At 40.3% G+C, this 121,896-nt stretch overlaps 2 protein-coding genes and 1 long non-coding RNA gene across 3 annotated transcripts; 1 reads left to right on the forward strand and 2 right to left on the reverse strand.

The window, feature by feature from the left end:
• Positions 1-51,939: 51,939 nt before the first annotated feature.
• Positions 51,940-58,407, reverse strand: GPR65 (G protein-coupled receptor 65). The gene is made up of 2 exons (XM_084792992.1): positions 58,277-58,407; positions 51,940-53,559 (listed from the first exon to the last, which is right to left on the reverse strand). Exon 2 carries the CDS (start codon positions 53,134-53,136, stop codon positions 52,123-52,125), a length of 1,014 nt encoding a protein of 337 aa, XP_084649118.1. The 5' UTR covers positions 53,137-53,559; positions 58,277-58,407; the 3' UTR covers positions 51,940-52,122.
• Positions 58,408-61,017: 2,610 nt separating this feature from the next.
• On the reverse strand, positions 61,018-67,223 carry LOC311602780. The gene is made up of 3 exons (XR_014780845.1): positions 67,107-67,223; positions 62,702-63,101; positions 61,018-61,368 (listed from the first exon to the last, which is right to left on the reverse strand). It is a non-coding gene; the product is annotated as an uncharacterized lncRNA (long non-coding RNA).
• A 337-nt stretch (positions 67,224-67,560) lies between these two features.
• GALC (galactosylceramidase) lies at positions 67,561-121,693 on the forward strand. Its single transcript, XM_084791302.1, is given in 18 exon segments — positions 67,561-67,610; positions 67,612-67,764; positions 73,851-73,919; positions 74,114-74,177; positions 77,413-77,526; positions 79,992-80,131; positions 81,570-81,608; positions 84,882-85,012; positions 93,984-94,139; positions 97,383-97,507; positions 99,442-99,569; positions 104,159-104,248; positions 107,331-107,417; positions 109,123-109,273; positions 110,780-110,960; positions 115,384-115,547; positions 116,540-116,616; positions 119,858-121,693. Coding segments are annotated over 18 exon segments (2,058 nt in total). The 5' UTR covers positions 67,561-67,568; the 3' UTR covers positions 120,005-121,693.
• Positions 121,694-121,896: the final 203 nt, after the last annotated feature.

Below are 121,896 nucleotides of genomic sequence, written 5' to 3' on the forward strand. Positions count from 1 at the left end.
GGGCTGGAGAGATGGCTCAGTGGTTAAGAGCACTGTCTGCTCTTCCAAAGGTCCTGAGCTCAATTCCCAGCCCACACAGCAGCTCACAACTATCTGTAACTCCAAGATCTGACACTCTCACACCAACGCACATAAATTAAAGTTAAATTAAAAAAATTTAAAAAAAATTTAGACCACAATGTGTGTCAGTGTGGATCTCTCTAGATTTATCCCATTTGGGGTTTATTTGGTGTCTCAAGTCTGTCATTTTATGTCTAGTTTGCTACATTTTAGAAAAATTTCATCGCAGTTCTTTGAATATTTTTTCAGGCCCTACTTTTTTTTTTTTGAGATTTAATATTATTCCTTGTGCCTTTGGGGTTCTCTTTAATTTTCTTTATTTTCTCTCTGTATCTTAAAGTCTATCCCCTACCCCTGTTTTCTTCACTAGTTTAAGCAATTGATTGAGTTTCTTATATTTTATATTCCCTTTGGTTTTAAAATCTTTGTCCCCTTAATATCTTCATTTTTGATGAGCCATTCTTTTTCCCTTTGTTATGTGCATTTTCACAATTATCTGACGTGCTTTTATGATGGTTGAATTGTGCTCTTATTTGGTTATCTATGGCATGTTGATGCTGTCATCTGCTTACTCTTTTTTCATTCAGCCTGAGAGCTTCCTAGTTGTTGGTGTAAGTAACTTTCCATTGAAACCTGGGCATTTTTGATGATTCTAAATCTTATTTACGTAATCATTTTGATCTTAAGGGCCCTTTGTATCATATATCGGTCTCCAACTTCCTATGTAACAGAAGATGACCTTGAACTTCAAATTCTCTAGGATCTGCCTCCCAAGTGCTGGGATTATAGGCATGACACCACTTTGCCAAATTAACGAAGTGCTGAGGATCAAACCAGCACTTGGTGCACTCTACAAACTGCTGCCGTCTAGCCTTGAAACTTATGTCCAAAAGTTAATTATTTTCATAGTGTATATTTTTGTACATGGCATGTGGTAGTGTGTTACACATGGTACTTTAAGTGTATAACATATGTTGATTTTCTCCTCCTATACACTTCTTCTTTCCACTTTCCCACTCTCTCCCCCTTTCTACTTTTTCTCCTCCTGTTGTTCTTCTCTCCTTACATAGTTCATTTCTACTTCCATGTCATATATACATATGTGACATTATGGTAGATGGATTTTCTGTTTTCTTTATGCATGTGACCGCTAGTAAGTAGATGCTCTAGTGGAAGGCCACATTCAGGAATATATGAGCAATGGAAATTGGATTTGATGGATATAAAAAATGGTACACAAAGTTGTGTAGATCAGGAACGGGAGTGGATCTGGGAAGAGCTAGGGAAGGCTATAAATGTGACCAAAACACAGTGCATGAAACTCTTGAGTAGCTAAGAGGTTTTTTTTAAGATTAGTCATTTTTTCCCCAATGCCAGAAATGATATTTTCAATTAAATAGTCTATCAAAGTTCTTTAATTACTCAGGAGAGGGCAGATATTTGTAAAAAATGCTCACAATTTTGTTTCTCATTTTTCTAAACACTTAAAATGGACCTTGCTCTTTCTACCATATTCTATCTACTAGAAGTAACTGAGTTAATCCAATCCACACTGAGGGAGAAAGATTATATAGCAGCACACATATGAGGTGGTGAGGAGTCACTGGGAGCTGCCTATCACTGGACACAAGCACTTGCATCTCAAAGCAAGGCCAGGTATTGCTCCCTGATGATGAATCAGGCAGCTGCCACGCTCTTCCCAACTTGTTTACTAAGTTAAGAGGAGCTAAATACCCAGCACCATTTAGGAGAGTCCACATCATGATACTTTAGACTACCCTTATAACAATGCCCTTATTGCAATTTCATGATAAGAATTTGTGGAAAGGTTAGGTGGGGAACCAGTCTAGGTGATCCATTCTCACTGGCTTCCTTGCTCTAATTCTATCTCAGAACAAGCTAATGCTGTGTAGTTAAGATGCTTTGCATTCCTTGAGTTTTCTACTGTTTACTTAAAAGTCTTCTGACGACATATACATTACATAAAATGTTCATGCTTCAGTGTAATGGTATGTTAAATTTGAATATGTTACCCTTACCACGTTTTCCTTCTGACCTGAAGGGGTTAATGTGACACACACAAACTCACTTGTAATGTTGACAACATTTGCACAGTAAAAATAATGAAACATTTTGTATAGGGACCCTACTGCAACCTTGTTTTATAATCTTGGAAAGCGATGCAGAAACACATAAGGAGGTTTTCTTTGAGCCTGAAGAACTGGAAATAATGTTTAAATACCAGTATAACTTGAAAGATAATCAGCAAAAGAAATACTGTTATTTTGAAAGCTAAGTATTTTTTACTTCAAATGCTATAAAAGATATATTAATATTATTACAAAAATTAAACAATAATGGCCATAAAGACAAAACAGAAAATTGACTATCAAATAGGATTTAAGGAAGCTTTAAGATTACTGATAAATTCTCCCAAATAAAGACTTAAAGAAATACTTTGTGTCCCATGAAAGTCTTCACTTACCAGGAAACTAGGACAGAGGGGAGGACATCTTATTGGGACTCTAGATGAGAGAAGCATGGGAGAATGGCAAAGTAGAAGGATCCAGAGGGCCCTAGAAACCTACAAGAAGAACATTATGATAGGCAGATTTGGGCCCAGGGGTCCCGCTAAAACTAAGGCACCAGCCAAGGACAATACATGTAGTAAACTTCAAACCCCTACCCAAATCTAGCCAATGAACAGGACATTCTCCATAGTTGAATGAAGAGTGGGGACTGACTTTTATACGTACTCTGGTGCCTCATATTTGACCATGTCCCCTGGATGGGGAGGCCTGGTGGCACTCAGAGGAAGGGTAGCAGGCTACCAAGAAGAGACTTGATACCCTATAAGCATATAAAGGGGGAGGTAGTCCCCCTTAGTCACAGTCATAGGGGAGGGAAGTAGGGGGAAAATGGGAGGGAGGGAGGAATGGGAGAATACAAGGAATGGGCTAACCACTGAGATGTAATATGAATAAATTAATTTTTAAAAAAAGAAAGAAAACACACACACATACACACACACAAAAGAATGGAACTAGAAAAAAACCATTCTGAGTGAGGTATAAAAAAGAAAAAAAAAGAAATACTTTGATTTTGCTATAAATCTGTCTATGAATGTTGAACATCTTCTTATCCCTAAACCCTGGAGAGAATTTACAATAGTTGCTTAAATAAAAGACACTGAAAATGCCATGTTTTTATTTTACAAAAAGTTACACACACACACACACACACACACACACACACACACACACACACACACACACAAGTTTCCATGGCCAAGGACCTCACAGTGAATCAAAGTAAAAGGGAGGCATTTGTCATGGAGAGGCTGATGTAACCAGGTATTTTGGTGACTCAGCACATCTCCAGTTAGAGGAAGCACTGGATCAAGGATTGGAACCCCTTAATCATCTTGGAGGAAGCAGATGGTCAGCAGTCCTATGGGCTAAGACTGTCTGTAGTTTAAGTCCTTTCTAGTTAGATCCTGCAGGGTTTTCTGTTGTTTTTGTTTGTTTATTTGTTTTTGTTTTTTCTGGTTTTTTTTAGAGGAATATAAGAAATCAGGTAACGAGATTAAGTTAACAGTTTTAATGGGAAAGTGGTAGGGGACTGGAACATTCTGGATTTCACTGTCTACCTTTTCCTTAAAGTCCTGTGTTTGAATTGTGCACAACAGTGGGCTTCATTGTGATACTTCCATATGTCAATGTAACACACTGATCATAATCACTAAATCTTGCCCTCTTGAGCTCCAACTCTTTCCCCTGATCTTCCTCTTCTTCTGTCTTTTTTGGTAGTCGCCTTTCTTTTTCATTGATCACATTTGATCTTTAATGATCTCACTCCTGTATAGAATGAGGTTTTGTTATTCTCACCCCCTGCCTTCTCTTACTTGTCCTTTACAAGCGCCTATTCCTGCTCCACATTCCTGACTTTTGGCTTCCTTGTGTGCCCTGCTGAGTTTACCCAGGGCTACCTGTGAGGCCATGGGTTTGGAATCATCCACAGGGGTCTTGTGGGCTCACCAAGAAGTGCACAACTGACGACAACGAACGCATCCTCCTGCCTGAGTATGGACAATGCCTTGTACAGCCTCAGTGCAGGCAACCTCAGCGGCTGTTTGCAATGGCTGTGCTGTGTCCTTATCTTCTCCTTATATTCCAGGTCCCACATTTCTTTTGTTCCCTCTTCCACAGCAATCGCTGAGCCTTTGGTGGGATAGGATAGCGGTACAAGTGTCCTGTTTAGGTCTGAAAACTCAACCTTCACTTACTCACAGCACAGTGAGCATCCACCAGATTCTGCACTCACTGCTCTCCACCGCAAAAAGAGGCTCTTTTAAAGATTCTCAGCGTGGTGGCGCACACCTTTAATCCCAGCACTCAGGAGGCAGAGGCAGGCAGATTGCTATGAGTTCGAGGCCAGCCTGGTCTACAAAGGGAGTCCAGGACAGCCAAGGCTACACAGAGAAACCCTGTCTTGAAAAACAAAAAAACAAAACAAAACAAAACAAAACAAAACAAAAAAAAAAGATTCTTGGATTAAGGCTGACAGCAGCATTTGTCTGTGGGTATAAAATAAATGTTTAGAAAGAAGTTTGGTGCCATGTTTATTTAGTGAAATAACAGGAATAAGATTTTCCTTAAGGTCTCTGACCTTCCCAGCCATGAGTTTGTGTTGGCTGGTTTGCCAGATTCTCTCTTGGGAAGCAGGCCTCATATCTAATCTGAAAGTGGTTGGTTTTGCCACTGTTGTACCAGTGTACACATCTTGACTGGCACATTGCATTGTAGTTTGTAGGGTTCACATCTGGGTAAGGCCATCCACGCCCTTCTCCCCCAGCAGCCTATGCAGCACCTTTCAACACCATTAAAAACTAGCCAGCAAACAAAACAAAGCAAAAACCTTAAAACAAACAAGCAAACAAAAACCAAACAAACAAAAAACCTAGTCAGCCACGAGGAGGCTTCCAGCTTGGTTGTAGCTGATTTTTCCTCTCTATATCTTGCAATCAAGTTATGTGGTATTTCAGCAATAGAATCTTACAATCTATTTATGGTAGGAAACAAAGATAAATAAGACTGTATTGTTTTGGGGACATCTGGGCTTCTCTGACCAGCAACTCATAAGGAAGTAACCCACACCCAGGATTAGAATATTTTCTTGAATAAACAATAGCAGTGCCATCCAGACATGACAGGAATCTCCCTTCTAAATATATACATATATATGTATACATAATATAAAGTATAATATATACATATATTTGGATTACAGAGTGGTAGGTTTCCACATGGATTTTTTTTTCATACATTGTATATTTTGGCTAACCCTTCTTTGCTCCTTCAACTATCTAGTCCCCTATACACTTGCTTAGACCCTTTCAACTTCACTTTTCTCCATTCCAATTTCATAACACGCATGTATATTAAACCCTCAATCCCGGCCTGTGACTCTATTGTATTTTCCTGGCTTTTCAGGTCTTCCATGTTAAACACACAAATTTAAAGTTTATATTCACACATGAGAGAAAACATGAAGTTTTTGTTTTCCTGGACTAGGTTAACATATTCAGTATATTTTCCCCAGTCTTATCTAGTTATCTGAGAATTTCATTTATCCTTACAGCTGAATAAAGTTCCCTTGTGTGGTATACCACACTATATGTATGGTACTTTCATTATGTATTCATCAGCTGGTGGCCATCCAGGCTTATTTCAATTCCTAGATATTGTGTATTGGGCACCTCAACATGTAAATCTTTACTGACATTTGGTTTGTTGCTGTTGTTTTTTTGATGATAGCCATTCTGACTGGGGTGATGAGAAATCTCACTAAGGTTTTGATTAGCATCTTTCTAGATGACTGAAAATGTTGGAGGCTTGTCCACCTGTTTATTAGTCATTTGCACTTCTTCCTCTGAGAACTTTCTTTCAAGTTCATTTGTCCATTTATTCATTGTATTCTTCAGTGTTTAAATTTTAAATTCTTTATATAGTCTGGATATTAATCTGCCAGATAAGCTGACAAAAAATTTCCCTAGTTCTGTAGGCTGCCTTTTTGTTCTATTAAATTGTTTCCTTTGATGTGCAGATGCTTTTTAATTTGATGCAATCTCATTTGTCCATACTTGCAATTATTTCTTGAATTGTTAGAGTCATATTCAGTAAGTCCTGGCCTATGTCTACACCTTGAAATACTTCCCTTCCTTGTTCTCCTCCAGTAGTTTTACAGTTTCAGTATCTTTGGTCTGTTTCAATTTGATTTTTGTGCAGGGTAAGAGACAAGGACCTAGTTTTAGTCTTCTTTCTGTGTTTATCATATAACACCTTCTTCTATGCTTGAGGTTGCTTCTAAAGTGCTTAGATTTTTGTAACTGCCATAACGGTACAAGATCTTTTTGTTTATGTAGAGACACTAAAAATCTTGTGGTATGTATGCTGTTTTATATTGAATGTAAAAAGCATAAATCTAGATTTTTGTAAAAGAGACTGTAGTAAACATTCTGGGTATAGAGAAAGAACATGCTCTTGAAGCATTTCTTCCTGGTTACAGGAAGATGGGGGCTAAAACGTGTCTGCGAAATGGACTCTCATTCTGGTGTGTTGCTAGACAAGGAATTAGAAATCCATTTACACAAAGCCCATGGGCATCAGGCAGCCCAGCCAAGAAAAATCCAGGAAAAAGGCCTAAGGGAATATGGGAATTTCTTGAGGGTCATGCTTGAATCATAAATGATTTAGGGTGCTAACATTGGATGAGACGTGCACAGAGTGGATTAAACATTAGACATCCTTTGCTGGAATCCCACTTCTGCCATAAGTATAAGATGGCTTATGATGAGGAACATAAGTGTTTCTTATTTTCTCTTGCTGATGAATGAGAGACAAGTTGGATCACTACATGGATATACTATAGTGATTATTTGAGATGAAAAGCTGCCATAGTTCAAGTGCTGCTGGGATTGTCATTGTCATTATATATATATATTACATATTATATATACACATATAATACATATATATACATATAATAATATATAGTATATATAGTGATATATTACTTTTTCATGGTTATCACCAAAAATACCTGAGAAAACTATTTTAAAGAGGAGAGATTTAATTCGGTTCACAGCATCATAGGGTTGTGGTCATGGTTGCTCAGCTCCATGAACTTGGGAGGAGCATAATGGTTCCAAGAGTGTATAAAGAATCTCGTCGTAGCAGACAGGACTCAGATAAAGAAGGGGGAAAAAAGGAAGCACAGCCAGATATAATCTTCAAAAGCACTTTCCCATTGACCTACTTCCTCCAGCTAGACATCACGTCAAGTGTCCACCACTTCTTAAAATAGTGCACCAGCTGGGGACCAAGTGTTCAGTGCTTGATTCTATAGATAGCATTTATATCAAAACCATAGCATATAATAGTTAACAGAAATTCAAGAGGCAGGTACCTTTGCTTCTCCAATGGCCAAACCACCTCTTCTTATCACCGGTAGGTCACAGTCTGCATTCCTCTCAACAGACTTCCTCCAAAATTCTGTGGAAATATTGTGGTAGCTTTTGTTGCTGTTTTCAAAGGAAGTAGATGGTGACTTTTTTTTTAATGGGATTTGACCACTTTAGAAAGCATAAGGCTCCTGGAAGCTTTGGAGAATGTCTTCTTTTTTGGAGGATGTGGCTGCAAAACATGTAAGTAGAAGCCCTCTAGTAGAAGGTTCCAGAATCACTCATGTATTGCCTACAGATGAGCGATTTCTAGGAAAGACAATTTTGGTCAGTGTGGAATGCAGTTAAGAACAAGTTGGATTGACTATCTTTATCATTAATACTTATCTGCTGCACAGCTTGTGTCATCACTTCCCTCTGTTTCATATGTTGACATGGAAACAGCTATTATTTGTCTCCATGCATCGCAAGTGGACCAAAAATGGTGTGGGCTTTAGTACAGACAGTGTTTTGATCTTTACCAATCCAGAGTCACCACTATTCACTACCTTGGCTCACAGCTGCTGGATGGCACAGGATATTTGTAACTTCATGACTGAGGGTAAATTCTGACTATTTTTGGAAAAGAACACTTTTTTTAAAGCGTATTTTCATATTCTGGCAGGAGGTAACTGTCAATGACTGTGATGAATGAAGGTCTTGGAAGAGCCCATTTTTAGCATAGTTTATTCAGAGGATACTTGCAGAAAGACATTTCATCTTCATGCTTAGAAGTCAGCAAGACTTTGGGTCAACTTATCTCCCTTGATTTCAGTCACTTTGGAACTTAGCTGTTTGGTCTACATAGAAAAAATGCCAATCAATTAATTATGTTAGACATGGTTATGCCAACTGAAGCACTGCCATTTTATTTAAATGGTGAGAATTTCCTGAAACCGTAATAATTAACATTCCTATTACTAAAGTTACTTATTTTCCTAGACTCCTGCCACACCCACTGACCTCTGGTAATGGCTGGCCACAAGAGACGTTCTTGAACATCTGTCTCCTCTCCAAACCTTCTGTACCTTTCTCTAGCTTGTTTGTTAACAGTGGTCTCTCTGGTCTCTTGGTCTAGAGATCTCCCTTCCACAAGTTTTTTTTCTTGTATTGAACCTGTTCTGTTGTTGAAGTCTCTCCTTTCATTGTCTTTCCTTTAGCAAACCTGAAAACTGGGATGTCGCTCTTAACATTTCCTCACAGCTTCTGAATTCCTCACACTCTTTTTGTCTCAACTTCTCCATTTTCTTCTTCCCTGAGATTTGCGCTTTCATCCTTCCTGGGACCAGTTGGTCCTGTGTTCAGATGCCTGTACCCTTATCTTTCAATATCCAGATATTGAACTCTTTCCAAATAACCAAACAGCAACAGTTCCCCATTTTGATTCATTCCCCTCCTTGGTCTAAGGGATCCCCTAACCTACTCCCCTCTTTCTGGACCTGGGTATCTCTTCCACCCATGGTATAAAACATAGACAGCATCTCTTTCTCAATCTTCTATTTCCTACAGTGTTCTCAGGCTGTTTCAGATGCTGTACATGAAATATCCATCTCAGTCACAACTTTCCAAACCCAAGTAGATCTCCTTGCACGTGTCTTTTTCCAAAACAGCAGAGCTCTGGAGCCCATTGCTGCTGAGAAAAAAAGGTATCCATACCTTTCTATAAAGAGTGCTGCTACCATGTAAGCCAGTCTGGACTAGTCCAGGATGCAGCAAGGAAAGTCAGTGACACAGCATCTGAGCTCCATTGACACTCTGTTTCTTGGGGACAATGACCTGATCAGCTCCCTCCCTGAGACCTCTTCACCCTCTTTCTCCTTCTAAGCTTTGCATCTTGTCTTCTCGGCTGCTTAACCAGTTCACACCACAGGGAACTCCTCTACATTGAACCCTCCCCCAAGGACACATTGACAACATTATTCTCCAAATTTCTGAGACCAGAGACTGTTCCAAGACCCTTTTCATCTACTGGTGTCCTCATCCAGTAGGAGAGAGTCATGAAAACAACTGTGTCCCCCTTTTTCTCCTATCTAATACAAACAAAAGTCAGGAATGTTAGCCATGCCCAAGCCATTTTGTGAAGCTCCTCCCATTTGGTTGAACAGTAATTTGGTCAGAATCTACAGTACTTTTGTCCCTGGGAGCAAATAAACATATTTCTCTAGATTCTTGACTTCTCTGCCCCTGAGACTCACAATAAGGGTCACCAGGAGAGGGGTTTACTGATTGCATGGCATTATTTGACAGAGTATGCTCTGGATATTCTTAGTAACAGTCTAGTATCCACAGACTAAAAATGGAAACTCTCTTATTCCTCCCTTCTCTTCTACCTATGAAACCTATAAGATAGAGGATCCCACTCTGCCATGTGGGCCTGGTAACTCCTCAAAGCCCACTCCACCCTGTTGTCTTTCTGTCTTTCTCTGGTATTCATAACACAGATAAATCTCTTGCCTAAAGAGATGATCTATCGCTGTGTCCCCTTGAGCCCCACACCTGAGAGCTTACACTTTCCCTCTATGTTTGTGTTCCTAGTGTGAGTGCTAATTCCCCACACTGGTAGTAAGTGATACTGTGCAAGATTTCAACATCTTTGGCACAAAGGTCCCTTCCGTGCAATAAGACTAAGAATAGTACTTTTCTCATGAGGTTGATACGGGAATGAAGAAGTGAAAATTCATTAGCTCAGCTCAGGATGAAAACCCAAGTTATTAAAAAAAAATATATCAGTTACAGTGAGATGGTTGTGGTCCACACCTTTGACCCCAGCACTCAGGAGGCAGAGGCAAGCAGATCTAGCCTGGTCTGGTGGAGACCAGCCTGGTCTACAGAGCAAGTCCAGACAGCCAGAGCTACACAGAGAAACCATGTCTCCAAAAACAAAACAAAACAAAACAAAACAACAACAAATCAGTTACTGTGATGCCTGCAAATAGTGTGGAGGAACATAGAATCTACCACAGTAGGTTTCCTACAGCCTAAGTACTAACAAAGTGACTCTGTTTTCTTAATGCAATTAAAGATAGTGAGAAGGGTTTGGGTTGATGAGCAATCACAACTTGGACATATCAGTGGATTGTTTTATAGGATCAAAACTTAATTTTCTGAGTGATTCTCCATCAGCATAAATTTAACATATAAAATATCTAAATATGGATTATTAAGATAATTATTAAACAGATACATTTATGTTTCAGATGCTTATAAAACACATCCATTTTGGAGTATCTAGATTGTCGGGTAATATATATATATACATCCCAGCTTTTACTAGAACTTCCCTTTTATAATCATTCTGGTTAAAACCAAGTCCCTGAATCTGTTTAAACCACAAAGAAGGTTTTGGTATAAGCAGAATTCTGTGCTTTACTCTATTTTAGATCATGACTCATGTCTTCTTGTTCCTTAATTATTGTCTCAGGATTAGGTTTTCTGTGAACTTGGTTTCTTTGAATGGATGATAGCTTTCTGCTCTCATGAAGGACAGTGCTTTATTACCTTGAAGAATGAAAGTCACACAGTTCCAACTGGAGCTATAAAAGCTATGGTGAGAAGACTGGTCTGGTGGAAGAATGAAGCTCTCTGGGTAGCCAAGGCAAGCCACTCTCTCTGAGCCCTTTTTCTCAGCTATAGAATGAAAACAGCCTTCATTAATACACACAAGCAAAGAACTCAATGTATACTCTCCTAGTTTATAGAATAGCTCAATATTGTGAGATTCAAGTTCTGATGCCAGGAAAGGTGGGGTATGGGCCTGGGAGGCTGAAGAGGCTGTAAAGAATGAAGGGAGAATACAACACACTTGATTTCCTCCAAATGAAGGCCATGAGGCAGGTCTATGATGGCAAGGACCCAGGAACACACAGGCTGTATACAGGTAGACAAAGGTGTACATGCAAACCAGCACATAGGCCACACGGAGATTGGCATGTAACCCTACAGAGAGATACACAGATGGAGACTGACAAAGGCTTGGGCTAAGGCCTCTGATCTCAAGGTCATATTTTATACAAAACCCATATACAAGTGGCATTTTACCTGGAGTGATTATATAGCAGATTACATCAATGCCTTTGGGTTCCTGGGGCATCCAATGTCAATCGTTTTTGTGCTGACTCATAACCCTTTGATTGATGTCCAGCATCAGCCACCTTGGCCCATGCTGCATAACCATATCAGCTTCATATTGTCCAAACACAAATTGACCCGTTTAGCCCTCTGTTCGCTACAAACATATGTTGTCTATAATTATTAAGATTGTAATTATGCCTCTAATTATTGTAATCTGTCAAGGTCAGGGAGACTGCATTGCACTAAAATAAAGCACACACAGAGAGTATCCCAGTACTCAGCTGCAAAGTCAGCAGAAAGTTACAGATGTTAATATTATAAAAACTTGCTTCACAGAGGGAAGCAATGGAAGGGGCGATGTCCGGTGTTAATTGTGCTTCTCTCAGGACTTTGAACCATGCCTGTCTCAGCTGTTTTCAAGAAGACAATGAGGATTATGATGATGACAAAGATGGTGGGAGCTGACATTTACTGAATGCTTATTCTAAATCCGATGTGGTCCTGGTACTTTATCTTACCCCTTTATGCTATCAGTCTTATGAGATAGGTGTTAGAATTACCCTTGCTTCTGAGTTCAGATCTCTCTGATTGAAGGAGATTATGATGTGTAGGAGACTAGGAATGACCCAGAGGAGGGAAGACAAGAAGTGTGAGAGAGTGAGATTGAGGACCAAAGATTTCCCAGAGGGCACTGGAGATCATGCTATCAACCACAAGTGCGAAAGAATTGGTGTGTGGTAAGCAGGTCCGTCCCTACTTCTTTTCCTTAGTGCATAAATATGTGCATCTTAGCTACTGGGGTGTGACGCCATTTAATGGCCATTGATTTAGGGAGCATAGTATATTCTAGAAGATGATACTCATTCCCACAAAATGTCATCATCAATCTGGTACTTCAGCTGTGCATGCAAAGGGCTGTCCATTACTCCAGTGGCATGGTCTGTGGTGAGACCAGTGGATTTTAGCTCAGGTACTCTGTCTATTTTCTTCTGTGTAGTTGTATCCTTGGTTTGAAGAGAGACTGTTTCCCTAATAAAACATACAGAGGGCTATGTTTTCTATTTTCACATAGTATAAGTGGCTATGGGATATGAGGAATCAGCTGCTTGGTGGCTCTTGGTGTGAACAAAAATGGTAGTGTTGAGTATGGCAGAGGGTGGTGGCACAAGATGGCAGCTGGTGGATGTGGTGTGAGGAGCTTCTAGAATAATGGATCGAGAGGAAGAATAGTATTTGTAAGAGAATAAATTCTTACACCAGGAATACTATTAAAATAATTCTCACACCCAACACTATTCTTGGGCCAAAGATTTAAGGGAGAGAAGAGGAGAGAGGGTGTGGGGTGGAGGAGAGAATTCTGCAGTAGAAAGTGATCTTCTGGCATAATCATTATTTAATTTAATAAATGATTCCTTCTGTGTTCTCAGTTCTTAGTAAAGGCACTAATCCCAGTCATGAAGGTTTTGTCCTTACAATCTAATTACTTCCTTCTGGAACATTCTTCACTAGCCAAGCTAACTTCTATCTGCTTTTCAAGTTTTAGGTTAAGTGCTACCTGCTTTAGGAAGTATTTCTTGACTTCTCAAGTTCAAACAAGGGATCTGTATGCTCCTAAAATATCCTCAAACATATCACATTTGTTATTTATCTGTGTCTCCTGCTGGGCAAAAGCCCTATTAGTACTGGAAGCACATCTGTCTATCTACTTGAAAATACAGCTTTAGAAATCTGGTACATGCTCTGAAACACCATGAGCACTCAGAAAGACATAGAGTATTGAAGAATAGAATACTACTCAGCTATTAAAAACAAGGAAACCCTGAAATTTGCAGGCAAATGGATGGAACTAGAAATGATCATCATGAGTGAGTTAACCCTGACTCAAAAAGACTCACATGGTATATACTCACTTATAATTGGACACCCAAAAGGCATGTTCCATAAAAGTCTTCTCTTACCAGGAGATTGAGATAGATGTGAGGACTTCCTATTGGAACTCTAGGTTAGAGAAGTATGGGAGAATGGGGAAATAGAAGGATCCCGAGGGTCCTAGAAATGTACATGAAGAACATCATGATAGGCAAATCTGGACCCAGAGGGGTCTGCTCAAACTACTGCACCAACCAAGGACAATACATGCAGTAAACATTGAACCCCTATTCAGATCTAGCCAATGGACAGGACATTCTCCACAGTTGTGTGGAGAGTGGGGACAGACTCTGACATGAACTCTGGTGTCCCATATTTGACTACTTCCCCTTGGTGGGGAGGCCTGGTGGCACGCAGAGAAAGGATAAGCAGGTTATCAGGATGAGACTTGATAGGCTGTGACCATATGGTGGGGGAGGAGGTCCCCTTCTGTCACAGACCTAAGGGAGGGGAATAGGGTGAAAGAGGGAGGGAGAAAAGGAGGAATGGGAGGATACAAGTGAGGGAAAAACAATTGAGATGTAATCTGAATAAATTAATTAAATAATAAATAAATATTTATTTATTGCATGCAAAAAAAAAGAGGTGTGCTGGTTTAATAGAATGTTGGTTGTAGGTTCTACTTCAAGATCCATGACTTCACTAAACCCAGGGAGTTGGTTAGGTTTCTAGTACTAGGCACAAATTTCTTCTTGTTGAATGGGCCTTAAGTCCAACTGGAAAGCTATTGGTTACTGCTAATGTATGTGTGCCATTACTATATTCTTAGACACCCTTATGGTTATAGTGCCATGCTGGTTATTAATGTGGTTCATAGGTGTCATAGCTGGGTAGGACTGTTGGTTGCTTCTTTTCTTTGAAAGCTTGCGTGGCATCTTCTGGTACCATGAAAGCTAGTCATCATGGTGACAGCTTTTAGATCAGCTCCAATAAATGCCAGAGAGCACGTGGGAGAAAGGGAACTCTCATCCAATATTGGAGGCATTGCCAGACTGGTCTAGCCAGTCTGAATGTTAGTGTGGACAATCTTCAAAAAGCTAAAAATAAATCACCCTGTGACCTGGATGTATGGCTTTTTGTATCCTACTCCACAGGGACTTGTTCAGTCATGTTCTTGGCTGTTCTATTCATAGTAGAAAAAAAAAGAAACTAAATGTCCTTCAAACTGATTAATGGATAATGAAAATGCGGTACATATACAATATATGATAGAACACATGAGCTGTAAAGAAAAATAAAATCTTGACGTTTTTAGGTAAATGGGTAGAACTAGAAAAGATCACATTGAGTGTGGTTACCAAGAAGCAGAAAAAAGAAAAATAGCACATGTTTTTTCTTAGCTGAGGTTCTTCAGATGCCAGTATATAATGTGAGGTAACTATAGAAACAGGGAAGTAGAGTAAAGGAAAGAGACTATTGTGGACAGTAGGAAGGAGCAATAGCAAGGGATGAATAACAGGGTACAGGTGATCTTAAGGGGAAAATGAAAAAGCAATAGGGCTTAAATTAAGGAGAGAAGGAGATAAATTTTTTTAAAAAGAGGACAGAAAAGGGTAAAAAAAAACAGTAAGGAAGTCTAAAAATTTTATAAGAAGTCATACTACTATCTACATAAAATATTTTATATTATATTATATTTATATATATATTTTAATATATTTATATTATAATAATTTACATTTATATTATTTTACATTACTTTATATTATAATAAAATACATAAATAGATAATATAGATAATATATAACGTATAACATTAAAATAATATAAAATATAATAGGTATTTATTATATATAACAAAAAGGTATTGTATATAATAAATAATAGTTATTTTAGGTAGATAGTATATATAATAAATATTTATATAATATATATAAATTTTATATATAAATATATATATATATCAATTTTCTCATCTGCATTGACAATGACCCCTCCAAGAACCATTTACTATCTAACAAAATCTCCAACACTAAGCATAAACAACTCTTTTTTGAATTGTTGGTCAGAGTTGTCCCAGAAATTCCCCAAACATTATAGGCTGTTGTTTTTGTCATTGCTTGCTTTGCAGACCGGAGAGGAGGAGTATAAGTATTGCTGAGACAGCATACACTTCAGACACATGACCTACAGGAACTGAGAATATAATTTTAATGTGGAGGAAGAGGAACATGAAGTGCAATCACGGTAGGGCACTGTCACACATCTATGGCATCTTTGATGATGTTATGACTCTGTTTCTGTTTATGAGAGTCCTTTATCATGAACTAGGTCACCCTAGTACTATGCTCAGCATTTTACATGCCCTGTGTTGACCTAGGGTGGCAACCATGTCCTCTGATGATCAAGAAGACTATGATCTGGAAAGTTCTTGTCAGACAAGCTGTTGATGATTACCATCACAAAGGCACCAGGGTCAGCCTTTGTATATTTCTGCCTCTGCTGCCTGTAAACAAGGTCTGTGAGTTAAGATACCATCTTTCTGGAACTCCTGAGGAAAGCAGACATGACGAAACTCTGCCGGAGCAGTGCAGCACTTCAAGTATAAAGGTCTGAGTCGACACACTGGGGCAGTTAGAAACCACACACTGGATGGACAAACTAACCCCAGGGAAATAAAAGGTGGTTGCGTCAATGGTTATTTCCTCATTGATTTTTCTAGAAGAGAACCCAAGAGCAACCTCCATCCTGCCAAAACCTTTTCAGAAAACATTTCATCTTGCAGACTCACTTCTCAACAAGACAGACTTGCTCTGAGCAGATGCTGGATTTGATTTTGATAATGGAAAGCATGAAACTCTGCAGGATGTGGGTGTGCCTGCCTGCCTGTGTGTGCTCCTAGTTTTACAACAGTTGTAACATTTTGGAGAGCATAAATCAAAGCAAGGGCCCGCGGCTCAAAACATTTCCCTTGTGCAACCGGCTTTAACCACCACAGTGAGAGACGACCATTTGTTGGAGATTGAGCTGAGGCGTACACGCCCACAACTCATCACACAGCTACAGAGCAAGCATCCCTGCCGATTAATCTATGGCTTCCAATACCCGCTCATCCCTTCATCTCATTAAACTGCAAATGCTGCTGACACCGATGTGGAGGAAGCTCCACCCCCACCTTCACAGTTTTCCTACCATTGTTCATCTCGTCCATCCTGATGCAGACCACACTCTCCACAACAATGAATGCTGCTCCTTTTTTATTCCTGTTGTAAATTTAGTGCCTAGTAAAATGACTGTTATTGCCAGATAAATATGTGTTCTATGATATTGTTTAGTAAAAAAACAAAACGGGGCCTGGGGAGAGGACTCTGTTGGTAAAGTGACTGCTGACAAGCTTATGGACCTGCATTTTGTGCTCCCAGCACTCATATAAAAAGCCATACATGTGGTGTGTGTTTATACTCCCATTGATAGGAAAGATGAGACAGCCAGATCCCTGCAGCTCACTGGCCAGCCAATCCAGCCAAACACACAAGCTCTAGGTTGAAGGAGGGACTATGTTTAAGAAGATGTAGTGAGTGAGTGAGGAAGAGACTGGAAATAGCTGGCCTCTCCATGTGTGCATATCACACACGCATGCACACCCATGCCGGCTGCACACATGCACATAAGCAGGCACACACACACACATATATATATGTATGTATACATTTATATATATATGCAAACAAATAAATGGAACAGTTTTCCATTAATTATTATTAATTATTAACCTCAGACAAACCGATCAACGGAAGTCCTCAAGTTCCGTGCAAAGTGTCTTTTATAGCATTTTCCAAAAATTTCGTTTTGAAAGCAATCATAAAACAACATAAAGTCAAAAACAGCCTTTTCTTCTAATAAAGACTGAACATAAATATGTAATAGCCACTTCTAGATTCTACATAAATATTTTATCAACTGTTCACATTGAAGAATATGAAATTAACTTGAACTGACTGGTTCAGATTGATGCCATTAGTGACTTGCAAATAATGCATTTGCTGACTAAATAATGCAATTAACCTTTCTGTTACATCGATAGCTGTTCCTTGGCAGCAGGCTAGATCCTTTCCTAGGGAAGATTAATTTGTTTGTAGTCATCTCTGAGTATCTTCAAAGCCTAGTTGTCCTGTATTGACATTTTGAAAGAAAACAGACGTGGATTCGGATCCAGAGCAAAGACAACTCTCCAGGAATGAGTCACCTGGCTTTGCAAAGTCGTGTGGTGGAGACGATCAGCCGTCAGAAGAGCAGATGTGGAAAGTTACTACGTGAAACGCACGTCCCTTGATGCCTGTAACGCCACACCGATAACTCATTTCTTTGGGCCTCAAAGTGTCTCTTTATCTTTTGAGTATCTCTTTGTAAATGGGGGGAGGGGCGCACACCCTAAGTCACTTAGCAATCGTATCTTTCAGAACCAGGCTAAAATAAATTAGTAAAGCAAGAGAGAAGATGATGGCAGAGTTGGGGGCCTGTGACCTGTGCTGTCTGCGTTCTTGCAGGTGGAAGCTTTACGCCTTTTGTTTAGAAGGAAGACCACCCAGATGAATGGTGGGTGGAAGTGAGTAAAGGGAAAGGAATTGGGAGGATGGGGTGGGAGTGGTGGTGTTTGAAACCAATTTTATATTAGCCAAATATAACACCCACTGTGGATGTCTGGGAATGGGGTTAGAGTCTTGATGGAAATCATGTGGGAGAAGTAGCTAAAGCCCTGGAGCCACACCCTGGCTCCTACATCTCTGTTTAAATCCACCATGGCTCCGGGAGAATTTGGCCCCAGTGTAGTTCAAACAACTGTTCCTCAAAAGTAAAGGGATGATCCTAGTTTCTATGAGGCCCATTCTTCTGGTGACAGTCATGATACAGACTAAGTAGTAAGAAGGGGCCTGGTTGATAGGATGACATCTGGGAACCGTCTGAAATAAGCGAGAGAATGGACCACAAGTCTGCTAGGCAGATAGAGCTTGACCAGTGAGGTGTGGACCACGCGGTCCAGATTTTAAAGAATGTAATGAAGAGTGGACAGAGATGAGAATCAAGGAAGAAGAGAAGGACAGATACTGGACACACAGAAACACCTAAAAAGGTTTGGATGGGAACACAATAGAAGCATCAAGAAGAGTAAAAAAAAAAAAAAAAAAGGAGCGGGTGGGGGGGTGGGCCTCTGAGGACAGAGACCAAGGGATTCAAGTACTCAGAGTAAAAATTGTAAAAAAAAAAAAAAAAATTAAAAAAAGCAAAAAACCCTCTTAATAATAGAAATTGGACATTTACATATGAAGATTAAATTTATGATTAAAAAATGATTCCAATTTAGAAACAAAAGAATCAAGAGATTCCTCTGGCTAATAGATAATAGAAGCAAAACCAGAAGTAGGAAGACAAGTTAGAAAGCCTTTTGGCTTTGGCAAAGTTCGGCATCGGCAGTGCAGCCCGACTGACAGTGCGTGTATACCAGAGATGGGTAGAAGCTGTGTTTTACCAAGGGCCTGGGGGACTCAAAACCTTTCCAACCCAATGCTCACATAAATGCAGACAGAAAGGAGTTGACACAAGTGTCTTTATGGCCTAAGAAGTCACCTGTGAGCTGGAAAGCAGGGTGGGGGAAAAGAGAGTTGAACAGATACTTCTCTTTGATCTGTCTTTTAAGGAAGGCTCTAGAAATATCTAGAGTCTACACTGAGATGTAGGAAATGTTAGGAAGCCATCACCAGCCTCCTGGAGTACCACATTTCCCAATGAAAACTCATTGTCATTAGGAGATTGGGAAGGATGAACAGTCTGGGCCATATGACACTACTGTGATGAGAGAGCACGGTGATGAAGATGGTGAGAGGCAGCCAGAGTTTAGACATAGCATGATGCAAATGAACCAGAATGTTCTGCTGCAGAGGCTGTAGGGCATTAGGAAAGGGAGTAGTTAAGTTTAATGGATGTTGGCACTTAAGGAATTAAAATAAGTCACTTGTATTGAGCTGGCTTGAGTGTAAAGATAATCAGTGGTTTCATATTTTAGAATGCCAATTTTGAAATAACTACTAGACATCTAAGTGAGGATGTCAAGAAGGTATTTGGCTAGGCAAGCCTGACGTTAACAGAGATGTCTGGCTTAGAAGCAGAAATTAGGGCTCCGTCTGTACAGGAATTTGTAAAAAAATAAATAAATAAAAAAATCTATGAACTCTGACAAAATTTAGAGAATAAATTTGGTTTGCGAAGTACAAATATGAAGGACAAGGTCTGGAGTATGTCAACATTTTAAAAGTCACTTTATGGTAAGAAGGAATGATTAGTAAAAAAGGGCACAAAACTAAAAAAAAAAAAAAAAAAAAAAAAAAAAGAGTCTGCAGAAGACCAGAGAATAAACTATCACATGATAAGAATAATATAGTTTGCCAAATGATGCTGATGTGATGAATAAGAGGGAATAAATAATTGGCCATCTGGATTTGATAATGTGAAAAATCATTGGTGATCTTGATACAAGCTGCTTCGGTGAAACAAGGAAGAAAGTGTGCATGGGGTGGGCTAAAGAAAGAACAAGATTAAGGAAGAAAGATAAAAGAATGTAAATAGTTGTTTTCAGAAACATCCCTAAAAATATCTAGCAACTGGGATGGAAGTTGGAGGGTAATGCATACTCAAATATTTTTTTACTTCTTATTTTTTAGTCAGGACATGTTGCAAGATGTTCTGCGCAACGATGAGAAAGCTCCAGAATAAAGAGAAGTTATGATGTCGGCGACAGAGGACAGGGCAACTGGAGCAAGAGCCTTAAGTAGATGTGAGGAAATGGTGCCCAGCGCACATACGGAGGTTTTGGCTTTAGAAAAGAACACAGACAATTCACCCAGGAGGGAAGGCAAATAGCACAGGAACAGATGCAGGTGAGCAGGTAGCACAGGAGGGAGGGAAAGCTAATGGGAATTCTCCCCGGATTGTGTCTAGTTTCTAATTGGAGTGGAATTTAAACTCAGCACAGAGTAAAAAGGAGGAGGTGGGGGGGAGGGGGGGAGGAACTGGATACGTCTGGAGAGACGAGATGAATGGATGCACTACGAAACTGCAGTGTGGTTGCTGAGGCTGTACTATGATCTTATTTTGTATCAGCAGTCTTGAATTGGAAGTGGAAGCTAGCCCCAGGAGTCTGCAAGTTTGAGAGGAAGCAGAATTGGATGAAAGCAGAGCTGGAGTTTTAACAGGGGAGTGCGACAGGGAGGCACAGGAGAGGAGAGAAAAGAAAGGAGGAAGGAGTAGGAGAAGAGAGTCTAAGATTGTATTTATTAAAAAATCACAAGGGACTGCAACGTAAGCTGGCCGACAGGGATGCTATGGCGGATGCTGTAGAGATCCTGGGTTCTGTGTACTAACCCTGGTGTTTATTGAAAAGCTTGGCAACTTCTGCAAAAACCAAACCAAAACAAAACAAAAAACAAAAACGAAAACAAAAAAAACCAGACTTCACTACTTTTTAGTATGATATATTAGAGTAGGCAAAACTGGTGTTAAAAATCTTAAATTTCTGACAAGAAGTCATTATGAGAAGATCTGGACCTATAGAAATTCTTCTTCCTTCTGTGGTCATTTAAAGGCTCAGGTAATGATGGTGCAAACTCCAACATCCATCATCTAGAGGATTCAAGGCTTTACAAGTCCAGTTGGCCAATAAGAAGAGAGGGTATAATGGGACAAATAATAAGAAGCAAAGACATACTGGGACGAACTAGAGAGGCTTTCATGGGTCAAGGGTAAAATGGCATGTGACCACATTCCACTGAAGAAAATTTTCCCTACATGGGAAGCTGAGAAATAAAGTCTGTGTCTTCGAAGAAAAAGAAGGGAGTTTTGGTTGACAGCTAGCTCTTCACAGATGGTTCCCTTGAACATCATTCCGTAACTCAAACACTCAAAGATTCCTCAGGGATGAAAAATCTATTTCCACTTCTTCGAGATTGCATTCATCTCAACATCCCAGGTCTCTATATGTTACTCAGAACTTTTCTCAAGGTCCAAATATTTTTCTTCAAAGTTTAATATCTTTTGAACTAAAATATAAGTTATCAGGTTCTACCCAATTAAAAAAATAGATAAGATACCACAACAGAGTCTGAAAACAGTCCCTACTCCACTGTGAAATGGGAGAATTGTTGGTGAGGTGTGTTGGTTTGTTTTTGTCAACTTGACCCAGAAAATACTGAGAAAGAGAGAATCTCAGTCCAGTAATTGCTTCCATCAGATAGGCCCCTGGCAGCATCTCTAATGTGTTTCTTAATTTCTAATTGATGCAGGAGATCCAAGCCTACTGTGGGTGGTGACATCCCTAGGCAGTTGGGCCTGACCTACATAAGAAAGATAGCTGAGTAATCCGAGGAAGCAAGCCAATAAGCCACATTCCTTCACGGTCTCTGCTTCATGTCCTGCCTCCAGCATCCTGCCTTGAGGTCCTTCTGCTTTTCCACAATAATAACTTTAAGCTGAAATAAAATAAAATAAAATAGTTCCTCCTCAAAGTTGTTTTTAGGTCACAATTTTAGCCTAACAACACAGAAGCAAAAATAAAACCAAATGTATTAACTGTAAAGCACGTCATGCTCTAGAGCAATGGTTCTCTGCCTTCCTAATGCAGTGACCCTTTAATTCAATTCCTTGTATTGTGACCCCCAGCCATAAAACCACTGCATTGCTACTTCATAACTACAATTTTGCTACTCTTATGAATTGTAATGTAAATGTTTGTGTTTTCTGGTGGTCTCATGTGACCCCTGTGACAGGGTGGTTTGACCCACTAAAGGGTCACAACCCAAACGCTGAGAACCACTGTTCTGTGTCCAAGTGGGAGGTGGATATTTCGGAGTGTGCTATAAGGAGCTGGCATTTGTCAGAACCTGCTTTCTGTTGTATGAGGGCGATTTTGCATTGTCAGTTTTGTGGTTTCTTGCACACTCTAGTTTTCTTGAAATCTTTATCGGCTTCTGACCTACTTGTTCCCAAATTCACTCACTTCTAAATAGGCCACGAATTATGTTCTAAGCCTTCTGAACACTGTGCTTCCCTCATCCAGCTCACCATCATGGGATACCCACTGATGTGACGAGACAGAATTTGGCACAAGCAATGTCCTTGATGTTATCTGTGCCATGAGGCTGGATTTCCTTTTATTTTTGGCCTAAATAGCTTCAGTTATTTGATGTACAGAAATCATTAGTTTCCTCATCCATGAGAAGCTTTGTAGCTTTTTAATTTTAATTTTAATTTTATTTCATTTGGTCTCTTGTGATTTTCTTTTTCTACTTCAAATGATAATCTAGCCAGTTCTTACTCAAGTCCATTTTCTTTCTTGTAAATACTTGGCTAAAAGTAGCAGATAGGAGCAAGCACACTTTAATATGTTTATTTCTTGTAGCCAATTAAGCCTAGAACTATGGAATCTGGGAGTTCTTCATATAAGGTAGGGGTGTGTGTGTATGAGTGTGTATGTGTTTGAGTATGTGTGTGTGTGTGTGTGTGTATGAGTGTGTGAGTGTGTGTGTGTGAGTGTGTGTGTGTGTGTATGAGTGTGTGAGTGTGTGTGTGTATGAGTGTGTGAGTGTGTGTGTATGAGTGTGTGAGTGTGTGTGTATGAGTGTGTGTATGAGTGTGTGAGTGTGTGTGTGTGTGTGAGTGTGTGTATGAGTGTGTGAGTGTGTGTGTGTATGAGTGTGTGAGTGTGTGTGTATGAGTGTGTGAGTGTGTGTGTGTGAGTGTGTGTGTGTAAGAGTGTGTGTGTGTATGAGTGTGTGAGTGTGTGTGTGTGTATGAGTGTGTGAGTGTGTGTGTGTATGAGTGTGTGTGTGTATGAGTGTGTGAGTGTGTGTGTGTATGAGTGTGTGAGTGTGTGTGTGTATGAGTGTGTGTGTATGAGTGTGTGAGTGTGTGTGTGTATGAGTGTGTGAGTGTGTGTGTGTATGAGTGTGTGTGTATGTGTATGAGTGTGTGTGTGTGTGTGTGTGTGCGTGTGTGTTTTCCTCCATGCTTAACATGTTCAGCTCCTCCTTGCTTCAGCATAAGCATCAAGCTAATATCTATCTGGGTGTCTGTTACGGCGCTCACTCTTATGTACCCATCCTTATGCTGATTAGGAGCAAAGTTCAACAAAGAAACTTCTAAAAATCATTGGCTTAAATAAAAATACATTCTTCTGACAAAGATAGCTTCTGGATTATTTGCTGTAGTGTCTCAGTTTTTCACAAATTCAGGTCTGGTGGCGAATTGGCCTTTGTTTTCACAGGGTCATTATCCAAGTCAGGCCCAGAGAGGAAGAAGCTGAAGGAAAGGGAGGCATTAATGAGCGAGCCCTATAAGGGGACCATGATATTTCTGTTCCTAGACATTAGTGGGAGCTTTATCACCTGAAAGGGACAACAGGGAAGTGTATTCTCCATGGATCCAGAGTGAGGAAAGGTTGGCTGGGTTCAGCTTGTGTTGTGTTGTTTATTTATTTATTTATTTTAATCAGAGGATGAAAAAGGATAATAAACAATCGGTGTCAATTTTCCCCTTTGTTTGGATGGATATTAGCTCTGAAGTGTCAGCGTTATGTTAGAAATCTTAAATGAGATTATAATATTAGTGGACAAAGATAAGGGCTAAACAAAAAGGATTTGTTAAAGATCAATTATGGGGCAAGTTATAACAAGGATGTGATAGAGGATGTAGGAGTTCTGATTTGTCATAGTGAGAATAGATAGGAAGAATCATTTTTTGAGAGTTATTGGAAATTTTAATTTCTAAATGTTGAGATTTCCTTTATTCTGAAGAAGTTGTCTGCACAATATTTGAGGGTAAATCAGTTATAACAAAGAACCAATTTTTTTTTTAAAGATTTGGTGTACCGTACATCTTTTGTTGTTGTTTTGTTTGATTGGTTGTTGGTTTTTCAAGAGAGGGCTTCTCTGGGTACCCTTGGCTGTCCTGGATTTGCTTAGTAGACCAGGATGGCCTCAAACTCACAGATATCTGCCTGCCTCTGCCTCCCTGATTGCTGGGATTACAGGCGTGTGCCACCTCGCCCAGCTGTCCCATACATCTCTTTCTTTATTTTTAATTTATATATTCACTTTATATTCTAATCATAGCCCTCTCCGTCTTCTCTTCCCAGTCCGCCCTCCCACCTTCTTCCTACTCCCCTCGCCTTCTCCTCAGAAAAGGAGACGCCCCCTCCTGCAACCATCCCACCTAACCGAATCAAGTCACTTCAGGACTGAGCTCATTCTCATCCACTGAGGCTAGGCAAGGCAGCCCCGTTAAGGGGAAGTGATCAAAAGCAGGCAACATAGTCCAAGTCATAGACAGTACCCACTCAACATAGTAGAGGACCTACATGAAGATCAAATTGCTTATCAGTTACATTTGTGTAGGGGGCCTAGGTCCAGTCCATAAATGCTCTTTGGTTGGTGCTTCTGTCTATGTAAGCCCCGCCCTGGTTCTAGGTTAGTTGGTCTTCTTGTGGTGTTCTTGTCCCCTCCAACTCCTCCTTTTATCCTTTCCCACCCCCCAACTCTTCTTCAGGACTCCCCAAGATCCTCTTAACGGTGTACCATTCATCTAAATACATACTTCAGAATAAAAAAGACAATGCTTTGCGATGTGAAGGTAACCCTAACCTGAATATTCATTCAAATGGTTAATAAGTGATGTTCGTTAATATATTATTGGGCTGTCATGATGGTATTTTCCACATGCCGTTGTCCACATGGAACAACTCAAACAGGATAAATATTCAGCCATCTGGATTTGGTAGCATGAAGATCATTTGTGAGCTGGGTATGAGCTGTTTCAGTGAAATCACGAGGAGAAAAACCTGTTGAGGTGGACGCAAGAAAGAATAAGATTAAAGGAAAGAAGAGAAGCGCCTTTGTGACTCTTTGTCTGAGGCTAGATTACACCTCTTAAAGTAAGTGCATGTTTTCAGTGTAGGGAATGGATAGTCTCAATGCCGGTCACTCTAGGGCAGAGACAAATAGCAGTCTTCACTTCCAGGAACGGGGCCGACTGTCTCCTCTTAGTGACACAAAAAGGTAGGGAGAGGGAATAATAAGAAGGATTATTTGGCTGAATGTGGTTTGAGGTGGTTTTTTTTCCTCCTAAAGTCCAGTAGGAACTTGCATTTGTTACTTTTCTGTTTCTCTGATAAAACATCATGACCAAGGAGGCTTACAGAAGAGTTTATTTTGGTTCATGGTGCCAGAGGGATGAGTCTGTCATGGCGCGGAGGCATAGCAGCAAGGGAAAGTAGGTAGGGCATCCTGAGCAGGAAGCTGAGAGATCACACATCTGATAGCAAGCAAGAAGCAGGAACTGAAGCGGAGACCATGAAGCAATGTTGCTTACTGTCTGTGGCTCATGCTCAGCCAAATATCATATACAATCCAGACCTGTGGCCTGGGCCTCCTACATCAATTAGAAATCAAGAAAAGGCCCAACAAGCATGCCAGACAGGCTGATCAAATGGATGCAATTTCTCAAGTGACGTTCTATCTTTCCAGGTTTAAGTTTCTGTCATCTTGACGGCAGAATCTAATTATGAAACATGAACATCTAGAATTATAGCAAATAAGATATATATATATATATATATATATATATATATATATATATACATATATACGTACATACATACGTACATACATACATACATACACACATAATTTACTTGTCTCTTTTGGTCATAGGAAGCATTCTCAAATGATTTATTTTGGCATGACACTTTAGTTACGATAAAACATTCTAGAATCATCTCATGTGTTTCTTGTCCTTGTACAAAAATTAGTCACACCTCTGAGAATGCTTAATTTCATACAGTATTCAGAGTATTAGAGATGTTTGTCAATGGTTTTATGTTTGGAGTTCCAAAAATTTCAGAGAACATAAGGAGAACCAACATAGACCTATCTCTATATGTAGATTATGATCTTGAAATGAGGGCTATTTTAATATCCACAAACACATGCATATTTATATGTGGATATAATGTGAATGATAAACACATCTAGTTTAACTTTAAGGCAGCTGTTTCACTTAAACCTTCTCTAGCCTTATTGCTTCTTTCTTCTTCCATACTAAAGATTATGGTTCTCAATATGGTGGTGGGTTATAGAGTAAGTCTTCGCTACTTACTGCTTTATTCTCTGTTACATAAGCAGTGGTTGCCTTATAATACTGCCACCAATATTGATTTCCCACATCAGAATGCTGAGAAAAAATTTTAAATCTTTGTATCTGTCCACTTGACCTCACCCTATCTGTGGTGGTTTTCGTAGGAAGGTCTCTCGTGGTCTCAGATGTTTGGATACCAGTTAGTGATGTTGTTTGCATAGGTTTAGAAAGTATGGCCCATTACACTGGTGGTGGGGGCAGGCTTTGAGAGTTTCAAGACTCCCCCATTTGTACTTCATTCTTTCCTTTGTACTTGTGTTTCAAGATGTGAGCCCTCAGTTCCTGCTCATGAGTCATGTCTGACACCTCTGACTTTCTCTGTTCCACCATCACGGACTCCTAACACCCCTAGAACCATGAACCCAAATAAAATTTTTTTCCTATAAGTTGCCTTGGTGTTAGTCTTTTATCACTACAGTAGAAAGGCAACTAGCATACCATCTTTAGTCACAATTATATTAACAGAGCACACAATAATTACACATTATGTTTATTATAAACTTGAAAATTTGATCTTAAAAATTCTACCCACAACTGAGAGCCAAGAATAACAAGAACAGTTTTCATGAAGGAAAGCTAATAAGACTCAAGGGGGAGCCTTCCTTACACTTTGTAAATTTATCATAATGTTGTACAGTAGTAAACACTGTGCTGATGGTACAAGAGTGAAAACTAGCTGGGTGTGGTTAAGTGAGAAAGCCCTCTCTTGGCACGTGCAAGGCCCTACAGGGCAGAATTGAGAAATATGAAAATAGTATTGTTGCACAGCAAAAGGAAAATAGCTATTAGCTGAAGAGTATCCCACATTTTCTTTCTATAAGAAAAAAATTTTCATTATTGTGTTACTCATCAAAATTAATCTCGGATTGTGGCTTAAGTGGCCATCCTTAACTAAATGAATTGGCATAGTTAATTATCTACATGGTAAATTATAATTGAGGGTAAACAGATGAAGGAAAAGAGGATTCCACACTGAATAGCAAGCATTTTCTTTGATGTAGAAAGAAAAAGTAAGGTGAGGGGTAAAGGAAAGAAGAGGCCCATGCTTAGGTGGGAGAGAAATGGAAGAAATACCAGAATTTTTAGGAGAGCTTTGGTTAAATTATATAGATCCTGGATCTGCCAATAATCTAACTCAGCCACTGAATAAAACAAGGTGAGTTCTCGATAATCTAACCTTGAATTGGCCTACTATTTGTTTTGCTTGTTCATTTGTTTTGTTTTGTTTTGTTTTGCTTTTGACACAGGGTTTCTCTTGTAGCCCTGGCTATCCTGGACTCACTTTGTAGACCAGGCTGGCCTCGAACTCACAGCAATCCACCTGCTTCTGCCTCCCGAGTGCTGGGATTAAAGGCGTGCGCCACCATGCCCGGCTAGCATGCTATTTGTAAGATAGGGTTCTCTGATCATTATTCGGAGTTGTGAGGAAAATTCTGACATTTGTGAAAAATAAAATCTTCACAAACTCCAGGGGGGAAAAGTGTTGTCCTTATTGTGTGCTTTCCAGTGATCCATGGCACCCAAGATTTAGAGCTGAGAAGGAAAGCTGCTGTCAAAATACCAAGTCAGGGGCATCTGGCAAGGTGCTAGAGAAAGTGAGCAGGTGTGAAGGAGCACAGCCTGGGCTGTCATAAACTGAGTGCACGGGCATCAGAACTGGACGGCGAAATCAAGGACCCATGCTCCACAATCCTGAGACCCTGGACCCTTCAGTTTTTCCCAGCAGTGTGCAACTCTATGGCTTTATGGGAATGGGAAGGCGCCTTCAAGATTTGCAGGGTGAGAAAACTTTCTTATATGAAGCTATGCACTTTCCGTACAACTAGCTCACTAAGAAATCCTGGATTCTAAGAAGGGCTCCTTTTGCGGGTTCTGACTTTTGCTAAGATTTTTTTTTTTCTAGTGACTTGGTTTACATTTATGATTGTGCACTTAGCCAGATATACAGCCATTTAGTCTAGATAGGGTCTTCAGGAGAACGGAACCCTCACTTTATAGAGAAGAGAAATTGATCAAGATCACATAGAGGGTGATATCTCTGGAACTAGAACCCAAGCTATTCTGCGGCTGTACCCACCACACACTTCCACTTCAAGAAAGGAAACTCAAAGCTTAACACTGAGCACCCTCCCTTCTAACTTCCTGCCGTGGAATGCCAAAGGCTTGTCAGTTTGCCTCCAGTTGACAGAGTCACATGACTGTACCACAGGACAAGCACAGCAGCATGCATACCTAATCGACACGCTCCCTCCTGTCCCCGTGAATGCTATCCCAACTCTCAACAGGGATGTTAGTCTCCAGAGAGGAAGTGCACTCTGGAAGCGCTAGTTAACAATGATCCTGGGAAAAATACCCACAGATTGTATGATGCCTTTGGGCACCTGTGAAAACTTGATTTTAATTCATTAATTAATTTTATTATTTTCGTGTGTGTGTGTGTGTGTGTGTGTGTGTGTGTGTGTGTGTGTGTGTGTGTGTACCTGCAGATACCGGAGTGATGTCAGGAATTACCCTCATTTGTTTTTCTGAGAATATTATCTAATGAAACAATAAAACCTACAGCTCATTGTTATAACTAGCCAGCTTGCTCTGTGGGAGCCTCTGTCTCCATCTTCTGAGGCTGAAATTACAGGAGGAGCACTCTGCCCACCTAAACTTTATCTAGCTAGTGGGGATTTGAATTGTGTTCCTCATAGATGCTGAGCACATTCTTAACCACTGGGCCATTACCACAGCCTCAGATTTATCTTTTAAGAAGAACTCTTTCTAGGGAAGGGTATTCAAAATGAAAAGATTTATTTTGTTTTTAATTTTTAAAATAGAGGAAATTAAAAGGTTCATATACTTTTATGTATTTTGGTTATTTCTTGCAAAAGCTCCAAGTGTCATCTCTTTGTCATAACATACATCTGCAGCAATGTCTCCAAAAGTGAGTCTCGGGGACTCTGGATCTTCAGTGTATTGAAAGTGGCCATTTGCAGAATTTCAATACATGCTTTTGTTTATGCTGCTCCCAAGTTTCTCCTCCTGTGAGACCTGAGTTCACAGTTTTCTAGCAACATCTGTTAGGGCTCGCACTCAACAGAACATCCTTTGGGAGTCCTGATTGTAATCGCTCTCCAGAACTTAGTTCGTGGAGGGGCACTTTACATCACCATGCCTATCTGTGGAACCTTCGAAATGTGGGTCTTGCTGTGGGTCCGTGACTAAAGTGACCTGTCTTGGCATCCACAAATTCTCTTCTGTCACCATGACAGTGCCTTCCACAGTCCCCACTTCAGAATGTCTCCTGTTCTCTGCATCAGTATTAGCTGTTGCCATGGGTGAGTCAGGTATCCACAGAGGCATCCCTGTTGTTCCTGGTCCTGATCCCAGAACTCTCCACACACTCCAGGGAGAAGTCTCTAAAACTCTGAGCAGCAGCCATGCTTTCCTCAAGCCCTAGGAGCTCAGGACTTGAAGGCTTGGGAGATTTGCAGCCACGTTGCTTTGCTCTTTATTTCCTATTATTTCTGCTCTGTGCCACTCATGGCAATCTGTTTCCTTTCCTTATCTTATGTCTGCAATACATGCATGCTCTTGGGAGGACTTACCTTTTATCATAAGCAGCCTATTAAAGTATTTCATACAAATTAGTAGAATGTACTTCTAAAAGTATTTCCACTGCAAGTTCCCATACTATTGGTATTAAACATACAAACACACACACACACACACACACACACACACACTGAAAGAGTGCCCATAAGGGGTCATGCTCACTGAATCTAAATTCTTTTTCCCCTTTCTCTGTTGTTCTGGAAGTGTGCAATCACCTCTGGATGCACCGTACAACCTTGTGAGGAAATCACAAAATACAAACCATCTTTGAAAAAGTCTGATTTAAGTTGCCAAGCCCAGGTATCAATTGATAAGTATCTGGTTAATTCACGTGTGCACATCAGACTACAGAATCACTTATTTAAAACACAGGGTCAGGGAACATGGAAAATGTCATCTGTTATGAAATCACCACAAAGTAAAACACTTCAATGCTCCACCAGGAAGAGCATACCTTGTCATCTGCAGCAGCTAGCTATCCGGTCACTTACCACTCTTCAAATACATTTTCCCTCCACACATTCAGAGGAGTGTGACAACACAGTAAATTTTACTCACAATCATTGAAATCCTAGCCTGGGTAAGTGTCAAAATAGATGTAGGACATGCAGTCACTTTGCTGATGGATGTCAGCAGTAAGGATGCTATGCTTAGGAATTTATTTCCAGAGGTCGATATTTGTGCTGGCTAGTTTTATGTCAACTTGACACAGGTAGAGTTATCTGAAAGGAGGAACCTCAATTGAAAAATATGCCTCTGTAAGATCTGGCTGTAAGGCACTTCTTAATTAGTGATTGCTGTGGAAGAGCTTTAATGCAGTGCCTTAATGTAGCCTGAGCCTCAGATAGGTCTATGATGTAAATGTCATAATAAGATCTCTAAAGTATCTACTGTCTGCCTTGGAATGAGCTTAGGAAATTCAATATCCCTTGCAAATGCAGACAGTTCACTTAACAGCAATGGAGTTACTGTCAGTATGCAGAAAGTAAGCTTGAAGCTCAGCTTTGATGATACAGTAACTGTAGGTCTTACGTTGCCCTTGGAATAGAGGGAAAATGATTGCTGAGTTGGAAACCACTACTGAACAAGAGAAATGGTAGGGAATAGAGCCAGGCACAGCATCATTTTATTTAATAGGATCAATGATGAACCATCTTCCCTAAATAAGATGCTTAAACATACCTAATGCCACCTCTTAATTTTCTTAACGCAGTAATTTCCTAAAAGGTAGTATCTCTTTTTCCACCATATACACAATCTTCTGTGAATCCACGCATCCCATTAGCATCTCTGCTCCCCTGTGCTGGAAGTCCTACAGGAATGCAGGGAAAAGGCCCACCTTTTCCAGGAGCATGAGTCACTTTCATCTGCTCTCTTCTGAGAGCCAGTCAACTGGAAAGCTTGCAGTTTCTGACAGCACCCTGCCTCATTACCAGAATATAGTCCAAGGTTTTAAGCCAAAATACATTTAGGAGTAAGAAAGAGAAGGAAAATGTGTAGACTATGCTGGGTGTAATACACTGGTGGTTACTAGAGATGGTTACAAGTTAGAAAAATTCTTCTTATGCCTACAGATATTTAAATTCAGTATCTACCAAACAAAACATATCTTGGGGGGTCAATGTATTTTTAAAGGACTGAGCACCACTGAATACCTAGCCACTTGGCTTTTATTGCCTTTCCACCGCAAACCTCTGTCTTCCCTCTCTTGACTAATCTGTCAAAACATATGACTAAGGTCTGTTTCTATACCCCGACCCATGGATGATGCTGTGATGCCAAGGGTTTTCCTTTTAATGGCTTTGTAAGATTGGGTGCACAGACTTGAGGCATCTGACATGCCTAGAAGTACCCTGTTTGTGAGGGAAAAGTCCTCACACTGTTTTCACACATCTTGCCATTCGTTCCTAATGTCAGGAATTATAGTCAAGCCCTTTGTTTTAAGCTGTGCTTCCTTAAAGAGGTCAGGCTGAAAACAATCGGTACCAGCAGCAGCTCTATAAGTAGTCTATAATCAAACTATCTGGCTGAGATTTTCAAGCTAGTTTATTCTATGACAGAACCCAAGCAGTCCACTTCTGACAGGAGGCGGAATGGCGGTCATCCTTGGCCTGCAACGACCTATATTGTCATGGAATTACCAAGGCCTTCACTTGAGAGAAATTGGAGTGAGGTTCAGGTAGAAGAAGAGAGATTTTGATCTCTACTGAACGTTTTTAGGGCAATGCTAACAGCAAGAAAATTCGACTACAAATGTCTGTCTTAACTGCACTGAAAGACTTGGCACAAGAAAACGAGAAGCTCATGATATCCAAATGCCAAGTGACAAGCTGGCTTGTTCGGTAGTAGTTGAAAGGAAACTCATTTCCTGCAAGATGTACTGAAAAATAAGTCCAGGATGTAGCTTTGGGTAGAAAAGATCTCCACAGCTTTAGTAGGACTCTTCAGCCACAGTACTACCATGGTGAGAAGATGGTGGGATCTTGTGACTTGTGTTGAGAATATCATATCCTGGGAATTGAGAACTTTGATGTCCTATGAATGTTCCGGGATGGCTGAAGCAACACCTGACCTCTGGGATCAGCCTCTCCTTTTCCACAGAGAGTTAAATGTCCTGGGCTAAGGCATAATTCACTGTTAGCTAGGCTTGATGGTGCACACCTGTAATCCCAGCACTTGGGAGGCAGAGGCAGGCAGATGTCTGAGTTCAAGTCCAGCCTGGTCTACAAGGTGAGTCCATGACAGCCAGGTCTCAGCACATAGTCAGGAAAGAAGCATATCTGTTCCACAGAGAATAATCTTATACTTAAAAGATTTACAGGACTCTGAGGATTAGAACTGAAGCATGTTGGCCTGGAATGGAGAAAGCAGATACCAGGTTGGATGGGGGAATATTTACATACAAGAATAATTCATTTTTTACTTGGATTTCAATGTCAGGAAACATCTCAAGATCTTAAGACTCTTGGGGGCAAGTCTGAGGTCAACATTAAGAACCTAGGATGATTAAGCATTCTTTCTAGGTTCCTCTTTGTTATTTAGCTTCCTTAGGTCTGTGTTTTGTAGTGTGATTATCTAATATCTGCCTATAAATGAATATATACCATGCATATATTTCTGAGTCTGGGTTACCTCATTTAGGATGATTGTTTCTAGTTCCATCCATTTGCCTGTAAACTTCAAGATTTCCTTGTTTTTAATAGCTGAGTAGTATTCCATTGTGTAAATGTACCACAGTTTCTTTATCCATTCTTCGGTTGAGGGACATCTGGGTTGTTTCCAAATTGTGGCTATTACGAATAAAGATGCTATGAACATAGTTGAGCAAATGTCCTTGTTGTATGGTGGAGCATCTTTTGGGTATATGCCCAGTAGTGGTATAGCTGGGTCTTGAGGTAGAACTACTCCCAATTTTCTGAGAAAGTGCCTAGGAAGAATGCTTAATTGTCATTCAGAAAAATAGAATAGACACTGGAATGTTGGCTCTGGTTCCTTAACAATTCTACTTTATTATGAATTTATTAAAGGAATGTACCTCCCTTACAACCCAACTACCCTAAATAGGAAGGAAAAGAGATTAAGCAGAACAAGAATGAAACCTTCTGGGTATCAGTGTGAGGTAAACCCTGTGGTGTAATGCTAAGGAGTCTAGCAGCTCCTCTATCCAACAAAAGAAGCTACACCTTCTATGGACTGAACCTGGAGGACTCCACCAAGCTTGCTGCTCGCTGGTGAATAATCTTCCAACTCCATGCCATCAGGCAGGAAACTTTGATTTCTCTCACTGGGATTCCCCAATGTCCTTTTCCTCCTCTCTCTAGGATTCCCCAATGTCCTTCTCCTAATCCATGGTCCTTTTTGCAATACAATAACACCCCCCAGGAGTCCCTGGAACCTGTCTTTTGTCTCGGGCTCTCTCTGAGTCTATCTGAGATTTTTATCAGTTTGTAGAGGCAAGGTCTCAGCAGGGCCAAGCCACCCAAGACTGCTTTCACCTTGGGCCTTGCCTAAGGTGAAGTTACATTCTCTCCTCACTGGAAGCAGTTGAAGAGAAGGAACAGGAAGGGAACCTACCATAGAGGCCCTCTGACAGACCCCACTCAGCAGAGGATCCAAGCAGATGCTGAGACTCACAGCCAAACTTCGGGGTGGAGCTCAGGAGTCTTATGGAAGAGTTGGGAGACAGAAGGACCTGTAGGTGACAGGAACTCCACAAGGAGACCAATGGAGCTAACAAATTTGGGGAGAGAAGGAGGATACTACAGAGACTGATGCACCAACCAAGAACCATGCATTGTGAGGACCTAGACTCTCCGCTCAGATGTAGTAGAGAGTCTCCTTGTGGGTCCCATAATATGCGGAGCTTCTGACATGGACTCTGATGCCCACTCATTGATCATTTCCCCTGGTGAGGCAGCCTTGCCAGGCTACAGAGGAAGAGGAAACAGGCAGTCCAGATGAGATTTGATAGGCTGAGCCAGATTTAGGGGAGGAGGGCTCCCTTTTTCTGAGAATTAGGGGGGAGAGAGAGAGGCCTGTGAAGGTGGGGGGGGGGACCAGGAGGCAACAAGGGAGGGGGCTATAATTGTGATATAAAGTGAAAAAAAAAAAAGAGTCTGGGATGAGTCCTTAGAAGACTCAAGAGAAAGATGGCTTCCAGTAAATGAGGTAGGGATGGTTAGGGCTGTCTTGCTATGGTACTGACGAAAGATAAAAAGCCTAGTGGAGATAGAGTTTAGGTTTGATTATATTGTATAGTCTGGAAACTCCTCTTCTACTGTCACTGAAAGAACTCAGAGAGCACTTAATCAAGGCAGCAAGGAAGATAATGCTCAGGGAGCACTGACAGTTGTTTAGAAGTTTGATGGAAGCAGCTTTCTTTGTGAAAAGGACTGCCGTAAAACCAGACCCTCCATAGTTACTGGGAATGACAAGATCCTAGGGTTAGCAGAGCCTGGGAGCTAGTCATTTAGCTATGAGAGCTGTTGTTGACGTAATGTCTATAATGACCAGGTCACAGTGTCTCTAAATGTCTTTGCAGATTTTTTTTTCTCTATCAGCTAAGAGACCACAGTGTTTCTAGACATGAGACAGCTAGACTGCTGACCTGGGTTGATGACTTGTATTATTCTATTTCTGACTATACAGAAGTGAGAAGCAGTGTGGTATTAGTTACTACAGTGGAAATTTGTGGTCCTTCCTCCAGTTTCAATGTTTAAATTAAAGCATATCAAAAGGGAGGCTATGTACATTATTGGAAAATAACCTTCTAATGATGCCTAAAATAGGGACACAAATATTGAACATTCCTCCCAATTCTTCTCCACAGTGACCTCATTTTGCAGAATAAAGAGGAATGGGAAAGAAAGAGTTTATAAGTACTGTTAAATGTGGTATCTGGCCCTTCTGTTGCTAGTGCACTCAGAACTTGATCAGAGACCCCAGGAATGATGAGGTCATGGTTGGCTATATTATAAATGAAGATTAGGTGATATATTGAATTTTAGTTTATGAACTTCCCCCACCTCCATCTATATATTTCTTAGGCAACTGACAGTTTCTTCATAATGTTTGCCCATTTGCAAAGAGAATGGAATACTCTGAAATTTCAACAATTCCTTCTGTTGGTGCTATTTACTGGGGATATCTACATTCCTGTCCAGTATACTAAATGAAAACCAATATGCATCCCAGAAGGGACTGTAGAGAGTTCTACTATCATCAGAGATTTATGGTATGTGAAGGTGGTAGGCTCCTTTTTCCCCCATTGAGTTGACCTGTGTGGGTGTGGAAAAAATCAGCTGGATCATCACACACAATGAGTAAACTGCTATAAATGTAAGTGGTGATAGTTCCTATTGAAATTTACATGCAAAATATGGTGCCTTTAATGGAGTAGACTGACACATTTTCTACCCTTTACATTTGGGGAACAAATTATTCTTGATAAGGAAAAGTTACACTATAGCTCATGAACCAATTTACTTCTATCCACAAATATATAGATTTGAAGGTTTCTCAAAAATCAGAGGGAAAAGTTCAGTGATGATGTGTCCACCAGTCTCGCTTATTGATGCTTCATATTGGACAATGAGTAAAATAGCCCAGTGATAAAAATCAAAGGGGTAGAGACTCGTGTGGACTCCTTCTGATCCAGTTGATGCTAATTTTGAGTGCCCCAAATAAAACCTGCATCAGAACCTGCAGAACTCAATGTCTTTGTTTAAGAATGGTTCCTTGTTTCTTCTAAATGTATGATATGTAGCTAAAAGACTCACTGTCCTAAATACCCTTTGTATCTGTTCACCTCTTGTACCCTGATGTTACCTGCTCAGCCCTGGCCTGCAGTAAATTTCTCCTGGTCACTTCACCAACTCTCTCTTTCCAAAGTCAGCTAATGCTTCCTTTAAACTTGTCCCTCCTCCATCTATCTTGGACACCAAGCCAAGAGTGATCTTAGCAAAGGACAATTTTTATTATGTCATTCATTGCTGAAAACTTTTATTGCTATGTATTGACCTTAAAATAAAATTCAAATTATGAATCTTAGCTACAAGACTAACCCAACTTTTGCTTTGACACAGCTTTTATTATTTTCTATTTCTTCTCTTACAGTAAGTTCCAATAACAATGAACTACTTTCATTTCCTTAAAATGGAGCCAGGCTTTTGTATGGCCTGGCTCTGTCTAAGCACCCTCCCCTCTTTATTAAATCCCACTCAGCCTTGAAACTTGAGAAGCACCAGAAAGTTTCCTGAAACATGACTCTGGATGCCAGGCTTGGTCAGTTTTTTCTCTCCTTCAGATTTAACTCTTACTGTGCCCTCTTTGTTATATTATTTATCTTTCAACTCCCTCATTGGACTCTATCCTCTTAAATATTCCTGGTGAAAAAAAATAAAAAAATAAAAAAAATAAAAAAAATAAAAATATTCCTGGTGTTCAGTAAAAATGAAGCACTTGACAAAAATTGACAAAATTAGTTTGTTTGACAAAAATAGTTATTGAAACAATTAATGAATTGTTGTTGGGAAGTGGTGGCAATTTAATGCCTTTCATCCCAGCACTCAGGAGTCAGAGGCAAGAGTATCACTGTGAGTTTGGGGCCAGGCTGGTCTACAAAGTGAGTTTCAGGACATAAGAGATATATAGAGAAGCCATGTTTCCAAAAACAAAGAAAAAAAAAAGTAAAAAACAAACGAAAATGTTAGTGGGATGTTTCTCTCTACTTTCTAGTGAATTGTTTATCATATTTTTAATATAATTTAAAAACTAATAATTTTTGTATTTCATGTTTCCAATGTCCTTAAGTAAAGTAAAATGGATCAATTGGGAACTTTACCACAGAGAATTTAAATCATTGAGCTTAACTTCCAACAAGCAGTGTTTTCGGCTGTTTCCTTTCACTATAACAAAATACCCGAGTCTGGGTGAATGATAAAGTGCTTCAGGATTCTGTCTGTCACAACATGGCAAGGCAGTAGGAAGGAAGGGGACCAGCCTCATGCTAAAAGGACAGAGGGCTGTGTGAAAGAAGCAAGAGAACAGGAGGGCGATGCCCATTCCTTTTATAATAACCCAGTTTTGTGGGTTGACAAATCAAGGAGATGACATCAATTCATTCAGAAGCGCCAAGCCCCAGTGACTTAATTGTCTTCTGTGGAGTCCACTTCTTAAATATTACATAACTTCATTGTTTGAATTGAAGAGAAAAATTTTCAACTCATTTAAATCTCTAGAGAAACAGATCTTTTCTAAATCTTGGCAGTCAGAAACTTCATAAAAATAAGCTGAGTTCTACATATAGATTCATAATCATTTCTTATCTTTCTACATTTTTATATTTTGAAAATCTTGTGTTGTAGTCATGTGACATATCACGAGGCTGAGCATGCTTTTTTTCTGGTAACTCATAGCCCTGTCATGTGACATCATGACAACTATAACTTAGACTTCATAATGGCTGATAAACGGTCAATGCTGTTTACCAACTTGGATATTAAAATGGGGGCTTTCCTGGGATGTTTTCAGCTCCCCTTTCAAAAGAGCACTGTTTATTTTCAGTAGAATGCATGTACATGGGATCTCTTTAGCTTAGAGAGACAAAAACCTCTGCACCTTAATTTAGACCTATATCTTTAAAAGGGCCAGCAGTCTCTGTAAAGAAAGAGAAATCCTGTTGAAATCAAGTGGCAGCAGATGGGTGTATGGTACCTGGTTAGAATCTCAGCCTTCCAACTCAGAAGTGTGGGGTCTGCCTCTCATCCTGCTTTAAATCTCTCCAAGCTTAAGTCTCTTCATATACAATACAAGAAAAACACTGCCAGCTCCCTAAGGCTGGTGGAACAATTAACTGCAATAGAAGACGTGAAGTGCTAGGCTGGCAGATATCACTGAATGATTCCTAAAAACAGGGCATAGACTAAAAGGACCTTAGGAGCCTGAATGTTCAGGGAATGGTGCGGACCAAGGAACCAGGGATAGTTATGTGTGGCCTTTTCTCTGCACTTTTTTTTTTTTAAAAAAGCTCTTGCTTCCAAACTGGACATCAGAACTCTAGGCTGGGAGCCAAAACGTAGAAATAAATAGCGATGGACCCGGCTCTAGCATAAAAATACCTCCCCAGGCAACTGCAGGGGTGACACTACAGGGAGGTCCATGTTGTTGTCCACTCTTAGAAGACTTCCATCTGTCACCGGATGCACAGGGATGCTCGGTGTAGTTGCCTCTCCATAAACAGATCATGAACACAGTGACTCGCTTGTCAGCAGAGAGCTTGATTGTTTTGGTTTTCTCCTAACACTAAACAGAAGCAGAGTAAACCATTTCCTTAATGCAATACTGGGATAAACTGGAGGTTAATTTGCAGATAATTTCCCATACTGGAAAATACTGGCTTATGTGGAATGAGCCAAGTGGTCTGTAGAATTTTTTCTGGTATAAGAATTTATAATAAAATAAGAACCCAGAAAAGGATGTTTGTTGGAACTTTGTGAATCAAAAAACTGCTTTACCACCACCACCACCACCACCACCACCACCCCACCACCACCACCACCCCCTACCACCGAACAAAACAAAACAAAGCAAAACACTGTTGAGTGGAGAGTCAGCCTATAGAACTGTAAATGCTCTTTACCAGATATCTATCTGAAGATGTTGGCATCCACAATGAACGAAAAAAGCACACAAACAAAACTAAACACCAAGAAAGCAAATAACTCAACTGACAATTGGGGCACAGAACTAAACAGAGAGTTCTTAAAAGAAGAAACACAACTGGCCAGTAAAGATTTTTTTTTTTACTAGTTAATGTACTTAGCCATAGGAAATTGAAACTAAAAGTACTGTGAATTGCATCTAACTCCAGTCAGAATGGCTGAGATCAGGCAAGAAATGAAATAACCTGTGCGTTCATCAACTGATGAATAGATAATGAAAATATAGTATATTTATACAATAGAATATTACTCAGCTGTTAAAAAGATGAAGTTTGTAGGTAATGGTTGGAACGGAAAACAATCATTATGAATAAGATGACTCAGATTCACAAAGAAAAATGCCATGTTTTTTTTCCATCTATGGATGTTTAAATATTCAGATATGGTCTGCTTTGAAATATTCATGGAGGTCAAGAAATTAGTAAATGACAACAGCAGGACGGGGACTTTCAAGGAAGGTGAGATATAACACTGTGGCATAAAGAGTTAAGGGGAACGATGTAATTAGAAGGGTTAAACTGGGGTGAGGGAGGGGAGGACAGGGTAAATGAGGGAACGGATCAGTGGTTCTCAACCTTCCTAATGCTAACCTTTTAATACAGTTCCTCACGTTGTGGTGACCCTCCCCCCCCACCATAAAATTATTTCATTGCTATGTCATAATTGTAGTTTTACTATTGGTACAAACCTCAATGTAAATATCTGATATGGAGGATAGCTGATATCCTACCCCTGTAGGGTCACCACCCACAGGTTGAGAACCACTGGGATAGAGGCATGGGATCGCTAATACTAAAGACCTTTCTAAAAAGTCATGTGGAAATCTGTTACTATAGGAACTTCCTAAAAACACGTACATATGCACATAGAGAATTTAAAAGGAGTTACCCTATAATGGGTGACAAAGCTCCTACTAGTAGTCACCACAGGCTAACAAAAAACACCCACTGCCAGAAATGGGTTTGTCTTTTGAAGTTGTTGGTCATTGAGGTCCCATAGGCCCCCAAAACATCATAGGCAACTGTTCTTAGAAACCTTCCAGAACTTGGTGCTAAGACTCGGTTGCTGAAGACCCCACATTCTCAAGTCACAGAACATGCAGAAATCAAGCTGGTACCAACCCGGAAGCTTCATTCCTACTGGCCAGTTTTCATAATACTGGAAGGTGCTATTGAGGCTACTGGAGAAGAAGACGTCTCCCCCAGCAGTTAACCCCAAGGGCTACAATAGTGACTGGCCTGGAAAGACACTCCTATTGATACAATACTAGCTTGGAAAATAGCTAGTTACCCTATGACTTCAGTGGGAAGAAGAAAGCCATGCGTACCTTCATGCTTGAGCTGAGCTCACTTTCCTAACTCATACAGACCCAGGGAATGGTCACCTCGTTTGTAAATGAACGGACAGTAGCTCTCATTAGCTCAAATCACAAAGAAGCCCTGATGCGCCACCTGAATGGTGCAGTTAGTTCTGTTTGCAATCCAGTGCTAGGCTTTCAAATGATGTGTTAGTTCTCTCTCTCTCTCTCTCTCTCTCTCTCTCTCTCTCTCTCTCTCTCTCTCTCTCTCTCTCTCTCTCTCTCCTCTCCTCTCCTCTCTCTGTATCTATCTCTGTATCTCTGTATCTATCTATCTATCTATCTATCTATCATCATCTATTATCTATCTGTCTACCACCTATTCCTCTCACTCTCTTATTCTCTCTCTCTCTCCCTCCTTCTGTGTGTGTGTGTGTGTGCATGTGCACATGTGTTTCCATGTGCATGGAACTGGCATCAGATGATTTCCTCAATCACTCTCCACTTCACCTTGAACTTAGCTTTTCTTGGAGCATCTACTATCTTTTCTGGGATTTCTCAAGGCTATTACGCATGCCTGGCTTCTGTGGTTTCTAGGGACCTGAACTCTAGTCCTCACATTTGCATAGCAAGTACCCCTGAGCCATCTTCCCAGACCAGTTCCATTTTTTTATGGATAATATGAAATTTCACCTTTTTTCAGAAGAATGTGCATTTGGAATAAAAACCCTTCTTGTTGAAGAGACTTGAAATATTTTATGCTTTACTTGCGTGTGTGTGTGTGTGTGTGTGTGTGTGTGTTGTGTGTGTGCACGTGCAGATGTGCTTATAACTGTAGTTGCTTGTGGGGATCAGAGAGTGACATTAAAATCATTGCCTCAGTCCCTCCCTTTTCCACCTTAGTTGTTGAGGCAGGGTTTCTCATTGAGCCTGGAGATCATGAATTGCTAGACTGGGTTCTAGCTGAGCCCCTGTGGGCCTCCTGACTCTGCTTTCCCAAGACTAGGGTCACAGACATGTGCTTCCATGCCTGGCTTTTTAGGAATCATAACCCAGGTGCTCATTGGCACATCACGTGCTTTACCCTATGAGACATCTCCCCAGGCCCCAGACCCTTTTCAAATGCCTTTCTAGAGTTGATCATATAAGAAGGACAGTGTCCAATCTCACACTCCCGTTGGGACTAATGATTGCTTAGCTTCAATGTGAGTTGCCCTCTATTTCCAGCACACTCCCCACAGCAGAGAGGGAGTCATTGCTAGCCACCTAATGAAGGCCACTGCAAACAGTTATGGAATCCAGCTCTTGTTATCCCCTCTGAGACCCCTCCTCATCTTCCCCCTTCAGTTCATTCAACCACTTACACAATGCAATTCTGTAATATCTTCCAGCACTGTAATATCTAATCAGCACTTCAAATGACCAAGTAAATATTCAGTGGCTATCAGAAACCCGGTGCTTGGCACTGCAAATCTCAGCATTCTTATTTGTAGGCCTCCTCTTGGGAAGAAACTGCACTCATTTTCATCAAATGAATGCCATAGGAAGCAAATGGGTTTTGAAATCAAGATGGAGGGACATTCTGAAGAGTAGTTACCTCTCCTTACCATTAATGCATTTATCTTCCTGCCACTCACTGGCCAGGGCATTGTTTCTGGGCTAGTGACTCAGGTTTTTGAGTTCTTCTTTTTAGCTAATACTAGTCTTTTTCTTAAAGCACAAAGACATACTTCTTTAGACAGCATCTTTAGAGTTGGAAAATTAACTCACCTTAAGGATTTTAGGTGCTTCCCACCATGATGTTCTCCCGCACCACAGCATCAGCAGGCCCAAGCAACCATTCAATAAATGATGTGATACAAGTATTTGTCACAGAGATGAAGGAGCGACTCCAGGTTTGCTCAGTGGCAGAGAAAGAAAATGCAATATGAGGACACAGTAAAAAGATAATGAGACCAGTAAGAAAGCAGGCCTACTGATGCTTGGATCTTAGAATGTCACTGTTCAAGCTACAGAATCTGTCTCACTTTGTAATGTCAGACTAAGAAAACTAATATAGTAAAGCTACCTGGTGAAAACAGTTACCCATCTCTGAAGGTTAATGAAAGTTTCAGTGAAAATCACTTTTCTTTTCTTTTCTTTTCTTTTCTTTCTTTTTCTTCTTCTTCTTCTTCTTCTTCTTCTTCTTCTTCTTCTTCTTCTTCTTCTTCTTCTTCTTCTACACCATTGTTCTGTTAGAAGGGATTACAGGTAAATGTTACTAAGGAAGACTAAAGCATCAAATGGTCATTGTACCTTTGCCTTAACTTGTTTTGAGGTATGTATATATGGGATCTTTTATTATACTGTGATGAATTTCAAAAAACAAGGCTGTCAAGAATCTCTGTGATTTATATTACAAGTGATACTGAGTACTATTCTTGATAAAAATCAAATTGGACTTTAACAGGTCTTTCCCTGATAAAGACTTGCTACATAATGATCCTTTGCATGATTTCATTAAGTAGACACTTCAGCAAGGGAGTTGTTGTTAACTATGTAATGTAACAGACTATTGCTTGCTTACTGATCTTTTTATAAAGCACACTAAAAAAATAATCATGATCAGATTGATATATGTCCTATGTGACACATCTATATACTTTTCTGGTATAAAATCTGTTGTTATTTGATATTGATGTTCTCATGTACATCTGGGGATATACTGAATAATAAGTACACAATAAAATGCCATTGATAATAAAAAATAAAACAAAAGAACCCAATATTTTGATTTTTTTTAACTTAACAATTCCATAACTTAAAAGTCTTGTAAGACATTATATGATGCCTAATGTGTTGTTACTTTTCTCATTGCTTTGATAAAATGCCTGACATAAGTGATAGAGAGTGTCTTAGAGATTTATTGCTAGAATGAAAACACCATGACCAAAAAAGAAGTTGGGAAGAAAAGGGTTTGTTTGGCTTACACTTCCATATTGTTGTTCATTATTGATGGAAGTCATGGCAGAACCTGGAAGCAGGAGCCAACGCAGAAGCCATGGATGGATGCTGCTTACTGGCTTGCTCCCTGTGGCTTGTTCAGCCTTTCTTATAGAACTCAGGACCACAGCCTAGGTATCTATGTACCACAATGGGCTGGACCCTCCCCATTGATCACTAATTAAGGAAATGCCTTACAGTTGGATCTTATGGAGGCATCTTTTCAGCTGAGGCTCTTTCCTTGTGATGACCCAGGAAAGGAGCATTCATGCTTAAACCTACGGTAGATATAACCTTCAAGGATTTACTCCAGTGATATACTTCCACAGGTAGCCCTTATATCCCAAGGGTCCCATAAACTACCAAAGTAGTGCTACCATTATGCTCAATCACGGACCTGTGGGAGGCATTTCACATTTAGACCGGAATATGCAGGATATCAAAGGCAAAGGCTTAACAAGGCCTCTTTAAGCTATGACTTAATGAGGGCTGCTAACTTTACGAGCTAGAGATGTCCTTATTTCCCTCTCATTTGTACCTATCCTGCCGTGCTTATTCAACAAGAAGAGGCTCTAACATCTCCCTAAATGCCACGTTCCAATTTCCATTAGGGACTTTGGGATGCAAGTTAAAAAAAAAAAAATCTGACTCAGATTAAATTAAGTGAAGAGGTCTGTTTGGTTCATACAGCTATCAAATGCAGAGACACACCGCATCATTAGGATTCAGCTTCAGGCTTCAGGTTCTTTGAGCTTTTCATCCTTCCATATGTTGCTATTTCATGGTAACAAAATGGCCATAAATAATTCAGGCATCTCAGTGGCATAGTGCATCAGCAGGAGCTAAAGAGAGAGCCTTTCAAGTGTGTAAGCAATGCAAGTCACATACCTACCACCGAACCACTCATTTTGGCCAACAGACTAAACTGACTAATTTAACTACTATGTACTTTATCCTTCCAGCTAAAAACCACATCCTTGTGGCAGTTGGTCATCACCCAAAGAGAGACTGTCTCTGGAGGTCATCTTATTTGGAAAACGCATCTCCATGATGCACATGAATGTGTCTGTGTCCTGGCTCCTACCCAGTTCTGCCAATGAGCCCCAGGCCATGATATTCAGGGAGGTAGGAAGCAACCAGTGATACCTACAGGATCACTGAAAGCTAAGATCCATTGTCATGGTTATAGTACAGGAGGCTTCAAATCAAAGGCACCGTCTACATTTTTTTTTAAAACATCTTGTAAATCTCTCTTACTTTGGTGTAAACCTCAAAGAAGAAGGACAGTTCAGTAATGACTGAGGCAGAATTTCCCATAGCTCAGCATGTGGTCTGGAAGCTACAGTTGACAAAGCTAATGCAATAGTGTGTGTGTGTGTGTGTATGTGTGTGTGTGTGTGTATGTGTTGTGATGCTACCAACAGAGATTGATACCACCATCTAGACTACGGTGGATTTATCTGGTTCTTGAATTATTAGACGTTGGGATGTGTTTGTCAGAGAAATGGTTCAGAGGTTAAGAGTCCTGGCTGCTCTTCCAGAGGATTTGTTTCCTAGCTCACAATCATCTGTAACTCTAATTCCAAGGCATATATGATTTTACTCAGGCACCAGGCCCACATGTAGCACACAGACATACATGTAGGCAAAAGGAAAAAAAATAACTTAAAACATTTGGCTTGGTGAGGGAAGCACACTGAAAACATGTTTCAGGACTAAGGTGTCAGATGGCTTGGAGTCCATGGGGTCATACCTGCTGCTGTCATTGTAAGATGAGTGACTCGTCAGTGGTACAGTGTTTCTACTGCTTTACTTCAACAGACATTAAAGACAGAGAGGTTCGCTTCCAAACTATTTTTTTCTTATGATATTTGAAAAGTTCAGATTAAATGAAAATATTCATAAGGGTTTCTGGAATCAACCCCCGCCGCTGTTGAAATGGCACCATCCTTACTATATTCCATTAACTAACAGACTCATTAAAAATAATCATAATTACTCATGAGAGAACCCTTAAGAACATTCGTTTTCAGGGTGAGGGTAAGAGCTATTTCTAAATTTCCAACCATGGCTTCCAGTTTCCATTATTTCTTAGTGTCAACAAGTCTTGGAGACAGGGCTAGAAATTTTAGAATAACTCTGAAATGAATTATTTTACAAGTTCAGTCAAATATCCAAGAACTTTAAAATACTGAGATCTGAAAATATTTTCATGGCATGGTGAAGTTTAAAAAAATTTTTATGATTTTGTTGAGCTTGAAATAGCTCACATTTTCTAATTAGTACAGTGTATTTTTATCTGAAAGCTGGAATTGAGCAATACGGAGGCTCTGGTTCACTCATCCATTTCTAGTGTACATAAGGTTTGTTTGTGTGCGTAAAATGTATTTGTGAGGTGTAGGTAAGTGTGTGTGTGTCTGAGGATCTATGTGCAAAAGCCAGGAGACCTTGGTGTTCTTCTCTATCACTTCCTGCTTTGTCCATTTAAAGCAAGGTCTCCCTCAATTTGGAGTTTGTGTGTTTCAGCTAGACTGGCATTCAGCAAACCCAAGTGGCCATCTTGTTTCCACACTCCCCACCACACTGGGGTTCCAGGCACATGTGAAACCGCAACTGGCTTGTAACGTGGATGTGGTGCTGGGATCTGAACTCAGGTCCTTGGGGTTGTATAGCAAGGGTTGTTCGTCTCTGAGCCATCTTTCTAGCCCCTGGATTGCTTGTGGAACACCTAACTGCAACATCATTTGAGGAACTGAAACTTATTTTGAACGTGTAAATGTCTATTGGTACACGACGTCTGAAAATTATAAGCAGAAGAAAAACAGATCACAGGCTATTATATGTTTAATGATATGCAAATTCTACTAAATTAGAACACGATGAAGATATTACTGTTCTTTTTTTGGGGGGGGGGAGGATGGACTTAAACTATCCAAAACAACAGATGTCAATTTGTGTGTGCTGTGATCTAACAATAATGAATTACATAAAAACTGCACATATACCGAATTGCATCTTGAGTTCAACATAGTAATTTCATAATGGCAGGTTTACATGCAAACTGCCTACGGTTGAAGTCACACACACACACACACACACACACACACACACACACACACACGGTTGAAGTCTCACACACACACACACACACACACACACACACACACTCACATACACACACACAGAGGTGACTAGCCCAACAATCTTAGATTTATTCACTTTTTGGTTTTGAGTGGGTTTTTTTTTTCCATGCATGTATGCATACACACTACATGTGTGTTGGATGCCCTTGGAGATCATATGTGGGCGCAGAAATCTCCAAAACCCAAGTTAGGGATCGTTGTGAGCCAGGAACAAAAGCAAGAGTAACAACTGCTCTTCTTAACCACTGAGCCAGCTCCTATACCCACAAACTTAGAGGGATTAAACCATTTAGAACATGTTCTCTTGCTTGTGGAACTCACTAATTTTGTCCAGCGTGATAAAAACCATTTCTAGAATGATACTGTAATGTATAGCAAGTCAGAGCATCCACAATCCACAGTCCAGCTTCTCAGAAAACAGAGGCTGGAATATAGGTGTGTCCTCCCTTTTATCTTTAGGTCACAGGGCGTGTTTGCCATTTGCTTGGATAAGAAAATCCATCTTAGGTCAGGCTTGTTTGTGAGTGGTACTGAAAGCCCACCTGCAAAATTCAGCAACAGAACATGACTGGCCCCTAGTGCTCATAAACAGGATTACTCCCCACTCCTCACTAAGAGACTTAAAAGAGAAAAAAAATCTCAACTGCCTTATCATTTCTACTTCACTCAATATATGACCTGCTTTTGTGATATCTAGCTATTTCTTAAAATCAAGGGCACTCAGCTAATTTAAATAGTATTACACAGCTTATCTCAATGTGTTCTGTCTTTAATATACTAGGAGTACCAATGATAGGGAAAGAGAAAGAGAAAGAGGGGGTGGAGGGAGGAAGGGAGACAGAGGGGGGTTGTGGTACTCAAATGTTATTTTTTTTTAATTGAATTAAATTCAGTTTTACACTAGGAAGAAAGAATACTTTGAAAGTACAGCATACTTTGCTAATGCATAAAACATTAACTCCTTACAGAGGTTTCTATCTAGGAAATATAAGTAAACAAGTTACTTAGGACTAAATTTTATAGAATAATACAAGGGGGCTGGGTGTGGTGACGCACGCCTTTAATCCCAGCACTCTGGAGGCAGAGGCAGGTAGATTGCTGAGAGTTCAAGGCTAGCCTGGTCTGCAAAGTGAGTTCAGGACAGCCAAGGCTACACAGAGAAACCTTGCCTCGAAAAACCAAAAAAAAAAAAAAAAAAAAAAAAAAAAAAAAAACCAAACCAAACCAACCAACCAACCAAACAAACAAAAACCCAACTAAAATAAAAGAATAGTACAAGGGAAAAATAGGGACAGACAGTTTCTTAAAACAACCTCCTAATCTGGGGGAGAGGGAGGGCAGAACTGGGAGGAGTAGAGGGAGAGGGAGGATGCGATATTGTACAAGAGAAAATAAAATGAAAAACAATTGGTAAATGGACATATGGCAAAATAAAATCTTGTATTTTGAGGGAGAAAAAATATCTTCTGTGGTTGGAAACATCCTAACATATACATTGTATTTATTTTGTTTACTATGTTGAATAGAAAATAAAATGTGGAGGGAAAGAAGACAAACTAAGAACAAACCCTTAACAGCCAATTTCAGGGGGAAATACAGAAAGAAGGAATAGGAAAGGAGAATAGTTGAAGTGTTTCCCTCAGCTACTGATTGGTAAACAATAAAACCAAATGACTCCAACCGGTGCATCACTTCAGATGCTAAAGAGATGACTCGTGTTTTGTTGGTTGGTATTAGACATTATATAAAACAGCAGTTCATGGTAAAAGCTTACAGGAATGTTTTTGTTTTTGAAAAATGGAGCAAGTTTGTTGGTTGTGTTTATGCATTTGTAAATTCCTTTCTCTGTTTTAGGAATTCTTTTGATTTCCTGATGGGTTCGCAACAGAGACAAGTCTATGATCACTTATCACAAAGCCTTCTTAGGTCAGCAGTGCTACAGTAGCAACTGTTACCATAGCAACTGGGATGGGTTTAGCTAGTAGAGAAAGTCCCATGCAGGGATAAGAGAATGATGAGTATGATGTTAGGCAAAATAGGAGCCCCCAGGATGATAGAGATGATAAAGTTAAAGAAACGTCTATGTGCTCTGTATCATGGACTCTATTTTGAAATCAAAACTCACCTAACTAAAAATAAATAAATCAGCTTAACAAAGTCAGCAGAGGTAACTGGTAAGTAGTGACTTATTCAGTCGTTACTCTAAAGAATAGACAACCAGTGACTTAGGAAGACTCTGTTATCAGGGAGATAATGTTACATAATTTGAACAAAACAAGGTGTTATTTTATATCTTCCTATCCATAACGGCTTCCTAAATAAGGCGGGAAAAGTAGAGGTGAGAAAACAAACAACAAGCAACAAAAACAAAGAAGCCCCATTTGCATGTAGTCTTCTCTGTAGCTATCCAAAAATGTCAGTTTTGTTAGAAGAAATACCCTTGAATAAGAAAACAAAAATACACATATGCAAATAAATTAAGATAGATATCTACCTGTATGTTGATGCTTTCAGTGTGTCTTCTTGGGGTGGGGAATGCCCAGGAGCTGGCATTATTCAGAATTTCCTACATACCCAGAATACATGAAGGACCTTGAATTGCCTTAATGCGGTGATCATCTGGAGAGTCTAACTATATCAGCCGTGTCCTAGAGCCAGTTCCAGCTGGTTCCCCTGGCTTTAATAGACTCCTGGGGTCCTTCTGGAGACATTGTACTGCTTGGGAGCTGCCCACAGTCCGGACAAGGATAGGTGAAACTACTAGCATTAAACACAGCTCACAGCAGTGCACATTGTTCGGCCGTCTACTTGTCAAAAGCAGGTGTCATCACTGAGCACAGAAATACATGCAGGCAAAAGATCTATGCACATAAGATAAAAAATAAGTAAACCTTAAGAGCAGGGGCCACCACTATTTCTGCATCTTGTAGAAGGCAAGTCTTGGGGAAATCGTTGCAAAGTTTCAAACAATGTCTAAGTGAAGGAATTGGTCTTCCAGTCCGGGTATTTATAAAAAAAAATAAAAGCACCGGGTAAAAACTGCTAGAAGTTCTTTTCCCTTCCAGAAAGACTTTCAGATTAATGGGGAAATCATAATGACAAATCCCGGAAGTCTTTTTAAAGATTCAAGGGTTAACTTTTCAATACTGATTGCCTTCAGTCAAGTCTGGAGTGCTTATCACATGAGTAACCTCCTGGCTCTGCATCATTGCCCCTGCTCTGAGAGAAAATGTAGGTTGCTAGAAGGCTTTGACTTTAGGGAAATTAATTCTACAATAAACTAAACTAACATTTTAGTGTTAATTTTCTCATTATAACCTTCTTGTCAATGATTGTGTAAGGTTGTGTTCATCATGTCTCTTTTAATAAATGAAGAAAAAGTCTAAGCAAGCCTCTTTAACAGATCAATACAATTACTATCTATGTGATTTATATTTATAGAGGTATAAATTAGTAATATAACTTTCATTCCCTCATTTTCAAATTAAGCCCAACAACTTATCATGCATAAATAAACAATTTTTAAAAGTATTCCTAAAATACCATAAAAGACAAAATCAAGTATGGAAGTCAAATCAGGATTCTGACTGAGTTCAAGGTCTGGATCTATATGATTCTGAAATCATTCAATCTACATCTGAGTTTTTGTATGTAAGAAAAACTTATTTCTGGGATTTTTACCTTTAAACGCATTCCTAGAGGCTACCAATAACTTATCAAAAATTAATCAAGTAGTTCAAATGGTTTTCAGCTATTCTTCATTTTTCATATTTTATCTTTAGTCTTTAAGCATGTATGTGTCCCAGAATGCAGGCATGGTGTATGAACTCTAAGAAAGCATTTTGAAGCCGGGCGTGGTGGCGCACGCCTTTAATCCCAGCACTCGGGAGGCAGAGGCAGGTGGATCGCTGTGAGTTCAAGGCCAGCCTGGTCTACAAAGTGAGTCCAGGACAGCCAAGGCTACACAGAGAAACCCTGTCTCGAAAAACCAAAAAAAAAAAAAAAAAAAAAAAAAAGCATTTTGAGAAGAAAAAAGCAATGTACAGTGCTTGGACAGATGGTACCAAGACAAGGTAGCCTTCTACTGTGCACACATTTCATCATGGAAGACCAATGGAAAACTACTGCTATACACGCACACATCCTGCTGCAAACATATCAGTGATTGTGATGGTAAAGCTCTTGTTAGGCAATGAATAGGACCAAAGTCAAGACACTTGCTAGCTGATCACTTTGTGTAAGGAGAGAGAATATATAGGAAATGGAAGAAAGAGAAGGAGTAAAGGGAAAAGTGGGGTAGGAAAACCCTCAAAAATTCTTTGGTTAAAAGAAGTGGCTATCCAAGTACAGGCATTGGGAAAATTCCCACCTAAACCAGGCAGGATAAATTCCACAATGAAGATTTGGAAGAATATATTATATCATGGTCCTTTAAGTATTGTAAGTCATAGAGAAGCCTTATGAGTATAAGATTGCCAATAAATACCTGTCTACATGCAAACGTCTATCAGTTTCAACTATCATATATTCAGCTATAAAGGTAAAGAAATCAGGATCAAAATGTAAAGTCCATTTACGTTTACTTTATGTGACTCATTGACTAGGTTCCCAAATGGATGTAAACCTCATGGAAGTTCATGAGAGCATTTCTTTCACAACCCCAGTAAGTGCTTAATGGAAAAACCCCCAGTACATGGGGTGGCTTCTCTGTTTGTTAATAATGAACGCAGCCAGAAGTAGGAGTTACTAGTTACATGTGGTGGAGACAGGTTTATAGAGATGAGAGAACTGAGAATCCAAAATTAGAACAACAACAAAAAAAATCATAACCATTAGACAGAATGGCCACTGGCCCAAAGACTAACAGTCTTACACGTCTCTTAGGGGTTATAGCACAGAGATAAAGAGAATTACTACTTATAAAGATGGCACCAAGTCATTAGAATACATACAAAATTATACATTTTCACACCTTATTTAATAAAAATCAACATAGGAGTTGTACAATGTGCCTTTACAATATTTCCACTGCTGTAGACTGAAGTTAACTCAGAACACCTGCCCCTCCTGTGCCCAATTTCCATTCCAAAATGTAATTTTTATCATATAATACCATGTAACTAAACCTGCTTCCACCTCTTATTCTATAATTTCTAATTCTACAGTATCTCTTGTAGACACAGAAAGTATGTGTCTCTTTTGTCCTTGCGATCTATGGTGCTTCCTAGTACAGAATTTTAGTATGTTCCACATATCAGCTCTCCCCGTCTCAGTCACGAAACAGTACAGGATCGGGTCGGCGACACAGTTTAGGCTCGTCAGTGCTACTGTGACTCTGTACACTGCAAACGTCCGTTTTCCAGACTTGTTACTGAGGTTTATGTTGCGTTCTAAGATGCAGCGGATGAGCACCATCACGTGGAAGGGGGTAAAGCACAGGACAAAAGTCAATGTAATGCTAGCAAGCAACTTTATGATTCTTCTCTTTTCGCTGCTTTCCGTGGCTTGGTTGTGCTGCACAGCTTGGTAGACTTTATGGTTGCAGATCATGATGGTGATCAAGGGGACTGCATAGCCCATGCACGTCCTAAACAGGTTGAGGTTGATCTGCCAGTTCTCCAGAGGGTATTTGTCATAACATAGAGTGAAGTTGGACTTCTCTGCGTCACAGTATTCAACACTTGTTTCGTCTTTCCACAGAAGGATAGAGTTAAAGATGGATTCCAATATCCAGATAGACAAGCTGGTAATGAATGCAAATCTTCTTGTTCTTAGAAAAGAAAACTTTAGAGGATAGACAACAGCTAAATAGCGGTCTAAGGCAATGCAGGTGAGAAACGCTGTGCTGCTATAGAAGTTCATGTAGGTGAAGAAAACACTTCCTTTGCACAAGGCAGGAGAGAAAGTCCAATTGTCTTTATTCCATGTGTAATTGATCCACAGAGGCAGAGTCAGTGCGTACAGCAGATCTGACAGTGACAAACTGAAGAGGTAAACCCCGAGTTCATTTCCCTTCTTTGCTTGCAGAAAGGACACACATAAAGATCCAATGTTGGCTGGAACGCTGACTATAAACACAAATATGTAGACCACTGGGAACAAATAATGGTCCAGGTCATGCTGTTCTTCCACACACGTGCTGTTCATCGTCATTTTTTTTTATGGTGGCGATTACATTACTTCTCAGGCCGTAAACAGGAAAGGAAACCTTGCCTCCTAAATTTTCAATGTCAAGTTCTCTTTACCAGAATTTTTTTTTTCTTTCAGAGCTTCCTTGGTTTTTGAAGTTCTAATCAGCCCATCAGTGTATTTAGAGAGTAGTTATCGATCAAATTTTTTGCACAAACTGCCACTGCTACAAGTCAGAATCCAGGCTCCTGAGGGTGGCTCAAAGCAGTTAATGGAACTGACCACCAGAAGTCTTTGTGTTCTATATCATGGGATGCTTAACTTTCTTGAAAGGTTACCCTCTCAATTTGTCCATTCCAATGTTACAGGAGATGGTAGGTGCAAAGGGGACTGAACAGCTTTTATTTTCATACCATTTGGTGTTTGGCATTTGAAAGGGTCTTGTTTCTGTAATGAAAGAGGAACTAGAATAGGTTAGGTATTTATAAGGTATATAACGTCATGAAGCAGCCTTCTTTCCTTTATTTTCAATAACACATATTTTAAAGTACAAAATAGTATTTAACTAAAATAGTTAATAAGCTGTAGTAAATAAAATCAGATGGAGATTTTTGCCTTCTTCAAATAAGAATTACTCAGTGGATGCTACCTTATAGAGAATTATATTTCTCGCCAGACAATGCCTAACAACCATAAGTAAAGTTTTTAAACCATTAAAGCCATTTTGGTGGTTAAAAATAAAAAAAATCAATTATTTGGTTGTGATGAGAAAATGCTACTTTATTTTGTTGCTTTGGTGTTCTTAAACTACATGGTTACATGATTTATAAGTTTAAATTTAGTATATAGTACCAGTATAAGGCACTTCAAAAGTCACATTTAAAGAAAACGTTTCCATAACATGATACATTGGAATTTAAAATATAGTTTTTTGATTGTTAACACATAGTCTTCCCTCGTCTGTCTTTTGTCTCTTATAAACTGTAGCTCCCTGTGGCCTCACATATATGCTGTAAAGGAGGAGCCAGAACCATCTCAGTTCTGAGAAAACATTGTGATTATCAACCTCCATCCTTACAGCTGGTTAGCAATGAGGTTCATTCCTTTGTAAAGTGACAGTGGCATAGAGGAATGCTCCCAGTTCCTCTGCTGGTGGGACCTCTGGGCAGTTTGGATGGTTTACATGGTGGGATCTTTACAAAAAGCTGTATGGGGATGCTACTCTGGCCTTCAGTGCTATTCTCTCCCCAAGTGTGGATGAGTTCTAGCTGAGGAGTGGGTGGGGAGCAAGAAACTGTGGATAGGCTGGAGATCAGTGGGGTGGAAGATTGGAGAAACAAGGCCCAGAATCCACACCGTGAAGGCTGAAAGGGTCCCTTTACCCTCACACACACTGCGATGTGGGAAGGCTCTGGCTTCTGGGAAACCGAAAACCAGAAAAGAAAAGAGACTAACCAGTTCCAGAGACATTTACAGACAACAGAGAAAAGTTGGAAAGTTCCTTACTTTGGCCTGGTTTATGCAAGGAGCTAAAGAAAAAAAAATCTTCCTCTGAGTGTTCACAGAATCCAGAGGAGCTTCACATAGGAAGGATCTGAGTTTGCACCGTTAGTTTGATTCATGTGACCTACTTCTATGGCTCAATCTGATTAGCCACAAGGAAAATATGAATTGAAACCTCAGTGAGCCAGCACTAACACACCCACCAGAGTAAACTGCAAAGCAGAAAATACCAAGTTTGGTGGTGACGTAGAGTACTCAACCCATACATGTCAGAGTGGAAAACTTATGCATATAACACGATTTGGCAATCTTGTTGCTAAATGAGCACGCATGCACGCGCACACACATTTGCTGAGCAGCAGACACTAAGATTAGAATGTTTACAATTGATATCTGCAGTATACACCAACTAGAATGCCCATTAGCAGTAGAAAAGATAGTATAAATGGTGTATATCATTGGCATCTATGCATCAAAGATGCTTTCATTTTGTAAGTAGAATAACAGAGTTGAAGCTTAATAACACAATGCTTTCAGGCAAGACCAACACAATAGAGGACATATTATGGGATACAAGCCAGCCAAAATGTTTTACTAAGAGTCAGGAAAATGATTACCTTTGGCAGGGTCAGGTAACACTGAAAAGGGCTGGGAGGGGATTTCTGAGAATTCAATAGTATTCTGTGTCTTAATATGTTTGTTGGTTAAGTGAACATGTCCAGTTTGTAAATTTATCCAGCTGTACAATTGGTTTGAATAGGTTCAGTTTGTAAAAACTGATTAACTTGTATTCTTAGGATATGTGCCTTTGTCTGCACAGATATACTGTAAATGAATTGTTAAGCAGTAGGGTCAAATGGCTGTGGTGACTGGGGGTAGAAAGTATCTTGACAACATGCTTGACTTGGAGATGGTCCACATAAGCCTTCCCAAGAAATACAATTTGCTTCTTTTTCTTTCACAAAAAAATCAATAAAAATAATTTAAACAGCAATAGAAAGATTCGCAGAAGATAAGAATGTACTAAATGAAAAGTATGTTTTAGGCACCTAGGGGAAATTAACGTAGATCTCATGAAGAAGGGTTCCTCGGCTCAGCCGTCAAAGGGTCCTGCAGATAAGAGCTTTAATAAATATGACCATATCGAAACATACCAAAAAGAGAGCGGGAGGAGAAGCAGAGAGGGAGAGGGAGAGGGAGAGGGAGAGGGAGGGTCAGAGACTCTAAGAGACCAAGGTGCACTAAAGCTTTAGAGATAAATGGATACATATGTAACACAAAGCATCTGTATTTAATCAGTTTAAAGAAATAAAGATGGAATCAGAACACATGGTGAATGAAGAGAAAGAAAAATAGCACCTGGAGGAGTCACTCCTGTAATTCCAGTGTTTGGGAAACTATGGCTTATGGGATCACATGAATTTGCAAGCAGCCTTGGGGATAGAATGAAGCCATGTCTCAAAACAAATGATGGGGGGAGGGGTGGAGGGAGGAGAGAGTATGTAAAAACTGAAGTAATATTTTCTCTAAATATTAGAGTAGATTTTGTTGAAATATAAATGTAATAGTAAAAATGACTCAAAGGAAAACATTAGTACATAAAACTAAGAAAGTCAGGAAGAATTATCAGTGTAAACGAAATAGGAAGCCATCAACGATACATGGAGAGGAGATGGAAAAGAATGACATGTGCCCACCTTGAGCTCCATAAAGGAAGAAAAGAGAGCTCAGTGAACAGTACTTTTCATAAATGTAACAGTCGATTGACTTCTAGACCTCTCGAGGGACATGTAGCCCTCTGACCTGTGAAGCTTGGTGTCAGATGGGGCAAAGCGAAGAGTCTATACTTAAGACACACTATGATCAAACTGCAGAGGCCAAAAATGAAGGGAAAAAATGCCAGAGAACAAAGATGACTTATGTACAAAGGATATATTTCAGACTAATAGAGGGCTTTTCAACAGCAACCACTGAAACCAGATGACAGAGTATTCGTGTTTCTATATTCCATGAAAATGAATGTTGTCCTGTAATTATATTAATTATATTGCAAGAACCAGAACAAAATCTAGACATTTACAGGTAACTACCACTCAGAAAATTTACTCCTCAATTCGTGAAGAAACTTTAAAAGTTCTTGATGAAGACAGAAAATGAAACTCTATGATCTGAACCGTGTGAAGGAAGGACTACATAAACCTACTAAGGATGGGGATCTCATGGATGCCATCAGCACACCCTTGGGTAGGCTTATGCACCTGAGGGAAAACACCCAAACTATAAATGTCTTATCTCTTGAGACTAGGGCCAAGTATGGAAGGGTGGGCAGTGGGTGCCTCTTTGTGTTTGTGTTACTAAATAAGTATATGTTTATTTCTACAAAAGCAAAGACAGAGAAAATTATTTTACCTAGGTTATAGAGTCTTCAACAGGATAATTTTTTTTAAGCTATAAAAGAACTTCCTGCCTTGCTGAGAGCACCCACCAGCTACAGTGGCTTCATGAAGCAGATAGCATCTTGTCTGTTGAGCAACAGTGGCAGTATAAGGTCTGTGGTTACTTTTGTAAAGGTTCTCAAAGTTCTTGGTAGAATCTGTGGTTCCTCTAAGTTTATTTCCTTCCATGTAAGTTAGTGCTCATGTTATAGGGTTGCTACATGAGTTAAATGAGATGGCTGATAAGGCCAAGACCCTAGCCCTCAGAAAGCCTTCACGGCATGTTAACATCAGCAATGTACTGCTTCCCCTTCTACTGCCTCATATATGCCCTAAAAGGAAGTCATCATTGACTGTCGGGCAGGGGCATCACAGGGTAGCCTAGGGACTTGGTAATGTGGTGCCAAGCATTGTAGATAGCAATTATTAATTCAATGGAAGTACATTTAAAAATTAATAGGATAAAAACCATATTGTTTCTGTATGTTTTCAAATACTATTTAGGCTGCTTTAATGAAATTTTGAGAAGGTAATTTTTGCCATCCTCACTGAAAATATGGATGGTTCACATTTAAACATTTTAAAGTGCCAAAAAAGACAATCCACAGCACAGCTCTAAAGTAATATAAATAATTGACGACAATAGCTAAAAGCAAACTGTTCACCCACGGCATTACAGAAACACTTGCTTTTGCCTATAAGCTTACTCTCTGCTTATTAGGTCTCCACATGTCTCCAATACTATGACAGTTATTTATTAACAAGTAGTTTCAACTGATGCTTTTTGACACCTGGAAAATACTTTCCTAAGCTCACGCGTTTTCTGATGCATGTCAAAGTTATGCCTAGACCACTGCACTGGCGAGGAGAGAGTAGCAGGCAGCTCTCCCGGCCAGGCGGGCAGAGATTCTTCCTAAACCACCACCTTACCACTGTGCTGCATCCTGAAGAGAGAGCTGAGCACACACAGTCTTCTGCTATACCCGCCCCCCCATCTTCACTTAACCAGTTCTAAGTGTGAGTTCTGACATCCTTTACCACTACTGAAAGTAGAAGCCACCATGTGCCTTCCTCATCTTCCTCATTTCCATCTCTCTCACAAAGCTTGGTCTTACTACATTCACAAAGCCTAAAGCAGATGAAGTGTAACAGGCTCGCTTGATCATTGTGTCAAAAGCACACTATCTCCTTTGAAATCTTATTCTAGTTTTTAATCTCATACTCACCCCTGTTCCTGAAGTGATGCTTCTTTTGACTGAGGAGGCTGGCAAATCTGCTTGTATGAAGAAGAGAAACCAGTACAGTGTTGCGGAGACAGGAAATTGCACTCATATTTTGTCATGAGCCAATGAGGAAGCAGCTTTTTAATGAGAAGGCTTACTTTATCTGAGTTCAAACAAAAGGATCCCTCCAGTTCTTTAAATGATGTTTGGGTCATTTATTGTGGTGTAATTTCCATAACTCATTTTTCTTTGTATCTTAAATTATAACTGTATACTTACATACATGCCTTTTTTCTTTTCATGTATATGTATGTATGTGATGTATGCACATGTGTGTACAGATGTGTTACCAGTATGCACATTTTTGGAAACCAGAAAAGGATGTCAAGTGTCTTGCTTTGTCTCTCTTTGCCTTGCTCCTTTGAGATAGTCTCTTACTGATTCTGGACCTAGACTAGTGGCTAGTAAGCTCCAGCAATCTTCCTGTCTCAGCGTGTCCTGCTGCATTGGGCTTACAGGCATGCACATAGCTATGCACAGCTTTTCACTTGAGTACTAGGATCCCAACTCAGGTAGTCATGCTGTGCAGCAAGGACTCTTACCCACTCATTAATCTCTCCATCATCTGATTTTTGTCTTTCTTAATAGGATATGTGGAATCTCTTTAATCCTTTCGTTTCTACATTGACTATATTCTTAGTGCACAGTGACTGTGCAGGCATCTACATAGGGCTTGACTATTACCCCAAAAAGGGCATACTACCATGTAAGCATGGACCACTCAATGACAACCTGGATGCAACAGAAGCATAGATAAGCACTATAGAACTGCATTAAGTGAGGTAGTATGAGTCATTTGGATGTGTGAGAATGGAGAGGATACTGTGAACCAATTTGGGATGAGTTGGTTCATGGAGTTAAGACAGAAGGGATAGAGGGTTGTGGTGAATACAGTGGTTTAATAGCAAAAATTGGTGGGGATGTGAGTAGGTCACGATAGGCACTGTTGTGAAACCCTTCTCTCATTTCTTCTGGGGCACTAATATGATTAGATGTCTAGTATTTGATTACGGAGTCATTTTCTCTTCTAGTAATCCTCTGAGAATAGAAAACAATGATTGTTAAAAGCAGCTGAGTGTGGCTCAGGCAAATAGATAACCATGAAGTTTGAAAGTGTGCTTGTGAGTGCTATAGATTGTTATTTCCAAATGCTAATGCAGTGTTTTACCAAGGCGAAACTATCAGTGGTCTAATGCAAAGGGAAATTAGGTTCTAGAGCATCCTACTTTTGAGATAAGAAAAGTTAGACACCATTTTAAATTGTATCCCAATAACCTTTGATTAGAAATGAAGGCAAGAGTATTATTTTCTAAGTATGAAATCAATTTAGAGTGGAAAATTCTAACTAAATTTAGTCAGGATATGTCAAGTCTGTATTCGTAGATGGAAAAATGTGATCTTGCAATATAGTGGAGACTTTTCTTGGAGTTAGGGTATATCAGGAGTGCAAAGACATTTGAACTTTCCTTTGTATGTCTTTGGGTGGTGGTAGCAGCAGGGCATGCCTTTGTTCCCAGCACTCAGAAGGCAGAGGCAGGTGGATCTTTGTGATGTCGAGGCCAGCCTGGTTTACATAGTGAGTTCAGGACAGCCAGTGCTACACAGAGAAATCCTGCCTTAAAAAAAACAAACAAAACAAAATCATAAAATATGTGCGGCTGTGGTGGTGCACGCCTTTAATCTCAGCACCTGGGAGGCCAGCCTGGTCTACCCAGTGAGTTCCAGGACAGCCAGGTTGCACAGAAAAACCCTGTCTCAAACAACAACAACAACAACAAGTCCAAACAACAAAACAAACAAACAAACAACATAAAAATAATGAATTTGTAAAGTATTCAAGAATTTGTAAACTGCATGTAGTAACCAAAAGCTTCAGGCCATACTGTCATTGAGATGATGTCAAATTAAAGTAAAAAGCAAAGAGAAACAAACAAACCAAATGCTTCAGGGCTGGCTGGACAGTTGACTTAATGCAACACTTTTCTTGCAATCATGTCCATGTGAGTTTGAGCCCCAGAACCGATGTCAAAAAAGCCAAGTGTGGTGGTGCATCACTGTAATCCCAGTATTTGGAAAGTTGAGACAAGCAAACTCAGGCTTAGGGAAAGATTTGTCTTAAAAAAAGAAAGAAGGAAAGAAAGGAAGAAAGAAAGAAAGAAAAGAAGAAAAGAATGATGGTGCTTGAGGAGCAATTCCCAGGCTGACCCATGCATTTACAAGCATGTGAACACACATATGAATACGCACACATACGGGAAAAGGGGGGAGGGACTAAAAATTTACTAAAATGAAAATTTTTGTCTACTATTGACTACAGTCCCCAAATAGCTTGGTTTTGCACACTTGCCTAACTATTGTTTCTATTTTATGGGTATTTCATGATTTGCACACCTAATTTACCTTGATAGACCATACTTCTATTTTTAGAGAAAGAATATTTTCACACCCATATCAAATATCTATGTGCTTTACTCTTTAAACACACACACACACACACACACACACACACACACACACACACACACACACAAAAGAGGATGTAGTAGAGAACATGAGAAACACAAACTTTCACTTCTGCTTAAATAGGGAGGAAAATGTGAGTGAACAAAGCCTTGCTTACTTCACACAAAGAGACATTCAACAACCTTTACGGATTTTGCATCTTGTTTAGTTAAATATATAACAATAACAAGGGTATTTGATAAATAGTTGGAAATTTCAAAGCCTGGGAACACTGAGGCATTTTAACAGCATAAAGGCTGAATCAATTAGCAGTTATTCAGAACACTGACTTTAAGGAATCAGAATTCTTGGCCGGTCAGTTTTCTGGTCTTCTGAGATGACAAAGTTGGCACCCGTCCTTGGCCAGAGGCAGCACACTTGAGCTTACATAGAAACAGGGAAAAAGAATGTGGACCTGCTGGGTCACAACTTCTCCATTGGGCAGACGGTGCAGGCAAGTATTCTGCTGTCGAAGGCTTTTTTTTTTCCTTTCCTTCTTCTTCTTTTTTTTTTAAAGTTGCATCAATTGTTTGCTGCAAAGATTAAATGCAGAGAGATCATGCTATGTATTCTCATTTTTATTTAATTTTACTTTTTTACACATTCTATTAGCCATTTTGTGTTTGTTGCCTAAAGAGAAAGGATTCTTGGCAGAAAGGAAGAGTGGGGGAAGGCTATCAGTTTAGCTTCAAAAGAGGCAACTGAAGGGAATGGAAAGGAAGGGGTTCTGGGCTGCTTGCTTGGGCCAATACTGCAGAGATAAAGTGAAGTTATCCAAATTCAGATGTGACATAAAGTATGGGCTCTTAGAAAATTAAGTATAAAAATAATATAGGTTAAGTGTTTTATGAATTACATACTGTGAGAGTAATATTTTGGATGTCTGGGGTTAAATGCATATACCATAGAGGTTAATGTTTTAACACTAACGTGGCTAGTAGAAAAGTTCAGACAATGTCTGTGTTTGGCGGCATTGTGTTGGATGTTGAAACAGTCTCTCTGTTGAACAATGTTGTGGTTTTGCATGAAAGGTTTTGCAGAGCCTGTGTGTGAACACTTGCTCCCCATTGGTGGTGCTATTTAGGGAAGCCTGTGGAACCCTTAAAAGGTGGAGGCCTGCTAGAGGAAGTGGGCCAGTAAGAACGTGTCTTGATTTTTTTTTTTATAGCCTGTCTCCACTTCTTGTTCCCTCTCTGTTTCCTAGCTGTGGACACAGTGACCAGTCTCGTCACACCCTGGTGCCACACCGTCCCTATCATGATGGGGTATATCCTCTTAAACTCTAAGACAAACCCTTTCTCACTCAAATTGCTTCTTGTCAGTTAGTTGGTTACAGTGGCAGAAAAATAAAAATAAAAAGTAGCTAAAACAAACACTTTCTTCACCCCTAGGAGCTAAGCAGATCCTAAGCTTTGACTAAACATACTGAAGCACGGGAGTGAAACTTCCTGGCTTTCCATTACTTGAGCATATCCGTACAGCAGACATCACTGGCAAATGAGCTACACGGGGGGGGGTGGGGGGGGTGGGGGTGGGGTGGGGGGGGTGGGGGGGGTGGCAATTTTCAAAGTGGGAGAATTCGTTGTCATGATCACATTAGCCGAGGATTATATTAAGTCAGGGATCTTTGCTGCAAACACAAGCTGTGGTCACCTGGCACAAAAAGTGACTTGTAAAGCAGTCACGATATGGCTCGTGATCGATGTGGAGCCCTGAGGAAGAAGAGGTGTATGAAGTTGTTTAGGGACAAAGAACAGGAAATCAAGGCAGGTCAGCACACCTGGACATTCAGGTTAGGATGGCACTGCTGCCCCGACTGGGCTGGGCCCTTGAGGACACCTGAGCTGGGGTCTCTTCCGCACTTACCTCCTCTGGACTCTAGGGGTCTGGTTTCCATTCTGCAGAATTCCGGTCACCTTTCCAAGGTCAGAGCACAGTTGCAGGGACCCGACTGAAGGAGTGTGGTGACTCTCAGAGCCTGTGCTGAGAGCAGCGAGAGGGAGCGTCTGCTTTCTTCATCCTTGAAGGTGGCCTCATTTTGCCTCTCACCACTCTAAGCATGACACTGAGTGACAAGTCTGGATGGCTGTAGAACCAAAACTCAGAGCAAAGCCACAGCTGGTGAAGCACCTCAGTGGGTAAAGGTGTCCACCATGGGGCTTGCCGGCCTGAGTTTAATCCCTGGGAGCCCTGTGGTAGGAGAGAACCTCTGGCCTCCATGTGTGCACAGTGTCATGAGTGTGCGGCTCCACAAATAAATGAACATCTAATAGAAGAAGAAAAGAGATAAGCAGCATTAAAACCAGAAAAACACACTAAGTATACTCAGGCCTCCTCTGTAATAAATCCAGACCAATACAAGGCAGAAATCTGTTTTCCCTGGATTTTCTGAGACGCGAGAAAGGAGGTATTTTCAAAAGTGATACTGTTGTTAACTTTGTACATCATTTATGTGGTATGTTGTATGTTATGTGTTGCTCACTCTTCTAAGTGCTGTGTGAGAACTAACTTGACTGGATTTCCTATCACTGCATCACCATGATCGTTTTCTAGAGAGGGAAACTGAAGTCCCAAGTGGTTAAGTACCTTATCCATAAGCTACCTAATAGGTTGGAGGAAAGAGATTTGAGGCCAAGCTGTCTGGAGTTTAAGAGTCAATATTGTTACCACATTTAGTTATGATGTTTTTATGTGTGTGTGCTCCTAAGAAAATGCCCGGTAAACAACACACAATTTCTTGGTCGAGTGTTTCCTCTGAACGATTTTCATTGTTATCTAAGGCTCTGGGTTAACAGAACTCCATTGTGTATTTAAAAAAATTTTAGTTTATGTGTATGGGTTCATGTATATCTATGCATTACTTGCACACCTAGTGCTCATGTAGACCATAAGAGGGTGTCGAATCTTTTGGCCCTGGAGTTACATATGGTTGTGATCCACCATATGGGTATTGGGAATTGAACCTGGGTCCTCTGGAAAAGCAGCCAATGCTGTTAATCCTGGGCTGTCTCTCTGGTTTCCATTATGTGTGTCATATATATACACATGTCTACTTATATTAATATATACTGTACTAACATAACATAGTAAATAATCTCCATGTATGTGTCCATGACTCTTATATTGTCATATATTATATAACACATATGTTATATTACATGTATTTATGTAATGTTCATGAATGTGTCTGTGTGAGTCTGCAGGCCTGTAGAGGCAGGGCAGCCAGTCTAGGGTTTTGCATGACAAGGCATGGGTGTTAAAGGTGTTTGCTGACTTGGAGTGTACTAGGATGTAATTTCTAGTTCTCCTGGCTCTGCTCCATCTCACCAGTGCCACATATTTTGGTGGAAGTTGATTTATAAGTTGCTGTTACTAACAATTGTGACTATATCCAGAGTTGAAAGAACAAACCTACAAGCGGATATTACAATGTCTGCAGAAGGACAGGCCTTTACATCCTTCTGCACAGTGCAGATGCCTTTAAACAACGTTCCAACTCCTTTAGTGAATAACTCTTCCATCTTACCTCGCCGTGTGACTGGCAAGTCAAGAAATATACTATGTACCCCAGTACATGCTCAGAAAGTGTGTATACAACAGACACAACAGTTAGAAACCAATCAGCAGTTTTACCTTAAAAGACAAGATTGCTCATCTTTCTCAGAAGACTATGATTTTCCTCTTATTTTAACTTACAAAAAGGAGAGGTTTACAGGGACATAAATGGGATACACAGAAATACTTCTAATTTCAATCAGCTTAAAAGAACAGTTTGAAATCTGAGGCCTGGGGCCTTCCATTCCTAGTCTTATTTCACTGATCCTGAATCCATACATGCGAGAGAAACTAAGATCACCATAGCTTCTTATGATAACTCTGATTTCTCTTTATCACACATATTAATGGATTTTCTTTTGCAGTCTGTATACATGACTTTTTAAAAATAGAATATTTCTTGTTTGTTCCCTGAGATAAGAACTTAGAAATAGCCGGGCGTAGTGGCTCATGCCTTTAACCCCAGCACTCGGGAGGCAGAGGCAGGCGGATCACTGTGATTTCAAGGCCAGCCTGGTCTACAAAGAGACCAGGAAAGCCAAGGCTACACAGAGAAACCCTGTCTCAAGAAACCTAAAAAAAAAAAAAAAAAAAAAGAACTTAGAAATCATAGCTATTTCCTTTAATACATGAACTGTGGTGCTTCCGGGGGGCGGGGGAGGGTGTGGGTGTGGGTATCTTTTTTGTTAATGGTTTCTGTTTCCTCTTCTGCATAGTTCAAATATTGCACACAATCTGTCTCCTGTCTGCCAAGCGAAAGGTGGAATGGCATATGCTCTGGATGCTGGCTTCAATTTCCTGTTTTCATGTGTGTGCTATGAGTTCCAGGTGCAGTGAGGCACCCTGCCTTAAAAATTAAGGTGAGAAAGTTGGGGAAATGAGTTAGTAGGTAAGAGAACCTACGCACAAGCACGGGGACCTGGGTCCACGCCTTCAGAGCCCATATAAAAGGCCGAGTGCTGTGGTAAGCAACTGTAACCCCAGAGCTGCAGAGGGTGAAGGAGCCAGGTGGATTGCTGGGCTCAGTAAGAAATTCTGCCTAGAGGGAATAAGGTAGGAAGTGATAAAACAAGACACCTGAAGACCTACTCTGGCCTCCCGAGTAAATATGTCTGAATAACACACACACACACACACACACACACACACACACACACACACACACACCCCTGTACAAACATACATACACAGGTACACACCTAAAGAGGACGAATGAACAAAGCTATTGTCCAGAAAGAACGTAGAGCTATCACAAGAGCTGATAAGGCTGATTACGGGATTTCCCAGTGATTTGCTTTTATCCCTTCGTACAATTTCCCATAACTGTTTGTGACTGTGGTTAATCTTCAATATCAACTGGACTGAACTGAGAATAACCACAAACCCCACCTCTGAGTGTGTCTATGAAGGTGTTCCCAAAAGGGAAGATGCACCCTGAATGTGGGTCAAGGAGGAAGAAAGCTAAGTTCCAGCGGTCCCCTCCCTTGGCTTCCTGACTGACAATGGAACAATGTGTGTCAGGGTCCTGCTGGCATGACTTCCCTGTCATGAAGGAGTGTGCCTTCCAACTCCGAGCCAAGATAGAAACAACTAGAAAATTACCTAAGACCGCAGTCCTGAAACAGATTTAGGTTTGTTTTTAAGGGACAACAGAACGTATCCCAAAGATAATTACGTAATGGCCTAGGTTCCCTAAAGCCCCAGTGCGTGTCTTCTCCTCGCTACGTCTAGTGTCTCAGGAGCTTGAGCGGGGAGCTCAAAGGATTCTATGCTTCCTGCTAAAGGACATTTTAGAGAGAGGAACTTTCTCTTCAGCTTTTCACACACTAACTTTCTACACTATTAGGGGACTCAGAATTCCCAGGACAGTTCGCAATTCTCCTAACAATTTAGGGGAGTTGTGTGCCTGGAACCAGTTTATTGACAGTGGAAGATAGCTTATAATAGTTTCAAGAAACTAGGAATTAAGCTGATAGGACAGACTAGCTGGACGATGTATGTAGTTTAAGTTACAGAGCACAGGGGCACACCCCAAGGAAATGAAGACCACCCGTCCTTCCGCAAAAAACCAAACCAAACCAAACCAAACCAAACCAAAGGTTAATGACTTGTATGCTGAAACAGACCAGAAGTTGTAAAATGTGGTTATGCAAAGGGGCCAGCAGGCTTGTCCAACTTTTTCACTCTGTGACACTGAGTTGTCAACTACCGACTTCACACTTGAGGTTTGCATAGTTGAGGTTTTTTTGTTTTGTTTTGTTTGTTTGTTTTTTAAGTCATAAAAAGCCTCACAGTGTTTGAGTTAAGTTTAGGCACAATTTCGTGGTGGGCTGCTTTCATCACTATCGTTTGTTACATGTGGTCTGCAGGCCCAGGATGAATGCACTTGGTAGGGTATTTAACTGGACAGGGAAAGTGAGAAGGAAGGGAACAAGAACTGGTAACACTACCACTTCCTGTATTTCTGTCAGGGCATCTTTCATAAGTGACTTCCATACTCCTTTAAGAAACAATAAATGTCAGGGTATCCTGGACCTATTGTATTTTTTTAGGTTACAGCAACATTTTGGGCGAATAATCATATTCTTAATTCTCTTAATGCTAAAAAGCCCTGGATACAGCGGAGTACTTAATCGAAAGGAAGGCTTTGTTAGCTAGCATTTGCTAAGTGTATAAGAACATCCAGTTAAGATTTCCTGAGTGGCTACTACCTTACTTTTATTTTATCCGGAGCTCCCTGACTTGCTGCTCTCGCTGCTGCTCTTGTTGGTTTGGAAAGGTTCAGGGTCCTAAAGGCAAGGAACTCAACCAAAATGACCGCTTAACTGGGGCCTTTGTTTGGAGCTTCAAGCCCGGTCCTCCTAGCTCTGTTTCCTACTGAGAATGAGCTACTTGTTGCCCATTCACTTCCCGTTCACTAACATAACCCATCAGGTGAGGTAGCAAGAGTGGTCACTAAGAAATTACACGCAGAGACCCGTACCGCCTCTTTGACACAGAAGTGACAAGGCAAAGCTCGCCCAATCTCTCCCCGCTCAACACTATTGCGGCTGCGCGGACAGTTTTCCTCCCCAGCCCTCACTTAAGATGGCGAAAGCTGCCTCAGCCGCCCGCGGTTCTTCATCATGGAGGCGGTCAGGCCCGCCTCTCTGGGTGCCGCAGTCACGTGACCCGCACAATGGCAGTCAGCCCATTTAAGGCTTCCCAGCAACGACAAGTAAAAAGTCATGACCGCCGCCGCGGGCTCGGCGTGCCGTGTCGCGGTGCCCTTGTTGTTGTGCGCGATGCTAGTGCCCGGTGGCGCCTACGTGCTCGATGACTCCGACGGGCTGGGCCGGGAGTTCGATGGCGTCGGCGCAGTCAGCGGCGGCGGGGTGAGCGCGGGGCCGGCGGGGGGCGAGGAGGCTCCTAATCGCTGAGAACGCCGCGTGCCACCCCGTCCCACAAGCCCCCGCGGCGTTGCCCCCCACCCCCACCCCCACTCTGAGCTAATCTCAGGCTGCCAGTTAGACGTGAATCGAGGGGACGGGGTGTCTGCGGTGAAGTGGAGAGGGCTCGAAGGAACCCTCGTTCTGGGCTGGAAAGTCCTTGGTGCGCTGGAAAGATCGTCTCAGAAAAATCCAGAGAGGGAACGCGTAGCCTCTGGGCGATGCTTTAGTGGTTCTCTTCCTTCCTAGGGAGTTATTTGGTGGGGCCATGAGTCAGAAGCATAGGCCACTAGTGCAGGGCTTGGGGACCCTTCTTGAGCCTTTCTCCCAGTAGACTGTTTGTTGCCTCATGGATAACGTTAGGGTTGTGTAAGGCTTAAAGCTATCTGGGGTATTGTTTTTAAAGAAGGCTACCTTTGTCCTCTAACAGAAACTGCCTAGAGGCTATGCAGTTTGAGGCGGGTATGAGGACCGCTGGCTCTCTTAAGGTGCATAGGAATCATTTGGTGTGCCTGTTAAAACTTAAGTTCTGCCGGGGGTGGGGTGGGGTGGCGGGGGTGGGGTGGGGTGGGGTGGGGGGCCGGGTGGCTCGCGCCTTTAATCCCAGCAATCGGGAGGCAGAGGCAGGTGGATCGCTGTGAGTTCGAGGCCAGCCTGGTCTGCAAAGTCAGTCCAGGACTGCTAAGGCTACACAGAGAAACCCTGTCTCGAACCCCACCCCCAAACAAAACAAAACAACCCCCCCCAAAAAAAACCCTTTAAGTTCTATCTTCATCTCCCTTTCTGATTTTGTAGTAAAAATAGTATTTTATTCCTCCCTTCTCTCCCCGCCCCACTTTCCCCCCTCATTCCCACAGCAAGGCTGCAATCAGAAAAAAATATGTCTTGGCAGGCAGAGATAGGAGGGCGGAGGGGATATGGGTAAAAGCCGTCAGATCACATAGGAATTTTCCTAAACAGGTTAATTACCCTTAGTTATCCTCTTAGCCCTCATCTTCGGGTTCTCCTTTTCACTTCGGACTCCTTCCTCACCTGCATCACCTTTGTCTTCCTCATCATCCACTTAAACACCAGTTAATTCTCAAAAGAGGTCTTAAGAGAGATTTCTTTTTTGATTCAAAGATCACAGCAGTGCTTTTAAGTTGAAATTGTAGAGTGAGTGATTTTAGATCTGCAGAAAAATTAGGAATACAATATAATGTTCTCATATACCCTATGGTGTGTGTGTGTATCTATGCCAATGAACTACTCTCTTTATTCCCAATACTGTTTCTTTTTGTTTTTGGATTTAAATTTAAAATAGCCAGTATTTCATATAAAGCCTCAATCTCTCCTTTTGATATCTTTGTGATATTAAATCTAAGTGCGTGGGCTTTAAAAAAAAACCTGAAACCTCTAGTTTTGCTTATTTAGCTCAATTTTAAATTAAAATAATTTTCTAACCCGGTGTGATGGAGCCCAGCACTCCGGAGGCAAAGTTAATGAATCTCTGAGTTTGAGGCTAGCCTGATGGACATAGCCAGCCAAGCGTCATGCAGCTGAAACCCTGTCTTTTAAAACAATCACTTAAGAACCCAGAACCTGAAATTCACTTTTATTTTTAAAGATTTATTTTAACTGTGTGTGTGTGTGTGTGTGTGTGTGTGTGTGTGTGTGTGTTGGGAGCGTATGTACATGTGAGTGCAGATATCTGTACAGGCCAGAAGAAGCCCGTCATTGTGAGTTGACATCACTCCAGGCCCCCCCCCCCTCAGGCAGGTAATTCTTATCTAAAAAAATATTCAATTATTAATATCTCTATGTTGTATTACTCAGTTTAGGGGGCAATCAATGAATGATGATTGAACATTTTATTCACATACCAGTTTAAACGTGTGTGTGTGTGTGTGTGTGTGTGTGTATGTAACATTTTTGTTACCTTGCACAGTTTGTAGCAGTATTTAGATAGCCCTCATTTTGCCTTCACAGTTTCAGAGAGAGCATTTTCTGCAATAGTTGAAATGTGGGCTTCAGAGGTTGTTGGAGTCATTCTGGTACAGGACACTGACCTCATGGTTCTGACAAGGTACTTAATTTCCTTTTGCTTCAGTTTCTTTTCTGAGGGAACAAAGATAACTCTCTAGCAGTAGCATTGTGAGGACGTTGATTAGCCAACTGTGATCATTGTCATGTTTTAAGAGACTAGGGAGGAGGAGGTTGTTTTAAGGCCTGGGTAAGTAGGTGGACCCATGGCAACTTCCTGGTATTGCAAATAGCTTCAGGCAACAAATAGCTTCAGGACTTACTTAGGCAGCTTAGTAATTTGAAAATTCCTTGCTTAATGGTGTGTCAACATTTAGGTCTGTTGCCCAAATGATCTATTTTCATGACTAGGGCTAGATCTGTCTTCATACTTGGAGTTGCTATAGTATTATTTTTGTTTGTTTTTTATAAGCTGGCACTTTTTATATTAAGATGAGGCAATCATAGGCAGCAAAAGAATTACCAGGCAACAAACTACACATTTCAAATGGCATAATGCAAAATTACTTAATGAGAGTCGTATGTGATGACAGGATATGTTGGCATGCAGATAATGTTCATTTATTGAACATTTGTTTTGACATTTGAACCTCTGCTAGGCTGTAAGATTCTTTTTAGAACGATGTATTTTAAAACTGGTGCGGGTGTGAGAATGTGTGTGTGTGTGTGTGTGTGTGTGTGTGTGTGTGTGTGTGTGTGTGTGTGTGTGCTTGTGCTCTTGCTTCACTTTTTAATAAACACCTAAATGAGCCGCTCACTTTATTGCTTGTTCAAGGTCTCATAGCTTGTGAGAAAGTCAGGCTACATTTAGTTCAGAGTCTCCTACATAGGTTTCCTGTACTACTACTACAAAACTACTAACATATTAAACAAGACATACTAAATCACTGCTTTTTGGATAACAAGGAATAAGGACAAGAACTTGACGACATAGCATACCAAGGACGTTGATTGCTAAGGTTATAGTAGAGATATAGACCTGATACCATTGATGCCCAAAGAAGTATTCGGATTAGTGGGGCGGATTGCAGTTGGCAGCTTTTCCTGAAGAAGTGGACTTTGGGTTGATGGCTAAATATTGAATGGATTTGACTGGAAAATGAAGATGCAGTATGTATTCCAGGCAGTCAGGAAACGAAAGACAGTTTAATAATGTCTGGATTGAAGCTGTGAGAGTGATAAGAGCCAAGCTGACAGAACTGGATCTAAGTTATTAAGAGATTTTACTATAAAGCTAAACAACTGGAATTGTATTTCGAAAGCTATTAGAGAGCAGGAAGTTTCAGCAGAACAATGACCGGGTTACACTTTTGTTTGGAGCGTATTGGACTGGTAGGTAGTGTGGAGAGTAGGCTACAGGAGGTGGATGGTAAGCCCTCAATCCATTTTCCTTATTCTAGAGAGGAGGGTCAAGTTAACCCAGTGGGCTTGAAGAGTAGGAGATAGATTTGAGAGCACTGAGGATCTCTTGGTGACTGAGGGTAGATGGAGACGTTGGTATGCGCTGACCTCAGGCTTATGGCTTAGACAGCTGTTCTTTAGGAAGGTAGAACATGTGGAAGGAACAGCTTTGGTAAGAGTGCTGTTTGGTTTGGATTTGTTGTGTACATGATATGGTTTGTGGCTCAGAGAGACAGAGTAGGAAGCTTCTGGGTCCAAGTTAGTAGACCAGGCACCAACCAGAATGTCATCTACGAGAGTGTCGAGAACGTTGAGGCCCATAAAAAAGCCAAGTACCTTACTCCTGTCATATACTTGGCAGATTGGCAGTAGATTGCTAGTTTTTATGCTGAAAAGCAAAACCAACCCCCAAAAAAAAAAAACCCCAAACCTATCTCTATCTCTCTTGCTTATGTCACCAGGCAAAGGCTTTTCCTTAGCTCTTGTATTCTTAAAGGGGAGAATTCAGACTGACACAGAATTGAAGCAAAAGATTGCTTATCAAAGCAAAGCAAACACTGTAAGAAGATGCTGAAGTAGACTGTCCCAAAGGCAAGGGGGAAAGCAGTACAGTTTGTGTTAGGGATTGTGTTATGGATTTTAAAGAATTTTTATGACTATGAGATTAATGCCATATTCATGAATAAGGTCTATTTTCTTCTGCCAAATCATGGAGAATCAGATCTCTCTTTTAGGAAATTCCCATAATCATCTTGAAAATTATTATAGTATGTATGTATGTATGCATATATGTATGTATGAAAATTATATAATGAAGTTAGAGTCTTTTGAGGATGCAATCCTTTTATTGGTGTGCACATATGGCAGACAATTAGCAAAGTGTCCTGGCATCCTAGTTTCTAATAAGGTGAAAAGACCCCAACTTGAGCTTCAACAATGCTTTAGCCACACTGGGCACTTGACCATCAGGAGACCCTGCTGCCAAGACACCAGCTACTTATAATCCTTGGTTCTATCATGTCTCTGTTGCTGCCTGCCTAGAGATAAAGGTCTGAAGACACAGCTGCACTGTTTCCTGGTTGCCTCAAGCTTGAGGCATCAGTCCATGAAGCAGATCTACTCACACTGAAGGCAGGCCTTCCTGAATTACTTTGGTTAACTCAGTCTAGAAGCACTTTCATGGGCACATGCAGAAATTTGCCTCCCAAGTGTCAGCTAATAGTATTAACCATCACAGTGTTTTTTAATTTTTTAGAAAGTTTATTTATTTACTTACTTACTTACTTTATATCCTGATCATAGCCCCCTCTCTCCTCTTGTCCTGATCCCACCTCCTTCTTCCCCCTCCCCTCTCTTCCTCAGAAAAGGGGAGCCCCCCAACCCACTCACCCCAGCTCATCAAGTCTTCTTCCCCTGAGGCCTGGCAAGGCAGCCCCACCAGGGGTGAGTGATCAAAAAGCAGGCAACAGAGTGCATGAGAGAGACAGCCCCCGTTCCCCTTACTAGGGGACCCATGTGAGGCCTGAGCTGCCCATCTGCTACATCTGTGTAGGGAGCCTAGGTCCAGTGTGTGCATGGCCCTTGGTTGGTGCTTCAGTCTCCACAAGCCCCTCTGAGCCTTGGCTCTCTTGGTCTTCTTGTGGAGCTCTGTTGCTTTCAGTTTTCAGGTCCTTCTCTTCAGTCCCTCACTTTTCCACAGAACTCCCTATGCTTTGCCCAATGTTGGACTGTGAGTCTGAGCATCTGTTTGGATCCACTGCTTGGTGGAGCCTCTCAGAGGATAGCTATGCTAGGCTCCTGTCTGAAAGCATAGCAGAGTATTGTTAATAGTGTCAGAGGTTGGCTCTCTCCCATGGGGTGGGTCTCAGGTTGGGCCAGGCATTGGTTGGACATTCTCTCAATCTCTGCTCTATCTTTATCCTTGAACATCTTGTAGGCAGAGTATGGGTTGGTGTTTCTCTCCCTCCACAAGGAGTACTGTCTAGTTAGAGGGTGTCTTCTTCAGTCTCCATGACCCCTGCTGTTAGGAGTCTCAGCTAGAGTCACCCTCTTACCCTCCCAGAAGCCTACCTTTTTCTAGGTCTCCAACTTGTCACAGAGATGCCTCCTTGGTTTCTCTTCTCTCTGCAGGCCCTTTGTTTTCCTGCCCCCCCCCCAGATGTGATCTCCTAGGATTCTTTCCACACTCCCTTGCTTACCTTGTTCCCCTCTTCAACCACTTTCTCACTGTCTATTCTGTTTCCCCTTCTGAGTGAGATTTAATCATCTTCCCTTGGATCCTCCTTGTTACTTATCTTCTTTGGGTCTGTGAATTGTTGTATGTTTATCCTTTACTATATGGCTAAAATCTGCTTATAGCCATCACAGTGTTTCAATAGCCTTTGTAAGCTTATCTCACAGCCAACTCTTTAATGCTGGCATAAAAAAAGCCTCTTAGCTCTTAGAAAAACAATAGGCCCGTGCACCCAGTGATTCAGTATAGAACCAACAGCATGGGAAACGACTCTCCACAGCTTCGTTTGCTCATGTTGGGCTGTGTGTGTGAACACTGTAGACAAGTATAGATGATTATATTTGTTTTATTCATATTTTTGAAACCTTTTTTTCAGGCAACCTCCCGGCTTCTAGTAAATTACCCAGAGCCCTATCGTTCTGAAATACTGGATTATCTATTTAAGGTAAGGAAAAATAATTATCTAATGGGCTTATGATGTTTTGAAAGTATATGGTACATTTCAGACTTAGAATTCATCAGCTTTCTGATAGAAGCTTTGCTCTTCTCTCACCTGTACAGCCAAAGGCCTCTATGAATGGTTGTTGTGAGGTTTGGCATGATAGAGCACAGTAATAATACTGTTACTTTTTTCCACAGCCAAACTTTGGTGCCTCTTTGCATATCCTTAAAGTGGAAATAGGTGGCGATGGACAAACAACAGGTAGGACTATTTGGGCCATAGAATTTCCTCCAACATTTTACCTATACATATGGGACATATGGAAGGTGGACTCATTTGAGGCTGATTGGCCTTCAGCAGATTGTGCTTTACTTATCTTCTTTTACATGTTTAGGTGTGTGTATGTGTGTGTGTGTGTGCATGTGTGTACTCATGTGCATGAGTGTGCATGTGGAGGTTAGGGGATGGCTTGAGGGACTCAGTTTTTTCTTTCACTATGTGGGTCCTGGGAATCTATCTGAAGTCCTCTGGCTGGGTGACATACACCTTTACCTGCTGAGCCATCTTGTTGGTTTAGCTTTTCTTATTTTCACTTTCAAAAGTTATGTTAAATGTAAACTTTTCAAAATAGTATTGAAACTCTAAATTGCTCATTTAGTTGAAGTAATCATTCGAGAAACAAACCTGTTTTCCAAAAGTAATGCTGCACATTTAGAATTTTATAAAGAAGATATAAGAAAAATTAAATTATGTATAGAATATGTAAGATGTTAGTAACTTGAAAAATGTATTGTAAAATACAACATATGCATTTTAGAGACACAAGCATAGCTTTTTTTTTTTTAAACAAATGTATTTTAAGTAATTAAATGTTCAATCTTCATAGCCCAATTTTAGAGCATCCTCTCAGTAATGAGTTAGAACTTAATATTATAGGCCAGGTCAATTAATATTAACTTTAGAGTATCTTCTGTGTATTTGCCTTCCTGCTAGTGCTTTCAAAGTAAATTTTTAAAAAAGATGTATTTTTATCTTATGTGTATGAATGTATTGTCTATATGGAGAAAAGTGGACTGTGGCCATGCCTCCAGCCTGCAGAGGCCCGGAGAGAGCACTGGAGCCCTTGGAACTGGCGTTTCAGATGGTTGTGAGCCATCAGATGGGTGCTGGTAGCCAAGCCCATGTCCTCTGGAAGAGCAGCCATTACTGCTGAGTCTTCTCTTAGCTTGCTGGAAGTAATTGTTAACAGATACATGTGAGTATGCACTCTTACTGGAGTTTTAGGACAGAAGACCTGGCTTCTAGTGTAACAAACTAGGTTTGACCTCTTATCAGGGACATGGCGGTGGTGACAGGCAGGAAGGGCACACTTCCCATCCAGACCTTACTGAGTGATCAGATAAAGGTCTTGTGACCCTCGGCTTATCTATGAGAGGCTGACCAGGACCTTGTGGCTTTGTTGAAAAGGAGAGAAAAGGCTTGTGTCTGTGGCTTGCTTAACTTGTTTAGCTAGAGTGTTGCAGTGGTGGCCATGCAGATAACTTTGGTCAGGGTGTGGTCTGATGTCCATTCTCACGGCTGGTTTTGCAATGATCCCAAAAGGCATATCCCTTGAGAGGGCAGCTTCATTTCCTGTCTAACCTCCTGGGGGAAGGCTCATAGTTGTTTGGGAGGCATAGTTTTAGTCTGTTGTGATAAAGATGTCTGTGGATCAGAACTGTTGCTCTTAGAATCTGAGATAACAGCAGGGCAGTGCAGTTCACGAGAACCCAAGGAAAAAAGTTAGTGAGGCAAAATGAAGTCAGAGAGGGAGAAAGTGAGAGTGAGGTAGGTCAGTCACTGGGCACTTCTTCAGTGTTTGTGTTTGAAAAAGGAACAATCAAAGCTGTGCTGAGCCTGCCTAACAGCAGCTTTTCTATAAAAATGTCTTAGTGTTAAAACCTTTTAGAAGGGAACTAAGGCTAGTCTGGTGCGTTTGCTGGAGCTAAGTTAGAGATAAAGACACATCAGTGCGGTTCTTATGAGTTCTCATGTTGACATTAAAGAAGAAATGGGCCAGAATCATCATCCTGATATAGCCCCACTTAACAAAGACTGGTGCTTGTGAAGCATGGGAGCGTGTGAGGACTTTGACGCTAGGGACCTACCTCTGGTTTTGATGTTTCCTCTGCTGACTGTGAGTGCCAGCACAGGACTTTGATATTGTTAAAGTAGGCATGCGTTTTACCTTTTCTTAGAGCTTCCTGTATCATGACATGTTATATTGTGGAGTATAAGAATCAGAGCTCAACAAGTTGAGATGAATTAGACTTGAGGTTGGACTTGGGAGCTTCAAAACCTCAGAGAGATCAAAAGCTCAGGAGAACTTAGTCCTAGGATTTTTCAGTAATAAAATGTGATAGTATTGTGTTGGTTCTGTTTCTTAACAATTAAACTTTATTATACAACCCAACTAGCTTACACAAGAGGGAAAAGAGGTTAAAGGGAAAAAAGAGCGAACCTTCTGGTATCTGTTTCATGGGACGAGTCCCTTGGTGTCTCTGGCCTGCGCACTGCTCCGGCCCATTCGCTGATCCTCTTCTGGATCCATGTGCGCTCAAGCCTGGTCTGAACCTGCTGTTTCTCTCTCCTCTCCGCCTGCCTGTCTCTCACGTGCAAGGGTTGGTCTCCCTCTCCCATTGAGGGTCGATTAGAAACACAGTAGTCCAGGTGGAGTCCCCAGGTCCACTTCCTGAATTCCAGGCCTGGGATGGCTCCACCCAGTCTATCTCAAGGTTAATCTCAGTGAGTATCTGGTGTGTCCAAGGGCAAAGCCCGCCAAGACTGCTTTCACCTGGGACAAAGCTTACACTCTTTCACACACAATTGCTCTCAGCACCACTTTTAAAATAACATTGTGGTTTTATTATTTAAGAACATTACAGTGGCTGGGCACAGTGGCAGTGGTGCCAACCTGTAATCCCAGCACTTGGGGAGGCAGAGGCAGATGGATCTCCATGAATTTGAGGCCAGCCTGGCCCACAAAGCAAGTCCAAGACACCCAAAGCTACACAGAGAAACAAAACAAAACAAAACAAAACAAAAAAACAAAAGAACAATACAGTGTTTAAGATAATGAAAAAATGTGAAATAGTATACTTTGCAAAGCCACCTTCTTATATAATTTTTATCTGCACAACTTCTGAATCAGAATCAGAATACAAGGAAGTACCATTTAAAAATTGTTTGGTTGTGTGTGTGTATGCATACAAGTGTGTTTGAGTGTGAGTGTATGAGTGTATTAGTGTGTGTGTGTATATGTGAGTGCATGAGTGTGTGTATTTGTTTGTGTGTGTGCATGTGTGCATGTGTGCGTGCATGTGTGTGTGTGTCTCTCTGTGTGTGTGTGTGTGTGTGTCTGTGTGTGTGTGTGTGTGTGTGTGTGTGTGTGTACTTACATGGCTCTCGACAGCACCATTCACGGTCAGTTCCTTCCTTTTGCTCTCTTCCTCTGCAGATGGCACCGAACCCTCCCACATGCACTATGAACTAGATGAGAATTATTTCCGAGGTTATGAATGGTGGCTCATGAAGGAGGCCAAGAAGAGGAACCCAGATATCATACTTATGGGTAAGGAAAGTGCTTAGGAGTCTCTACTCCTTTAACTTTTACATTTGGAATCATGCTGGTGATGTCTCCTGTAATACTGAAATACTAGTGCTTTGGTATTATCTCTGTACTACCAGCTGCAAAACATATACCAGGAATGATCTTTCATTGTCACTGTTTATTATGTTATATCTTTATGCCTTGGAGTTTATAATGATATATATTCTTTCACATATATATTCTTTTATATATATTATATGCAAATATATATTTGATTGATTTTTGAGACAGTTTCACTTTGTGACACAGGGCAGCCTGGAACTTGCTGTGTGGTCCAGACCGGCCTCTGCCTCATTCTGCTCCTGTCTCTGAAGGGCTAGTGTTGTAGGCTTTCTGCATTGTTGTACATGGCTTATTGTTTTTAAATCTTAGTGTCTCAGTCAGGGTTTCTATTGTTGTGATGAAACACCATGACCAAAATGCAAGTTAGAGAGTAAGGTTTTTCTTTCTCTTTTTCTTCTTCTTCTCCCCTTTCGTTTCTGTATCACTGTTCTTCATTGAAGGAAGTAAGTATAGGAACTTGAACAGGGCATGGGCCTGGAGGCAGGAGCGGATGCAGAGGCGATGGAAGGGTGCCAATTACTGGTTTGCTCCCCATGGCCAGCTTTGTTATAGAACCCAGGACCGCCAGCTTAGGGATGGCCCCACCCACCATGGGCTGGGCCTTCCCCACCAATCACTAGCTAAGCCCTACAGGCTTGCATACAGCCCTGTCAGAGGAGGGCATCAGATCACATTATAGATGGTTGTGAGCCACCATGTGGATGCTGGGAATTGAACTCATGACCTCTGGAAGAGCAGTCAGTGCTCTTAACCGCTGAGCCAGCTCTCCAGCCCAATACAGCCCCAGTCTTTAGAGGCTTTTTCTTAATTGAGCTTCCCTCCTCTTCCATGACTTTAGCTTGTGTCAGCTGACAGAAACTGTCTAGCTCACTTGGTGATGGTAAGATCACCAGAGACTGGGAATTCTATACAAGCCTATGTCTGCTCTCTGCTCATATTGAACTTAGGTATGAGCAGTGGGCACAATGGGTAGTTACTCAGGCTGAACTATGCTCATTTCACAATTCTACAGCAGCATGAAGTTCTCTAACCAGCCAGACTAAACAGAAGTACTTCTAAAAAGTCGCAGGGCTTCTAACACCTGCCATGAGCTTGCTAATTTGATTACATTCAGACAGAGTTAAGTAAAATTATGACCTACTTTAAATACCTCATCCAATGTTACTGAAGATGGGTTCCCTTGATTATTAAAGGAAAAGAGCATTACTTTCCAAATTAAAAGAACAATGGAAAGTGTATTCTTCCAAATGGAATTTTTATGAGATTCCAGAAATGTTTGGGACAGTATAAGCATCTTTGAATTGAGCACTTGGTCCCTATTGTACATGCTTCCTATTGTACTGTTTTCAAGGTCAGACTTCATTTAAATGTAGACAATTTGCTGGCTAAACCACATCCCAGCAAAGACTCACATGTTGGACCCTCACTGTACTTAGCACTTCATTGTTTTTAAATGTTTTATTGTTTTAGTGTCATGCTTTTTATGTAGTGAAATTAGCTTGGAAAAAATATTATGTCAGATTTTCATTTTTTAGTAGCAAACTAGATTGGTAAAATATTTTTAAAATATATTTTATTGATTTATTCATATTACATCTCAATTGTTATCCCATCCTTTGTATCGTCCCATTCCTCCCTCCCTCCCATTTTCCCCTATGACTGTGACTGAGGGGGGACCACTTCCCCCTGTATATGCTCATAGGGTATCAAGGTAATATATTTAACTGGAAATGAGCTGCTGAGCTTATTGTACAATGTTGTAGTTGAAGTGGGAATTATTATAACTAGTACCTTTCTGTTCTCTTTCCTTAGTTCAGAGTCAAAAGAGTTACTGGAAGAACACACACTCATTCAGTGAAGTTACTTTACACAGCAGCATTTTCCTGTCGAGTCACTGACATTTATATATTTACTTAATGGCCAGTTTAGGTTTGCACATCTTGCTTGCCTGACCTACTGATAACCTTAATTTGTAAGATGATGTAACCGGTGAGTGGGAACGTTACACTGATCTTGTGAGGGTTGTTTGGAATAAGCCTTTCAGGGCTTTTCAATTTGACCTCAGAGAACAGGAATGTATATTGAACATCCCTAAGGAATAGCGATGTTAAACCGTGCAGTTCATACTGTTAGAAAATGCTGTGAGATAGTTTTTTTTTTTTTTAATTTCATTTTCTTGAAAGCACATTTGGATGTGCAGGACATAGTTGTGAGGATCAGTAAGAGTCTTGGTTAGGGCCAGGGTTAGGGCTCGCATGTGGTGGGGTCTCTTCCTTCGGCCAGCCTTACACTGGCCTTGGCCGAGTGTGCTGCATTTCTTACTTGCTTTTCATGCTGCTCTTTTGCCTCTGTTCTCCCTGCAGGGTTGCCATGGTCATTCCCTGGATGGTTGGGCAAAGGTTTCAGCTGGCCTTATGTAAACCTTCAGCTGACTGCTTACTATGTTGTAAGATGGATTTTGGGTGCCAAGCATTATCATGACCTGGACATTGATTATATTGGGGTTAGTAATATATTCGAAATATGATTTATTTTGGATATGTATGTATACTTTTAGAAATTAACTTGATTTAATTTTTTGATCCATTAAAAAGATTTATAACCATACTTTATATAGAAATATAATTTGCATGTTGCATAATAGTAAAGCAGGATGGTTTAATGTAGGTTTAATTTTTAATTATTGTTTATGCATAGGAATGTTTTTGCTTGCATGTATGTCTGTGCACCATGTGCATGCAGTGTCCTTGTAGGGCAGAAGAGAACATCAGGTCCCCTGGAATTGGGAGTTACAGATGGTCGTGAGCCTCTCTATGGATGCTGAGAATTGAACCAAAGTCCTCTGAAAGAGCAGCCAGTGTTCTTAACTAGTGAACCATCTCTCCAGCCCCTTGTTATAATTTTAAGAAGAAAACTGTGAAATATTTTAGGTTACAAAACTCAGAACAGATTCTTCAAAAGCACTTTTTCTAAATGAATGAATAGGGACTAGTTCGTTTTATTCTTAGTCAATGGGGTTAAAAAGAAGCTAAGTTTTTACATTATTGCCTCAATAAACAAACAAAGCCATGTTGGATTTTTTTAGGGAATGCATAAATGATTCTTGTTATTTCGATAAATAGAAAGTTGAGCTCACATATCTACCATGAGAAAACCCCAAACAAACAAACTACAATGGAGTTAAAACTAAAACAAACAAAAGACCTGGCTTTGTGTGCTCGTTTGTGACCTGCTCTCAGTCTTTCCTCCCAGCTAATTAAATACTTAAGTCTGGGGTGCTTTGTTGACTAACTCCTTTGTGTCATGAGACTAATTTGTTGTTGTTTTTAAATGGAATTAATTAATTTATTTACTTTACATCCCAATCACAACCCCTCCTTCCTGTCCTTCCAGTCTGTGCTGGATCTCCTGGACTGTAGCTAGAGATGCTGTTGGCCATCCCAGTGTGCTGGGGAGTGACTGTGGTCCTCTGGAAGAGCACCAAGTGCTCCTAACATTGTGCTCTCTCTCCAGTCTCATAAATGACTTTTGAAAAAAATATTTTTAAAAAAATCTTTGAAATTTCTATGATTTATTTAATTTTTAAAAGTTATTTTGCCCGGCGTGGTGGCGCACGCCTTTAATCCCAGCACTCTGGAGGCAGAGGCAGGCGGATCCCTGTGAGTTCGAGGCCAGCCTGGTCTACAAAGTGAGTCCAGGACAGCCAAGGCTACACAGAGAAACCTTGTCTCGAAAAAAACAAAAACAAAACAAAATAAATATTTAAAATAAAATAAAAGTTATTTTTCTTTATGAAAGTATAAATTCTGTGACAGCAGCTGTTGAAAGATAGGAAACTACGTCATCAGCTCTAATAAGAACCGACACTGCAGTGATCGTGTTAAGTTTCTTATGGCATTAGTAAACTTTCAGTTCAGACATTTTGGATTTTTGTTTTGCAGATTTGGAATGAAAGGCCATTTGATGCCAACTATATAAAGGTTTGTAAAACTTTAATCTTTTTGCATATACTTTCATACACAGAAATTTGAAGGACAGATTAGAAACATTATTTTTGACAGCATAGGTAATTTGCTAGATGTGACATAAAATTATCTTTTTAGTGTCTATAATCCTGATACTGAAGACTATGTTTGTGCTTCCATAGGCTCTGAATGGCCTGTATCTGAGGAGTTGGGTTAAATGTTCTTTTGAGGGGCAGGGTTGTGGCTTGCAATGGAATTCATGCTTATTTGAAATTCTAGCTCTATCTTAAGCACACAAAAACCAAAACTTAGGTAGGCATAGTGCACACACCTTTAATCCTAGACTTGGGAGGTAGAGGCAGGGCTCTGGTTTTGAGGCTCATGACTAACAGATAAAGCATCTGGGCATGTATTATTTAACAGAACCCTATTTTATACCAGCCAAAAGGTCCATAGTGTTATCAGACCACATCTGAGAACTAGGACATTGTTTTGAGAGGATTCATTGCAGCCACAGTGAGGTAACTCAGTGTCAGTGCCAGGCTGCAGGCATGAAGTAGGACGGGAAAGGGTGATACCAATGCAGAAGCAAAGGCTAAGAGGTAGTTTATTCTGGAGACAAATACAAGTGACCACGGTCTAGAACACAGATTTATCTTACTCCAAGTTTCATGTTCCAGTGTGGAAGGAGGTTTATGAAGCTTCATAGTAACAGAACAAAGTCATACGTCAAGATACTTGTCAAATGCACCAATGGAATCGTTTAATAGGTGGCTACAACAAAGCAGCAAGCTCAGTCGTCAGCCTCAGATGTGGTCTGATGGCATTCTGGATCTCTTGGCTGGTAGAAAACAGGGTTCTCTTAAGTAATAGCTCCACAGTGCTTTATCTGTTAGTCCTGTGATGTTAGGGGCTAAAGGTAGCCCAGGAGTTATACTTACACTCTGGACCTGCCGCATTCCAGCTCACCACATCACTGAAGTTCTGATCAGTCTACTCTTTCTTCCTAGGAGTTCTCCTTCACAGAGGTGAGGGAGTGGGTTGGGTACGGGAGATGGGCACATGGTTCTCTTAGAAAAGGGAAGGGCAGGATTGTTAGTGGGAGGTCATGTGCTTCAGGAGTCATAAAGAGGCAGGAACAGAGCCAAAGTCAGTGCATGCTGGTGTAGTAGTACCCACAACAATAGAGTGCTTGTTTCACTTTGGGGGAATATTGGACTCATTAACATTTAAGTTAGTGATTTCATTGCTGCTCTAGGATCCACTATCAGGGTTTTTGAGTAATCAGATTTCATTTATTTTTCTGCTGACCTTGGGTTTTCCTACACTAAATGTCTCAGGATATAGAAGCATTTCATTTGTCTTCCATTTTTAGAAGAGGAGGGTTTATTGGATTCCGTGATCCATTGAAATTCCCACTGCAGAATTAAATGATGACAAATGTAGGGGGGTCCCCAGTTCATGTGCCCTTAACAAATACAAAGCCCCTACTGTGTGGTGAGATGGCTTCTAGAGAGATGGTTTCTTCTCAAGACTGAAGTGTATATGGTAAAAGTTATTTATGTGCTCTGTCAAATGTGTAATGTTGTTAGGATTATTTTTGCTATATGGTTATATTTATGATTGGCTCTGGTTTCATAGGGATTTTTAATTATGGCCTCTGGAAACTCCCTTCTACTATCTGAGAGTGCTAGACAGATGTGAATGTGACTCTGGGCCTTTCAGACCATCTTCCCTTCTTTATCTGTAAACAGATAAATACATATAGTTTTGGGAAGGGAAGGATTGCTCAATATAGATATCGTTTGGCAGGCACTGGTGGTGCATGCCTTTAATCCCAGCACTCCGGAGGCAGAGGCACCTCCCAGTCTGGTCTACAGAGCCTCTGAGCTCCAGGGCAGCCGAGGCTGCACAGAGAAACCCTGTCTTGAAAAAACCAGAATAAAAATAAAATAAAAAATAAAAACCCAAAAATAACATTTGAGATATAACACTTTGCAGAGTGCTATAATCATATTGACTGTGAGATAGAAACTGATTTATAAGTCACAGCTTACAGATTATGTGCATTGAAAAAGGTTTTCAATTCCACGCCTTATAAAAAATATACACAAATTTCTGATGATCGTTTAAGAGAAAGCCCATAAAGACTCAAAGTATTGGCAGTGATAAATGGATGCAAAATTGACTAAGTTTTTTCCTTTGTGTAAGAATAAGAAAAAAGCTTGAGTAATGAAACACAAATTTGATTTCCTAATATAAGGTAAGGCATTCTCCATCTTACTGACCTTTGGGATCAATGAGAGTCCTTGAAAGATGGATTTAACTTGCCACTCTAACTCTCATTACATTTTCTAACCTAGTACAGTATATAATAATCTATTGTAAAGTACACCATGGCTTTAATTAGATAACTTATTATTTGCTTCCATAAAGAGGTATATTTTTTAGAAGTTTTGTAAGTGAGAAAAATTAGAAATTTAAATAAGAGCTAGAGAAAATCTTCACTTTTCCTTATGTTAATTGGTCCAACTGTCATTGAACACCTGATACTGATGTCAGAGACTTTCCAGTATTGGGAGGATTTTCAGCGGCGCTGGTTGTGTCAGTTTATCAGGCACATCTTTGATATAGCATCTGTTCCTTCCAGTCCTGGATGAATTTGTGTCATTTCCTCTGTCCCTGTTTCTGCACAGCCAGTGTATACATTTTGGTCTCTTAGTGAAATTTGTTTTCCGGATAGCATGCTGTCTTCTGTTAGCTTTTGTAAGCAGATAGCTCTGCAAGTGTATCTTACTCCCTATCCTATTTATAATCATGACTGACAGGAAAGCAACAATGGATAGTTTTTATTTATAGTAAACATGGTGTATAAAAATGTGAGAACTGCTATATTTTCCATAATAGAACAAAATTTAAAGATGCAGAGATACTTAAAATATAATGTTGGAGTATATTACCATGTAGTACAGATAATGTCTCAATTTTATCTTTATATCTACATAGAACATTTGAGGAATAAAACATATAAGAAAGAAAAATACCAGTATTTCTATGTAATATTACTTGACTTTTATGTATACCCATCCCCTCTAACCCCTTAATTTCTATTGTTTAACTTAACTTTAAACTCAGGGGGAAGATGCCTCTACAGTTCCTGTTGAGAAGCAGTGCTCAAACTATCATCTGAATGCAGCTTTTTTGAAAGATGCTCTGGCTATTTTGGTCACTTCCAGCAACTGAAGGCTCACTTGTAACCCTTGCTGTGCTCTGTTTATGTCTCCAAAGGAATTACGAAAAACGCTGGATCATCAAGGGCTCCAGAGAGTGAAAATCATAGCAAGTGATAACCTCTGGGAGCCCATTTCTTCTTCCCTGCTCCTGGACCATGACCTCTGGACGGTGGTTGATGTCATAGGGTAAGGTGGGACTTCCAGCTTGTGCCTTCCTCATCTGCGTGGTGCCTGTGCCTTTCTTCTCGCCGTCTCTGAGCTGCTGGTTGCATCCTACTGCAGTTTTTACTCAATAAGCCCTCGGTCGCTCACAGTTCATTTCTTTCTATCTGAGAAGTATATTTTGAGGCTCTCTGACAATGAAATTTTGTCTTTTTAAATAAAGGAACTAATGTTTAGATTAATAAAACTGGGCTTTATTTACATTTAAATGGAAGTATTTAATTTTAGATGTTATCAAGGCAATGTTGTGAAATTAGTACCTAATCAGGTTTTCTGGGACTCCATGTTCATATGAGAAGTTTGTTATGTGTACTGACTGTAACTTTTTTCTTGTATCCTTAGTATTTTGGCTCTTAGACTTTTACTCTATTTCTTAATCCATTTCTACTTTACAGATCTTTGGTTCTAAGTGTTTGCTTTTAAAAAGTAAACAGATGCTATATGTATCATGATAGTATATAAACATTTAGAGTTTCCATGTGTATGAAATTTGAATTTTAATCTGTTGTGAGATGACTTAATCTTTGCATGTACTTTGTTTCTAAATGAAAAATTTTGGATTTTATTTATTTTTTTTAGTGTTTGTTTCATTTTTATCTTTCATTTTCAGTGCTGGGGACCAAACCCAGGGCCTCATATATGCTAAGGCAAGTGGTCTATCACTGAGCTATCTCCCCATTGCATGAGTTTTCAATGTGTGCAAATGTAAGCAAAATAATCAGTATGTGTGTTCTGATCACTTAACCTCAGGCAGTAAAAACCCATGGCCGTTCTTCATCCCTGTGTCCATTCATTTCTTCTCCGTGTTTTGGAACAAACTTTAGACATCGTGCTGTGTTTCTTCTACACAGATTGTTATCATGTCTCTCTAAAGATAGAGGTTCTTTCTTTTTTTACCATAAGTAATACAATTTTTATAACTGAATGTGTACTTGTTTCTTGATATTATCAAATATAGAGTATTCTCGTTTTAGTTGTATTTGATTGGGTCTGGATCCATTGAACACCTATGCATTGCTTGGTAATTAAGTCTCTTCCAATTGATTTATAACTCAGTCCCTTTAGTGTCTTCCTTCTTTTTCTCTTTATAACTTACTGAATGGTCTTTTCTGTGCAGTTCCCTTAGTCTATATTTTACAAATTTAATTTTTGTGTTTTCATTTAATGCACATTATCCTGTTTTTCTGGGAAATTGATATGTTAAGTTAGATTTGGACTTTTCTTTTTTGCAAGAGAAAATGTAATTGGACATTTATATTTAAACATTCTGCACACTAAAATGGAATATTTGGAATATACCCTGGAATGCATACAAACCACTCATATCTAAGGGAAGCAAGACTGTCCTTGAATGTACTTGGCTAGGAAAGCTGATAGAGTTGAAGTATACTTTCTATTGGACTTCATGAAGAAGCTTAGTGTTTAATTACTCATTAGTCATATAGGTATTTTAGGAGAATTATTTGTCCTCTGAGCCATAGGTTTATTTGATAGTTTCTTTTGTTCATATTAATTTAGTGTTTCATTGATTGTTATCTGTCATATAATAGTAAATGTATTCTTTAAATTTTTTTTTCTCAAGAACTGCTTTCTATCATGATTCAGATTGGGCACAGTATATAAATTCACTGATATAGTCATATACTAATTCCATCCTCCAGGTGACTGTGGGAGCAGGTACATTTCCTGTCACTAGTAGGCGGTGACTCATGACTCCTTCAGTCCTACTCAGTCTGCATGAGAGCTGCTGCCGTGTGACTTGGCACACAGATAATGAGTGTTTTGTCTCTGTGCTTTATAACTATTGTTGATAGAAAATGTCATCCCATGACTCTCTCAGTCTTATGGGAATTCTGCTTTGTATGTGGAATTCTGCTTTCATTTTTATTTACTTTTTAAATGTTTTGTTTTCAAGATCATTTTTAGATACATTTCGTGGATTTTTATTAGATTTTGCTTTTCTTTCTTTCTTTTTTTTTTTCAAAGAGATTTATTTATTGTTTAGTGGTCTGCCTGCATGTACACCTGCAGGCCAGAAGAGGGCACCAGATCTCATTAGAGATGGTTGTGAGCCACCATATGGTTGCTGGGAATTGAACTCAGGACCTTTGGAAGAGCAGGCAGTGCTCTTAACCTCTGAGCCATTTCTCCAGCACTGCTCTGAAAAAATCTTCGTATTTCTTTTCTTTTTAAGTGTATATGTTCATCTGCCACATGTAACAGGTGTCTTAGGAGGCTAGAAGAGGGCCTTGAATTCTCCAGAGCTGGTGTTACGGGAGTTTCTGAGTTGTGTGATATGGGTGTCTAGGAACTGTGTTCGCAGCCTCTTAAAGAGGACAGCAAGCTCTCTTAAGCAATGAGCCATCTATCCAGCCCCACATTTGCAACTTATGATGTGACTGATGCTTGTATTCTCCATGTTACAGATATTTTCTGTCATTGAGGAATCTATACCGGGATTCTGGTAGTGCCGAGTCTTTCACTGTGGTGTTTGTCCTCTTAGTTCCTCTTTAGGGTATCTTTAGCAGGACTTGTTTCTGCTTCCGCGGTTTGCAGTTATTCTGATTCATAGCTTGATACCAGTTGTTTCAGTGGAGATAATTTTATCTCCTGGGAAAAATTTGACAATATCTGGGGATATTTATAATTATTTTAGTTAGGTAAGGGCACGCTCTTAGCATCTTGTGGATGGATGCCAGAAGTGTTTGCAGAAATTTTCAGGTACAAAGGTCATCTCTCCCGTGTAAAAAATTAACCTGCTCACAGTTTCAGTCATGTTAAAACTGAGGAACTGCTTTATGTTAATATGCTGTTCCCTTTTTGTTGTTGCTTTTTAAACAGTGGTGATGAGAATCAAATTTCATCCAGGATTGGTATTTCTTGTGTGAGGCAAGCACTCTTTTTGGTAGTTTGGACCTAAGTCATAGACTAATAGCTAATAAATTTCTCTAGGATGAGAGTACATATGAACCTATCACCCAGAAAATGGTAAAGTCCCCAGGCAGGGTGGAATTCTTTCTATGCATTTACCTCAAATTGTAACTTCTAATCTGACTTCTAACACCAACAAACGATTTGCCTGTTTAAGATTTTACTAAGCTGGCATTTCATGAAGGACAGTAGCAGCTGGGAATTTTCCAAGAAAGGAAATAAAGCAGTTCTCATCTTTTTTTTTTTTTATCATAGAAGCTTTACCAGAAAAATAAGTCATAGTAAAGGATGTTCTGTCTTTAATGTTTGCAAATCAGTCAGACATCCACATCATCAGCAAATAAGGTAAACATTTCTCTTTAACGTCATCTCTGAACTTTGAACTGCTAACCTTTTGGATCACTTACAGACTTTTATTATTAAATCATATTAATCATAATATTCAGAAGGCAGAAGCCGGCAGATCTCAAGATTGGGACACGCTATTTGTATAATTGCATTGTTGACCATGAAGGATGTGGATTATCCCAGATAAGAATGACAGGCCTTTGTTGGTTATTTTTCTTTGGCTCTGAGCTGATCTAAAATAATCCTTCTGTGAGAGATGTAATAGGCTTGAGTCACTACACTTATCTGTTTATGATCGTCACAATGACAGTCTATGCTATAGAACGCCCTCCCTCGGTCGGAATGACCTGGAATGTTGTCTTAGGGTTTCCATTGCAGTGATGAAAACACCACTACCAGAAAACAAGCTGGGAGGAACAGGCTTATTCGGCTTATACCTTCAGTCATAATCCACCATTGAAGAAAGTCAGGACAGGAACTCAAACAGGGCTGGAACTTGGAGGCAGGAGCTGATGCAGAGGCCATGAAGAGGTGCTGCTTACAGGCTTGCTCACATGGCTTGCTCAGCCTTTTTTTTTTTTTCTTTTCTTTAAGTAATTTATTCAGATCACATCTCAGTTGTTATCCCTTCACTTGTATCTTCCCATTCCCCCCTCCCTCCTTCTTTTACCCTATTCCCCTCCCCTAGGTCTGTGACAGAAGGGGACCTCCTTCTCCAACATATGATTACAACCTATCAGGTCTCATCTGGATAGCCTGCTTCCCCTTCCTCTGGGTGGCACCAGGCCTCCCCACCAACAGGAAGCAGGGGCACCAGAGTTCATGTCCGAGTCAGTCCCTGTTCTCCACACAACTGTGGAGAATGTGCTATCCATTGGCTAGATCTGGAGAGGGGTTCTAGGTTTACTGCATGCATTGTCCTTGGTTGGTACAGTAGTTCAAGCATATCCCCCTGGGTCCAGATCTGCCAGCTTTAATGGTCTTCTTATAGGTTTTTAGGACCCTCTGGATCCTTCTATTTCCCCATTCTCCCTTACCTCTCTCACCTGGAGTCCCAATAGGAAGTCCTAGCATCTATCCCAATATCCTGTTAAGTGAAGACTTTCAGGGAACATCCCTGTTGGGCTAGTGTCCAGTTATAAGTGAGTATGTACCATGTGTATCTTGATGGCTCAGCCATTAAAGCCTAGGCTCACAACCAAAAATATCAGACTGTTTTCTTATTAAACTCAGGACCACCAGTTCAAGGGTAGAACCATCCACCATGGGCTGGCCCCTCCCCCATCAATCATTAGTTAAGAAAATGCCCTACAGCCAGATCTCTTGGAAGCATTTTCTTTTTTTCTTTCTTTTTCTGTTTTTTAAACTTTTACTTCTTTTCTTTAAATTTTCTTTTATTTTTATTAATTTATTCAGATTACAACTCAGTTGTTATCCCATCACTTGTATCCTCCCATTCCTCCCTCCCTCTCTTTTTCACCCTATTCCTCTGCCCTAGGTTTATGACCGAGGGGGACCTCCTCTCCCACTATATGGTCATAGACTATCAAGTCTCATCTTGGTAGCCTGCTTATTCTTTCTTTGAGTGCCACCAGGTCTCTCTACCAAGGGGAGGTAGTAAATATGGAGCACCAGAGTTCATGTCAAAGTCAGTCCCCGCTCTCCACCTAACTGTGGAGAATGTCCTGTCCATTGGGTAGATCAGAGTAGGGGTTCAATGTTTACTAATTGTATTGTCCTTGCTTAGTGCAATAGTTTGAGCAGACCTCCCTGCGCCCCAATCCACCCATTATGATGTTCTTCTTGTAGATTTCTAGGGACCCTCTGGGTCCTTCTAGTTCCCCATCTCCTATATTTCTCTTACTTAGAGTCTCAGTAGGATGTCCTCACATCTATCCCAATCTCCTGGTAAGTGAAGACTTTCGTGGGACATGTCTTTTGGGCTAGTGCCCAATTATAAGTGAGTATACATCATGTGAGTCTTTCTGCTTCTGAGTTAACTCACTCATTATGATCATCTCTAGTCCCATCCATTTGTCCACAAATTTCGGGATTTCCTTGTTTTTAATAGCTGAGTAGTATTCCACAGTGTAAATATACCACAGTTTCTTTATCCATTCTTCAACTGCGGGGTATTTAGGCTGTTTCCAGGTTCTGGCTATTATGAATAAGGCTGCTATGAACATGGTTGAGCATATGTCCTTGTTGTGGGGTGGAACATTTTCTGGGTATATTCCAAGGAGTGGAATAGCTGGGTCTTGAGGAAGCCCTACTCCCAGTTTTCTGAGAAATCAACCAAGAGGACACGACAATTCTCAACATCTATGCTCCAAATACAAGGGCACCCACATTTGTAAAAGAACAATTAAAAAAGCTTAAACCACACATTGGTCCTCACACGTTAATAGTGGAAGACTTCAACACCCCACTTTCACTGAAGGATAGGTCATTAAAACAGAAACTAAACCGAGAAATAACATCATTAACCAGCACCATAAATCAAATGGATCTAACAGATATTTATAGAACTTTTCACCCAAACACAAAGTATTATACCTTCTTCTCAACACCCCATGGAACCTCCTCCAAAATTGATCAGGTAGTAGGTCACAAAGCAAACCTCAACAGATATATAAAGATTGAAATAATACCTTGTATCCTATCAGATCTCTATGGTCTAAGGCTAGACTCCAACACAAAGAGAAATAACAAAAAGCCTACAGACACATGGAAACTAAAGAACTCTCTACTTATTGACACCTGGGTCAGGGAAGAAATAAAAGAAATTAAGGACTTCCTGAAATTCAATGATAATGAAGGAACGATGTACCCGAATTTGTGGGACACATTGAAAGCGGTGCTAAGAGGAAAATTCGTAGCACTAATTACCTTTAGAAAGAAATTGGAAACATCCCACATAAGCAACCTACTGGCATATCTGGAAGCCCTAGGAAGCCATTTTCTTAATTAAGAGTTCCTCCTTTCAGAACTCTAGTTTGCATTTGCATCAAGTTGATACACAAAACCAGCTAGTTCGTATGCTTATCCCATTTAAGCAATGTTATTACTTTATTTCGGTTTTGTACATGTGAGTTTTTAAATCCTTTCTCAGTAGTTATTATGATTGTTTCTAGGTTTTTGTCTTCTGATATATTCATTCCTTGCCTCCTACAGTGTCCTGTCCCGTGGAACATATCAAACCAGGGTTCCACCTGAAGGAGAGGGTATAAATGGAGAGAGATAGGACAGAGGTATGCAGAGATGAGGCTAAGACGAGTTCTGATCAAGGCCTCCTTTAATCTGAGGGAATACAGGCTTATATACTGAGCCCAGATAAGTCTCTTGTTACAGGATCTGATTACAAGTCCTCAGTCAGGCTGGAAAGAGAGCAGAGCTTGGAGAAACTCTCTGCCCAAGTTCCTATGTCTTTTTCAGTGGTAGGTAATCAGTGTAGCAGGCACACCAACAGCATAAACAAAGGACTCTCTCAGCAGGTGCCGGGGACTCTAAGGCTAGCTGAAGGCTGCTTTTGCTCTCCCTGAGTCACAGTGCAGAAATATGGCTCTCGATACTACTGCCATAGGGAGTGGGTACCTCCTGGCACCATTCATGCTGCACTTGGCCTGTGTTGTCTAGGCAGATCTTAGGTGTGTAGTCACTGTATCTCCTGGGATCTGTCTGCTGGGCTCCATTCTCTGTAATGCCTTGGTACACTTTCCCCCACTCTGTTTCTGGCATCTCATTCTCATAATTAGCGTCTGCCATTCCTGAAGGGATTGTTGGCTACCTGTTGCTGAACTTGTTAAGGCCTGAGACCTGCATTGTTGGCTACAGTGGTCACATCGCACGTGCTTGTGGAGCACTGGAAATGGGACAGTCTAACTTAGGTGTGTCAGAAGTGTGAAATACAGATTGGGCTTTAAAAATTATTTTTTTAAAACCAAACAACAGCCTTACGATTTTCATTTTCATTATATGCGAGTAGTAATTTGGATATGCCAGATTAAATTAAACAATCCAAAATATGTAAACAAAGCTCAAAGAGAAATATAGTTCAGATTATAAAATTGCAAAATGGAGAAATATTTTGGAAGATGTAGACCCTTATAAAAACAGTTAAAATTTACTCCTATTATGATCTTCTAAAGATTAATGATAGCATAACTATCAAATATTTCTAGGTTTTCCTTCCTTTAAAAATATAGATATGATTAAATTTTTATTGGATACATCAAACAAGCCAGGCACGGTGATCATATTTTCCTGAATGCTAATTAGGAATATCCTAATTTTTAGTGTTTTTTTAACAATTAATATTATGATCACGGTATAAAGTTAAGGGATATAAGAACTAAATGTAAGGGTATTTTAGAAATATAGGCTTGCAGTCATTGTAGCAGTTTCTAAACTGGTGTAATAAGGTAAGTGCATTACCTTCTTAACCCTAGGAGAAGCTAGGATGTTTGTAATGTTCACCTGCATGGGCACATTCCTGATGGAGCCTCGCTGTTGTCCGTTGGTGCTCCGATGGACCTCCGTTGGTGCTCCGATGGACCTCCGTTGGTGCTCTCTGCTATGCGCAGCAGTGGTTCAGTTCTCCCTGCCTTTCTGATAAAACAATTCCCAAACAGGGCTTTCTTCTAAAATGACCTTAGCTTAAAATGATACTGGTTAAAAGGTCTTCACGGTCATTCTTCTTTTATACTACTCTGAGAAAATACAAAGACTACAACTGTGATACAGTAAGTCTCCATTTGTCTCCTCATATTGCTATACTGTTTGTGAGTAATTAAACCTGGAATGTTTATACTTTTATTCCTGAAGTTATTGAATGTACTTTTATTGTTGTATTACCTATCAATCTAGTTTCTAATTTACATTTAATATCTTAGTCGTGTTGGTTCATTTAATCAGTAGTTTCTAGAGGTGTCGTTAGAGCAGTATTGTATTCTTGCAACCATCAGTATACTCCACCTGATGAACTCTGGCCACATGCTAGCATGAATAGGGTTGACTATGGGACAGATGCTCAGTTGCTGCAATTTTGCTGTCTTGACAAAGTGTCCAGATAATGTCAGTAACTTAATCTTCTCAGTGTAGTTCATTCTTTTCACACAAGAATTAATGACACACTAATATCTTTGGGGCTTCTGTGGATTTGTTTTAACACTTTGCCTTGAAGTAACTGCCAAGATGTCTGTCTGTAAGCTACAGGAATATGGGAGGGGTCTGTTGCATCGATAGAATAGACTGGCTCCTTCTGTTTGCTGCTGGCTGGTTTCCAGAGCTCCCAAGCTTCTCCTGGAAAGGCTGACTCTTTCTTTACCTTGTTCTCCACTTGCAATGGTCCAGGTAGTGGCCACTTTGACCTTCGCCAGTCAGTATGCTTCCACCCATTTATGGTTTTCAGCATCTTCCCAGTTCATTTGGGTGGTTGAAGGCTTCTACCCTTCTGTTTACTTGCTGTCGTTTGTAGAGTGCCCACAGATGGAAGGCAGGGTGGGAAGCAGCTGGCTCCTTTGCATGTCTCGTCTGTCTTCTGGAAGCAGCTTGACTGTTTTAAAATGGGAAACTTTGGCAAAGACCTGCGTTTCATTTCGCTCATCTACTGAATGGAAGTGGTACCTTCTGAGCACTTGTACCTTTCTCTTCTTAGAGCTCATTACCCTGGAACCCATACAGTGTGGAATGCAAAGATGTCAGGGAAGAAGCTTTGGTCTTCTGAAGATTTTAGCACTTTCAACAATGATGTTGGCGCAGGCTGTTGGGGTCGTATATTGAACCAGAATTATATCAATGGCAACATGACCGCGTAAGTTATTTAGTCTTTTGTATAATGAATTTTAGAGAACACAGTAAGTAGAAAAAATACAATGGCCCACTATAATTTTATATCCTAGAGTCAATATACTTTATTGACCCAATCTACATATGCCTAATATTTGTCTAATCTATGCCTTCTTTTTGAGAAGAGTCTATATTAAGTAAAGTTGGGTTTATTGGGATATAGTTTACTCAGGCAGTGCAGGGATTTTTGATAATGTACACACACACACACACACACACACACACACACACACACACACACTTTTTTTTTTCGAGACAGGGTTTCTCTGTGTAGTCCTGTACTCACTTTGTAGACCAGGCTGTCCTCAAACTCACAGGGATCCGCCTGCCTCTGTCTCCCGAGTGCTGGGATTAAAGGCATGCACCACCACACCCGACTTAGATAATGTACATATATTTTTATGTCATTATATTATACCATTATATTGTAATGTGTCTCTAAAACATAATATTTTGTCATATGATTATATCATTTTCATAAGTATGAACATATGAGACATTTCTAGTTCTTGGCTTTTATTCATGTTTTTAAAATGTCATTTGTAACTTTTACTTATTTTAAAGAAAGATAGAACACAGCTCCGGGTATTGCATTTAGCAGTTTTGATCCCCAAGTCTCTTTTAATGTAGAATTGTTATCCACCCTTCTTTTGGAGCTACCTTTAAAAAAAAAATAACAGAGTAGTAGCCTTTAATTGGTACCCACTTCCACTGAGTAGCTGGCTCCTTATGTATCTCTTAACTTTATCAAAAGTTTGTAAAGAACTATATAATCACTTTTGTTATTAAAGAGGATACTTTCTAAATGCTTTGATGATGGCTTAGAACTAACGCAAATTAGTCTTATAAAATAATTGTGTCTAATAAAAACAAGCCAATATACATACTTTTGTGGTGGCTTGTTTGATATTAAGATGATGTATATTCATTATAGAAAATTGAGAAAATTTAGGGTTAGGGTTAGGGTTAGGGTTAGGGTAAGGGTTAGGGTAAGGGTAAGGGTTAGGGTTAGGGTTAGGGTTAGGGTTAGGGTTAAGGTTAGGGAAAAAAAGAAAAAAAAAAGAAAAGAAAATTGAGAAAATGAAGATATGTACAAAAACTGAGACAAACTGCCTACAATCTTGCCATCTTGACATAATGGTTCTTAAAACAATCTCCTGTTTTTATATACTTTTAAATATAAAATTGACACTTTAGTATATAGTCTGTTGAGTAAGCTGCCTTTCATTTTAACAGGATGTTATGACCTTTTCCCCCTTCACATTAAGTATACTTTTTTACTTCATCCTTTCCCCCCATGTTTTTTGTTTTGTTTTTGTTTTGAGACAGGGTCTTCCAAGGTTGCTCGGGCTGGCCTTGGCCTCTCTTTATTCTTGCTTAGCCTCCTGAGTACTAAAATTATAGACATATGTCTCCACATCCAAATCCTTACGATACTTCCACATATTCTATACATTAAAAAAGTATTTCCTAACTTCCCCTATCTTAAAATGTCCTATGGTGCTTGTTATACTGATTTCTAGGCAGCTGCTCAGACTTGCAGGGTCCAGGAACTTGCACACCTGGTCAGTACTCATGGCAAGTCCAATGATGCCCAAGTTTGGGAAACACGAGTGTACATAATAGAGGATGCCAGCCATGTGTGACCTAGATCATGAGAACTCTTAAGATCATCATTGATTGTGTGTGTGCATGCATGTTTGTGTGTGGGTGTGTGTTAAATTAGCATTATTATTTTCACTTTTGAGGTAATGAGAAGGGTTAAATTTTCTAAGCACGCTGGAGTAGCTTTGTGTGTTGGGAGAGAACCTGGTCAGGGAAGTGAACTTCTCTGGGTGAGTGTTGGTTGTTTTCCAGCTGTGAGGAACCCAGCAAGGTATATACATTTTGGCTATTGCTTGCTGTATATAGCCTTTATTATGTTGAGGAAAGTGCCTTGTATCCCCGATCTCTCTAAAACTTTAAACATGCATGGGTATTGGATTTTATCAAATGCTTTCTCTGCATCTAAGGAGATGATCATGTGGTTTTTTATTTTCAGTTTGTTTATATGGTGGATTACATTGATGGAGTTCCGAACTCTGGTGCCTCATATTTGACCATGTCCCCTGGAGGGGGAGACCTGGTGGCACTCAGAGGAAGGATAGCAGGCTACCAAGAAGAGACTTGATACCCTATGAGCATATACAGGGGAAGGAAGTCCCCCTCAGTCACAGTCATAGGGGAGGGGAATAAGGGGAAAATGGGAGGGAGGGAAGAATGGGAGGATACAAGGGATGGGATAACCATTGAAATGTAACAAGAATAAATTAATTTAAAAAAAAAGGTTCTGACATTAGGAACTCTGAAAAAAAAAAAGGTATATACATTTATGTTTTGTGCTTGAATTTTCTGAAAGTCACAGCTCTGCTCCTGGAGCTCAGTGTGTGCTGTAAACTATTAGGATCTCTCATCTGGGAAGGGGCCGCAAAACCAGGCCAACTGGTGATCCAGTTAGCACTCAAGCAGAAGCAATAGAGGCTAGAATTGCATTAGTGTAGCGCCCTTAACCTTTCCCGCCCCCTGGTGATCCCGCCTCAGTCATCACCCTCCATTCACAGGTGAGGGGGAATGGTGAGAAGAGGCTAGCTTGTGGAGTCCTGGATTGAACCTAGACAGTCTGGCTCGAAGTCCTCCCTCTAAAACTGCAGCGGCCCAGTTCAAGCTCATCAAAATTATATTGTGAAATTGGGGTTTTAGGAAGGCTGTCAATGGGAGGGCACTTATAGGAAAAGCCTTGACTTGGACTTGTTTAAATTTTTTGACATGCCAAATATGATTCATCTTTTGGCTCTACTTATGTTATTAAGCAGAATTGGTGTGTGTTTTGTATAAGAATGTATGCATATGTAGAAGGTTATATGTGTGTGTTTATGTGCATGCATATGTACATATGTGTGTTGTACAAGTGTATATATGTGTGTGCATGTGTGTTGTACAAGAATATGTGTGTGTGTGTTACTTTTAATTCTCTGATTCACCATTAAAATGCTTAAATAAACACTGAACTGGATTTTTAAAACTGGGAATGAACTCAGGCAACATATATTTGTTTGAAGTACTTAAAAGTTTATGTTCATTTACTTATATGTAATTATAAAAGATATTTTGGCTTTTTTTTATTGCATAGTATTTTAATTTTTTTCTTTTTATCAAACTAATGTTTTAGCACAATTGCTTGGAATTTGGTGGCTAGTTACTATGAAGAATTGCCTTATGGGCGAAGTGGGCTGATGACAGCCCAGGAGCCATGGAGTGGGCATTATGTGGTAGAGTCTCCCATCTGGATATCAGGTAGGGATGGCTAGATTCTACCTTTCCTCCACAGATTCTTTTTAAGAGATGTACCAGAAAGCACCAAAGAATGTTATGGAGACTCTCCATGCCATGAATGTGAGACTATTTTAAGGGAGATCTGCCAGTATTTTATAATATTACTTTGGGGTTAATATGACTGCTTTCTGTGTTTCAAATTTTATTATTCTAAGACTGAGTTCTTTAGAAAGGGAGGAAAGAGGGAAAGGAGAGCAGCACAGGGGACAGGATGTCCGGTGGTGGAGACAGAGGTAATTATTTAACTACATGATTCCAAGTCATGACAATAGCTGATAGAACAAATATACTTAGAAAGCTTCAGTGTAGCTTAGTGTGCCTATAAATTTTGGGATTATTCTTTTATATCAATTTCATTTTATTGATTGTACTAAAGTAAGTGTATGATATTAGATAACTGATAAAAATTAATTAATCAAGTAATTAATCATTAATCAAAATAAATATCTATGGTGAAATTGTATGGCTTTATATTGATTTCTAAATCTATTAAATGTTTGAAGATATAAATTTTAGACAAAGATAAAATTATAACTCATATAGATTAAATAATGATTATATGCTGAGGCGTTTTTGTTTCTCAAATGAAATGAAGAAACCAAGCAGATGCTGGGACTAGCTTAAAGTAAAGGTCAGCAGAGCCAGGTTTGTGTGTGTGTGTGTGTGTGTGTGTGTGTGTGTGTGTGTGTGTGTGTTGCAAAGCAACTTGAGAGTAGATATAAATGGAGGCAAGTTGAGTTTCTCATAACTGGACGAAATCAATTAAGATTTATGTGACTCAAAGACAGGGCTGTTAGACCCATCTACTTCCATTGAAACTGAGATCTTTTCCTATTATATCAGCCACAAGTAAAGTAGACAAAATGAAGACAGTGGATGTCATCTGAAGGAATATAATCATAGTAATAGACAGTAACTTTATAAATAAGGTGAAGCCAGGCGTGGTGGCGTACGCCTTTAATCCCAGCACTTGGGAGGCAGAGGCAAGTAGATCGCTGTGAATTCAAGGCCAGCCTGGTCTACAAAACGAGTCCAGGACAGACAAGGGTACACAGAGAAACCCTGTCTTGAACCCCTCCCCGAATAAATAAATAAAGTGAAATTTTCTTTAACATTTTAGAAAGATATTTAACATTGTCATTATTTTTCTGTAAAATTACACCATTATCTTTTATAAAAACCGATTTCTTCAAAATTGAGATTATTCTAAGCCAACTAGTTTTAATTTTAAATTCATTTTTTGATAAGTTTTATTTGTAGTTTTGTGTTAGTCTCAGATTTGCAATCGTGGCATTATTCTAAATTCTTGAAGTAGCTCTTTAAAATAGTGAAAAAAATTAAATAAGTCTCCTGTGTTGGTTGGATGGCCTCTTGGTTGTTGGAATTGTCCCACTCTGGTGAAGTGACACTCTTCTAATTTTGTGACTTTGGGGAGCTAGCAGGAAATGGAATACTGCTTAGCATATGTCCAGGACAAGATTTAGAGGTGATGGTATATATACTTAGAAATAACTTTAAGACTATAACGTAGTTCTGAGGTACATTTGTAACTTTAAAACACATTTTAAAAATTCTTTTAATTTGTTGTTGTTGTCTTAGGTGGGATAATTAGTGATGGACAAGATTTGGAAAGAGTAACTTAATTTTGCACTTTGGGAAAAGGAGTGCATAACCAGTATTCTTGAATTTTCATGTTTATTTAATTTTAACCAGTCATTCAGGAAGCTTTCCTGCAATTATACCTTTTAGCTGAAATTTTTGAACATGGAAGCATAAAGTTAGTAGATACTTTCTTAAAATAGACTACAGCTGCTTAGAATCAATAAGATTTAAATTGGTAAAGGGCTTTTTAAAAAAAAGTTGTCTCATTCACATCGTTTCCTCCTTTTCTGTAGCTCATACAACTCAGTTTACTCAGCCAGGCTGGTATTACCTGAAGACAGTTGGCCATCTGGAGAAAGGAGGGAGCTACGTAGCTCTGACCGATGGCTTAGGGAACTTCACCATCATCATTGAAACTATGGTAATTGTCTGTTGTTGATGCTTAACTGGTGGACAGCTCAGACTTCACCAGAAGCCTTGCCTTCAGAGAGAAGGGCACTGTGCTCTTCTGCGCACAGGAGGGCACCTTTCCAAGAGTCCTATGACTGGCTGCTGGGAGGAAAGGCGGGAGAAGGGGCTGGCTTGCTCCTTCTGTTCCTAAGCAACTGCTTCCTCCTCCTCCTCCCCTCCTCCTTCCCCCCCCCCTCCTCCTCTTCTTTCTTTTTTTAAAAAAAGCTATATGGGATAATTGGCCTTGAACCTCATTATGGCTTTTATGACTGCAGTTCACACTCTGATGGAGGGTTTCCTGGGAACACGTGCCGTTTCCTTTGGGTGTGTGGCTAGGAGTGTGCCTGACAAGTTAAATAGGACCAACAGGGTGAAGGGCTGCCAATTACCTGTATCATTCCTCCTTGTTGCCAGCAGTTCATAAGGCTCTAGTATCACCATGTAGGCTGCAGCAGTTATCACTCATCTCTTTGCTTTGTAGCCGTTCTCAAAGGCATGAGGTGGTGTCATTGTAGTCGGATTTCCCTTTTCCTACTGACTAATGATGCTGATTATATTTTCATATATATTTTGGCTGTATGTATGTCCTCACTGGAGAAATAGTCCTCACTGGCTATTAATTCTACACTGCCTATTTAAGTTAGAAGTATTTATATTCTTCTTCTTGAATTGCAAGAGTTCTTCATGTAATCTAGCTAAAAGCTGCTCAGAAGACACATGTGGCTTTTGTAAATGTGCTCCCATCCTTACGGTGTACTTAGTTAGGCTGATCTTAGGTTCAAAGCTCTGTTGTCTCAGCTTCCAAATGCTGCAGCCACTATGCACTACTTCTCTCTCTCTTTTTAATTGCATTCTTTGAGGTAAAGTTTATATGAAAAAAATTGGGTTTCTTTTTTGTTTTGTGTACATTTAGTATCAGATATAGGAAACCATTTAGTTATCCAAAATTTAGTTATCCAAAGTTTTTTTTGGTAAGATTGCTGCTGTTTAAAGTCTTTTTTTTTTTTCAGTTTGAGCTCACAACTTTTATTGTTAAAAGATAATATGAACATATGAGTTTAGGCTTTTAGATGTACATTGAAAGTACAATAACAAAGATGTCCTAGTACAAAGATTTTGGGTCTATTCAACAAATGCAGAGATTTTTGAGTTATTTTCTGCTTCCTAATCTATACATTTCTATGTGTCTCAAGTAATAATGACCATACATACACACCAATGAAACCTTTGCACAAGTAGCTTGTTGTCTGTCTGTCTTTCTTTCTTTCTTTCTTCTTCTTCTTCTTCTTTTTTTTTACATTTTTATATTTTGTATCTCTATTTTTGGGTCTGGGTTACCTCACTCAGTATAACTTTAAAAAAATTTTTTTACATATACATTTATATTATTACACATATATACAATAAGCTACCTACAGCAAGAAGAACCATGAAACAATCAGGAATTATACAAATGTTACATTCATAGTGTTTTAGCCATTTGTATTTGGCACCCTTGACGAAATCATCTTTCCTATCTTGTTGCATCTAAAATTTTGAATGTAAATACATATCTCATTATTATCAACTTAAAATATCTATCTAGACCTAAAACATCTTAACCCCCTAAATAACTAAGCTTAATTATAAAACTAAACTCTCTGGTCTTCAACCCCATCAGAGACTTGAGAAGGAATAAAATTAATTATGTGGGTATACAGGGAGTGCAGGTTAGCAGCTTCCCAAATGAGAAGATGACAGAGACAGTTTGCTGCCTGAATAGTCATCCACAACTGTCTATAATTTGAAGCCTCATCTTCAGCCTTCTGGCCCAATATATCTGACAGATATATTTGTGAGGCAGGAACTATTGAGGACTTGCTTACCCTGTCTTGGCAGAGTTTGGCCATAGACTCTGCCTGCATCCAAGCTTGCCCTTTTTAAAGGCAGAATTCTGTCTGTGGTAAAAACGAGGACATTTTTTCCCAGTGGCTGGTTTGCCACATTTGAAGCCATCTCCATAAGGAGGTTCTTTGATGCTCATCATCCTCTTTGAGGTAGGCTGGGTGTTCCTGGAGTTAACCTGTCTCATTGTCAGTGAATCTTTAAAATAATAAAAATATTTTTAAATGCCATATTTTGTATGTCTCTGAGGTTTTTGAAGGCCGTATCTAACTATTTTACCTTACCTTTTATAGAATCATATCCATCTGTTGCACCTAAGATGTATATTCTTGTGATAAAAGTAGACTAGTAATTGATTTGACCGCGATTTGACCAACTAACAATTAACTTGTATAATTTACTTATCCTAAGCAGTCTGCAATAGCACTTTCAAAATATTAGAAGTAAACCTTGCATTATAATTGAGTTATATGGGCACAATACTGCATATTAGAGTAGAAATAGATATAATGTATATGAAGATTAATCTTAAATTTGAATTCTATACCACTGCATCTAAAATTAAAGTTATTTTGCATCTATATACAAAATTCTATACCCGTGAATTAAAAATAACCTTGTAGTAACAATTAAGGCATTAAGGTGAGTAGATTCACTCATCTGTTTTTTGTTCTATCTTCCCTATATATTTCTATATTCCCCCCCTTTTTTTTCCAACCTCTATATCCAAACCTAAGAATGGAAGATAAAGGAAAAGAGAGACATCCCTGAGCCCAACTTTGTTTTCTCTCTAAATAAGACCAATAACTTATAACCAACTCCCATTGAAAATAATGCTCTATAGTCCAAGAAAAGCAACCAAAATACTACCTGACCCCCCTTAGAGGAAATGGGGCGTTGTTCTCTTAAGGTTTCTCCTGGCTGATTTGGGATGAATACTTTTGTTGGAGCCCAAATAAAGTTGAGGAAATGGTTAAACAAGCTAGGAATAGCATTTGTGGTCTAGTTTCTTAATGTTGAGAAATTCCAGGCTGAATTAGAGTCCTGTGTGGGACAGTCTGAAATGCTGGACCAATTGGGATTGGAAGCTTTTTTTGAAGGTGTCCTGGGAGGTGTCTTCTTCTGATGAGGAACAGCAACTGAAGCACTTGGTGCTGGAACATGAAGGATACAGGATGCCAGTGTCCAGCATGCTGAGAGGAATGCATCCTGTCAGGTCTGATCCAATGTCAGTGTCCAGTTCTTTTGTTCTGAAAACATGTAAATTTTCACAAGCATTATACATTACTGAAGTTATAAATGTATAAGCTGTGCATGATGCACAGAACAATTAAGGATGGTTCTCTGCTCTTTGTATGAGCAGAAAAAAAGACATCTGTAAATCTTCATTTGTGCCACATGAAGACTGGCATCTAATAATAATTCATAGGGAATCTTTAGCCAACAAGAAGCATTGTCTTTGCCTAGACATTAATGTCTCAGAGCTATTCCCATATAGTGGGATTAGCAATATAAGTTACCTGCTTGTTCTGCAGTTTAAATTCTTCACATCCCAGTTGTATCCCTCTCCCCCATCCCCTCCCTCAACCCTGTCTCTCCCTCCCCTAGTCCTCAGAAAGGGGAGCCCTCCTCCCCTAACAGATGACCTCAGCCTATCAAGTCTCATCTGTACTACCTGTAACCTCTTCCTTTGTGGCCTGGCAAGGCTGCCCTGCCAAGGGGAAGTGATCAAAGTTCTGTGGCCAGAGTCCATGTCTGAAGTAGTCCTTACTCTCCATGGTTCAAGTCTTACACGTAGGTTTCTGATTCTGTTCTTTCTTGAGGTACTTGGCATCTGTTAGTATATTTTCCCACATCTTTGCTTTCAGCCTGTTATTTTATTTTATGTAAAGCACGTCCCCTTTCAATAGCACATGGTTGGATTGCTTTCCTTAATCTTGTCTGGTGTTTTGGTTGGATTGTTAGTGAGCATTAGTGTCGCTATGGTTTAGTTTACTTTTCCCTGTGGTTTTTGTTTTCCACAATTCATGATTTTGTTTCTATTTGAAGTTCCTCCTCTGTCATCTTGTTTTAAGTTGAGTGGGTGTCTTCTGATGCTGTTTTCTGTTCCTTTAATGATCTGCACAGCACACTTTGAAGAGTTGTGTCTCCGCGGTGGTTTCAGAATTTACTACACGAATCTTCCAGGATCACTTCAGATTTAAACTGGATCCCGAGGCAGTGCAGGAATGCTGTTCTTATGCCATCCTGTTCCCTTTAGGCTTTTATATTTTCCTATTTAATTGTGTATGCTACACTCCAACAGAAAGATAACAGGATGCTGTGAAATTATTACTTTATATGTAAGTTTTTAATGCCAAGAGAAGAAAAGAGAACAGTACATATTTATATCATCTGTTACATTTATTTTATTTATGGATATGGTTCTTTGAATCTGTTTCTATGTATTTAAGTTACCATTGGGGTGATGTCTTTATTATAAGCTTTGACCAGGCACACACAGTATACGTTCACTCAAGTTATGCTGGCAGTTTACTTTTTATAATCTGAAATAAGTTCATATTTGTTATAGATGTTTGCAATTCATGCTGCTTTTCAGGCATTGATTACTCAATGTTTCCCTCACAAACTAGCTTGTGTGTTATTTGGATCACTTACATGACTTTTTCCTCATAGAGTCGTAAACATTCCAAGTGTATACGGCCATACCTACCCTATTACAATGTCTCACACCAGCTGGCCACCTTCACTCTAAAGGGATCTTTGGTAAGTACATGTGTTTAACTTTTATGTTGATTTCAAAATTTATGTTAGGGTTGGAGAGATAGCTCAGTGGTTAAGAATGCTTGTTGCTTTTCCCCAAAATTGGAGCTGGGTTTTCTGCAACCTTGTCAAGAAGCTCACAGCTAAATAAGCTCTAGCTACAGAGGATCTAATGCCCTCTCCTGGCCTCCAAAGATCATACATGTGAGCATTCAGAAACACAAATAAAAAATGAAATAAATCATTAAAAATGTATGAAAATTTTGTGTCTTTTTTTTTTTTTGAGACAGGGTTTCTCTGTGTAACCTTGGCTGTCCTGGACTCGCTTTGTAGACCAGGCTGATCTCGAACTCAGAGAGATCTACCTGCCTCTGCCTCCCGAGTGCTGGGATTAAAGGCGTGCACCACCACGCCCGGCCCAAATTATATATTTATTATTATGTATGCATTTCTCTGCCCATATACACACCTACATGCCAGAAGAGGGCATCAGATCCCATTATTGATGGTTTTGAGCCACCATGTGGTTGCTGGGAATTGAACTCAGGACCTCTGGAAGAACAGTCAGTGCTCTTAACCTCTGAGCCATCTCTCCAGCCTTAGGCCCTCAATTCTTTAAGTGAAGTCATGAATTATAGAATTACTAAGAATTTGCATATGAATGGACATCTGCCCCTGTGGTGCCTTGTATTTCCTGACTTTTTTTTTTTCTTTTTTAAGACAGTCTTTTTTAATGTAGGCAGGCCTCATTAAATAGTGGAAGATGACCAGGAACTTCTGGGCATCCCAACTTTCCTTTCTGAGTGCTGAGATTGCAGGCATGTGCCAGCACACCTGCTTCAGGTAGTGCTGGGTAAGTTACCCAGGGTCTCTTGCACGCTAGGCAAGCCCTCTACCAACTGAGGCCTCTTCTGACTTCCATAATAAAATAAGACAGAAGCTAATAGCTGATAAAGCTGTCTGTGGCTTAGTTATCTTTGGTCATCTTGGCACCAGTCGTATGGTCTAAGGAATCCCCCATCCCTTTTTGGTTGTTTTTTGTCCCCCAGCCCCACCCTCAGATGATGGGTTTCTCTGTGTTACCTTGCCTGTCCTGGAGTTCATTCTGTAGACCAGGCTGGCCTTGAACTCACAGATTAAAGGGATGAAAGGCGTGTACCACCACTGCCTGGTGAGGAATTTTCAAGCACTAAAGTTTAGAGTATTCTATACTGATAGACAAACAAACAAAATAAAGCCAAATCAAATGAAAATACTCAAAAGCCACCATTTTTATTAAAATCTCTTATTAGATTTCATTTGGAAGAAGCCAGTAAGCTTTCTTATTAGTAATGTCATAGAATTAGTTTTAATGCCAGAGAATTATTTAGGAGAGCAGCAGGGCTGGGAGGGAGATAAGAGAGTTTATGGGGCCTGGGGTGGGGTAGGTGGAGGTAGGGGAGGGGAAAACAACAAGAATGCATTATATACATTCATATACATGCATAAGTGGTTTGTTAAGAAAACAAAATTTATTAATAAAAATAGACAAAGCATCTCATAATTGTAATCAGAAAAGCAGCGTAGTTTTTTTCTGACATCTAGGAATGGGATGTGTGCTCACAAAGCACAGAATGAAATAGTTGTGTTCTGTATTTGATTAAGTATCTGACTCTATCTAGTATGCTGGAAAGAGGCATCAATGGAGGCTTTTTGCTATTGAACAGTTGTCTCCAAAATCAAGCCAAAAACTATATTTTCTTAAATTGCAAGCTCATGTTATCTAGTTATTTATCTAAAGTACGTGACAAAAACATCCAGATAAGCTCAGATTCTAAGACCACCAAGTACATATGGAAGCTAACACTCGGAAGCTCGAAGATACCAATTGAAATATTTTTTTCCCACAAGTTGCTAAAAACCATGTGGATCTCTTACTTTTCATGTGATTCATCTGTGAACATGGAGATTCATCTCCTTTTGTATTCTTTTGAAAGACCTCTCTCTCTCTCTCTCTCTCTCTCTCTCTCTCTATATATATATATATATATATATATATATATATATATATATATATATTATTATCATTTCAGTGTGACACTTATGTATTTACTGACTTAAGTGAAATGATTATGACTATGTAATAATCATAATTGATAATAAAGTAAGAAAAATAATTTAAGATCTTTTTAGAACATCAATTCATATACGATCATCATCAATTTTTGGTTATTATCTATCATCAGATCAATATTCACTTTGCCTTTTTGCACTTATTATATCCTTTGAAGAAAAAAAATTAGAACATAATAACTACCTTTGAACAAGTTCAGTTTTATATGATGACAGTAACATACAGGAAGGCAGAAGAGAGAATCTATGTTAATAAACAAAGACATTTTAAAGCAAACAGCTAAGTGTTTAACAATGTTCTCAGGTAGGAAGAACAAGTGTTTTGAAGCCAAGGCACTAAGATCTGTTTTTAACATTTGCCAGGTGCAGATGCAATGAGCTAGAAGAGCAGAGACTTACTGTCTGCAGTGGTTCCTCTGTAAAGGGAGGCTGGGCAGGTCTCCTCAGGAGCGCTGTACGTGTCAGAGAGCAAAGCACATTAGAAACAGGCTCATCCCTGAGCATACTGAGTTATGGCGGGGGCTTAGTAAGGAAAGGTAGGAGACACAATCTGGGTCTACCTTGTGTAAGGTCACAGAACACATGTTCAGAAGAAGATGACAGGAACACTTCTGAGCATGCCCAGTTCAGTAGCATAATGGTCAAGCTGCTTAGCAAATCAGTGTCCCCAGGGCTGTGTTGGTTTTCCTCCAGTTTCTCTGAAGTGTCTTAGCTGAAACAAAACAGAAAGAGACCAGCCTGGAGGTGCGTTAATTCAGGTGCTTGTTGCTGGTGGTGCCTGATTTGCTTAGCCATTAGTGTTCATAGGAAATGAAAGATTTGCTTGAATATTGTCTTTTGTTTTCAAAAGTGTTACTGTTAAACCTAGCGATGGTTCTGTTAGCAACTGGAAACAGTGGACATTGCTCTCTCTTTTAGGTATTAATTACAGGATATGAAGAATCAAGCATTATTTCTTGTGTTTTCTCCCCAGAAAGAAATACAAGAGCTACAGGTGTGGCATACCAAGCTTGGAAGACCTGTGGAGAGATTTCATTTTAAACAACTGGATTCTCTATGGGTAGTCTTAAAATTGGTTCCTATATTTGGGGCATTAGAACAGTGAAATGGAGCAAGTTTGATTAATGAGTTATAATGAAGTTGATCTTCTGGTTATAGGACAATAGAGATAAAAAGTTCCCCATATTTTTCTTAAACAGAAGTTCTGATTCAGGTGCGAGAAGTGTGTATCCTCATAGCTGTGCTCTGTTCCTAAATGCTCGTTTATGTCGGTAAATGCGCCACCATGGCCTGGCTGCCCAAGTAAGAGATGCATGTTTCATCTGAGATTGCCCTCCTCTGTCCCGGGCTGTGTCCCCAGGGCAGTTGACTGTAGGCAGTTCCGCTCGCTGTGTATTTCTCTTACTCATTATTGTCCCTTGTTCTCCCTGTTGCTTCTTTCTGTTCATTCTTCACTAAGCCTCATTGTTCAGAAAGTGCCCCTGGTTTCAACAGACTCCAGTCTGCATCTCAGGGCCAACCAACATTGCCACTAGAGTGGAGTGCTGAAGAAGCAGTTTTCCCCATCAGTTCATGTCCCCCCCCCCCCCATGACCCTCACTCTCCTGTCACGTGACTGTGACTATCTTCTCATGAAGTAGAAGACAGATTTCCTTTCCAGATGCAGATCTCAGTAGCTGACATCTCTTACAGAGTAAACTTCCCACACAGTTTCCTTTACATCTGTGAAGACATGTCGGCAGAAGCATCAGCTTCTTTAAAGCCTTGCTCACCTGGCCCAGTGCAAGGCTATGTGTGGGTCTCGCTAAACACACCCCACCACTTTTGGCTGCCTTGAGTTTGGGGCTCTGCCTTATTTTGCTTTTATCCCAGAGGCTTGCTACTTGGTGATTCCTCAGCAAAGATTGAAAGGATAAACTGGCCCCAGAAAATGCTTTATATCATCTAATTGACTTAGTCTGCTGCATTTTAATAATTATTAATGTTATAATTATAATTAGCTAGTCAAATCAAAGGTCAAATACCCATTAGAACACTCTCTTCGTGTATAATAGTTTTCTGGAAATAAAGTAATGAAATTGATCTCCGCCATGGGAATATTATTTGGAGTTAATTCTGAGCCAGAATGTGGCATCAGATATTCATGGTTCTGTATCTGTTTACCCTTAAAGCAAATTAAAGTGCCAAACCCTTTAATTCAGTATAGACAAAACACTTGCTAAAGTTTCCAAGACAAGTTCAAGCTCAGTGCCCACGTTAGTTCTGTAAGGATTCTGCTGTCTCCAGAGGGCTCTGCTTCTACAGGGCTGTGCTCTAGAGCGTGCTTCCCCTGCCAGGTGAGCTAAGCTCAGCATCCCTCTCAGGGTTGCGTTCTTAGCCTCAAGAGTGAAACGAAAACCTTAGATCATAAATGTGGTGCAAATCTAACCTACTAATTGAAATGTAGCAGAGCATATAATGAGCAGAGTTTAATTTTCATTTTTCAATTGTAAAATGTTTCTTGTGCTTAAGTTGGGTTGCCTGTGAGGTGTTGTGGGTTCTTTTCTACTAGTAAAGCTCTGGAAGAAGCAAGCAGGCCTCTGACTTTGCTGATTGAGTGTGTACAAGCTTTAAAGAGTGTACAGTGTAACGGAAGAGTGGGCTGACAGACGCAGACTCAGCCGTCTTGTTCCTTCCCCCTAACAAGGAATGTCCAAGCTTGTTTCTTTCAGAGCTGATTTCTCCCTATCACCTGGCCTTGAACGTGGGGCTGTCTTCTTTTCCAGCTCCTTGACAGCAGTGGCAACTTCACACTGGAACTGCAGGAGGACGAGATACTCACACTCACCACTCTCACCACAGGTCGCAAAGGCAGCTATCCTGCTCCTCCCAAGTCGAAGCCCTTCCCAGGCATCTATAAGGATGATTTCAATATTGGTACGCAGTCCCAGCCAGGGTCCCCGGCATCCGCCATCTGTAGATGGAGGGCAGAGTTTCTTCTTGTCAGACTGGGTGAATGGTAGTGCTTTTGTGTGATGTCAAAAGTCCACTCTCTGGCCCTCAGAGCAGGCACTGGTTCTCAGCCTTCCCAAGGCTGCGGCCCTTGAATACAGTGTTCCTCAGGTTGTGCAGAACTGTGATATCTGATGCCACATTCTGGCTCAAGATTAACTTCAAGTAATTACCCCAAACATAAAATTATTCACATTGCTACTTCCTAACTGCAGTTTTGATGCTGTTATGAATCATAACATAAATACTGATATCCAGGATATATGATGTGTGACCCTTGTGAAAGGGTTGTTTAACCACGTCCCCCCAAGGGGTCATGATCCATGGGTTGAGAACTGATACCTTAGAGTTTTATTTGGTTAAAAGACAACTAATGTTTTTAGCTCTTCGAGATGAATTTTTAGTTTTCAGTTCCAGAAGGAAAAATGTAGAAGTCATTGTGAGAATGAAAGTTGTAATTCTAAGTTATTCTGGGTAAAACTTAAGGTGCCTCCTTGGCTGTCACTGGTGTTTTCTTCTGCGTGGAGCTAAACCACATTCTGTTTCTATCTCAGCGCCAGGGGATGGAATACCTAAGTGCAGTTACACTCTAGTTAGGGCTTCAGATCCCTGGCTGCTGGAGGTTCTCCTAGAATCCTCCATCCTCAACGGGATCTTCTGTAAAGTGATTAGACAAGCCTTGGTAGATGGGCCACTGGGGAAAAGCATTTGAAAACAGAAGGCATGCTCCTTGTGTTTGCAACTCCAGAGGACCCAGCAAGCAACAGCATTTGCTTCCTAAGTGTTTGAGGATTGAAGGTTTCAAAGATAAGTCAGGGAACTCTATAATCTGTTGCCCAAATTGACAGCTGAAGGAAAAGCAACAGGGAAAGGATTAGCATTGCCAGAGTGAGGTCCCCGTACCCTCCTGCAGGGGGCAGCACTACTTGTTCTACCAAACATGGAGACTCCTGCCTCTGTCACTCATTGCTAGGTCTCACATTCTTGGGGCAGGGCTCCACAGCCTTTCAGCTGATTGCCACAGAAATGCCTTCAGCTCTGCTACAGACATCTGGTCAATTGTTTGGATGAATGTGTGTGTATATATACATACCCACATACATACATATGTGTATATATGTATACAAATATATACAGGACATATGTATTTGTGGTACATATCCAAATATCACACACACACACACACACATACACACACACATCTTTTGATCAAAACCTTAATTGGCTATAAGTATTATTTGTTTTAAAAATTATTCAAAAATAACTATTTAAATTATTAAATGCAATTTTTAATTATTAAAGTAATAATTATAAATAATTCTTCAAAAGTGTTTCACAGTGTACCACAGGTGTCAGAAAAGAGAGATGTGGTAAGGGACTGATAATCAGTCACTGAGATACTAAGTGGAGGATTTGTTTTGTCCTGAACAGATTACCCATTTTTTAGCGAACCTCCAAATTTTGCTGATCAGACCGGAGTATTTGAGTACTACAAGAATAGCGAAGACCCCGGACAGCATCGCTTCACACTGCGCCAAGTTCTCAATCAACGACCTATTACCTGGGCTGCCGATGCTTCCAGCACAATCAGCGTTATAGGCGATTACCACTGGTGTGTGAGAGATGCCCTCAGCGTGTAGCCTTGGGATTCTGGGTACAGAAGTCCCAATAGTCCTTCTTGTGTCCAGAACCTAAAAGGCGGGTCATAATTGTGTATGCATGATCCCAAAGAGCAGATTTTCATGTCCTCTCTTCAGATTATTCCAGCATGATAATAACTGTGCTCAGAGACACGTAGGTTTAATAGGAGAATTGAGAAATTCTGGACTCCATTTATTTGTGGGCCTCGTGATTTGAATGGTTTTAGTTTTACCAGCCTTGATGTGTTGAGCTGCAGTCGCCACCTGCTGGAGAAACAGTAGAATTGCCCTGCCGTAGACTGTATTGCTAAGGCTAAGCAGTTCAGCCCTTTCTTCATTCAGATGGTAAACATTACATGTTCTAATTTTTTTTTTGTCCAGTTATCCAGTTAAAACACAATTGGCAAATCAAAATTTACCTTAGCCTTTAACTTAGTTGTGTGATTTTAGAGTGCCTACTTATTATTTTTCCTGCTTTAGGTTTTATTTTTGGTTTTTCTCATGACTAATTTCACTGTGGACATATACACATACCTATAATCTCCCTCCCTTCCTCCCTTACCCCCTTTTTGTCCCCCCAAGACACCTTATCTGAAGGCTGGAAGTTAGAGAAGAGAGCCTTGAGTTGCTCATCTGTAGAACAGTACAGAAAGTCTGTCTTCCCTTGGTATATCTCCAGTCTTGGTTGTAAATCCAGACTCTAGCCCGGAGATCTGACTTCAGTCTTGAGAAAACTTCAGTCATGCAGCTCCTGGCACCCTTCCCGACATGGAAGCACACAGTGTCACCAAAGCACAGTGACACTTGCACCCTATGCATTTGGTGGCTTCTCTTCTTACACAAAAGAAGTAACTCTCGTGCCTCTGAGGTTGATGCTTGACACGATCTTTCTGATTGTGACAGTGGAGTTTGTGTTTGGGGAAACACATTTATGTTAAAGATTTTGTAGGTGGGTTTGGGTTTATGTGTCCAAGGCACGGACTACTTTATCTTGGCCATCTGTTTGGACACTAGCCACCACAGAACATATAGCTTTTCAGTGCCATCCCTGTCTCTGTGTCCCTGAACACTCTGGTAGACTTTCATTAAATTCAAACTCTCTTATTTCTCAATGAAATGCCAGGAAACCGAGGCCCCTTAACTGGAGTAGAGAGATGAGACATAGCACCAGCTGAAGATTGACAAGAGCACCAGTCATGGAGATAGTTTGTCTTGGCCGTGGCCTGTTGCAAAGGGTAAAGAGATAAGAGAGTGGGGGCAGGGCGAGAGAGTACACTGTGGAAGCCAAGGAGCTAGGGATTGGCAGTCGGCATGTTAGGGCTCTTCAACTCTAAGCTGCATTCCCAGCATGCTCTTCTGCTCACGAACACCCAGAGATCCCCCTGCACCAGAGCCGCCCCACACTTTTATGCCTAATTTCCATGCAATTTGGATCCTTATTTTATCCTCTTTTATTCTCCAACATTATATCTTCTATTTGAGGTAGCAAGGCTTGTTCAGACAGCCACACAGATGCCATGCCTGCTGCTGTGGGGAGGGGAGCAAGTGAGAACTGGGTAGCCGAAGACACTTCCACAAACGTTCATGACCACTAAGGGCAGATGCATCGCTCTCAACTTGTAGGCTGAGAAACTAAGGTTTTGAAATTACCATTCACCTATGTGACAGAACCAGGACCAGAACCTGGAAGCCCTGCTTTAATGGCCGGGCTTCTTCCTAAGACTAAGACAGGAAAGATGAGCTGTGTGCAGCGCTGTGTTAGTACAGCGGTCCTCAGCACTGCTGTGCCTCAGAACCCTAGACCGTGATGAGAGCCAGGGTAGTCACTGCGCATGAAGGGCCAGGCCTTGCTGAAACAATACATAAGTTCTTTCTCCTTCATAAGGTTTGGTTATGATCTGGAGATTACTACAAAATAACCTCTCCTGGCACAGAGCTTGAATTTTCCATTGCTTTAATCAAAATTTTAAAACTGTGTGGCAGGTTTTTCTTCTGTTAGCATAACAGATACTATGAATGTGAAAGAATAAAGCATATTTTATATTCTTCATTATTTACAAACTGTCCGGCACATTCTAATGCAAGAACCATTTGTTCTGGAATGTGATACAGGAAAAAAAGAAAAAAATCATTTTCTCTCATTGTTAATCATAATAGGTTTATGATACTGACGGTGTATATTTCACTTTTAAACCTGTGATGAGTCCAGAAGTGGGTAGATGTGAGTAGCTGTGATAGTTCTTAGTTGCTTTGTGCTTGTCAGAGTTGACACAGACACTTCCTGATGTCAGGGCATGTATGGAAGATGAGGCTTGATTGACTTAGGTCAGTCCTGTAAAGCATCCCAGAGAATTAAATGTGGATGTTTCTGAATGTGTGCCTATAATAAGTGCCCTTTAGACCCCCTACACACACATATGCTTCCTTCCTGAGTGTGTGCCTATAATAAATGCCCCTTAGGTGCACACACACACACACACACACGCACACACTTCCTGAGTATGAGCCTATAATAACTGCCCCTTAGGTGCACACATACACACACACACACACACACACACACACACACTTCCTGAGTGTGTGCCTATAAGAAGTGCCCCTTAGATACACACACAAACACACACACACACACACACACACACACTTCCTGAGTGTGTGCCTATAAGAAGTGCCCCTTAGATACACACACAAACAAACACACACACACACACACACACACACACACACACACACACACTTCCTGAGTATGAGCCTATAATAACTGCCCCTTAGGTGCACACATACACACACACACACACACACACACACACACACACACACACACACACTTCCTGAGTGTGTGCCTATAAGAAGTGCCCCTTAGATACACACACAAACAAACACACACACACATACACACACACACACACACACATCCTTCCTTCCTGAGTGTGTGCCTATAATAAGTGCCCCTTAGATACACACACACACACACACACACACACACACTCACACTCACTCTTTCTCACTTTCTCCTCCTATATGTGGTAAAGTTCAGCTGTGCACAGTTTACTTAAGAAGAAACTTTGAGGAATGTAAAGGACACATAATTCTAGATCCAACATTCCCCTACCTCATATCCAAAACAGATGTCTTGTCTTTAGTCTTACTTTAGATAAATTTCAGGATTTATTACTTGACAACATGCACATTTTCCTTCCTATTTGCTATTGAATATTGAGTATGAAGTGGGTTGTTTTCAGGGGTGATAGTTTAGAGTGATAGTATTGTCTCAGAAGGGAAGTGCTGTCCCTGGTAACATGTTTAAAAGGAGACCAGCCTGGAGCAGGGCTTATTGGAAAGGCTCTGATGGTCTTGCTTGGCAGAATCATTCACAACCTTTGGTACACTCCCCTGGACCAGTGAGCCTATAAACAGTGCTTTACTGCATCTGTAAAGGGATCCGGCAGACAGCCTATGCAGTGTAAAGTGCTTCTCAAAATGAGATTGATAGACCAGCATCATCATATCATTTGGGAAGGGAACATTCAAGGGTGCACCTCAGACTTAATGAATCAGGCAACTCGAAATGGTACCATTGGGCTGAGTTAACAAGCCCTCCCTTATATTTCAGTAGTCTTGCTGCAGAATCTACAGGAAAAAAAAACTATCTTCACAGTTTTTGATGTTATTTTTTATGCATATAGGTGTTTTGCCTTCATATATGTCTATGCACTGTGCGTGTGTAATCCTGGAAGCATCCAGAGAAAGCATCAGATCTCCTGAAACTGGAGTTAGAGGCAGTTATGAGCCACTGTGGGAGTGCTGGGAATTGAACCAGGGTCATCTGGAGAGACAGTCAGTGCTCATAACCACTGAGCCTTGACTCCAGCCCCCAAATTGATTATCATATTAGAGACAGAATTTAGTTAGCTCTTCACTCAGGAGTTTAAAATTTTTCATAGGTATAAATGTACACCCTAGCCTCAAGTAGCTTAAGTTCTGCAAACATCTCTGCATGAACTGCGTGCTTCCCTGCTGATGGAAGAGTATAAGTAAACCTTGCTGTTCAGTCACTGAAAACCGCCTTTATGCACTGTGGAAATGCCTCCTTTTAATATCACACTTGTAGGATGACAAAGTGTTTTAGTACAGCCAGAAAAGAAACATGCTGTTACGGTCCTTAAACTTTGTAAATATTATCCAAAAACCCAATAAAGGAATCAACAAAGTTGATTGATTTAAGCACATAGAGCTTAAAGCAGCCATCAGTGACAATTCTTGAAGCCTATTCTTCCTCCAAGCTTAAGATGAGGCAAGTCACTCAACTGGAGAGTGGGGGTGTTTGCTGGAGTGTCATGTTAGTGCTGGGTTATAGCGTAACTGAGGAGAGTAATGGACTCTCTCGCTCTGCAGGACCAACATGACTGTGCAGTGTGATGTTTACATAGAGACCCCTCAGAGAGGAGGCGTATTCATTGCTGGAAGAGTGAACAAAGGTGGCATTGTGATTAGAACTGCTACAGGAGTTTTCTTCTGGATTTTCGCAAGTGGATCTTACAGAGTTACAGCTGACCTGGGTAAATGACATGTTTTAACGGCTCATCACTTACGTTGAGCCTGTCTGAAAGTGTCTGTGTCTAGTGGGAAGAATTTCAACATGGGCTGGCCGGCAAGTGCTAGCAATTTGAAATCATAACTATTTAATTTGTAAGGAGAAGGACAGCTCAGTACATGAGGAAATGGCAGGAGAAAGGCCTCGTAGGGCTTCAGGGCGAGTAGGGCTGTGAGAGTAAAGTCTGTGAAGACCTGGGTGAAGTAGCAATGGGAGGAAAAATGCTCAGAGGAGACACTCTAAAGACTAAAAATACTAGTGTTTATGGAAGTCAAGGGACAGGTTGAGGCTATTAAGATGGACAACTCCTATTTCCTAATATATGTAATATTTGTAGAGTTTGCCTTTCCTCAAGGCATCGGTCTTAGTAGCACTGGCCTAGATGATGTTGACATTGGTTTACACCTCGCTCACACTGCTGCAGGGACACAAGTCTCTTGACTCACCTCATGCACGGGTGACAAAAAAAAAAAAAAGAAAAATCTGATTTATTTATATTTGCTGTTCTTTGCCCCAGCTCTGTCAACAAAATAGTAGAAAGGTGACATGTGGTAAGGATTTCATCATAGTGTGGCCCAGCAAGGAGGAACATCACTGAGTTTTTTATCCAAAACAGAGCCAGAGATGTCTTATAAACTGCTCTAATCAGATGTAAGTGTCCATGGGCTTAGATGCTGATACATGAGATTATAGTTAAAATTTGTCTCATTTCTTTTGCTATGAGTACATACATGTTTTGTGGTGTAGAATAGAATCTTAATACATGCCTGTGGCGTGTGTAGCTGAATAAGGGCTTTCCCTTTAAAGTCAGTTGTAGATCTGGAAATGAAGGGACAATGCTTCATTAAAGTAGACTTATCTACATACGGGTATCATTTGCCAACCACCCTGAGTTGTATTATCCTGAGACTTAAGTTTTACAAGTAGGCCAGTTGAGATATCCTTTTTGTGTTGCAGGTGGGTGGATCACATATACTTCAGGCAGTGCTGACATCACAGCAAAACGATGGTATACCCTCACTTTAAGCATTAAGGTGAGTATTGCTGATGAGAAAGAATGGGGATAAAATGTTTGTGTAACTTTCTAGAATTTTCTGTTATGAAACAAATGGAAAGATATGATAAGTGATAAAAGGAAGGAGCCTGCTCTGGAATCACTAAAGCATCCATCCGTAGGATGAAGGTGCAGTCAGAATTACTCTCATGAGAACCAGTAGTTGACTTTTTAACCAGTGGTTTCTTTTTTAACTTTGTTTTTTGTCTTTTAAATTAAGGAGCAATTGGTTAAGTCCACAAATGAATTGCATCTCTCAGTGTTCTTGAGTATAAATAGAACTTACAGGAGTATGCAAAGTCATAGAGGCTTGCTTCTAATAGTTTAGAGTCATGTTGATTTAACCTTAGGTGCAATTCTCTACAGTTTTATTATTAGAAAAGATACTAGAGTAATCACAGGTTAGGTGGAATCTGAACATCAGTATCAGCATCCTTGGTTGATCACAAGGTTCTGACTGATAGTGCTTCTAAAGGATCCTGCATAGAGATAGTGTTGGGTAATGTGTGCCTCTCCCAAAGTAGTTCTTTTGTATGGTTGTTCAGGTTGTCAATAGAAGTAGAAATTGAGATTCAAAGACCTTTTAAATTGATCTCTGTTCCAATCTAACCACTAAGAATGAGAATTCTGATTTTAAGATCTTTATTAATAAAGTTGAGTAGTTGGGGTATAGCATAGTTTACTACCATTCGTGGTGGACAAAATTTGTTTTAATTCTTCTTTAATAGAAAGATCCCAGACATCGTTCCTGAATGATTATGTGTCATTGTGGGTAAAGGCAGGTACTTCAAAGAATTGCATTTTATTATTTTTGAGGACTTTTATATTTTTATTATATTTACCCTCCCCATTTTCCATCCACATAACTTTGTGTCCTCTTTAAAAAAAAAATCAAGTCCGATTTATGTTGCCCATCCCCTTAAGTGTGTGGTTATCCATCTACCACGGGCCACATGCAGCACCTCAGGTGTCAGTTGCCGATAGCTCCTCAGAGTTGTGGGCCTCTGTGTTTATTGCTATCTACTGCAAAAGGAAGCTTCTGTGATGAGGGTTGAGAGATGTACTGATCTATGGGTACAAGCTTAAGTCATCAAGAGTTGGCTTAATAGTATGTTCATTACATGGGAAAATAGTAGTGATGGGATCTCCCTGGGGTCCCATGACCTGTCTAGCCAAAATTCTGTGGTGACACACAGGTAAGAGAGAAACACTAAAAGGTCTATTCCTAGCTCTAATTCTGCCACTAATGGTTTTTTTAAAGACTTTCAGCAAATCAGCCAACCTCTGCCACTTTTGATTTGGAAATCAATGAGGTACCTTCCAGATGAGCTGTGCTGTGTAAGGGAATTCCTTCTCAGGGCTGGGCAAATATGTTCCTTAAGAGCTAGAGAGGAGATAGCTGGGACTTGTGGTCCATGTGGTCTGTGCTGCACCCACTCAGCTCTGCTTTTACAATGAGAAAGACATGGCAGACAGAAGGTGAATGGTTCAGTGAAGGCTCCCTACAGAAGCAGGTGGTCTGCGGAGCTTTGTCCTAAGCCAGTAACTTGCATGTGAGTACACACATCATAAGAAGAAGTTTGGGGGACTATGATACAGTGGCCCCCTTGCTCTGACTCCCTAATGGGGGAAGTTAGAGGAGCTGCGCCAAGGAGGTGATGCTTGAGTTTAGATGTAGGTGAGGCAGAGAACAAGCTGAGCAGCTCTTGTAGCTGGTGTAATAGGCAGCTCGTCTGGCCTTGTGTAGGGAGCATCTGAGAAGCCAGGATGAGTGGCACTTGGGGAGGCACTGTGTCCTGATGGAACAGGCTGTATGTTTAATATGGTTTGCATGAGTGTGCGCGTGCGTGTGTGTGTGTGTGTGTGTGTGCATGCACATGTGTTAGTGCCACTTGACACAGTGCTAACAGAAGTGGCAGAGGATGTCCAGGAAGTACTTTTGAGATGGAGACAACTGGGCAGGTGTGTAGTCAGAGGCATTGGCTTCACATTGGGCAATAGGTGACTTGCATTCAATTCCTGGCTCCTCTGGAAAATCTGCAGCATGGAGTTTTAATCAGCCCAAGCCTTGGTGTCTCCATCCATTAAATTAGAAAGCATTGCATTATAATTTTGAGTCAGAAAGATTTGTGTTGAGTTTTGGGCTAACAATTCAATTCTTCAGCTCTTTAATTTTTGAAGAACTCTGGTGCCCCATATTTGACCACCTTCCCTTGGTGGGGAGGCCTGATGGCACTCAAAGAAAGAATAAGCAGGCTACCAAGATAAGACTTGATAGCCTATGACCATATAGTGGGGGAGGAGGTCCCCCTGGATCATAGACCTAAGGGAGGACAATGGGGTGAAAGTGGGCGGGAGGGAGGAATGGGATGATACAAGTGATGGGATAACAATTGAGTTGTAATCTGAATAAATTAGTTTTTAAAAAAAAGAAGGAAAAAAAGTAGCTGTTTTACATTGTTAGCTGTATAGGTGGTGTGCTTTTGGGGGTGTACTGTGTAATGTACTATAGTAGTGGTAACAGATAGTGAATTTTACAATTTACTGTGCACCAGACAGCGAAGGAAATGTAACGGCTACTTTCTGAGAATGACATACTTGATTGCTTTCATCATTACCAGTAAATCACACTGTGTGTGCACTTTCCTTCTACCACTTTACCCCACTGCCCTGTTTAACCCATCACAACTGCTCTTCTGACTTAAGAGTAGGCATTCTCCATGGCTTTGTAGTGCCATGCTCCTCATGGGGACAAAAGAGTAAACAGGCGAATTTCTTCTCTGGCTGCACAGCCCTCAGTTGAGACCTTAAGTATATAGCAGTTTGCAGCAGGCATTTGGGCTCCAGAAAACCTTGGAGGAACCTTTCCACTTAGCCAAAGTACCAGTATGTGCAACTACAGACTTACATTAATGGACTTTTGTCATAATAATGCTAGACAAATATTATGGGCTTATCTTTTGGTTTTGATTTTGGGTGGGACATCAGGAAATACCAAGGTTTAATGTATTTGGGCAACTGTTTAAACAGGTACTTCTTATTAATTCTTCCAGAAAAATTTTGGCATATTTCATACTTTTGCCCAAACATATGAAATTGTATTTGAAAGTTCTAGGTGTTGGGTGAGAAACGTCTGTTTCACTAAGTAGCTGAGCTACATTCCTAAATAGACTTCAGAGTGTTATTTCCATTTTCACAGGACACATTTCTCTTTCCTACAGGGTTATTTTGCTTCTGGCAAGTTGAACGGCAAGGTCCTGTGGGAAAATGTCCCTGTGAAATACCCGGGGAGTGGCTGGGCTGCGATCGGAACGCACACTTTCGAGTTTGCACAGTTTGACAACTTTCACGTGGAAGCTGCTCGCTAGTACTTACAGGGAATCAAGACACGATTTGGATTTTCTATTTTCTATTTTGGTTCAGGGACAATTCTAGTTTTGATGGATCTATATGTGAGCCTTTGAGCTACCAATAATGAAGAGTAAATGGGAAAAACAGTACATTTTTGCTGGATCGTGTGAAAGATTTTATTAGAACTAACTCCAGAAGGAATGCTGAGAGTCTCTGGCATTGCCCATGGTAGCTCTTAAGATGCACTGTCTGTCAGTCCCACCCTTCAGGAGTGGTTTAGGTAGTTCTTGGCTTGCAGCCTTGGTGCCAATACCGAGGTAGCTCTCTCCAGATTGCTTGTCAATGATCATGCAGATTGCGGAGACCTGAGAACCACAGAGGTGTGTTTGTGGGCTCTGACCATGTGTCCATGGGAACTGAGGCTTCCTCAGAAGATACTGATGCTTAAGAGGGAGCTGATGAACCCTTCAAGAACAGTTCAACAGTCTTCTCTGTCTCTCTGTCCCTCCCTCCCTCTCTCTGTCCCTTCCACCCTCTCTCCTTCCCTCCTTTCCTCCCTCCCTTCCTTCCTTCCTTCCTTTTTCCTTCCTTCCCCCCTCTCTCAACCCCCAGTATTATGCTTTTGGAATTGTGTGAAATGATGGTGGGATGATTTGAAAATTACCTCATTAATAAACTAACTCCAAAGCCAGTTTTGCACTAATAAAAATGACCAGATTAATTAGGTTGTTTGTACTCTTTAATTATCTTACCTCCAACTTTTAAATCTTATTACCTTTATAACTGCATTTCCCCCACAATGGTGTAGGTGGGTCTAGCAGCATCCCTGTGCGTTTCTGGTGCCGTTTGCAGTGTGTCCTCACAGGGGATTCTGGAAACAGCAGAGCACTAGCGAATTCCTTCATCGCTGTATGTGGTAGGAGGGGGCACTTAACCTTTCACTAGTTCACAGACTTGAGTCCTCTCCTAATTTTTTATGTATAGATGCACTTATTACATTCCCCATGTTTATATTTAAATGGTAAGCATGTTTCTCGTTAGCGTGATTTATGTCTAAACATTAATGTAACTCTTAGAAACAAATCAATTTTGCATATGGGTAAAGTGAGATCTGGAATTCTTTATAAGGGAAATTACTCATTGAGTTACTTCTTCTACATGGGACTTTGTAGCAGTCAAACATGGGTAGGGCTACAATGACTTTTTGTATTGCCTTTGAAAGCTTAAAACCAAGTCTAAGTGATTTACAGTTCAGATTTTAAAGTGTCTTTGAAAACTAACATACAAGTATAATCTATATATAAAATTCCCATTTTCAGTGTATAGTTTGATATCTTGATAAATGTAAACATCCTTGTAATCAACACTCCAATGAAGCTATTGAACACTTCCATGGCCTCCGAGCGTTCTCTGGCACATATCAGTACTATCAGTTCCTCTCATTCCTAACTTAAGGCAGCACTGGCATCTTTGTTGCTAAGAATGTGTTTGCTTTGAAAGCATGAGAGTGACATGGTGTGTTGTGTGCTCTCCTGAATGCTTGTTTCCCATCAGCATCATGCAGTAAGACTTGTCCAGGCTATTGCTTGCTGAAGTGGTCTGCTCCTTCACACTTCGGAAGAGAACACCACTGAATGGATAGTCCACAGTTTGGTTTCATCTATTTTTAATATTAAAAATAAAACTCATGACAGCATTTAGATACACATCTTTGTGAGTGTGCACTTATTTCTTCTAGAATATATGAAGATTTCTGTATCCAGTCCTGTCATCTGTGGCTAGCTTCCTTCCCAGTATGTCTGCTTAATTTCAGAGCTCTCTGCCTTAGTGTGCTAGCTGAAGCTTCCAGGCCCAACATTTGGAACTGTTAAGGGCATCTGTCCTCACCTTGTTCCCAGTCTTAGGAAGA

The sequence above is a fragment of the Acomys minous genome, assembly GCF_964271855.1.
Source record: "Acomys minous genome assembly, chromosome: 8".
NCBI lineage: Eukaryota > Metazoa > Chordata > Mammalia > Rodentia > Muridae > Acomys > Acomys minous.

Excerpts from the sequence above, each read along its gene's own strand:
- GPR65 (XM_084792992.1), bottom strand. The coding sequence starts at position 53,136 with ATGACGATGAACAGCACGTGTGTGGAAGAACAGCATGACCTGGACCAT.